The sequence below is a fragment of the Cetorhinus maximus genome, chromosome 6 (genome assembly GCF_964194155.1).
Source record: "Cetorhinus maximus chromosome 6, sCetMax3.hap1.1, whole genome shotgun sequence".
Classification (NCBI taxonomy): Eukaryota; Metazoa; Chordata; class Chondrichthyes; order Lamniformes; family Cetorhinidae; genus Cetorhinus; species Cetorhinus maximus.
This window is the reverse complement of record NC_135884.1, coordinates 121470395-121614573: the sequence shown is the minus strand read 5'-3', so window position 1 is coordinate 121614573 and position 144179 is coordinate 121470395. Positions and strand designations below refer to the sequence as shown.

The following is a 144179-nucleotide window of genomic DNA, read 5'->3' as shown; positions in this document are numbered from 1 at the left end:
CCTACCAAACTATGCCCAACATCTTATAACCCTTCTGGCTTTACATTCTCTACCATTAGCAGTCTCTTTAAATCCCTCTTTCTTTCCTTCCTCCCTTACTTCCTACAACAAATATCAAGAGTTGATGGATTTTGATGTCAGTAATATTGAAACCATCTCATTCTACAGCATCTGCTGTTCCCCTCCCTTCCCCTTGCTCCAAACCCAGATTCCATTCTAGTTTCTCTCTCAATTCCTCTAATGCCTTCTCCAAGCTTATGAAATCTATCTCCTATTTATATTATCTTATTACCAGTAAACCACTTCTCCTCATTCCCATTACAGTTGATGTCACAAATAGTTCACTCCTCTCAAGTACAGTTACCCTCTCTTTCACAACTGTTGTCATCACCCCCTTCTCAAAACTCACTGTCGGTCTCACCATCCTTGCAAAGTACCATCTCAGCTTCAATCTCCCTTTCCTTGCTAAAGCTGTTGAATATTTTGTTGCCTCCCACAGCCATGTCTGTCCATCCTGGAACTTCCTAATCCAATCAGGTTTCACAAAATGGCCCTAACCAAAGTCACAAATTCCTTATGAGTTTGTGACCATGGTACATTATCCTTCCTATCCTCTTTGATATCTCTGCAACTTTTGACATGCCCAAGCATATCATCTGTTTCCAATTACTTTTCCGGTTAGCATAGAATTACATAGGATTTGTGGTGCAGAAACAGACCATTCGGCCATGCCAGCTTTTATACTCCCCTTGAGCCACTTGCCATCACTGTCATCTAAATCTAATATTGTAACCCTCAATTCATTTCTCCCTCATATACTTGTCTAGTTTTCTCTTAAATGCATTTATACAGTTCACTTCAAACACTCCCTGTGGTTGCAAGTTCCACATTCTTACCACTTTTTGTGTAAATAAGTTTCTGCTGAATTCTTTATTGGATTTCTTGATGCCCTCTAGTTATGATACTCTTCCCCAAAAATAGAAACACTCTCACTGTATCCACTCTATCAAAACATTTAGCGATTTTAAAAACCTCTATTAAGCCACACCTCAGCCTTTTTTTGCCCCAAAAGAAAAGAGACCCAGCCTGTCAATCCTTTCCTGACATATGTACTCACGCATTTCTGGTATCATCATTGTGAATTTCTCTGCATCCTCTCCAGTGCCTCTATATCCTTTTAAAATTTGGTAACCAGAAATGCACACAGCACTCATAAATGGCCTAACCAAGGTTTCATACATGATTAGCGTAACTTTCATATCCCTCTAGGAATAAAGCCTCGAGTTTGGTTTGCTCTTTTATGGCCTTGCTAACCTGTGGCACAGCCTTTAGTAATTAGTGAACAGTTATTTGTACACTGAAATCCCTTTTTTCCCCTATCCCAACTAGACTTGCACCTTCCAAGTAATAAGTGACCTCCCTATTCTACCTACCAAAATGTAGTACCTCATGTTTATCTGTGCTGAACTTCATTTGCCAATTATTTGTCCATTCTGCTAACATATTAATATGCTCCTGCAATTTTTTGCAGTCCTTCTCAGTAATAATTAGTTCTCCCAATACGGTGTCATCTGCAAATTTAAAATTGTGTTTTTGATTCCAAAGTCCAAATTGTTAATGTAAATTGAGAACAGCACTGATTCTTGTGAAACACCACTTCCCATCTGCTGCTCTTTGAATAACTACCCTTTTCTTCCACTCCCTGCTTTCCATCTTGAAGCCAGCTAGCAATCTGTTCTGCCACTTGTTCCCTGACTCCAGCATAGAGCTTCCTGTCGAGTAGGCCGCTGGGCGGGCCTTAATTGGCCCACCCACTCAAAATGGCGGCGGGCCCTGTTTCGGTGGCGGGGTTCGGCTGCCCACCTGCCGCCGAGCCGGTGGGGCCCATCCGCCAGCCAAGGGCTAAATTCTGCCCCAGGAGTGGGATGTGAGAGCTGAAGCCTGGAAGCATTAATTAGGTGAGCAGATAGGTGAGCATTTGAGCATTAGTCTACTATGGATACCTTATCAAAGACCTTTTGAAAATCCAGATAAATTAAATCTACTGCATATCTAAGCAAGGACGAAGATAGCAGCTCACCACTGAGTGCAGCTTGAGACAGAGTATGAGCTTGGGAACCTGGTGAGTAAGGGAATTTTAAGGGTTAATTTTAAACATTAACCTTTTTGCATTTAGCATTTAAGTTTCTTTCAGTGTTAGTCAGGGATAAACAAACTTCCAAATGGAGGGGCAGCTACAGTTAGATCATTAGGTAGCTAGTTAGAACCAGTTTCTCTAGCCAGTAGTGCTGACAGATCACTGTAGAATTTCAGCTAGTTTAAATACAGGTGCTTTTGCTAAGCACACAAAGCAGGCAAACACAAAAATAGCAGCTTGTGACTGAGTGCAAATTGAGTCAGAGTGTGAGCTTGGGAATTTGGTGAGTGAGGAATTCAGTGCAGTGAGAGAGAAGGTGCTGTTCTGACCTTCTATACAAAAGGAGTGGTCCAAGAGAGAGAGCTGGAGATCAGGGCCAGGATTTTCCCCCCGGTGATTTGGGGGCGGGGCCTGCTCGCCGAGGGGAAAATGACGCGGGATGACGTAGGAAGGAATCCTCGACGTCTTCTCGGGCCATTTAAATCTTAAGGAAGGCGGGCGGACAGCGAAATCAGCTGTCCGCCGGCTGAGCTGTCAATGGCCAATTAAGGCCATTGACAGGCTCATTAAGATAGTTAAATCCCCTGCCCGGCCAACCTTAAGGCTGGTGGGCAGGCCAGGAGCCCCAGCGGCCTGTAGATTATTAATGAAACTTTATCCACTGGCGGGATGAAGTTTCATTACCGTTTTGTAAACATTTAATAAATTTTATGAGTTTGTTATCAACATGTCCCATTTCGTGTGACATTGTCACATGAGGGGGACATGTTAATTTTAAAATGTCTCTATTTTTTGACTTTACTTACCTTTCACTAAACTCCCTGAGACAGGACTTTGCCTCAGGGAGCAGTTTGGGGATTCTTTGACAGTTGGGGATTCCCTCCCCCCCCCCCCGGAACAGGAAGCGCATAGCGCTTCCTGTCGGGCAGGCCGCTGGGCGGGCCTTAATTGGCCCACCCACTCAAAATGGCGGCGGGCCCTGTTTCGGTGGCGGGGTTCAGCTGCCCGCCCGCTGCCGAGCCGGTGGGGCCCACCCGCCAGCCAAGGGCTAAATTCTGCCCCAGGAGTGGGATGTGAGAGCTGAAGTCCGGAAGCATTAATTAGGCGAGCAGATAGGTGAGCGTTTGGTGAGCTTTAAGGTTTATTTTTCTCTAAATGGCAGCAGTAGTTTAAACGAGTACTGGGGAGATATAAGTATTGCATTAAATTTATAGCTTAACTAGTTAAAAGACTTGATATAGTTACAGAAAATTGAGAGATATTTCTAAACTTAATTAGTTAAATAAAATACAATAAAAATGGCAGGGCAGGTGATGTATTTCAGCTGTAGCATGTGGAAGCTTGTGGTGGTGGTGGATTCCCTAAGTGCATGCACGCAAAAGGGCGCACAGATCTCCCTGAAGCAAAGTGCTGCCTCAGAGAGATCGGCTCAGACTTGAAACTTTAAATAAAGATGAGGAAAAATTTCACTGCCATGTCCCCTCATGTGACACTGTCACATGAGTTGGGACATGTTCATAACTTTTATTTTAACACACGCTGAAATCTTAAAATCCCTCATGAAACCTCATCCCGCCAGTGGATGAGGTTTCATGCTTTTTCAGAAGCCCGCTAGGGCTCCCGGCCTGCCCGCCAACCTTGAGGCTAGGCAGGCAGGTGCACTAAAGACTTCAAGTAATTTTTTAATGGCATTAATAGGCCATTGACAGGTCAGCGGGCGTGCACCCGACTCGGCTGCGCCCCTGCTGACCTGAAAATGTAAATGACGCGGGATGACATCGGGAGTTCCACCTGATGTCACCCCACGTCATTTTACGCATCGGCGAGTGGGCCCCGCCCCCTACTCGCCAACCAGAAAATGCAGCCGTATGAGTATCTAGGGCTAAATTAAAAAGTAGAACCACAAAGTTAATAATCTCTGGATTACTACATGAGCCATTAGCAATTTGGCATAGGGTAAATAAGATCAGAGAGTTGAATATGTGGCTCAAAGACTAGCGTGGGAGAAATGGATTTTAGTTCATGACGCACTGGCACCAATACTGGGAAAAGAAGGAGCTGTACTGTTGGGACAGCCATCATCTGAACCATGATGGGACCAATGTCTTGGTAAATAGTATAATTAGGACTCCAGAGAGGGCTTGAAACTAAATAGTGGGGGAGGAGGGCTCACGTGAGGGAGATTTGGAAAGTTCTCAAAGAAAAAGGACAAGGCAATAATGCAGGGTAATGATATAGCTAATGGTAACCAGAGCGTGACAGAAAGGAATAGAGTGTATATCTAAGTTTGCCCCAGCAAATAAGCAATAACGGTAAAAGGGCAGAATTAAAGGCTTTTTGTCAGAATACTTGCAGCAATCACAACAAGATGGATGAATCAATAGCAGAAATAGAAATGAATGAGTATGATATAATAGCCATTATAGAGACGTGGTTGCAATGCGGCCAAGGTGGGGACCTGAATATTCAAAGGTATTTGACATTTCGGAAGGACAGGAGGAAAGGAAAAGGAAGTGTGGTAGCTGTGTTAATAAAGGATGAGATCAGTACAATCGTGAGAAATGACCTTGGATCAGAGTAGAATCAGTTTGACTGGAGATATGAAATAGCAAAGGAAAGAAGTCACTTGTGGGAGTAGTTCATACAATAGCTACACAGGACAGAATATACATTGTCATGGACAGAGGGTATGTGTTTTCTTATTGTCTGTGATCAAAATATTTTTGATATATGTGTGAGGTTAGTGTGTTTCCAATTTAAATATTTTGAGAATTTCCAAGCTTTTTGTGAATTTAAAATAAAGATTATTTATTAACACACGCTTGCCCCAGAGGTTTAAAATGCAAAATCTCAGACACACTACAATATACACAAAGACATACAGATGAAGAAAAAAAAATATGATTACAAGTAATAATTATTTCAGTCTCTTTCATAGCAGGCCTGTAGCTTCATAGATGGATTATTGCCTTGGCTGGAGTGGAGGTCTTGTAAAGTAGAGGACTCTCAGTAAGCAGTGAAGCCCCTGTAATTAAATTTCCAGTTCACCTCTCAGGTGAACTGGAAGATAGAACAGGTTGGGGGAGAATCCTTCCCCCACATTCAAGGTATAGTAGTTTTACCTTGGCTGCGTGTTTGTCTTGTTATGACCACAGCTGGTGTTAATTGCTGTGCAAACCAAATCCCAGAGGGAAGCTTGGCTTACTGGCCATAACCTTTTTTTTGTGTTTTCTGAAAAACAAGAAAAATATATGCTGATCTCAGCAATAAGAGGTACGATGGCACTTTTGGGATTTTAAAAATTAAAAGTAAAAGTTTTGTTTACAAAAATAAAAGAAAACTAAAGTACTCAAGATTAGTTACATAATTAAAGTTAGTCTGACAAAACATTCCCCCAAAAATACCCTACTTGGTCAAACCCACAAATAAACACCTTTCAGGCAACATTCCCTTATAGATGTCTACTATGAAATCCAGTAATATTATACAGGGCAAACTACTGTAGCTTCAGTAAGGTATACCACATGACCTCTGCCCTCTTCCACTCTGCAGTGGAATCCACTTCAGAATAAAACTGCTTGGGGCAGCCCAAGACTTTTCTGGCTTGACTGGATGGGTGATTTAAACTGCACCCTCTCCCAGCCCAGAGCTCCAGCTATAGCTCAACAGTTCAAACAGCTCCAGCTATCTCCACCTATCTCTATAGCCCCAGCTCAACAGCAACTCTGAAATACCATTTTTCCCCTTTCATCTCAGTTCCATTGTTCTCCCACCTCTTTGAAACTCAAACCCTTCCAAATATAAGATCTTTCATGTTTCCAACTTGTCTTTGCTTTTGGATCAATAAAATACAATATCCCCACTACTATTTGGCGGGGGGAGGGTTCAATTGAAGGAAAGTTTAAAAAATCAAAAATAAATGAGAGAGCAGAGGTGCAGGTAGTGAAGAAGTGAATGATAATCAAAGTGTGACAGGAAGTGGCAGAAAATATAAGCAGAAGAGTGCAGCAGAAATTAGAACCAGAATGAGTAATAATGGTAATAAGTTGAAGCTTATGGCTCTTTATCTGAATGTATGCAGCATTTGTAACAAGATAGATGAGTTAATGGCACAAATAGAAATAAATGGATATGATTTGATAGCTATTACAGAGACGTGGTTGCAGGGTGACCAAGACTGGGAAATCAATATCCAAGGGTATTCGACGTTCTGGAAAAATAGGCAATAAGGAAAAGGAGGTGGGGTAGCTTTGTTAATAAAGGAAGGTATCAGTGCGGTGGTGAATAGTGATATAGGTGCAATAGATCGTGATGTGGAATCGGTTTGGGTAGAAATAAGGAATAGTAAGGGGAAGAAGTCACAAATGGGAGTTGTCCATAGGCCCCCGAAGTGTTGCCTCACTGTAAGACAAAGTATAAATTGGGAAATAATGGAGGTGTGTAAGAAGGGTGCTACATTTGTCATGGGTGATTTTGATCTGCATATTGATTGGACAAATCAGATTGGCAAGGGTAACATGGAAGGCGAATTTGTAGAATGCATCAGGGATTGTTTCTTAGAGCAATACATTGCAGAACCTATCGGGAACATGCTATTTTAGACCTAGTAATCTGTAATGAGGTAGGATTAATAAGAGATCTTGTAGTTAAGGATCCTCTAGGGGGTAGCAATCACAACATGGTAGAATTTCAAATTCAGTTTGAGGGCGAGCAACTCTGGTCTCAAACCACTGTCCTCAACTTAAATAAAGGCAATTACAGAGGTATGAAGAAAGAGTTGTCTAAAGCGGGCTAGGAAAATAGACTAAGGGGAAGGTCAGTGGATGAGCAGTGGCAGACATTTAAGCAGATATTTCATAACGCTCAGCAAAAATTTATCCTGGTCAAAAAGAAGGACGAACCACCCGTGGTTAACAAAGGCGGTCAAGGAGAGTACCCAGTCAAAAACTAAGGCATACAATGCAGCAAAAACTAGTGGTAGGCCAGAAGATTGGAATTTTTTTAGGAACCAGCAGAGCATGTCTAAAAAGCTAATAAAGAGGGAGAAAATTGATTATGAAAGTAAATTGGCAAGAAATATAAAAACAAACAGCTTCTACGGTATATATAAAGAAAGAGAGTAGCTAAAGTGACTGTGGGACCCTTAGAGGATGCAGCTGGAGAATTAATAATGGGGAACAGGGAAAAGGCACATAATTTAAGCCAATATTTTGCATCGGTCTTCACGGTGGAGGACACTATAAATATTCCAAAGATATCAGATAAGTAAGGAGCTAATGGGAGGAAAGATGTTGTAATAGTCTCTATCACGAGGGACAAAGTATTTGACAAACTAATGGGACTAAAGGCAGACAAGTTGCCAGAACCTAATGGCCTGCATCCAAGTGTTTTAAAGGAAGTGGCTGCAGAGATAGTGGAGGCATTGGTTGAAATATTCCAGAGCTCACTGGATTCCGGGAGGGTCCCAGCGGATTGGAAAACTGCTAATGTTCAAGAAGGGAGGGAGACAAAAAGCAGGAAACTATAGGCCAGTCAGCCTAACTTCTGTCACTGGGAAAAAACTAGAGTCCATTATTAAGGAAGAAATAGCAGGACATTTAGAAATCAAGTGCAATCAAACAGAGTCAATATGGTTTTGTGAAAAGGAAATCATGTTTAACAAATTTGCTAGAGTTCTTTGAGGATATAACAAGCAGAGTTGATAAATGGCAACTGGTAGATGTAGTGTATTTGGATTTCCAGAAAGGATTCGATAAGGTGCCACATAAAAGGTTATTGCACAAGATAGGAGCTCATGGTATTGGGGGTAATGTATTAGCATGGATTGAGGGTTGGTTAACACACAGAAGACAGAGTCAGGATTAATGGGTCTTTTTCAGGTTGGAAAGACCTAACTAGTGGAGTACCACAAGGATCAGTCCTAGGGTCTCAATTATTTACTATCTATATTAATGACTTGGAGTAGAGGGGCAGAGTGTAATGTATCCAAATTTGCTGACGATACAAAAATAGGTGGGAGAGCATGTTGTGATAAGGACGTAAGGAATCTGCAAGGGGATATATATAGACAGGTTGAGTGAGTGGGCAAAAACTTGGCAGATGAAGTTTAATGTAGGAAAGTGTGAGGTCATGCACTTTGGTAGGAAAAATCAAAAGGCAGACTATTATTTAAATGGAGAGAGACTCCAAAAAAGTGCAGCACAGAGGGATCTGGGCATTCTTGCGCATGAAACACAAAAAGTTAGCATGCAGGTGCAGCAAGTAATTAAGAAGGCAAATGGAATTTTGGCCTGTATTGCTAGGGGGTTGGAGTTTAAAAATAGGGAAGTCTTGTTACAGCTGTACAGGGTGTTGGTGAGGCCGCATCTGGAGTACTGTGTACAGTTTTGGTCCCTGTATTTAAGAAAGGATATACTGGCATTGGAGGCAGTTCAAAAGGGATTCACTAGGCTGATTCCTGGGATGAAGGGGTTGACTTATCAAGAATGGCTAAACAGGTTAGGCCTTTATTCATTAGAGTTTAGAAGAATGAGGAGTGATCTTATTGAAACGTACAAGATTCTGAGGGGGCTTGACAGGGTAGACGTTGAGAAGCTAGTGGGGGAATCTTGGACTAGGGGACATAGTTACAGAATAAGAGGGCACTCATTTAAAACTGAGATGCAAAGGAATTTCTTCTCGCAGAAGGTAGTGAATGTCTGGAACTCTCTACCCCAGAGAGTTGTGGAGGCTAGATCACTGAAAGTATTTAAAGAGGAAGTAGATAGATTTTTGAAATATCGGGGAGTTGGGGGCTATGAGGACCTGGCACGAAAGAGGAGTTGAGGCCTGGGGCAGATCAGCCATGATCTTATTGAATGGCGGGCAGGCTTGAGGAGTCGAATGGCCTACTCCTGCTCATATTTCTTATGTTCTTATTTACCTATGGAACTCCTGCAAGATACAAACATGTTACTTGTAACCTCTGACTCCCCTTTGATATTCAAACTCTCCACTTATCTAAAAATGTAAATGTTATATCTAACCTATTTGCTTGTACCTCAAACTTAACACATCTATCCTTTTCATGTTTTCAAACCCCCCAGACAACCTCCTATCAATCTCTTGTCCAGTTTAATTAAATCACACATACACACAGACACCCAGCCTTCTTTACAGAATAGCACAATATTCCCCAAAATATTTAAAAAAAACACCCATTCTCATCGTCTCCCAGCTGGTTCAATGTGTTTCAAATGGTATTGGTTCTGGTGTTTCTGATGTTTCTGAACTGAACAGCTTCTGCTGTTTTTTTGAAAGAACAGGTAACCGACATGGCTTCCTAAATCATGTGGCCAATTACAAGTTCAAGTCCTTCTTCCAAAAAAAGGTAGTGGCTTGTTTTTTTTCACACCTGTCTTGGCCTTTCACATATTGAGAGCTTTTGAGACATCCATGGTTTTTGTAATTGAATGACCCCATTCAATTTAAATTATCCTTTTAAAGGCCTTTCGGAAAGACATTGAGTTTCGATATTTTTATTGCCCAGAGTGAAGTAGAAAGATGAGTTGGCTAATGTGTAATAGTCTTGTTCTGTTGATAGTTTATCTTTAACAAAGGGACTTGTGAATTTCACAAGTGACTGTGAATGTCCATATTTTAATTAGGTATTTGCTTGAGTTTCAGGTCTGTCTGGAACCGATATTGCCAAATTCACACTACAATTTTCCAGTCATCTTAAAAGCTGTTGTGTCCATTTAAAAGAATAGCCTTAAAGTTTGTAATATCTTTAGGCCGATACTGGGCGTAGCATCACCAAGAAATAATCAGGGCCTGCAAGAAAGTTTCTGCAATAATTGTGGGTGACTTTAAACTTCACTTCAATTGGATAAATCAAATTGATAAACATAACCTGGAGGACTAGTTCATGGAGTGCATTTGGGATAGAATAATACGTTCTGGAATCTACCAAGTGCCAGGCTATTTTGGACCTCGTAATGTGCATTGAGACAGGATTAATTAAAAACTTTATAGTAAAGAGAAAACTAGCAAGAAATATAAAAACAGACAGTAAAACTTCTGCAAGACTTCTTGCAACAGACTTCTACAAGTATATAAAATAGGAAAAGACTAGCTAAAATGAGCACTGGTCCCCTAGAAGACGAGACTGGGGAATTAATAATAGGAAACAAGGAAATGGCGGAGACTTTGGACAAGTATTTTGTATCAGTCTTCAAAGTAGAAATCATAAAAAGCATTCCAAGAAGAGTTGAAAATCTAGAGGCAAAAGTGAGGGAAGAACTTAGAACAATCACTATAATTAGAGAAAAAGTATTGGGAATACTAATGGAACTTAAGGCTGACAAGTCCCCCTGGACCTGATGGCCTGCATCCTAGGGTGTTAAAAGAAGTGGCTGCAGAGATAGTTGATGCATGGGTTGTAATCTTCCAAAATTCCCGAGATTCTCAAAAGGTCCCAGTGGATTGGAAAACCACAAAAGTAACACCTTTGTTCAAGAAAGGAGTGAGAAAGAAAGCAGGAAATAATAGGCCATTTAGCCTAACTTCTGCACTGGGGAAAATGCTAGAATCCATTATTAAAGAATCCATTATTAGCGGGACGTTAGAAAATCGTAATACAATCAAGCAGAGTCTACATGGTTTTTTGAAAAGGAAATTGTGTTTGACAAATTATAGAGTTCTTTGAGGATGTAACAAGCAGGATGCATAAAGGGAACCAGTGGATGTAGTGTATTTGGATTTCCAAAAGGCATCCAATAAGGTGCCACATAAAAGGTTACTGCTGAAGATAAGTGCTGATGGTGTTGGGGGTGATATATTATCATGAATAAAGGACTGGCTAGTTAACAGAAAATAGGGAGTTGGGATAAATGGGTCATTTTCAGGTGGGCAAACTAGCTAGTGTATTGCCACAGGGATCAATGTTGGGGTGTCAACTATTTGCGATCTATATGAATGACTTGGATGAGGGGACTGACTATTGTACCCAAATTTGCTGACAATATGAAGATAGGAAGGAAAGCATGTTGCGCGGATGATACAAAGAATCTACAAAGGGATATGGATAGATTAAGCGAATGGGGAAAAGTTTGACAGATGAGTATTATGTGGGAAAATGTGGGGCTGTCCACTTTGGCAGGAAGTATAGAAAAGCAGAGTATCATTTAAATGGGGGAGAGACTGCAGAATTTTGCGGTACAGAGGGACCTGGGTGTCCTTGTACATGAATCACAAAAAGTCAGTACAGCAAGTAATTAAAAAGGCAAATGGAAAGTCGCCTTTTATTGCATGGGGTAGGGTGTATAAAAGTAGTGAAGTCTTGCTATAACTTGCATTGGAGGCAGTTCAAAGATTCCCTAGGCTGATTCCTGAGATGATGATGGCTTATGAGGAAAGGTTAGCAGGTTGGGCCTATACTCATTTAAGTTTAAAAGAATGAGAGGTGATGAAAAGTGGGGGCGGATGCTGAGAGGATTTCTAGAACTAGGGGGCACAGGTTCAAATTAAGGGGTCTCCCACTTAAGATGGAGCCACTAAGATAAGAAAAAAAGAGTTAATTATTTAAGTCTCTCAGAATAATGGTGGATATAATGGATGATAGACTTTCTGACCTCCTACAAGCTAAAGAAGATCTAACCCTGGAGAAGCAATCCAGATAGTTAGATTGTCTGAACTCTGTGTGCAGCACAGGACAATCTTAAGGGGAGAGATTAAAACATGGGACAGAAGCCAGCCCTCAGTCCAGCATATCAGGTCACAAACACGCAGACATTCCAAGTCAAGGAAAGCATTTCCCGAACTGACCAGCAGAACGACCTTGCCAGTGCTGCAGTGCAAAGTGCTCTCACAGGAGAGATCAGTGTCCTGTGAGTACAGTCCAATGGTTCCACTGAAACAGAATTGGACACCATGGCATACTGTGCAAGTCAAAACCCCAGAAATTCACAAAAGGCCTAAAAGTAATCCACGAGGTTGAGGCCGAAAACCCAGAAGAGACACAGCCATGCTTCTTGGGTGAGGTCAAAGATTGTGGTTTCGCATTCCGGAATGCAGACATCTTTGTCAATGGCCTCTAACAAATTTTAAGTTGGAATCAGGTGCCAGCATGACAGTCCTGTCAGTCAAGGAACCATGTCTCAAAGACTTCTGGCTTCGAACGATGGACACTCCACTTTACGGGGCAGGAGGAATCTGATTTCCAGTCATTGACATGATCCTCGAATCATTGAGCTATAGTGGCAAACAGATCTTTATGCTGATATACGTCATCCATAACCAGCCTTTCTCTCTTCTGAGCAGTATGCCTGTGTAGCCTTGGACCTCCTTCAGATGGGCAGAGGATGTCAAGGCAACCACTGTCATTAGCCAACGAGAACTGCATGGTCCCAAGTACGCAAACATTAAAGAGTACTTGGACTCGGACTTCAGCTCTGAACTCTCTTCTCTCTTTGCAGAGCAGGTTTGTCCGTTCTCATTGCAGGTCTCAGAAAACCCCCAGTGGTCAGACCAGCCTACCATCCATGTGATAACCATGACGCCTCCCGTGGAAGTGGTACAAGAGAGTGATCAGCAGTCTGAGAAGCCCCTAACTCCACCCCTGAGACAGTAAGCTGGTCAACAATGCAACCCTGTGCATACACTGCAACTCCCAGCCAGCACACCACGATCACCAGAGATGCTGGAACCTGGTAGCAGTCACCCATGGTCGATAACAAAAAGCAGAGGTAAGTGTACCGCTAAACCTTCTTGCCACAGAAATGCTCTTCCTCAGCCACAGAGGGCATCAAGACGGCCTACACGTAGAAAGTGGAAAAGAAAGAAGTGACACAGAGATGAGCACAACGTTCGTCGAGCCTGCAAGAAAGTATTTAGAGTAGGAGCAACCACTGATCAACGCAACAACCGAGCTGACCAAGTGCAGTTTAACATGAAAGAATGGAAGAAAAGATTGAAAGAGTACCCAAATGCCAGTCCAACCTCCAAGCCAACAGGAAGAACCAGCAACAACAGTCCCTACCACTCCTCCGACCGAATGGCAAACGAGATTTGGAAGGGTTATAAGGCCTCCAGACTGCCAGAATCTGTAAACTGAAGGGGGGAGATGGGGTAGTGAGAATGCTGTAATAATGCTAATACAGTAGTAGTAACAATGTAGTAATAGCAATAATGTGGTAACAACAATGTAAATGCTTGAGACTGATAATGTAAGACATGAAGTAAACTAGGGTAACTCTATACACGTTAGATAAAGACTTGCGGGGAGGTGTAATATAAGGGTCTGGCACATACAGGGTTAATGTGGGACTGGGTACAGTACTGCCCACACAGTGATATAAGAAGGCATATGACCCAGACCCAGTGGTCAGTGTGGTGTTGAGCAGAGATGTAAAGACCTAAACATGGAGATAATTCCTAGCCTGTACCCTTTGCTGTACATATGTAAATAGTTCTAGTAGTTAATAAAGACTTAAAGTTAACCTACGGAAAATGACGAGGACTTCTTTAAGGCATATAGTTCTGAAACCAACACCCTCCCAACAACTATTGCATAGATGTCCCCCGACCTTTACTTCACTTATTGCTCTGTTTCATTCCCCATTCCTAGATCCAAGAGCAAATCTTGAGTTAGTAGGCTTGAAAGGAGTGCTGTACACATTATAGGATTTCCATTCCCTTAATCCCTTGACCCATCAATTCTGTCCAATTAATATCAGGGGAGTTGAAATTCACCATGGTTATTATTTCTTCAATGCTGTTTCCTGAATTCCTATAATTTGCATATTTCTTCCTTGACCCTTTCCACTATTCGATGGTTTGCAGAATTCACCTATTATTGTGAATGATACTTTATTATCTTTTCTCTCTATCCATATGAATTCTATTTTTGTCCTGTCAATAGCTGTGTCCATTTTTTTTACTGCCATTTCTGCATTGTTTATCCTTAATAAGTATAGCTACTCCATCTCCCCTTTCCCCTACATTTCCAAAATATGTTATACCCTGAAATGTTTGATTTCCAGTTTTGAATTTTCTGTAGCCATGCCTCAGTAATCTCTGTGATACCTGGTTCCTCCCAACACACGATCGCCTCCAGGTCCCGGCTTTATTCTGGACGTTGTGTATTGCTGTTCAGATAGTTCAACTCATTTTAATGTGATTTCTTCTCACTTTAATTGTCTTTTTAGACTCCTGTTCCATAACTCTATTTATTCTCTTGCTATCAATATTCTCCACTGCTTTATTCTTTCCTATGGTCTCCTTCCCTGTTTTGTATACATCATTTAGACTGCTTATATTTCTTGTGGATCTCTCCTTTCATTTTACTATTTTAAAGTCTTTGCCATCTCCCAATTTACTCCTCCCACTAAGACACGTATCCCAATCCAATTCAGGTGGAGCTCACCCCATCGGTACAGATATTCCCTGTCCCAGAACTGGTGCTAGTGAAAAATGGAAAGAACCCCCTTTTTGCCACAAAGCCCTTTAGCTATGTGTTAATTCTCCTGATATGTCTGCTTTTATGCCAATTTGCACATGGTTTGGGCAATAATCCAGAGACTATTAACCTGAAGGTATGCTTTTTTAGAGCCTAACTCCTGATGGTCTTTTAGCATGACCTCCTCCCCATTTCTCCAACAGGGACCAGAAAAACTGGATTTGGCCCCTCCCTTCCCATGTTCCTCTCCAGCCACTGTGGGATGTCCCTTGCCTTGGCGTTTGGTAGGCAACACACCCTTCTGGATTCTCATTCTTGGCTGCGGAGGATGCAACCTAACCTCCTAATTATAGAGCCCCTATTGCTACCACATTTCTATTCTGCTCTTCTCTCCCAGTGGACCACCTCCTGAGCCATGGTGCTATGGTCTGCATTGTGGTCGTCCTCCCTGCTGTCTTTCTCCTTGTCCTCGTAGGTAATGAGTATACGGTACCTGTTGGACTGGACCAATGTCTGAGGGGCCTCCTTCTCAACCTCTACCAAATCCCTGCTACCCAACACCCCAACAGTCACACCCTCCTGAACCTGTGTTTCCCTGAACCTGTATTTTCCTCTGGGGTATGACTGTATTCTGGCGAAAATTGTCTAATCTCCCTTGTGTGTCGGAGTCTGTCCAACTTGTATTCAAGTTTAATGGCTCTATAATGACGCGACAGAATGGACAGGTTTCAACAAGAAACCAATAGAGAACTTTTCAAGTGCTACATGCTCGATCAGGACTTTCATCAGGAAGCCCCACCGGATTGCCTGCGCTTAGGGCTCATTGGTGGGAGCCTCCCAGAATATCACCTAACCCCTAATAGAGAGCAGGAGATACTATATCTTCAGTTACTACAGAAGCTAGAGCGATTCAATATGGAGATATCTCCTGCAGATGTGTTTGCTCAGGACAGTCTCACTGTCCACAAATTCCCACATTCTGTAGTCTAGACACACAACTTGCTCTGCCATATCTTAGACTAGCCTTACTTTATTAATTTAATTAAAGTCTTTACTCAGTTAATATTTGTAGTTATAACTAGTTAAGCTATAAGTTTATACAGTACTTATATTTTCTTTGGTCTGAATTTAAACTACTGCCCTAGTTTAGAGGAAGTAAAACCTTAAAACCAATCACCTACCTCCTTGTTGCATAAAAAAACAGATCAACACCTCTTCCCTCAGAATTCCTCCACTCATCAAATTCCCCAAGTTAAGTATGCTCTGAAAGAAGTACTCTGTCAAGTTGGATTTTGTGCTTACTTCCTTGATGCCTAGACATCTCTATCTACAGCAATGGTTTTTGCACCTTGGCATCATTTTCTTTAGAATCCACCAAGGATCTATCCTGGGCCTGCTTCTCTTAATTAATCTTGGAATAACCCTTGGTGACATCATCCACAAACATAAGGTCAGCTTCCATATTGACATTGATGACACCCAGCGTTACCTCACCAGCTTAATCCTGCACTGCCTCTGTTGTCAGAGTGCTTGTGTGACATCCAGTATTGGATGAGCCACAACTTCCTCCAGTAAACATTGGAAAATCCAAAGCCACTGTCTTTGACCTTGCTGGAAATTTCATCCTCTTGTCGCCAACCTAATCCCCCACTTCTGCCATTGTTTTAGGCTGAACCAGACAGTTTGCAGCCTTGGCATCCTAATTGATCCCGAGCTGAGCTGTTGCCCCCACATTCTCTCCAACACAATGACCAGTTACTTCCAAAATAATAAAACCTGCCTCTGTCCCTATTGCAGCCGATCTGCCACTGAAACAATCTACCCCTACCCTTGCATTTTCAGGCCAGAATCCCATCTTCTATCTCTGTAAACATTATAGAATGATTGCAGCTCATTGCGTCTGTGCTAGTTCTTTGGTGGAATTAGCCAATTAATCTCACCCCTTTGCTTGTTCTCCATAGCTTTATATATTTTTTCCTTCAAGTATTTTTCCAACTGTCTTTTGAATGTTACTATTAGGTCTGCTTCCACCAGCCTGTCAGGCAATGCTTTCCAGATCACATTGCAACAACTTGTTTTGTAAAAAAAAGTTTCATCATGTCTGCTCTGGTCCTTTTGCCAATTACCTTTAATCTGTGTCTTCTGGTTACTAACCCTTCTGCCCCTGGAAACCACCTCTCTTTATTTAATATATTGAAACAACTCATGATTTTGAACATCTCTCAAGTCTCCTCTAACTCATCTCTTCTCTAGGAGAACCCCAGCTTCTTCAGTCTTTCCGCATAATTTGAGTATTGCTGAAAGAAGACCCATGTTGTTGAAGTGTTTTGTCTTGCACTCATCAGGACATTCTCAAAAATACCAAATTGTAAAGGGACAACAATTTATTTACTGCATGAGAAGAGGGTGCTGATTGGTTGGCAAGTGGGCTCTGATTGTAAAGGCGTTGCCATGGACAATTCACCAGTTAGCTGATAACTTACAGTTAACTGCCGAGCTTTGTTTAAATTCAAACCTGTTATGACGTGGCAGATGATGTGTGCCAGGTGGACCAAATCCACGCAGGAAACTTGGTCTTGCTATCTCAACAGTTTTGCAATTTGTATTTATTATGATGTGTGTGCACTGAATTCAGAAGTTATAAGTCCACCAAGACCTTTAGTGATTTTAAAAATTAAATTAAAATATTTATTAACAAAGTATAAAAGATTTCAAGCACGTACATAAGACTACAATTACTTACTACTATAAGAACTCCTAAAATCCCTAATTAACCTGACTCTCAATTACACTCTCTTTAAGACAACAATCCAGAATAGATTTTAGATTTAAAATAGAACCAGCAAGTTAACCCAATACCCACTTGACAGTGGAATTCCAAATTCCCCAACTTCAGTTTCGTTATATAGCTGATGCACAAATGCTGGAGGCTTCATTAAGGCTATTTCACATAATCCTGTTAGATCTTACATGGCCTTCTGACACATTCTCCTTTGAATATGTTTCTCTCTTTTTAATATGTAAATTCTATTGTTCCATATGTCTTTGAAACTGCATCTTCCTCATAACATAAAAATTTCATGTTGCCAATATTGGGGAAAAATAAACACATTCCTCAGCCTTGCTTATCTGGCTAGTTGTAAACAGACTAAGATCCTTTTGAAATCCAAATCTCTTCACACCTTACATGCTAAGCCAGCATCTGTGTTTACTCATTAGCATGTCAAGCACCTAGCTTCTTTTGATGATTTCAAACTTGCAGTCTACTTGACTCCAAATGTAATTAAATCTCACACAGACCCAACAATAATTACCCCCATAAACCCATTTCACAATAAACCAGAAAAATATGAAAATTATTATACTTTCATCACAAACCAGGCAGGTTGACTGATTGATCAAGGTGTTGCCCTTGGGAATGTATCAGGAAATGGCTTTCACCTATTTTGTTTAGTTGAAATAAGCGCAATGTGTGTACGTGTCCTTTCTGTCTTCAAAGGACAGGACCCTGTGCATTATTACATGTAGCTTCTAGCATGCGTAAGGAGTTACACTGTGAGCCCAAATGATAATCTTAAATAGGTTGATGGTATAATTACTAGCACACTCAGGATTGTTGAGCAAATGTTGTTCAATCGCAGAATCACATCTAATGTTAGACTCAATGTTTTGAGTTTTGCAAGCACGGGCTGGTTGGGTATGGTCAGTATTTTGCCTGTTGCAAACAGCCAAAGGGATATGCTTTTGAAATGATCTGCTAGTCTTTGGGACATAGCATCACACTGGCACTGAAATTCATTTACCACGTTACTCATTTGTGTGATGGGCAGTACCTCTTTTTGGCTTGACAGCAGTATCCTGTTAGTAGTGAACGCCACTTGTGTTACTACTGCTTGGTAGCAGCATGAAAGGCTAGCTTCACCTGTTGCTCAAATTTTTGAGCCATCTTGCCATTCTAGGGTAATCTGAGGTAGACGGGGCACTTTTCAGGACCAAAAGTGGTGGCCTTAGGCCCATTCATTAGTTTGTGCAAAATACAGTGAGTGATGATCTGATCAGGGTAGCCATTAGTTTGCAGGATGGCTTTGATGTGCCCTATTTCAGCATCAAGCTTGCACGGTGAGCAAATGGCTCAGGTGGTTGCCGATAAGGCAAATCTTACAGTGCGTGGAACTGTAGGAATCCCGATGTGTATATTGCCCACTGAAGGTAGGCTTGCAATAGAACCCACTGTCATGATGCAGCAGATGATGTGTGCCAGGCAGATCAAATCCATGAGGGAAACTTGATCACACTATCACAACGTTTTTGCAATTTGTATTTATTTTGAATGCGTGCACTGAATTCAGAAGTAATAAGTCCACCGAGACTTGTAGAGATTTTTTTAAAACTAAATTAAAATATTTATTAACAAAACAGAAGATTTCAAGCACATGCATAGAACCACAAATTACTACTATAATAACTCCTAAAATCCCTAATTAACCTGACTCCCCCTTTAAGGCAATGGTCCACAAATAGATTCTAGGGGGAGAATTTTCTCCCCGTTGGGGGGATTGTGCGGGGGCAGGGGCGGACATGGGCGCCACCATTTTACGTGGGTGGGCCAATTAAGGCCCGCCCAGCATAACACGCGCCCGGAAGCGCTGTGTGCTCCCTGTGCGGGGCGGGTTGCCTGAGTCGGGAGTGCGCTCTTTCGCGCATATTTAAACAGTTTAATAAAGTGATGAAAAAATTTTTATGACATGTTCCCTTATGTGAAACTGTCACATGAGCTGGGACATATGCATTAATTTTAATAATAATTTTTGTGAAAATTTAAAATCATTCATGAAACCTCATCCTGCTTGTGGATGAGGTTCCATTAAAAATGCGAAGGCTGCTTGGGCTCTTTGCCTGCCCGCCAACCTTAAGGTTGGATGGGCAGCTCAGGTAATTGCTTAAGTGGCTTTTTAAATGGCCTTAATAGGCCTTTGGCAGTTCGGCGGGCGCATAGCTGACTCGGCTGCGCGCCCGTTGAACTGAAAATCTAAATGACATGCGGTGATGTTGGGATGCATGCCTGACGTCACCCCCGTGTCATTTTATGCCCCACCCCTGCTTGCCAAGCCGAAGATTCTACCCTAGATTTTAAAGAGATCCAACAAATTAACACAATACCATGGGCAGTGGAACTCAAAATGACTTTCTCCAGCTTCGGTTTCTGTAGATAGCAGGCTTATGCATAAATACTGGAGGCTTCATTAAGGTGACTTCACACACTTCTGTTGAATCTTACAATGCCTTCTCCTGTTGCATAGCCTCATTCTCCTTTATATATATTTCTCCCTTTTTAATATGTAAATTCCATTGTTTCCATATGTCTTTGGAACTTTACTTTTCTCATAATATGAATCTTTTCGTGTTGCCAATAATCTCATTAACCTCTTTGAAATTCAAACCTCCCATCATCTATCTAAAAATGCAAATTCCTGTCACATGCTAAGACCCTAACCATGTTTACCTACTTAGCATGCACCTCTACACCTTACTGCTTTTGATAACTTCAACTTGCAGTCTGCTTGGCTACAAAATGTAATTAAATCACACACACATAAAAACACAACCCCCCCCATAAACCTACTTCACAAAAAACCAGAAAAATATTATGAAAATTATACTTCCATAACACCTCCCTCCTTATGAGAAAATGAACCATCATAATTTAAAAAGACAGCTTCATTTCTTAACCTATCTTACACTACCTACTATACTTATCTATATACCCACACTATTACATTACCAGATGCATGCATTAAAATAACAATATATAATAACAATAACAATACATTCTTGGTATTAACAGAGGTCATTTCAGTCCAGTGTCCAGGTTTTAAACGTCCAATTTCCCTTTAAACTCTCGACAATGCATCTGCAATTGGATTTTCTCGTCCAACCACATGTATAATCTGTGGATTAAATAGTTGCAGTAATGAACTCGATCTGAACAACCTTGCACTTCAGTCTCGAAATCTGTCCAGAAATGTTAAAGGATAACCAATTGTTTCTGATGAATTGTTTGCAACATAAACCTCACAATGCTGCAATGCTAACACCAGACTCAGAATCTCCTTTTCGATCGTTGAATATTTTCTCTATTGTACATTCAACTTCTGTGAAAAACACCCTATCGGTTCCTCAATTCCAGTTTCATCTTCTTGCAACAGTACAGCCCCAATGCCTGTATCACCTGTGTCAACGGCCAACTTAAATTGCTTGGCACAATTGGGCACTGGTGCCGTAGTCAATACGGTTTTTTAAACTGTCAAATGCCTTCTGACACTCCTGTGTCCATTGAAACTTCTTTTTTAATAGTTCAGTCAATGGAACAACCACTTAGGTCCAATCGAGGATTCTCTTTCTGTTGAAAACACCTCTACAGGCTGCTCAACTACCATAGGCATCACCCACATCTGTGACCCAGTAATATCATTACTTAAAATAAATTGAACCCTTGCAATGGGCAATTTTTCCACTACTCTAACAATCATCTCACCTGTTTTCCACTTACTCTTTAAATTTACGTTCCACAATGGAATAGGTTTAGCATCTACATGAACCCCACTTATTATCAACTCCTGCAATATTCCCTCTGGTCAACAAATATCACTATCCCATTTGGTATAAATTTCTGATAAAACCCACTCATGTCCAGAAATCTCAAATCTCAAAACTTCTTGTTTTGTTGTGGGCATGGGGAAACCCATGATAGCTTTGACTTTCACATCTCTGAGCCACCTTACTATGTCCAATGGCATGGCCTAGATATGTAACTTGCACTTTTGCAAATTTACTTTTAGCTAAGTTCATCACCAAATTAGCTTCTTGTGGTTGATTAAATAATTATTCCAGATGTTGTAAATGCTCCTCCCATGTTTGACTGAAAACAATCAAGTCATCAATATAAACAGCACAATTACTCAGTCCTGCAGTTACTTTACTTGTCAGTCGTTGAAATGTTGCTGGTGCATTTTTCATACCAAATGGCATGACTTTAAACTGATATGGTCCATCTGGTGTCACACAAGCCGATATCTCCTTTGCTGTCTCCAATAATGGTACTTGCCAATATCTTCTCAGCAAGTCAATCTTTGTAATAAACTTTGATTATCCCACTTTCTCAATGAAATCTTCTAACCATCGTATAGGATATGAATCCACTTTTGTCACTGTATTCACCTTTCGATAGCCCACACACACTCCTTGTGTTCCATCCAGTTTCGATACCATCACAACAGGTGAACTCTAGTTACTGCAACTAGATTCAATGATGTCATTTTGAAGCATGAATTCAATTTCTTTCTGTACTTGTGATAACTTTGCTAGACTTAATCTATAAGGATGTCGCCTTATTGAAGATGAACCTCCTACACTCACATCATGTGCAGCTAAATTTGCCCTCCTCAGCTTATTCCCACAAATAGCTTTGTGTGACTGCAATAACTTCTCCAAATCACTTTGACACTTGTCTGGAAGGTAACTCAATATTACATGTCAATTTTTAAGTACCCCCTCAGTATTAAATTTAATTAGAGGAAAGTCAATTTCAGAATCCTTCATTTCTACCTCTTTCTCTATATCTACCACTACTAATACCTCCTTTTAGTCCTCTTGCCTGTCAAAGTACTTTTTAAGCATATTTACATGAGACACCTTCTGCTTCTTTCTTCTATCTGGGATATTTATTAAATAATTTACTTCACTCAGTTTCTTTTCAAACCTGTTAGGCTCACTAAAACTTGTCTTTAATGAGTCACCCAGTACTGGTAACAAAACTAACACTTTTTTCCCCAGCACAAAACTGCGAGGTGTGGCTTTCCTATCTGCCTTCACTGTCATCACTTGCAGTGATATCTTTAAATGTTCCCTAGCTAACTCACATGCTCTGTTCAATCTTTCTCTGAAGTTTGATACATAATCCAGGAGAGTGATTTCCGAATTTTGACCCACCAATTTCTCATGAATCAACTTTAGTGGTCCCCTTACCTCATGACTGTAGACTAATTCAAAAGGACCAAATCCAGCCGATGCGTTAGGAGCATCCCTAATAGCAAATAACAAAAATGGAATTCCCCATCACAATTCTGTGGATAGTCCTGACTATACATTCTCATCATGGTTTTTAAAGTTTGATGCCATCTTTCCAAAGCTCCTTGTGACTCCGCATGATAAGCTGTTGACTTTAAATGTTTTATCCCCAAACTGTTCATTAATTCCTTACACAGTTGTGACATGAAATTTGAACGCTGATCTGATTTTATTTCTTTTGTTAAACCATATCTTGCAAAAAATGTAGTCAACTCTCCCACACTTCTCTTTGTTCTAATATTTCTCAAAGATATTACTTCAGGAAATCTTGTAGATGCATCCATTGTTGTCAGCAAGTACTGATTTCCACTTTTAGTCTTAGGGAGGGGCCTTACACAATCAATCATGATCCTAGTAAAAGTTCCTCAAATGCTTGAACTGGAATTAAAGGTGCCGACTTAATCACTGCTTGTATTTTTCCTATCATCTGACATGTATAACGTTCTACAGAATTTGACTATATCTCCATACAATCCAGGCCAATAGAAGTGTTTTTGTATTTTCGCCTGTGTCTTTCTAATTCCTAAATGTCCCCCTATTGGAATTTTATGAGCTATTTTCAGTATCTCATTTCTATATCCAAATGGTATAATGATCTGATGCACTTTCATCTATTTTTCATCTGCTGAAACCTGATATGGTCACCACTTTCTCATTAACACATTACCCTTAAGGTAATAACATTCTGGAATACACTCTGCCTCTGTTTCTGAGTAAGCTGTCTGATATAACTCTTTTATTCGTGGATCCTTTTGCTATAACTCTACCAACTGCTTTGAGCTAAACGCTTCAGCTGCATTCTCTTCCATTATTTCTTCCTGAACAATCTTATCAAATACAATGTCAGCTAATTGAACTTCGACACCTTTTCCCTGCCTTCTAACTTTCTCTTCTTCCTGTTTCAACCTGTGAACTTGTGATCTTGTTACCACTCAATCTGGAAACAATCGAGGATTCTCTTTCTGTTGAAAACACCTCTACAGGCTGCTTAACTACCGTAGGCAACACCCACATCTGTGACCCAGTAATATCATTACTTAAAATAAATTGAACCCTTGCAATGGGCAATTTTTCCACTACTCTAACAATCATCTCACCTGTTTTTCACTTACTCTTTAAATTTACGTTCCACAATGGAATAGGTTTAGCATCTACATGAACCCCACTTATTATCAACTCCTGCAATATTCCCTCTGGACAACAAATATCACTATCCCATAACAGTAAAGATTGACTAGCCCCTGTGTCTCTTAAAATTTTAATATCTTTACCTGCTGCGCCCTGTACAGATGGAAAGACTTCCCCTTCACATACAAAATCTTTAAACATTTCTGCAACCTGCCCCTCAGAACTCCCTTGGTAAATTGTGAACACATTCCCACTTCTTTACCTATCACTAATTCTTCCTGCTTTACCTGTACACAAACCACTGTTTTTTCCTGTCTGAATCTCAGAACCCACAGTACTTCTACTTTCAGAACTTTTCTGCATCTGCATCCCAATAATTGCAACAGATTTTTCCTGTAATTTCCAACACATTGGCCAAAATTTTCCGTTAGGCAGGTGGAGCTGATGCTGACGAGGGCGGCCGCGGACCCGATCGCCATGTCACCATTTTGCGCGGGTGGGCCAATTAAGGCCCACACAGCGCATTTCCGACTCCCGTGGAGAGTGGGAGTCTTAAGTGTGCGGTGGGCATGTACAGAGCACTGGGTCCAATGGTGACCCGGCGATCTGTTTAAAAAAAGACCTGGCAGCCTTCTTTAGGCTGTTCACTACAGCCAGCTGCAGGTGGCACCACTGGGGGTCTGCACAGCAGGCCAATGTTGACGGAAGGCCAGGGGAGGGAAGGCTGCAGGGTGTGGGCCAGGAGCAGGACCAGCATGCATCCTGGTCAGCGACCTCTGCACTCTCTCCACTCCAATCACATCCCTCCCATGAAGCGCTGATCACACTGAACGCAGAAGTGTAGCTGTGGCCTCGGCAGCATTTTCTGCACTTGCAACATGACCTCCCTGTTCCTACATTCTATTCCTCAGCTAATAAAGGCAAGTATGGCATTTACCTTCTTAAATGCCTTATGTATCTGTCCCGCTACCTTAACGGGCCTGTCGACATGCCCAGCAAAGTCCCTCTAATCGTCCTTACTTTCCACGGTCCTACCATTCATCGTTATTCCCGTACCTTGTTTGTCCTGCCCAAGTACATCACCTCACACTTATCCACATAACATTCCATTTGGCATTCCATAGGCCATCTGACCAGCCCGTCTATATCCACCTGTATTGTTTGGGCCTCCTCCTGACTATTTGCCACCCCACCAATGTTCATCTCCTTAGGTTCTGAAAGGTTGAGTGCATAATGAGCCAGGGGGAAAGGGATGAAGTGTGTCACTGTGTGGACGCTAACTGATCCACTGTCCTTGTTGTTTTTTTCATCATCATCAGAGGCTGCTGACCAGGCTCCATTACAGATGCCCCCTCTCACACCTGAGGGGCCTGAACTGTCACCTGCGTTACACCATTTCAGCGAGGCAGGGACTAGCGCAGAGACTAGCACATTGGTGGGAATTGTAACATCGGCTAATGTCTCAGGGCATGGTGGAGAGGGCATTGCACAATTTCTGGAAGAGATGGCAGAGACAGAGAGTGCCAATGGCGCCAGCAGCTGGGGGACTGCAGGGGACCAGGCATATGCTGAGGTGGGCCGTGATGATGTGCCTCTGGAGTCATCCGCGACGCAGCAGCTGCAGGAATTGTGGCTGGGTGTGCGGGAGCATCTGGGAGTGTTGCATGAGAGCATGCTTCGCTTGGTGTCCGTGGTGGAGGAATCCATGCGGAGCATGAGTGATGCCATGAGCTTCATGTCAGAGCGTCATGCTTCCTCCATGGAGAGAGCAGCGACTCTCCTGGAGAGGGGCTTCCAGCAGAACAACCAGCTTCTCCTGGGGATATGGTTGGACCTGCAAACCCTCACAGCACCAGTGGCCACAGCTGGTCATTGGCAATGTGGGAGATGGTCTGGGCACCAAGTGTCCCAGCTTGGAACCCATCCATCTACGGTGAGCAGGGAGGTCCGAAGCGACCTCACGTTGGCGCAGCAGCTGCCTGTCATCTCTGCAGGCTCCTCTCAGGGTGCTCCGGATGAGGGCAGCAGCTCCTCCGCCCTTTTGCCAGTGACTGTTGCATCTGTTGAGGCTGCAACGACTGGGGAGATGCCAGCTGTGGAACTGGCTACTCCCTCCCAGGCAAGGCCAGCACAGGCTCCACGGGCCAGAGGACGTCCGCCAAGGTCATTGAGGCCAACAGGACAGCAGAGTCAGCAGGCTGTCTCAGAAGCCACTCCGAGCAATGGGGCGGCACCAAGACGTAGCACCAGGAAACATAAGTGTAAAGCACCTTAGGCACACCACGGATTTCTCACTGGTGCTTTTGTGTTGGCCTTAGATTAGGGAATTATTATTTTTTGAAGTTGTAAGAACGTTTGGGATTCATTTTGTTGGACCATATGATGGATCAAAATAAAATCCACATGTGTTACCATGGCTGAAAGTGGCTCCTTTGTGCTGTATTTTTATGTTTCACAGACATGTCATAAGTGTTTGAGTGAACATTGAGGTTTATGTGCAAAGCCCTTAGTTGCAGCTGATGAAGTGGCAGATGTAGCACTTAAATGCTGCGTATGGATGCACCAGGCAATGCTGGTCCTCCAGATCCATTTGTGTGGAGCTAGCTGAAGGTTCGTTGGATTAAAGTCTCCCGGATGTCCCTGTCTCCTTGGTGTAGTGCTGGGTCAGTGTTCAGCCCCTCATCATTCCCCTGTGCTTCCTCATCCTCTGAATCAGTGCTGGAGTCATCGTGTGCACCCGCATCCACTGCGTCCCCCTTTTCCAGCGCAAGATTGTGCAGAGCGCAGCATGTTACCACTATCTCAGAGACTCGACCTGGGGGTCACTGGAAGCGCATCTTAAGAAGACCGATGGCTCTCTCCACCACAACCCTTGTGAAGCCATGGCTCCTATTGTACCGCTGCTCAGCTTCTGTTCTTGGATGGTGGAGAGGCATCATGAGCCACCTTCTGAAGGGATAGCCCTTGTCACCCAGCAGCAATCCATCAAGCCGGGCTGGAGCACTGAAGAGCCTCGGCATCTGGGAGTGTCTGAGGATGTAGGCGTCATGGGAGCTGCCTGGGTACCTTGCACAGACTTGTAGAATCAGCATCCTGTGATCACACACTATCTGCACGTTCATGGAGTGGAAGCCCTTCCTGTTGACGAAGGCACCGGGCTCACCTGCTGGCGCCTTGATGGCCACATGTTTGCAGTCTATTGCACCCTGGACACAGGGGAAGCCAGCAATGGCCGCAAAGCCTCTGGCTCGCTGTGCCTGACTTGCCTGATCGCAGTGGAAGTGGATGAAGGTCAATGCACACCCGAACAGAGTGTCTGTGACCTGCTTGACACAAGTGTGGACAGCTGATTGGGAGACACCGCAAAGATCACCCACCGAGCCCTGGAAGGAGCCAGAGGCATAGAAGTTGAGGGCAACTGTGACCTTCAGAGCCGCTGGTATGGGGTGTCCATCCCCACAGGAGAGATCTCAGGGCCAAAATCGACTGACAGATATAGTTGACTGTCTCCCTTGACAGTCGGAGCCTCCTTCGGCACTGCACCTCAGTCATATTGAGGTAGCTGCTTCTCTGCCTGTATACCCTGGCAGCAGGATAGAGGCGTCTTCTGCGACCCCTTCCACCTTGGACCACCTCTTGGCCCAGTGCCCCTTGTGCCTGCGCCTGTCCTCCCAAAGGTGGCTCCCAAAGATTGTCCACTCCTGGCCACCTCCTTATTCTAGCCCTCCCTTCCTCCTCAGAGGATCTGCCTCCAGTGGAGATGTCAGAACCCATACCCAGGCTAAAGGGAGGCCTCCGGAAAGCTGCAGGCCCGATAAAGATTCCTGACTGCAGAGTGCTGAGCTGAAGGTTCAAAGTGCGCAGAAAGCTGCTGGAATTCGTTCTGAACTGCTACAGATCACACAGGCAAGTTTAAAAAACTTTCTGCAATAAATACTTCACAAACCAGATTGACAACCCCACTGAGCCCTCTTATCCCACCCGTGGATGAGTATTACTAAAAAGCCGCTTACCCGCCTGCCCGTTGCGCCCATGCGCCGAGCCAAAGATCGTACAGGCGCCTTAAAATCGGCGTCGATTGCTGAGTTAAGGGCCTTAACTAGCCCGTTTCAATTAATGGCGGATGTGCGTCGAACAAAATATCGCGATGGCGCGTGGTGACGTCGGGACGCTCGCTGGGACGGCCCACCCCCCACACGTCACCCAGAAAATTCTGCTCCTTGACTTTTTGTGCCCAGCTTTATTACAATGAAAACACCTCAATTTTCGAGTGTCACTTCTACCCTCAGCACCTTCAGTTTTAGTCTGAGAAAAAAATTCCTGGGAATATCCGCCCACTCCTACCTTCCTTTCACCTTCCCACTTTCTATCCTTTTCTCATTTAAAAGTGTGATGAAAAAAATGTTTAGATCTATGAGCTAACTCAGAATCATCAGCTATCTGTTGTCTTACCATTTTAACACTCTGTTCCTCCACATGAGTTCTCACGACTGAAGGAATTGGCTCTTTAAATTCTTCCAAAACAATTACTTCTCTAAGAGCTGCATATGTTGCCTCTACTATTAATGCCCATATCCACTGGTCAAAATCACTTTGTTTTACTCTCTCAAACTCAATATAAGTTTGCCCAGGCTGTTTCCTTATATTCCTAAATTTCTGCCTGTATGCCTCAGGAACCAACTCATATGCACTCAAAACAGCCTTTTTTGCTGCATCATAATCCACTTCTTCCCACAGTGAAGATAAACCTCATGTGCTCTACCCACTAACCTAGATTGTAAAAGCAATACCCAGTTTTCTATGGCCATTTCATCTGTTTAGCTATCTTCTCAAATGAAATAAAGAACACCTCTACATCTCTTTCTTCAAACTTCGGAAGAGCTTGCACAAATTGAAACATCTCCCCACTGTTTTAGGTTGAAGGTCTTTTCATCATCAGAACCTCCCTCAGCAGCTGAGGTCTCTTTTCTAAAGTCCAGCCTTTTAAGTTGATACTTTCTGTCTCTTTCCTTCTCCGTCTCCTTCATTGTTCAGTCCTCCCTCTGCAGATCAAGGGAACCCATTAAGGTTTGTAAGGCAATTCTTACATGCAGCTGTGGATTGAAATATTGGGTCTGAACTTCGGTCGTTGGGTTGGAGGTTGGTGGGGGCGGGGTCGTGTCGGGTGGTCAGTCAGTGGGAGGGTTGGTTGTTTAGTGGGGTCTGGGTGGCCAGGGGGGCTGGTCAGTGGTGGGGTGGGTCAGGTGGTCAGGGGTTTCAGTGGGCGGGTTGGGGATTGTGGGGGATGTCCCATGGAGGGGCCATTACTATTGTTACCCAGGAATTAGAATTAGAAATAGTTTTAATTCTTCTAACTTTTCTTGGGTAACTATTCTTGTAAAACAGTCGGAACCATCCTGAGTTTGAGATTTAAATCTCACTTTTGGACGGTTCCGATTGTAGGGCAGTTGCACAACAGAAGTTTGCACTTACCAGGCAATATTTACCTGGGGACTTCCGGGGGGTTGGGGAGGTTCCCCAGTGCATCTTTTGGGTAGCTCCCCTGTTACAACCCCCCGAGCCCAGAAGTTACGGGCGTAGCAAACGTATCATCTACATATCGGAAATATGCAAGGGGTAGGAGGTTAGGTGTCATTCCACCAAAGATGTGTTTCTTATGGAACCAACAAAGATGTTTGCGAAAGCTGGGCCTAGAAGGGATCCCATGGCAACACCATGTGTTTGGGCATACATAGTGATGGTGTTATTAAAACTGAACTCAACTCTGTGAATTGCTGAGTCCATAAGTTAAATGACTACTGATTCACGCAATGGTGGAGAGTCTATATAGTGCCACAGTGCAAACGTCTATGGCTTCCTTGGGTGGTACATTGGTGAATAGGCTAGCAATGTCAAATGAGTGCATAGACACAGCATTGCTATTGATATGCAAGTTCTGTATGGTCTTTGCAAACTTGAAGGAATCCTTCACCGTGTATGTGGGAAAACTTGCTCAAAACTGGTTGTAGTGACTCACCGAACCATTTGGCCAATTCATGTTGTGCAGAACTGGTCATAGATAAGATAGGGTGTAGAAGGACATTACTTTTGTGTGTCTTGGGCAGCACATACATACGTGGGTGCAGTGAACTGAGAGGACGAATCCTATCACATATATGAACTGGCAGCTCATTGCTCTTAGACAAGTCTAACAAGCATTTTTTTAAGCTTGCTATCGAGCAAGGCTGTCTGGATATGCGAGTGGCAGATCCAATGGATACAAATTTGGACCTATCATTAAGAATGGCGTACATATCGTTGCCATAAGGATGACTTGTTAAGGATGACTATTCCAGTCCCTTTGTTGGGTTTACAGATATGTCTGTCTGGGTTGGCCTTGAGGACTTGCAACACTACCAGACATTTGCGATGCATGTGAAAATCAGCCAAGTCATTCGTAATCCCACAATAGGTGTGCGCCAGATCAGCTAGGCGCGCTTTCAAGGATTCAATGTCTTCAGTGGCTGCTGGTTTGTGGCAGGATAGCTGGGAGTAGAGGAGTTCAATCTCAGCAAATACCTCTTTCCGTTTGATGTGGAATGAGGGCACACCAAAACTGAAACCATGCGCAAGAACAAACTCCACGCTTTTAGAGAGTACATGATCAGAGAGATTTACTACATGTTTGGTGGCGTCATTAATACTCAAATTCTGTACTACCAAATGACCCTTTCCACATAACTTAAGTCCCTCACCCCTAATGTCATTCTAATATATCTCTTCTGCATCTTGACTAAGACCGTGACAGTTTCCTAAGGTGTGGCGCACAGAATTGGACACAACACTCTCGCTGGAGTCTTAACCAGTGTTTTATGCACATTTAGTATTACTTCTTGGTTTTTGTATGCTTCTATTAATAAAGCCAAGAATCCCATGTACTTTTTAACATTCTCTTGGCTACCATCTTCAAAGATTTGTGTATAAACACCCCCTGGTGTCTCTGTTCCTGCACCCCCTTTACAATTGTACTATTTAGTTCATGTTGCATATCTTTATTCTCCATAAATGCACACTTCTATTTTATATTTCATCTGTTTTCTGTATGTTCGTTTCACCAGTCTGTGTCCTCCAGAAGACTATCTGCCTGATTGTTTATATATTGAGAAAAAGCATAAAAAGGAATGTGAACCTATTAACCTGCAGATGGAGTAAGGGAGAAAGTAATGAAGTCTAAATCAGGGTTATACTGCATGTATGTGAATGCACAGAGTATAGTAAATAAGATTGGTGAATTACAGGCGCAGATTGCCATGTGGAATTATGATCTTGTGGCGATAGCAAAGGCCTGGGGGTCAAGGAAAGGCAGGACTGGGTGTTAAATATTCCTGGGTACAAGGTGTTCGGAAAAGATAGGAAAGGAAGAAAAGGAGGGGTGGCAGTATTGGTTAAGGAGAGCATTGTAGTGCTGGAGAAAGAGGATATCCCAGAGGATTCAAGGACAGAAACAATTTGATGACAGCTAAGGAAAAAAAGGATGCAATTAACATTGTTTGGTGTAATCTATAGACTGCCAACTAGTGGGAAGGATGTAGAGGAACAAATCTGCAGGGAAGTTGCAGAGAGGTGCTAACATTAGACTTGTTATAATGGGGGACTTTTATTACCCGCATATAGGGCATGAGGGGGGTAAGTATTCCTAGATTGTGTTCAGGAGAATCTTCTACAATAGTATGTATCCAGTCCAACTAGGAAGGAGGCACTGCTAGACCTGGTCCTTGAAAATGAGGTAGGCCAAGTAGATCAAGTGTCAGTGGGGGAACATTTAAGAGACAATGATCATTGTATCATAAGGTTTAGGATGACGGTACAAAAGGACAATGGGCAATCCAGAGTAAGAATAATTAACTGGGGGGGAGCCGACTTCAATGGGGCGAGAACGGAATTGGTCCAGATAGACTGGAACCAAAGGTTGGCTGGAAAAACTGTAGCTGAACAATGGGCTGCCTTCAAAAAAGAAATGGCTCAGGCACAGTCAAGGTATATTTCCTCAAAAGGGAAAGGTAGGGCAAACACTTCCAGAGTTCCCTGGATGCAAAAGGAGATAGAAATGAAGATAAAGAAGAAAGTGTGCTTTTTACAGATGTCAGTAGAAAATACAATTGAGAACCAAGCTGAATACAGAAGGTTCAGAAGGGAGGTGAAAAAGCAAATAAGAGAAGCGAAGAGAGATTGAGAAAAGACTGGCAGCCAACATAAAGGGAATCCCAAAGTCTTCTATAGGCACAAAAATAGTAAAAGGGTGGTAAAAGGAGTAGCAGCACCAATTAGGGACCAAAAAGGAGATTTACACATGGAGGCAGGAGGCATGGCTGTGGTTTTAAATGAATATTTTGCACCTGTCTTTACCAAGGAAGCAGATGCTACCCAGGCCATGGTGACAGAGGAGGAAACTCTGTTACTAGAAGGGTTCAAAATTGATTAAGAGGAAGTATCGAATAAACTGTCGGTACTTAAAGTTGACAAGGGACTGGGACTGGATGAGATGCATCGAAGGGATAATGAAGGAAGAGAGGAAATTGCAGGGGCACTGGCCTTAATCTTTCAGTCTTCGCTAGGCTCAGGGAGGTGCCAGAGGACTGGAGAATTGCAAACACTATGTCCTTGTTCAAAAAAGGATAACCCCAGCAATTACAGACCAGTCAGTTTAACTTCAGTGGTGGGGAAGCTTAGAAACATAGAAAATAGGAGCAGGAGTAGGCCATTTAGCCCTTTGAGCCAGCTCTGCCATTCATTATGATCATGGCTGATCATCCAACTCAATAGCCTACTCCCGCTTTCTCCCCATATCCTTTGATCCCTTTCACCCCAAGAGCTATATCTAACTCCTTCTTGAAAACATACAATGCTTTGGCCTCAACTACTTTGTGGTAGCGAATTCCACAGGCTCACCATTCTCTGGGTGAAGAAATTTCTCCTAATCTCTGTCCTAAATGGTCTACCCCGTATCTTCAGACTGTGACCCCTGGTTCTGGACTCCTTCACCATCAAGAACATCCTTCCTGCATCTACCCTGTCTAGTCCTGTTAGAATTTTATAGGTTTGTATGAGATCCCCCCTCATTCTTCTGAACTCCAGCGAATATAATCCTAAATGACTCAATCTCTCCTCATATGTCAGTCCCGCCATCTCAGGAATCAGCCTGGTAAACCTTTGCTGCACTCCCTCTATAGCAAGAGCATCCTTCCTCAGATAAGGAGACCAAAACTGCACGCAATATTCCAAGTGTGGTCTCACCAAGGCCCTGTATAATTGCAGCAAGACATCACTGCTCCTGTACTCTAATCCTCTCGCTATGAAGGCCAACATACCATTTGCCTTCTTTACTGCCTGCTGCACCTGCATGCTTACCTTCAGCGACTGGTGTACGAGGACACCCAGGCCTCGTTGCACATTCCCCTCTCAATTTATAGCCATTCAGATAATCTGCCTTCCTGTTTTTGCTACCAAAGTGGATAACCTCACATTTATTCACATTATACCGCATCTGCCATGCATTTGCCCACTCACTCAGCTTGTCCAAATCACACTGAAGCATCTCTGCATCCTCCTCACGGCTCACCCTCCCACCCTTCTTGCTTCTAGAAACAATTATTAAGGATAGAATTAATAGCTGCATGGAAAAATGTGGGCTGATTAGGAAGAGCTTAAGGTAAGGATTTCTTAAGGTAAAATAATGTTTAACTAACTTGCTGGAGTGTTTTGAAGTGGTAACACAGAGGGTTGATGAAGGCAATGCTGTTGATGTGGTGTACATGGACTTCCAAAAGGCATTTGATACAGTGCCACACAACAGACCTGAGAGTAAAGTTATAGTTCATGGAATAAAATAGATAGTAGCAATATGGATACAAAATTGACTGAGTAATAGGAAACAGCAAGTAATGGTTAATGGATATTTTTCAGGCTGGAGGATGGTTCGTAGTGGAGTTCCCCAGGGGCCGATATTGGGACCCTTGCTTTTCCTGATATATATTTTTGATCGAGATCTTGGTGTGCAGGGGACAATTTTAATATTTGCGAATGATACAAAACTTGGAAGCATTGTAAACAGTGAGGAGGACAGTGTGGAACGTCAAAAGGACATAGACAAGTTGGTGGAGTGGCCGATAAAGTTCAATGCAGAGAAGTGTGAGGTGATTCATTTGGTAGGAAGAACATAGAGAGACAATATAAAATAAAGGGTACAACTCTAAAGGGTGTGCAGAAGCAGAGGGATCTGGGTGTATATGTGCATAAGTCATTAAAGGTGGCAGGACAGTGGAGAGAGCAGTTAGTAAATCATACAGTATCCTAGGCTTTATTAATAGAGGCATAGAGTACAAGAGCAAGGAGGTTATGCTGAAATAAAAACAAAAATGAACTTGTCTAAGACACTAGTTAGCCCTCAACTGAAGTATTGTGTACAGTCCTGGGTGCCACACTTTAGGAAGAATGTGAACACATTGGAGAGAGTACAGAAGAGGCTTACAACAATGGTTCAAGGGACGAGAAGCTTCAGTTAAGATAGATTGGAGAAGGTCTAGAGGAGATTTGATGAGGTATTGTCAGGAAGAGATATTAACGTATATAATGCTATTGGAAATTAATTTTTTTTAAATAGACATTTCATCTGTGTGTGTGTTAATTGGATTAAAACCAGCTAGTCTGGGTGCTTTGATGTAAAGTAATTTTGAGTAGTTTACTTGAGTAGTAAACAGTAAGGTAGAGGTACATTTGCATTTTGTTGAATACAGCATTCAAGAGTGGGAGCGAAATCTTGCACCTAGCTAGGAGACACCAAGCAATGTTTATATTACTAATAAAATTGGTACTATGAAAGAGGTTCAAAGGGTGATACAATGAAAATTTACATTCAAAGGGGAAGGCTGGGTATAACCTGAAAGGAGTTTTGTATGTACAGGTCAGAGGCATATAAGATCTAAGCCTGTAAGCTTACAACTGTCTGCAAAGGAACCAAATTAAAAGGAACCTCATTTTGAACTTGTAAGGTGAAAATGCTTTGCCTGGTGTCTGCTTAAATTCTATTGGTTATTGTTACCTTAGTGGAGATTAATTTGGGAATTTGTTAAAAGTTATGACTGTAGTAATTTGTAGCCATGTGTATGTGTTTAATTTGTTGTAAATTAATAAATGTTTCCTTTAGTTTGATATAAAAACATCTCGAGAACTGGACCTGACTGGTTCAGGTCTTATTCCTGAATTTACAGCTATAACTCAAAACATACCAATTGAAAATATAGGTTATGACAGTTGTTTAAAATTTCCCTCTGGGATTTTAAATAACTCAGCCTTTACCAAACTGCTGTGTCATAACAGGTGTTCAAAATAATGAGGGGGCTGGATAGAGTAGGTAGGGAGAAACTGTTTCTGCTCGTAAAATGATCAAGAACAAGAGGGCATAGATTTAAAGTGATTTGCAAAAGAAGCAAATGCAATGTCAGAAAAATATTTTTCACACAGCGAGTGGTTCGGGTCTGAAATGCACTGCCTGTAAGTGTGGTGGAGGCAGGTCAAATTGAGGCATTCAAGAGGGCATTAGATGATTATTTGAATAGAAATAAAATGCAAGGGTACAGGGAAAAGGCAGGAGAATGGCACGAAGTCATAATGCTCATTTGGAGAGCTGGTGCAGACACATGGGCCGAAAGGCCTCCTTCTGCATAATAACAATTCTGTGATTAAAGACATATGTTGGTGAGATTATGATGGATAAGAAGAGAATTGGCAGAGTAGTTTTCTTCAGTTTTAATACTGGAGAAAGAGGAAAAAAATACCAACATTCAACTTACTCAGAACTCTGATGCCATACCATCCTACAACAGTTCCACTCAGCCATCACCAATGCCCTTTATAATCTATATTCGTCCCAGTCACCTAGCAAATTTTCATCCTTCTTCAGAGCCACAAGGCTCCATATCTCTCGTCATCTCCTCTAAACCTACAACCACCCTGAAGATTCCACACTCTGGAATCCTCCTGCTAAAATTCACTCTAAATTCCTCAGCTTCTGTATTTATCTCTTTCCCTTGAGCATTTATATCCCTAAAATATACCTCTTCGATGAAGATTTTTGTCAGCTTTCCTAATCTCTCTTTCTTTGGCTCATTCTTTTTTGATTTTGCTTCTGTGAAGTGCAGCTATATTAAAGATTCAATATGCATTTTAATTGTGCAATTCTGTGATAGGAATTCTCTCTTGGCACAATCAATGCCTCTATCAAATCTCCTCTGAACCTTTGTTCTCCTAGGAGAACAGCTCTAGCTTCTCCAATCTATCCACATAACTGAACTTCCTCATCCCTGGAATCATTCTCATGAATCTTTTCTGCACCCTCTCTAATGCCTTTGCATCCTTCCTAAAGTGTGGTGCCCAGAACTGAACGCAATACTCCAGTTGAAAATTACCAAGCATTTTCTACAGGTTTATCATAACTTCCTTTATAAACCTTTATATATTATCTGTTTCAGATCTTGGGTAATGCTGATACTGTCATTAGGACTCATTGGTACAGACTATAGCCATGGTCTCTTAGGCTGAACTTTGGAGTTGAAGCAACCACATTATGTCCGTCTAAGTTACAATTAGATGGCTCTGAAAAAGAAATTCTAAGATGGACAAAAGTTTTCCCAAATAGTTTCAATTTTGAAAATGGTTTACTGTGCCAGTGTGGGTTAAGTACAGTATTACTTTTCATGATTGCCTATGGAAACTGTCAGCATAAATAAAGATGGTTGGGAGAAGCCCAAAGTGTAATATGGTTAATTTAGTCCATTAGGGTTTAAAACTAGTTCTACATCTTTCAACTTAGGTATGAGAGACTGAAGAGAAAGAAACATAATTTTGACGAAGAAAATAACCATGACTATTTTGAAACCCGAAAACAATTCTTCCATCTTCATCTGGAAACTCTAAAATCTCAAAAGCCTTTTTACCAAGCTACAATGGAATCCGCATTATTAAATTACATGGGGTTTTCAAAGGGTTCTGTAGCAGCAATCAAAGAACTTACTGAATACTACTGTCATTAAAAAGGTCCATGCTCAATACTTGAGAGACATTTGTTTTCATTTTTCTGGTTAATAAGTCAATTTGGGAAATGTTATACATTATGTTTGTACTGCATATTTTACACCTGGCATAGTGGTATTGTCACTGGACTAGTAATCCAGATACCCAGGGTAATGCCTTGGGGACTTGGGTTCGGACCCCAGCATGGCAGAAGGTGAAATTTTAATTCAGTAAAAAAAAATCTGGAATTAAAAGTCTAATGATGACCACGAAACCATTGCCATTAAAAAAAAACATCTGGTTCACTAATGTCCTTTCGGGAAGGAAATCTGCTGTCCTTAACTGGTCTGGCCTACATGACTCCAGACCCACAGTAATGTTGTTGACTCTTAAATGCCCTCTGAAATGGCCTAGCAAGCCACTCAGTTCTCAAGGGCACTTAGAGTTGGGCAATAAATGCTGGCCTAGCCAGCGGCACCCACATCCCATGAATGAATTTTTAAAAAAAAATCATAAATTACACAAAAGCAAGTAAAATTGAAAAATCAAAAATATGTGAATTCTCCAGAGAATGTTTGAGAATTCACAGAAAGTGAAACCTTTACCAATTGAAATTGATTTGTTCCAAAACTTTTCAGTTATCAAATCAATTAAAGTTTGTTTCAAATGCCTGCAAACATAAAATTGTCAACAAACATTTGCTTATTTTCTGAAATGGATTATTTTAAAAGTAGAGCTGGCTTTAGTATATTAATTTTTTTTGAAGAATATAATTTTAAATTTGCCTCTTTGACAATGGCAATTGATCTTCCTGCTTGTTGGTGTTATTTGGAGTGGGGCTGGAATACTATCACTGAGCCTTTGGTCACTCTGCCTAATGGTAGGTACGGAAATAGAATATTCTGAGGCATCCTGCAGTATTCTACAAAAGTTTTTAAAGTAGGTGCTAATTATGATGGGCCAGATTTTGCAGTTAAAATAAGGCACCTGAATGATGTAGGCTGTATTAATGCATAAATCAGCCAACAGCCTGCAGTGAGGAAGAGATACCTTATGAATTAAAAATCACCACAACTTGCTTGACAACTTATGACACTTCGCCATTAGTTTTACAAACGTAGGATCTCATGCTTAATCACCCCGTGATTTTCATGAAGTTGCTGCAAATTAATTGTCCATGAAATTCACCACAGTTAAGTCTAGTAACTAACAGTATAATTACATCAGAATTATTAATGACTTGACAATCAACTTCTCTTGCCCAAAAAGTGTACTATTTTAAGTGCGGTATCCTATTCCTTTAGATTGTGAATATTTAGATTTTGAAAATGTCAAATTTTAAACTAATTGTTTTCCTTTGTTTCTTTTTTCTCTCTCAATCCACGCTTTCTTTCCCGCTTTCTGATTTGACACCTGACTTGACGTTGAATTCACCTCTAATTTCTTAGTCCTTTAATCTCACTGGTTAAGGAGATACACTGTTCCTTTGTTCCTCTGTTTCCCTCACTGCACCATTAACAGCTCACACTTACAGCAACTTTCTGGGCAAAACTTTTTAAAACCTGAATGTTACATGAATATTCTGATTCTTTACTGCTCAATCTGGGAAAGTGAATGCCTTTCTATACATGGATAGATATATAATAAAAGTGTTGCTAACTCCACAGGCTGGATTTTACAGGCCATTCGGGGATGGGAAACAGGCAGGTAGTACCTTTTAAAATAGGGTGCCATGCCATCGTCAGCATGTTTGCTGCCGGCCCACTTGCCCCTACGTTATTTTGTGAGCGATGGAGGAAGTGTTAGGTTGGTGGGCTGCCCACCTGTGGCCCATTTGAGGCCCTTAATCAGCAATTAATGCCCACTTAAGGGCCTCACGAGGAGGTTATTGTTGCAGGGCCAATGATCCTTTCTTGTAACTGTAACTATGGGGAATCTGCTAACAATCAATGAAAGATAAAATTGAGGTGTGTAAAAGGGACTCCCAATTCATTATTGCCTGTTTTGTGATACAAATTGAGACTAATTTTATCCTAATCTCATTGAACACATGCAGAAAGAATATAATTTGTCTACCAGTAGGATTTGAGAATTTTGTCGTTAGATATTAGACCTCCAGTATTCTATTTGTGAGAGTGAAAATATATCTATGGCTGCCTTCTCACTGATCCTTATTTGCTAAATGCACTCAAGACATTATATGGCTTCAGTTTCAATCAAAGTGAAAGACAGACTTGCATTTATATCGCATCTTACAAAATCTTAGGAAATCCAAAGCTCTTTACAGCTAATGAAGTACTTTTTGATATGTAGTCAGTGTTGTGATGTAGGAAACATGGTAACCAATTTGCGGTCAGAAAACTCCCCCAAATAGCAATGTGATAATGACCAGATTATGTTTTTGTGATGTGAATATTGACCATGATATTGCAATAACTCACTTGCACTTCTTCAATATAGTGCCAAGGGATCTTTTATTTCCACCTTAGAAAGCAAACAAGGCCTCAGTTTAATGTCTTATCAAAAGGATAGCACCTCTGCCAGTGCAGCAGTCTCTCCGTACTGTACTGGAGTATCAGTCTAGATTTTATGCTCAACTCTCTGGAGTGAAACTTGAACCAACAACCTTGTGATTCAAAGCTGAGATTGGTACCAAATGAGCCACAGCTGACTGTATTTATCAGTCTTGTGAACAAATATTTTGGCACGTAATGAAAATAATTCTCAATTTCCACGCAAGTGGTGCAATGCAAGAATAGCAACTAATGCTCTCAGGGTGTGTATATATAGATGTTTGGGGGCATCTACTTGGTAAGACACATGGTGTTAGTAATATGAATAGATATATCTTTTTTCTCACTAGCTCATTTCGTCAGGTACAATCATAATAGTATTTTAGTGAACTTATGTCTGTTCTATATATTTAATGTTATAAATCTGTTTCTAATATTGCATCTTCCTAATTATTACTTTAAGTTCTGATTGATTTTAAGGAAACAATGAACATGACTGTGCTGATAATATGAATAAAAGTGCAGCGATGGCAAGGAGCTGCAGATGGGTAGCCAAGAAATGTTCTGCATGGGCTTTGCACCTTATCCTGATGAATGACATCATTTGATGGCATATTGGTTTTCTGAAGCTCTCTGCTCACCTGTAAAACACAAAAATACCTGGTTAATCTTACAATTTGTGATGTAATTCAGTTTAATACAGAAAATCTTAAATATAATGGCCCCGAATTTGTAAGGGAAAAAAGTGTCTAAATGGCATACACTGCCATTAATGTGCAAATTGACAGCAACTTGTAGGAAAGAAGATATAACTTGTGAATTGGGAATCGCCTTAAGTTGCTGCCCAATTTGCAAAATGGGCATTTCGCACTTAACCTCCCAGAGTTTCATGATGTTGCTGCATTTGCAGATTAATTGCCCATTAAACTGGCGACAGAAAGTTAAGTCTAATGGGCAAAACATTTTTGAGCCATAGGGTACAGGAGATATGCCCCGTTCCAGCAAATTCTGGGCCAATGATTTTAAAACTGTTAAATACTAAGAAATTTACCATTTATAATGCTGTACGATGTATTTTTGTAATATTTCCAGTCCAAGAAAAACAAAGGATATGCTTGAAATGGAAATGGAGGGCTTACATTTCTTCTAGTAATCAGCAGAATTAACTCTTTTGGCAAGGAAACCTCGTATCAGTGACAATAATCCTTGTTCAAAACATCTATCAGTATCATTTGAGACTTTCTCCTTGTATTGTTCTACATTGGTTACCATGAAAATACCACCATCATTGGTGACCAATTTGTTTTGCATTCCATTGCCTGAGTAAAACTTTTAATGAACATTTTCTTAATGTTGAAAAAATGAGAATTGCATTATATTTCTGTAAATACATATTTGAATGCTTATTGTTTAAAGGTTAGGTTAAAATGTGTTTACATTAGCAATTCCTCAAATGTATTTATAACACCTGTATGTTGTAAGAGTAATTGACTTGCATAAAAACAGTAAAAATCTGAATATGGAGAGGAAACTGATTTTTTTGTTTTGTTTGCAGTCCACAGTAATCATCCTAGTTTTAAATGGATCATTATTAATTTTGGTCTTAGTTACACTGAAAATATTTCTCCATATGAAAGCATTACAGGCACATTTATCTATGAATGGCATTAAAATAGAAACATTATCAAGAGTTTGGGTAGACTACTTAAATAGATGTTATCTAAGGCTCTAAGATTTTATCAAGCTCATTAAAATATTCAGGAATCCCTCTGTATCAACAGAGATCCTATTCCTAGAAATTTTCATTTGGCTGGAACATAATCCTAATGGAGAGATCAAACACATTCTTATATTCATTCTTTCAGAAGTTAAAAGTGCTTAATTTTCTAAAGATCTCCAATAAACAGTAATAAAAGAGATTGATATGTATTCTGTCTACTGTTCTGTATACATTGAGGACCAATGTCCATTATGCTGATGTTGCAAATAATCAGGCAGTCACTTTATTGTTTTTATACAATCCCTTGTGACCAACTACAGAACAACACAGGCATAATTCTGGAGCAAGTCCTATGCCAGAAACATGATAAATTCAAATTAAAAAAAAACTCCTTCAAGAAAAATCATCACCTAAGCTTCACCAAAAATAAGTATCAACCAACCAAGTACCCTTAGTTTAAAAAACTGCTTTACATCTGGTTTGAGAAAAATTTGGGCTCAATGAGGAATTAAATAGCTTGCATTAAAAATGCTTTTAAAATGCAGCTTAATTTTAACTTTTTGTAACGTGTATTGTTACAATTTCTAATTAAACAGAACGGAGCTTATGCATCTTATATATAATAACGGAACGCAGTTACGTGAACCTGTTCACAAAAAATTGCTCACTTCTTCAGCTTTCTTAAAAACTCGTAGAAAGTTTAAACCAAGCAGCTTCTTAATGTCATTGTCAGTCCAGTTACGTAGGAGAAGCTCAGCAATTAAATCAGGATATTTTGAAACATCTTCTAGACCAATAGGACCCCTTTTAAAACAAAACAAAGATACTTTATTTTTCTTCTTGTTTCAACAAAGAAATAATTCTAGGCTTAAAATCAGAAACAACTGCCACTGAGGTACCTTTCAAAACCGTCAAAATCGCTGCCGATGCCCACGTGATCTGCACCAGCTACATTTCGAATGTGGTCAAGATGGTCTAAAATTAGAACAGTAAACAATTTAGTAAATACATAGGAGAATTTCATCTGCTCTTATCATTCAAAATGGTCACAGGTCATACTAACCTGCCACTTGGGATAAGGTAGCAGTTTCATTACAAGAAATAAAGTTAGGATAAAAATTTATCATCACGATGCCTGAATTGTTTGCCTGAAAAATAAATAAAGTAGACAATTTATGCAATTAAACTGTATTTGAACATAAAATCACAGGAGATCGGAATAAAAAGCTTAGTTGGCATGATTCAGCGACTAGCGCCATAGAATCATGAGTACCGTACATCTTAATCCTGGCATAAACCAGCACTGCATTAGGTAATTACCATTAATATATGATATGGGCTAAATTTCAATTCAATCCATTGTTTGCAAATTGTTTGAAGGACTGAATCATTTAAAACTTTAACATCTACAAAAATGAAATATCAATATTAAACCAAAGTGATTGATTTAAATTCAGAAATAAATTGCTCATTAGTTAATATGCCTGGTAAAATGGTATATGTTTATAGGGTAAAAAGAAAATCACAAATATTAAAAATCTAAAATGAAATGCACAATGGATGAATCTGTACCCGAAAAAGAAAGATAGGTCAATGTTTTGGTGCAATCTTTTATCATGAATGATTTATACACATTTAGGCTTCTAAAGAATAAAGCACCCTATGTGTCAAATTAGTTATTTAACTGTAATGTTTGATAAACTAAAGACATGCCAAAGGCAGTTTGGCCTTTATCCTAAGGGACTGAAATACAAGAAACAGAAAGTCTTGCTACAATTGCATAGGACTTTGGTTAGACCACACCTGGAATACTGTGCTCAGTTTTTGACTTAATACCCAAGGAAGGATAGATTTGCCTTGGAGACAATACAGCAAAAGTTCATTAAATTGGTTCCTGAGAAGAAGGGTTGCCCTATCATGAGAGGCTGAATAAATTGTGCCTCTGAAATTTGGAAGAATGAAAGTTGATCTCATTGAAACATACAAGATTCTGAAGGGGTTTGACATGGTAGACAGAGGTTGATTCATCTGGCTGGGGAATCTAGGACATTGTGAGACAACTTTAATATAAGGGTTTGATCATTTAGGACTGAGATGAGGAGAATAAGTGTTGTGAATCTTTGAAATTGCCTACCCCCGAGGGTAGTGGATGTTCCATTGTTCAGTATATTCAAGAGGGGAGTGATAGATTTTTGATCTCTCAGAATCAAGCGATATGGGGAGCAGGCAGGAAAGAGGAGTTGAGGTTGAAGATTAGTCATAATCGTTTTGAATGGTGAAGCAGACTCAAGAGGCAGAATGGTCTACTCCTGCCCCTATTTCTTATGTTCATGTTTGTACTTTTAACATACAATGTCTGTAATGCTGCTGTGGTAAATTGTTGCTTGTAAGGCATAAGGTGATGGATATAAATTATAGTTTCTTTGTTGGCATCTTTCTATCTATGTAAGATGAAAAGACCAATCCGTAAGAGACAGGCTCTATCACAAGTGTAGCCACTGATCATCTTGGTGGCGCACTCTGGACCACAAATGATGCCACAATTTTCCTCTGTCGTTGGATAGTGTCTTCCAGGTGTGAAAATCAATGTTTGGGTCCCTCATGTGACATTTTCAAGTATCGTAAATGTGGAGCTTTGGGTGTCCTAATGGTCTTCTGGGTCCGGCTAGCTGGCCACATAGAAATTCCTTGGATATATATGCATCTTGCATCCTGCAAGTGTGCCCGAGCCAGCAAAGTTGCCTCTGCTTGATGAGTACCAATGTATTTGGGAGATTTGCCTTTGAGAGGACTGCCACATTCATGATTTTGTCCTTCCATGAGTTGCCCAGAATGTGCTGCAAACAGTAAAGATAAAAGTTATTGGGCTTCCTCCATGTTTCACAGCCATACAAGAAGGTGCTGACAACACAGGCCTCGTAAACCAGTGTCTTAGTTTGAAGCGTGTTTCCGTGTTGTTTCATGCACGTTTCATGAGTTGACCAAAGCTTTCACTATGCATGTTTCAAGATCTGCATCAAGAGACATTATCAAGAGATTATCTGCCATCATGAACTCAAGGTAGCAGAATTTTCTAACCACTTAAGTGGAGTGTTATTTAGTGTGATCGTAGATCTCACTACAACATTTAACACCATCAGCAGGGCATAACTCTACAAGATTTTGCAAAAAATTGGCTGTCCACCAAACCTTCTCAGTCTCATCCAATCCTCTCATGACAACATGCACTTTACCGTACAGTTTAGCGGTACCACTTCCGGCAGTTTCAGGGTGAAGAATGGAGCGAAACAGGGCTGCGTCCTCACCCACACTTTGGTTGGTAGTTTCTTTGCCATGCTCCTGACCTTTTCCTTCCCTACAAATATAGAAGGGGTTTCCCTGTATACTAGGGCAGGTGGAAAGCTCTATAATCTGTTAAGTCTGAAAGCAAAGACAAAAATACAGCATACCTTGATCAGAGAACTTCACTGCACTGATGATGCTGTGCTAGTTGTTGACACAAAAACTCAGATACAAAGACTCATAGGTTGTCTTTCCCATACTTGTAAATTATTCTCCCTTACAATAAGCATTGTTACGACTGGGAGGGATGGATGTCAGGACTTGACCTTTCTTTTCCCCCAATCCTTGATTAATCATTATGGTTTTTTTTGTAACTTATAAGGATGAAGGTATTAATTCAGTGCCTGTACTTAACCATTTACTTGTTGATTGCAAAGAACTCAGTCCGACAGGCTTCCTTGAATTTAAACACAAAGGGGTTAGTTTTTATACAACTAAAAACCCACCCAGGTAAAGATATAATAATATTTAAAAAGATAAACCCACTTCCCGACCTCTGTAACACACACACAAAAACATGCAAAATTACAAGTTATATAGTAAAGCAGGTTAAAATGAGAAAAGGTAAAGAATTGACAGCTTGCTGTTTGAGGCCTTTGCTGTTGTTCATTGCTGAAGTAGTTTTTTTCATGGTGATCTTGAAATTCCAGGGGGGTTGAGGCTGTTGTAAACTGCAATTTCGGAGACAGTCTCTTTTAAACCATAACCCATCTTTTCCAAAAGTTGTGCTATTGCACCTGAGGTTGCTTTTCATTAAAATTCTCTATCTCTGTGATGGATTCCACAATATAACAGATTGGGTCTTGAACTTGAGAACAACTGGGAGAGAAATGGTTATTCTGGTCACATGACCTCTCTCCCCATATGTGAAATTCCATAGAAGGTTTGCCTTGACATACCCTGACTATAATTCACTTTGGAAACTTCCAGAACAAACCAACTTGTAATACTAGATGTATCAGGTAACCTGTGGCAGCCATCTTAAGTCAGTGTCTTTGTTTGTTTTAAAAAGTCCTTTTAAAAAAAGTTAAATATAAATTTGACCAGCCGATGAAATTAAAGATTCATTGAAACATCACGCCATTATGACAGCATCAAGGAAACCATGGTTATGGGACAGGGTGTCATAAATTATAGTGTATGTATAAGAAATCAGTCTATATCTTCCTCCATCAGTAGCCATTATTTTCAAAAGCATAGAGATATATGTATTTCATATATCATAGTTATCTACAGTAATCCGATTATGTAATTGCAATGTGCTGAAGCTATGACATTTCCTGCAACAATTAATAAAAAGAATCCCAATTTTATTGTTCATCATACCACAGCATCTGAAATTGTATGTGATTGCCACCCTTTATTATCAGTCATGACATAATCCCTCATCACATACCTTTGAGATGGAAGAAGAATATAGTAAAAAAACACAACAACTTCACATATTGCATATAATTTTCTGCAAGGCAATGATGCATCTCTATTAAATTGCTCAAAGCCTTGCTTTTACAGTGTCTGACATCTCAAACTCTAAATGCAATTCTGCCTATGACACACTGCTATCAAATAATGCAGGTAAAATTTGTCTTCAAATAGATGAATAAAGAGTTAGAGTTAGACACTTTCCTGCACCTTTCAGCTCAAAAATGTTTTGTATCATAACATGGAAAAGACAAAAGGGCATCCGAGACCCACAGTGTATCTCCTGAACCAATGAGATTTAAAAATTGAGAAATAAACCGAGGCAGTACTGAGAGGGATCGTGAATTGGAGTTAAATCCAATACAAACATTGAAATAAAGAGAGACAAATAAAAATTGGGTTAAGAGAGAGTAAAAGAGACAGGAAAGGAAAGACAAAAAATTCAGTTATCATGTCGTTCATTTGAAGGGAAATTATGCTAATAATTACTTGATGTAACTTTGTGGCATGTTTAATAGGCAAATTCAGCAAGTTCTTAAAAATAATGGGGAGGTCATGGGTGAAATTCTGATTATGCGAAGAAAGCAACAAAGATTTCATAAATCGATCAACCAGCTCTAGAGATTCTGAACTCACTCGTACACCTGCTGAAGTTGCTGATTAATTTTCACATTAATATCAACATGCGTTGTTCAATTGTCTTTATTCTTTCAGCAAGTTCTGTTTCAATGTATTTATTTTAAATGTTAAATAGTAGTATAGAACATTTAAGTTTGCACCTAATTACTCATACCAGCTTACGTAGAAGATTATCTTGCACATTTCTGTAGTTGTGGCATAAGGCAAACGCAGAAGAATGACTGAAAATGACAGGAGCAGCTGATACTTCAAGTGCAGCCAACATTGTATCTTCAGAGACATGAGACAGATCAACCAGCATTCCCAGACGATTCATTTCTTTCACAACTTTCTGAAAAGCACATAAAGCAAACATTTGACACTAGTCTGGCATTTCCTTTCTTTTCTGTATGAACAATAATAACTTGTGTTTATGTAGCTCCTTTAATGTAGGAAAAACATCATAAGGTGCTTTGCAGAAATATAGGGGAAAACATGGACCCATTGTCATTAGTTATGTAGAAGTAACCATTAGGAGGAGTGTCGAGACCCATTTAAGAAAAGTCTTTAAGAACAAGAGGGAGATGGTGAGGCAGAGAGGTTTAGGAATGGAATTGCAGTTGTGTGGAGCCTAGAGGATAGAAGACATCGTCACCAATGGCAGGGCAAAAGGAGGAGGAGATCAAGAAGAGATTGGAGTTAAAGGACGAGAGTTTTGGTGGGTGGGGGTGGGAGGGAATGTTGTTACAGAAGTAGGGACAGGTGAGGCCTTGAAACCATTTAAACAACATTATGTATCTTAAAATTGAGGCACTGGGGGAGCCAAAAAGTTTACAGGAAGTAAAATTGGATCGGTTTTTAAATAGGCAGCGGGCCACTGTCACCTGTGTCCCACCCAATGGTAAGTTAAAATCAAGCCCCTCCCTTCATCACATCAGCAAATAATGTTACCAAGGTGCAGAGGCAGAGACCATGGATGGATCCTTGAGGGATTCTGGAGATAACCATGTAAGGACAGGAGAAAAGCCATTGCTAGACATACATTCATGATGATTGGGTAGACAAGTTTTCCACCATGCTCGACATTGGAGGAGAGCCATTAGAGGAGGATATGAACATAGAACATGAGTAGGCCATTTGGTCTCTCAGCTCTGTTCTGCCATTCTCTGACATCATGGCTGATCTGCAACCTAACTCCATATACCTGCCTTGCCTCAATTCTGTTAATATATTTAGTCGACAAAAATCTATCAATCCCAGATTTAAAATTTACAATTGACCTGGCACCATTGCTGTTTGAAGAAGAGAGTTCAAACCTCTACCATCCTTTGTGTGGAGAAGCATTTCCTAATTTCACACCTGAAAGGTCTTGCACTAATTTTTAAAACTATGGCCCTGAGTTCCTACTGTCCAACCAGCAGGGATTCTCCTAATTCATTCTATTTGTTCCCATTAATATCTTGAAAACTTCAATCAAATCACTGCTTAACCATCTAAATTCCCGAAAATGTTTAACCTCACCTTGTAATTTAACTCTTCAAGTCTAGATATTATTCTGGTAAGCCTATGCTGCACTCTCTCCAACTAAAGTAAAGTTAGTTTCCCACCTTCGAGAGCTGCTAGCCAATCTGATTGGCCAGCAGCTGAGTAGTCCCAGCAATGTCAGAACTCAGTAGTGGCTTTTGCTGAGACTTTTTTTTATTCATTCAAGGGATGTGGGTGTTGCTAGCTAGGCTAGCATTTATTGGCCATCCCTAATTACCCTTGTTCAGAGGGCAGTTAAGAGTCAACCACATTGCTGTGGGGTCACATGTAGGCCAGACCAGGTAAGGACAGCAGATTTCCTTCCCTAAAGGACATTAGTGAACCAGATGGGTATTTGCAACAATCAACAATGGTTTCATGCTTATCATTAGACTTTTAATTCCAGATTTTCATTGAATTCAAATTCCACCATCTGTTGTGGCAGGATTCGAGCCCAGGTCACCAGAGCCTTACCCTGGATCTCTGGATTACTAGTCCAATGACAATACCACTACACCATCGCCACCCCTGACCAGGAGCCCCTGAATGGGTATAAGGTAAGTCCAGACTTTTTGGGCAAAGGGAGGGATTGGGGACTCGAGGGTTGGGGGTCGGGGGGGGTGGGGTTAAGATTAAGTGGATTCTGGAGGCCGGGGGTCACTTGGGGGAGGCCCCCAGTGCACACAGGGCACAACCCTAAAGGAGATACCCTCCCACATTCCCGCCTTTTCACCAGAGTTGGTAGAAAAGGGGGCTGGCCACTTTTCTCCACCTTTCACTGTACTATGGTGGCTGAAGCAGAATTAGCCCCATAACTACCAATTAATTGGCTAAGGGTGGATTGGCTGACACCGTATTATGGAGGATAGCTCGGGGGTGGTGGGAAGGTGGTAGGCTAGCCACCCATCCTATTTTATATGCACCCCCCACAAAAACGCACCCGGCCGGGGGGGCGGATGTAAAAGTCCCCCCATGGTCTGAATTTTTGGGTTGGTGAGCGGAGGCGGGGCCGGTTCGCCGATGCGTAAAATGACGTGCGGTGACGTCGAGTGTGTGTCCCGATGTCACCGCGCAACATTCAGATTTTCAGTTCAGCGGCACGCATGCGCTGAACTGTCAAAGGCCTATTAAGGCCATTTCAATATCAATTAAAACACTTAACGGAGCTGCCCGTCCAACCTTAAGGTTGGCAGGCAGGCGAAGAGCCCAGGCGGCCTTTGCTTTGTTCATGGAACCTTATCCATGGGCGGGATGAGGTTTCATGAAGGTATTTAAAGTTTAATTAAAATTTTTTAATAACATTCAAAGACATGTCCCAGCTCATGTGACACCTTCACATGAGAGGATATGTCTTAAATTTTTTTTCTTTATTAAAATTTTGAGGACTTCAACTAATCATGCTGAGGCAGCTCTGTGCCTCAGGGAGATTTCTGCGCTCCTTCATGTGAAAGCGCGCACTCCCAGACTCAGGAAACCCTCCCCGCCTGCACAGGGAGCGCTCAGGGCTTCCAGGCGCGCATCACACTGGGCGGGCCTTAATTGGCCTGCCCACGTAAAATGGCGGCGCGGACCCGATCGGGGGCGCCGATCGGGTCCGCACCCACTCCCGCATCGCCTGCCCGACAGGCAGAAAATTCTGCCCTATGAGTCTGAGTATGTAAAACCAGTCAGCAGACCTTCAATAATGTGGAAAAGTTGAAATCTATTACGCAATGCATTTACTCATCTAAAAAACACAAAAACCACAAGATTGCAAAGCAATAGAAACAGTAGAGTTACAGAAATTCTTTGCAAAGATAGCTAAAGTAGTGGAAGTAGAATATTCCATGAATGTAATTTATACTATAAATTATTAAGTTAATATCTAAATTAACTAGCTGAATTGGAAAGTTGCTTAGATAGCGTGTAGTGGTGAAAAAGACAATTTAACGTTGGTTCAACTGCTGTTCACAGTACTTTTGAAGGATGGAATCACAGTATTAACAAAGGATGGAATCATTAATAAATTTGCTCATGACCTCAAGCCATTTGCCCTGGTGACTCATTCTAGATAGATTGATAGCATTCAAAAAGATCCGTTCCAATCAAATAATTCAGAATTATTCTGCAATTCATCCCTCTGAAAAAAGTATGCAGTAAGGAATTGGAAGAAATGAATTATGAGATCCCCTATGAGAAATTCTCAGTGTAAATCTTCCAATAGGCTCCTGCCCACTTTTCAAACCATTGCAGATTAAGGCCGTATGGTATGAAATTCACTCAACAACCTTAATTGACATCTCGACACGGAAATGTGGATTGTCGGCATTGGACACAGCCTGCCCCAGGTAAAGCAGCTGGAGGCAGGAACTTGTCGACAACCCAGCCTGAGGTCTCGAGAATTTGCATGCCTCCTTCATCTCCGAGGGCCTAGGGAAATTCAGCCCACAGAGTCTTACAGCACACAAGGAGACCATCCCACTGGTCGTGTCAATGCTAGATCTTTGAAAGAGCTGGCCTTACTTCTTACACTGGTTTTTCCCCATTCCCCCATGGTGTAGTGGTATTGTGAGTCGACTAGTAATCCAAAGAACCAGGGTAATGTTCTGGGGACCGAATTCCACCAGGGCAGATGGTGGCATTTGAATTAAAAGTCTAATGATGACCATGAAACCATTGTCGTAAAAACCCATCTGGTTCACGAATGGCCTTTAGGGAAGGAAATCTGCTGTCCTCACTCGGTCTGGCCTACATTTCACTCCAGACCCACAATAATGTGGTTGACTCTTAAAAATACCCTCTGAAATGGTCTAGCAAGCAACTCAGTTGTATCAAACCACTACAAAGTCAATAAAAAGGAATGAAAACGGACAGACCACCCAACATCAACCTAGGCACTGGAAAAGACAATGGCAAAGCCAGCCCTGTCGACCTTGCAAATTCTTCCTTACTAACATCTGGAGGCTTGTGTGAAAATTGGGAGAGCTGTCTAGCAGACTAGTCAAGCAACAGCCTGACATAATCATACTCACGGAATCATACCTAACAAATCATGCCCCAGGCACAACAATCACCATCCCTGGGTATGTCCTCAACTGGCAGGATAAACCCAGCAGGGGTGGCAGCACAATGGGAGGGAGTTGCCCTGGGAGTCCTCAACATCGACTCTGGCCCCCATGAAGTCTCATGGCATCAGGTCAAACATGGGGAAGGAAACCTCCTGCTGATTACCACGTATTGCCTTCCCTCAGCTGATGAATCAGTACTCCTCCATGTTGGAGGAAGCACTGAGGGTGGCAAGGGCACAGATGTACTCTGGGTGGGGGACTGCAATGTCTATCACCAAGATTGACTCGGTAGCACCACCACAGACCAAGCTGGCAGAGTCCTAAAGGCTGCTGCTAGATTGGGTCTGTGGAAGGTGGTGAGGGAAAAACATACTTGACCTCATACTCACCGATCTGCCTGCTATAGATGCATCTGCCCATGACAGATCAGTAGGAGTAACCTGGGTTCCAGTAGGGTCACTCAGCTTCAGATCTCATTACAGCCTTGGTTCAAACATGGACAAAAGAGCTGAAATCCAGAAGTGGGCTGGGAATCCTGCAGCAAATAACTCACCCCCTGACTCCCCAAAGCCTGTCCACCTTCTACAATGCACATGTCAGGAGTGTGATGGAATACTCTCTGCTTTCCTGGATGAGTACAGCTCCAACAACACTCAAGAAGCTTGACACCATCCAGGACAAAGCAGCCCACTTGATTGGCACACCTTCCACAAGCATTCCCTCCCTCCACCACCAACGAACAGTGGTAACAGTGTGTACCATCTGCAAGATGCACTGCAGCAACTCATCAATGCTCCTTTGGCAGAACCTTCCAAACCCACGATCACTACCATCTAGAAGGACAAAGGCAGCAGATGCATGGAAACATCACCACTTGGAAGTTCCCCTCTAAGCCACACACCATACTCACTTGGAAATATATTGTCGTTCCTTCAGTGTCGCTGGGTCAAAATCCTCGAACTCCCTCCCTAACAGCACTGTGGGTGTACCTACACCACAGGGATTGTAACAGTTCAAGAAGGCAGCTCACCACCACCTTCCCAAAGGCAATTAAGGATGGGCAAAAAAATGCTGGCCTAGCAAGCGATGCCCATTCCTGTAAATTAATTTTTTTAAAACCACCTTCTTTGCTCTAAGGCAAAAAATCACAGCTTCCCCAATCTCCCACATTAGAGCCATCCTTCATCCCCGGTACCCTGGTAAACCCATAGCCATGGCATCCTTCCAAAGGTGAGGTGCCCAAAACTGTACACAATACTCCAGCTAAGGCATAACTGGTGATTTCTAAAGGTTTAGCATGGCTGCCTTGGCTTTGTATTTAATGCTCCTAATTAAAAAGATAAGTATCCTATATACTTTCTTAGCTGCCTTATGAACTTACCTTGTCACCTCTGAGATTTTGTGAATATGCATCGTAAGATCACTCAATCTGCTTTTGCATTTAGATTATACAGCCTCTCCATTTTGCTTCTCCCAAAGTTCATCACTTCACACTTACCAACATTAAATTATATCTACCATTTGTGTTGCCCATTTCGCCAGTCTGTTTACATCCTCCTCCTCACTATTTGCTACATTATTAAGTTTTGGATCGCTCACAAACTTCTAAATTGTACTCTCTATACCCAAATGCAGGTCATTCATATATAACAAAAAAAGCTATGGGGAGAATTTTCTCCCCGTTGGGCGGGCCAGTCGGAGGCAGGCGTGGAGCCGATCGCCACCCGCGATTGGCTGCGCAATGGCCCGCCAGCGTGACGCACACCCGGAAGTGCCCAGCGCCACCTGTGCGGGTGGGGGAAGGAGAGAGAGTCGGGGCCTGCGCTCTTTTGCGCATGTGTGGCGGGTGGGGCCCGCATGTAATTTTACGCATTAGCGTGTGGGGCCTGCTGAACAGAAGATTCTGCTCTATGATCCGAATATCAACTGTGGGGAACCCCACTTCATACATCTTTGCAATCAGTGAAAGCATCTATTCACCGTTCTACTTTCTGCTTCCTTTCCTTTATCTATTTACGTATCCAAAATAAATACTATTACTTTAATACCATTTGCTTCTATTTATCAAACAAATCTGTTGCATGTTACTTTATCAAATGCCTTCAGAAATTTCAAATATGCAACATCTACAACACTACCTTCATCAACCCTTTCTGTTACTTTGAAGAACAAAACCAGGTTAGCCAAGCTCAAGTTGCCTTTTACAAATCCGTACTGGCTCGTCTCCAAGTGAAAATTAATTTTGTCCCTTGAAATTGGTCTCTAGTAGTTTCCCCACCACTGATGTTAGAATGGTTGGCCTATGGTTACCAAATTCATCTCTCCCCTCACTTTTTGAACAGATGTGTAACATTTGCAACACTGGACTCCGTTGGCACCACTCCCAAATCCAAGTAGTATTGCAAGGTTGTGATCAGGGCTTTGTTACAAAGTTTTTTCGTAAGGTTGATATGAACAAATTAGTTTCTTCTGCTTATTCACACTAATGTTAGGAAATAGAGACAGTTTAAGTAAGTTATATTTGTATTTGTGGGTGTTAGGAATGAATTTTAGCTTTAATGTTTAAGTTTGAATTGTATTTCTGCATCTGTGTTAAGAAAGATCAAATTGAGTTTTAGTTTCACTTTAAAAGGTGCCTGCATTTCTAATGAGAGTTTTATGACTGTGGCAGCTAAGTTAAACAAACAAGAGTAGAAAAAAAAGTGCTGTTGACTAGCAACAGGGAGCCAAAGAAGCAGGTGCCTCCCACACAGAAACAGCAGTTTTGAGTTCAGTTTGAAGCCAGGACTCCCGAGAGACTGGACACTGGGAGAGAGAACTGCAGAGTGAGAGCAGATTTCCCAAAAGAGCCAAAAGGTCCCAAGGCCAAAGAAGCAAGACAGAAATAGGGGAAAGTCCCAAGCAGACCTCCTAGTCAAAGGAAGGACAGGAACCTGGTGAGAATTTTCTCCCTGTTGGGAGGGCTAAGCAGGGGCAGGCATGCAGCCATTTAAGGCCCGCCCCAGTGTGACGTGCACCCGGAAGCACTGAGTGCTCCCTGTGCAGTTGGAGAGAGGAAGCTGAGTTTGGGCCTGCACTCTTTTGCATGTGCATGCAAAAGAGCACAGAAATCTCCCTGAGGCACAGAGCTGTCTCAGGGAGATTAGTTTGATTATGAAAAATTTAAATAAATTAATTAAAATTAAAAAAAAATTAATTCAGACACATTTTCTCATGTGACAATGTCACATGAGCTGGGACATTTCAATGAATTTTAATTAAAACATTTTAATTAAATTTATAAACCCTTCATGAAACTTCATCCCACCCGTGGATGAGGTTTCATGATAAATGCGAAGGCTGCCTGGGCTCTTTGCCTGCCCACCAACCTTAAGGTTGGACGGGCAGCCCAGACAACCAGTTTAATTAGATTATTAATGGCCTTTGACAGTTCGGTGGGCGCACAGCCGATTTCAGTGCGTGCCTGCCGAACTGTAGATCTGAATGCCGTGTGGTGACGTCGGGATGCATGCCCGACATTACCGCACATCATTTTACACGTCAGCAAGTGGGGTCCGTCCCCTCACACTGACCAGAAGATTCAGGCCCTCGAAAAGATCCTGTTAATGAAGTTAAGAAGGAGGGGTAGAGAGAAAGGCTTCAAGCTTCAGATTTAAAGACACAAAAGCTGAAGAAATCAGATTTAAAGCAAGAACAGCTTGCAAGGGGCAAGAAGGTCCAAAGAGATGACTGAATGTCTGTAACTCTTTGCTGTGGGAAAATGTGAAGCAGTGGTGTTCTGTTGACGGCTGAATTGGAGAGAGAGAACGTGTGGAAGACAACTTGAATGCATGTGGTGACCCAGGGAAGAGGAACATTGGAAAGAGAGGTTGAAACCCTGGAGGTGAACCCTTGCAGAAGGCATCTGAGAGAAAGTGTCAGTTTGGGAGAAGCTTCCAAGATGGGCTCTTGGAAGTGGAGATTGGAAACCCTCATGTGGAAGACGGAGTTCAGTGAGACTGGTTGGCTCACAGTGTAACAAGCGTCTTGGGGGAGTTGAGGAGAGATCCATAGCATCTGTCTGGGGTGGCATCTGTCATTTGGTCTCAGAGTGTGGTGTGTCTGACCACAGGTCACCAATTGGTTTACATGAACTATGTACTTACTGTGAACATTAGAATATAAGGCAGCTTGTGAAACTTGTGTTATCCTTACAAATCTGTATACATCTGTAAAGGTATAGTTGTGGATAAAGGAGTATTGTAGTATAGTTCATATTTTCTTGTGTAATAAATGTTTTATGTTTTTGTTACAAGTTTATTAGCTGACTCTGGTGACTCTGTTCAGTAGCCCCTCTCCACATATCCAAACAAATAAAAGTTAGGATCTATCAAGCTGGGTTCCAACCTGGGATCAGACTTGTCCAGTGGTAACCTCAGCTGGGGATCATAATACCAATCAGATAGGTTTTGTATATTGCAGTTTGTATTCTAGCACTACTGATTAATGTTGACAAAGTGGTTTGAAGACTGACATATGAACATACGAATTAGGAGCAGCAATAGGCCACATGGCCCCTCGAGCCTGCTCCACCATTCAATAAGATCATGGCTGATCTGAATGTAAACTCAACCCCAAATTCCTGCCTACCCCCAATAACCTTTCACCCCCATGTTAATCAAGAATCTATCTAGCTCTGCCATAAAAATATCCAAAGGCTCTGCTTCCATCACCTTTTTGAGGAAGAGAGTTCCAAAGACTCTCAACCCTCAGAGGAAAAATTTCTCCTCACCTCTGTCTTAAATGAGCAACCCCTTATTTTTAAACAGTGACCCCTCGGTCTAGTTTCTCCCAGAAGAAGAAACATCCTCTCCACATCTACCCTGTCAAGACTCCTCAGGATATTAAAGGTTTCAATTAAGTCACCTCTTACTTTTCTAAACTCCAGTGGATACAAGCCTAACCTGTCCAGCTTTTCCTCATAAGACAACCTGCCCATTCCTGGTATTAGTCTAGTAAACCTTCTCTGAACTGCTTCTAATGCATCTTTCTTTGAATAAGGAGACCAGTACTGTACACATCCTCCAGATGTGGACTCACCAAAGCCCTGTACAACTGAAGCATAACCTCCCTACTTTTGTAATCAATTCCCCTCAAAATAAATGATAACATTCTATCAGCTTTCTTAATTCCCTTCTGTACCTGCATACTAACCTTTTGAGATTCATGCACGAGGAAACCCAGATTCCTCTGATACTCAGAGCTCTGTAATCTCTCACTATTTAGATAATAAGCATATTTTTTATTCTTCCTGTCAAAATGAATGATTTCTCATTTGCCCATATTATACTCTATTTGCCAGATCTTTGCCCACTCACTTAACCAATGTCACTTTGTAGCCTCCTTACATCCTCTTCGCAATTTACTTTCCAGCTATCTTTGTATCATGAGCAAATTTAGCAACCATTCCTTTGGTCCCTTCATCCAAGTCATTTATATAAATTGTAAAAAGTTGAGGCCCCAGCACTGATCCCTGTGGCACACCACCCGTTACATCTTGCCAACCAGAAAAAGACCAATTTATGCCAACTCTCTGCTTCCTGTTAGCTAGCCAATCTTCTATCCATGCTAATATGTTACCCCTAAACCATGAGCTTTTATTTTCTGCAATAACCTTTGATGTGACACTTTATCAAATGCCTTCTGGAAATCTAAGTACAGTACATCCACAGCACATGTGACTCCTTCAAAGAACTCCAATAAATTGGTTAAACATGATTTCCCTTTTACAAAACCATGTTGACTCTGCATGATTGCCTTGAATTTTTCTAAGTGCCCTGCTATAACATCTTTAATAATAGCTTCTAACATTTTCCCTATGACAGATGTTAGGCTAACTGGCATATAGTCTCCTGCTTTCTGTCTCCCTCCCTTTTTGAATAAAGGAGTTATATTTGCTATTATCCAATCTAATGCAACCTTCACTGAATCTAGGGAATTTTGGAAAATTAGGACCAGTGAATCAACTATCTCACTAGTTACTTCTTTCAAGACCATCTGGTGAAGTCCATCCAGACCTGGGGATTTGTCAGCTCGCAGCCCCAACAAGTTGCTCAATACCATTTCCCTGGTGATTGTAATTTTCCCCGAGTTCCTCTCTCCCTTCCATTTCCTGATTTAAAACTATTTCCACGATGTTACTTGTCTCCTCTATAGTGAAGACCGAAGCAAAATATTTGTCTAATTCGTCCGCCATCTCCCTATTTTCCATTATCAATTCCCCAGACGCACTCTCTACAGGACCAACGCTTGCTTTGTTAACTCTTTTCTTATTTAAATATCTATAGAAACTCTTACTATCCATCTTTATGTTACTAGCTGGCTTTCTCTCTTACTTTAATTTTTCCCTCCTTATTAATCTTTTTGTCATTCTTTGCTGTTTTATATTCTTTCCAAACTTCTGACCTGCCACCCATCTTTGCGTAATTGTATGATTTTTCTTTAAATCTGATTCTGTCTTTAACTTTTTTAGTTAACCAAAGATGGTGGGCCCTTCCCAATGAATTTTTCTTTCTCATTGGAATGTATATATTCTGTGTATTCTGAAGTATCCTTTTAAATGTCTGCCACTGAACTCCTATTAACATATCCCTTAATCTCATTTGCCAGTTCACTTTAGCTAGCTCTGCTTTCATGCCCTCATAATTGCCCTTATTTAAGTTTAAAATACTAATCTTGGACACACTCGTTCCTCCCTCAAAATGAATGTAAAATTCAATCATATTATGATCGCTGCTACCTAGGGGTGCCTTCACTAGGAGATCATCAATTAATCCCATCTCATTGCACAATACCAGATCTAGTATAGCCTGCTCTCTGGTTGGCTCCAGAACGTGCTGTTCTAAGAAACTATCCCAAAAACATTCTATGAACTTCTCATTTACACTACCTTTGCCCATCTGATTTTTCCAGCCTATATGTAGATTAAAATCCACCATGATTATTGCTGTATCTTTCTGGCAAGCTTCCATTATCTCTTCTTTTATACTCTGTCCTACTGTAAAGTTACAATTAGGGAGCCTGTACACCACTCCAACAAGTGACTTCTTGCCTTTATCATTCCTCATCTCAATCCAAACCACTCCTACATCCCAGTTTCCTGAACTTAGGTCATCCCTCTCTAAAGTACTAATACCATTATTAATTAACAGAGCCACCCCTCCACCTTTTCCTAACTTCCTGTCCTATCTAAATGTCATATACTCATCAATATTCAGGTCCCAATCTATGTAACCTGTAGCCATGTCTCTGTAATGATTGTACGTATTTATTTCTATTTGCGCTATCAGTTCATCTGTTTTGTTTTGAATGCTACATGCGTTTAGATACTGAACCTTTAGTTTTGTGCTTTTATTTATTTTTGTTGCGCCTAGCCTTATCTGCTGATTTACTCTTAGATTTGTACTGTCTCTTCCTGTTTATCGTTTCCCATATTAATACCTGTCTCTCTTGCATTGTCTCTACTCTTTGGTTTACCACATCTCCCCAAATTTGATCCCTTGCCCCACCATTCAATTTAAAACCCTCTCTACTTCCCGAATTGGCGGCTCGTGAGGACAACAACCCGAGGACGTTTCAGGTGTAGACTGTCCCAATAGTACAGATCCCACTTTCCCCAATACTCGTGCCAGTGCCCCACAAACTGGAACCCACTTCTCCCACACCAGTCTTATTTGCCGTATGCCAATTTGCACGTGGCTCAGGTAATAATCCATAAATTATTACCTTTGATGTTTTGCTTCTTAATTTGGTGCCTAGTTCGTTACACTGACTATGCAGATCCTCCTTCCTCATCCTGCCTATGTCGTTGGTACCTACTTGAACCATGGCCAGAGAACAGTGTCAATCCCCCTAACTATACTGTCCCCTGCTACTACTATATTCCTTTTTTCTCCTCCCACTTGGATGGTTTCCTGTACAACAGTGCCATGGTCAGTTTTCTCATCCACCCTGCATCCCCCTCTAATCTTAACAAGGTGAGAGGATCTCAAACCTGTTGGATAATTGCACAGGCTCACACTCATGCCCTCTGGGTCCCCGTACCTGCCTCACTTGCAGTCACACCCTCCTGTTCCTGGCCACTGACCAAATCAGAAGACCCTATCCTAAGTGCTGTGACTGCCTCTTGGTATAAAGCATCCAGGTAACTTTCTCCCTCCCTGGTGTGTCAGAGTCTGCAGCTCAGCCTCCAGCTCAATGACTCTGAGCTGAAGTTCCTCAAGCCGCAAACACTTACTGTAGATGTGTTTGCCCTGGAGCACAATGTTATCCAGGAGCTCCCACATGCTGCAGCCTTGACACAACACATGACCTGCCATCCTTAATGTGTTTAAATAATTACATAATATAATAATCACTTATTTATATTGCTTTCTTACATATTTTATTAACTTTACCACCAAACTATGTACTATTTTAAACCTTAGGGATATAATAGAACGTACCCACTTACCAGATACTCACCATACAGTAGAGCAAGAAAGATGGAAAAGGGTGAAAAGATAGAAAGGGAAAACGAACAACTCCTTCTTCCAACTCCCCTGTCACCAAACTCCATGCCTTCACTCAGTCGGCTGTTTGCCAAGGCTGCACTAAAGAGCCCTGAACTATTTTTTTATTCGTTCATGGGATGTGGGCATGGGTAGGCCAGCATTTATTGCCCATCCTTAATTGCCCTTGTTCAGAGGGCAGTTAAGAATCAACCACATTGCTGTGGGTCTGGAGTCACATGTAGGCCAGACCAGGTAAGGAGAGCAGATTTCCTTCCCTAAAGGACATTAGTGAACCAAATGGGTTTACAACTAACAACAATGGTTTCATGGTCATTATTAGACTTTTAATTCCAGATTTTTACTGAATTATTGAATTCAAATTCCACCATCTGCTGTGGCTGGGTTCGAGCCCAGAGCATTACCCTGGATTACTAGTCCAGTGACAATACCACTACGCCATCACCTCCCCCTATAGTAAACTGAACTGGGGATACAGTAACCATTAAGCGGAAGGCAATGGCATATTGGTATTGTCACTCAACTAATATTCCAGAGATCCAGGGTAATCCTCTGGGGACCTGGGTTCAAACCCCACCATGGTAGATGGTGAAACTTGAATCCAACAAAAATCTGGAGTCAAAAGTCTAATGATGACCACGAAACTATTGCCGATTTTTGTAAAAAACCCATCTGGTTCACTAATGCCCTTTAGGGAAGGAAATCTGCTGCCCTCACCTGCTCTGGCCTACATGTGACTCCAGACCCACAGCATTGTGGTTGACTCTTAAATGCCCTCTGAACAAGGGCATCAAGGATGGGCAATAGATTCTGGCCTAGCCAGCGATGCCCACATCCCATGAACGAATTAAAAAAAAACAGATTGAACCAGTTAGCTAATTAACTACTCAGCTCCCACAGCTGAGAGCGAGTTTACCCTGTCTAAACTGTAAGAAAGAACATAGCCTGCATACACAGGCTAGATTAGATTTTAAGAGGAAAATTTAAGAGCAAAATTAACACTTAAAAGACCCCTCTCACCAAACTCCAAGTCTTCACTCAGTTAGTCGGCTACACTCCGTTTGCCCTTCATGAGGAACAACGTCTCAATTACGAGCTTTAACGTTTTTTGCAGCAATCACTACATACACATCATAACAATATTCACTGATATAAGGACAAAGAACTTTGACATAATAATCATTGCAAATGCTTTCTTTCTACACAGTCGCAATGTACTTTTGGCATGGCTCTCAAAGACACCTTTAAGGAGTGTCCAGTAAACTTTCTAATGTAAATCAAAAGCAGAATTTTTTTAGCCTTAGGTACAGCTTACTAACTTTTCCAAAATCAGATAGTCCATTGACACCAGGCTTTACAATTCCACTGTCCACTTTGCTGGTGTCTGCCCTGAAAAATGAGAAGTTAAAATATTTAGATTAGGTGCATTCTAGATTTGTTGGTACAAAATTAAAACATGAAGTCAGTAGTTGCTTTGTAGCACAATGTGCTGATGAAGATACATGCTTTATCATGGACTAATGTCAATGATTCTCAACACAACATAAGAACATAAGAAATAGGAGCAGGAGTAAGCCATTCAGCCTGCTCTGCCATTCAATGAGATCATGGCTGATCTTCTGCTTCAACGCCATTTTCCTGTGCTATCCCCATATCTCTTGATGTTTTTAATATGTAGAAATCTATCAATCTCAGTTTTGCACATACTCAACGACTGAGCCTCCACAGCTCTCTGGGGTAGAGAATTCCAAAGATCCACCACCATCTGAGTGAAGAAACTACCCCTCATCTCAGTCCTAAATGGCCTTCCCCTTATTCTAAGACTGTGTCTGCTGGTTCTAGACCCTTCAGCCAATGGAAATATCTTTCCTGCATCTATCTTGTTGAGCCCTGTAAGAATTCTGTATGTTTGAATGACATCACCTCTCATTCTTCTAAACTCCAGAGAATAAAGGCCCAGTCTATTTAATCTTTCCTCATAGGACAATCCCACCATCTCAGGAATTAATGAAATGAATCTTCGTTGCACTCCCTCTATGGCAAGTAAATCTTTCCTTAGGTAAAGAGACCAAAACTGCACTCAATACTCCAGGTGTGGTCTCACCAAGGCTCCACAGAATTGCAGGAAGACATCTTTACTGCTATGCTCAAATCCTCTTGTAACAAAGGTCAACATACCATATGCCTTCTTAATTGCTTCCTGTACCTGCATGTTAGCTTTCTGTGACTCATGAACAAAGATACAAAAGTGCCTTGAAGTTCAACACTTCCCAGTCTCTCACCACCTAAGAAATACTCCGTATTTCTGTTTTTCCTACCAAAGTGAATAACCTCACATTTTTCCACATCGTAACCCATCCGCCAAATTTTTGTCCACTCACTTAGCCTCTCCAAATCCCATTGAAGCATCTTTGCATCCTCCTCAACTCACACTTCCAACTAGTTTTGTGTCATTTGCAAGCTTGGAAATATTACATTTAATCCCCACATCCAAATCATTGATATAGATTGTGAAAAGCTGGGACCCAAGCACTGATCCTTGTGGTACCCCACTAGTCACAACCTGCCAACCTGAAAATGACCCACTTATTTCTACACTCTGTTTTCTGTCCATTAACCAGTTCGCAGTCCATGCCTGTACATTACCCTCAATCCCATGTGCTCTAATTTTGTTTATTAACCTCATGCGCTGAATTTTCTGGTTGGCTAGGGGGGCGGAACGAGAGCGGGCGTGGACCTGATCGCCACACGCGATCGGGTCCGCGCCATTTTACATGGATCGGGCAATTAAGGCCCGCCCAACGTAATGCGCGACTCCCGAGGATAGCGGGAGTGGGTGGGCAGCGGTGGGAGTGCGTTCTCCGCCAGGTCCAATGGTGACCCGGCAGCCTGTTTATCTGAAGCTCTGGCACCCTTTGCAAGACTGCGCACAATGGCAAGTGGAGGGGCTCACCAGAGGGCTTCTGGTGAGCAGGCCAGTCCGGGAGGTAGGCCAGTGGAGCAGGCCAGGCTGGAGGGCAGGGTGGGGGGCTAGTGTGCCCCTCGTTTTTCAGATGACTGCCTGCTGCCCTCCTCGAGAAGGTGGCAGCATGGCAGGAGGTGCTGGTTCCCCAGAATGGGAGGAGGAGGCCCCCCCACATGATGAAACGTGCCTGGGAGGAGGTGGTGGAGGTGGTGAGCTCCCGCGAACGTGGTGCGGCACACCTGGATCCAGTGTCGCAAGCGCTTCAACGACTTGTTGCGCTCTGGCAGGGTCAGTACCACATTGGTATTGGTCACTTAACCCAGCAGGTCGGCTTACCCCCCAAAGTCTGAGTGTAGTGACTGCGTTGAATCATTGACGGTATGTGTCCTTTGCTGGATGGGCCAGCAGATATTGCCTATGCTGAGGTTAGCCTGAGAGGATGATGAAGAGATGTGTTTTGCCCCCACAGCATGTGTTACACTGGGTCCCACATGACTGGTTTGGGGGCAACCTGGAGGAGCTGCACCTAGGCACAGTGTTACAACTCCAGGACATGTCCAAGTCAGAGTGATGAGATGCTGGGAGGGGAGCTTCAAGGTGGTGTGGCAACAAACCATCTGCTGCGCTCTGCGCTCCATGTGCTTGCGCCTCCTTGCTATGAAAGGATATACCATGTGGTGCCTAATGTAATGTAGGCAGCATGTGGCTGGGGTGGGTGGGGGGGCGGTGAACAGGCCTAGCATCTTTGTGAGAGTGTTCGGTAGCAGCGGGGTGAGGAGGCACTGGAGCCCTGATGTGTCCCACTCTGGTTGGGGTGGGCTGTGCACGAAGCGAGTCCACGTGTAATTTGCACTAATCAATGCTCTTCTCTCATTTTCAGGAGAAGAATGCTCATAATGCGGCAGACCATGAGAGGACTGGCGGCCGCCAGGCGCAGATCGCCATTCTCAGCCGCTTCGAGCAGGAGGCCCTGGATCCGGAGAGGCTCCATGCGCCAAGGTCCACTGGTGTCGGTGAGGCTGGGATGCCACGGCCAGGTACTTATGCCCAACAGTGAGGTCAGCATTGTTCTCCCAACAGACATTGCAGTGCTGAATGTTAATTGATTTAATTTTGCAACATGGCCTGACCATTGGTTATGGAAGGATGAATGCATAATGATCCGGGGGACACGGATGCACTTTGACACTGTCTCCACGTTAACAGATCCACTGTGCTTGTCCTCCCTTTCAGCATCATCGGAGCAGGGCCAGGAGGAGCAGCAGCAGAGGCCCCCTCTCACATCTGAGGGGCCTGAAGTCTCACCAGTGTCACACCATTTCTGCGAGGCAGGCACCAGCGCAGATACTAGCACCTCGGTGGGAGTTAGAACATCAGCTAGTGTCCCGGGGCACAGCGGTGAGGGCACTTCACAGTCGCTGGAGGAGTTGGCAGAGACAGAGAGTGCCCATGGTGCCAGCAGTCGGAGGATTGCAGGGGACCAGGCACATGCTCAGACGGTGCCTGATGATGTGCCTTTGGAGTCGTCCACGACACAGCAGGTGCAGGAAATGCGGCCGGGTGTGCGGGAGCATCTGGGGCAGATACATGAGGCTATGCTTGGCTTGGTCTCCATGGTGGAGGAGTCTATGCGGGTGATCCCCGAAGCAATGAGCCGCATGTCCAAGCGCGATGCGTCCTCCGTGGAGAGAGTGGCGACTCTCCTGGAGAGGCTACTCCAGGAGACTCATCAGGGCTTCCTGGGGATGCGCTCTGACCAGCAAGCTCTTACATCGGCGTTGACCTCAGCTGGTCAGTGCCAGTGTGGGAGATGCTTTGGGCATCAACTTTCCCAGCTCAGTGCCCATCCATCCACGGTGAGCAGGGAGGTCCGAAGCGACCTCACATCGGCGCAGCTGCTGCCTTTCGTCTCTGCGAGCTCCTCTCAGGGCGCTCCGGATGAGGGCGGCAGTTGCTCCGCCCCTCTCCCAGTGACTACCATCCGGTGAGGCTGCGACAACTGGGGAGATGCCAGCTGTGGTACTGGCAGCTTCCTCCCAGGCGGAGCCAGCACCGGCTCCACGGGCCAGAGGACGACTGCCAAGGTCATTGAAGCCAACAGGAAGAGCAGATTCAGCAGGCTGTCTTAGATGCCACTCCCAGCGATGGGACAGCACCAAGACGTAGCACCTGGAAACAAAAACATAAGGAACCTTAGGCACACCACGGGTTTTTCACTGGTGCTTTTGTGTTGGTCAAGGATGTGGTCCTTATGATTTGTTTTGCATTGTAACACTATTCTCTTTTTTTTGGAATAAGTTGGTTTGCTTGACATATTAAATTTAGATATATCACCATGGCTGAGGGTGCCTCTTTTGTTCTGCAGGTGTATGGTTTCCAAAACTGTAATGAGTGCTTTGTTAGACATTCAGTTTTACTAACGAGGCCCTTAGTGACTGTTCCTAACCTGCCAGATTTTACACTTAGGTGTCGAGTCGAGCCAGCAGTCCAGGCTTGTCCTGGAGGACCATCTGTGGCGTGGTAGCTGGAGGTTCATTGGATTAAAGCCTCCCAGGTGTCCCTGCCTCCCTGGAGTATGCCTGGGTCAACTTCGACCCCTTCAGCATTTTCCTGTGCAAGCTCATCCTTGGACTCACCGCTGGACTCATCGTGTGCATCCGCAGCCACTCCGTCAACATCTTCATCGTCCACTGCGTCCCCCCTTTCCAGCGCAAGATTGTGGAGAGTGCAGCATGCAACCACCATCAGTGATGCACGATCTGGGGGGTACTGGAGTGTGTCCCCTGAGCGGTCAAGGCATCAAAAGCACATTTTGAGAAGACTAATGGTTCTCTCCACCACAGCCCTTGTTGAGGCGTGGCACCTATTGTACCGCTGCTCAGCTTCTGTTCTTGGATGGCGGAGAGGCGTAATAAGCCACCTTTTCAGGGGATAGCCCTTGTTAGCCAGCAGCCATCCATCAAGCCAGGCTGGAGCACTGAAGACCCCTGGCACCTCGGAGTGTCTGAGGATGTAGGCGTCATGGGAGCTGCCTGGGTACCTTGCACAGACTTGTAAAATCAGCATCCTGTGATCACACACTATCTGCACGTTCATGGAGTGGAAGCCCTTCCTGTTGACGAAGGCACCGAGCTCACCTGCTGGCGCCTTGATGGCCACATGTGTGCAGTCTATTGGACTCTGGACGCAGGGGAAGCCAGCAATGGCTGCAAAGCCTCTGGCTCGCCTGGTCCCAAAGGTAGTGGATGAAGGTCAGTGCATACCTGAACAGAGCACCTGAAATCTGCTTGACACAAGTATGGACAGCTGATTGGGAGACATTGCAAATATCACCCACTGAGCCCTGGAAGGAGCCATAGGCATAGAAGTTGAGGGCAGCTATCACCTTCAGAGCCACTGGCATGGGGTGTCCACCCATACAGTTAGCGGAGATCTCGGGCCCTATCATCAGACAGATATAGTTGACTGTCTCCCTTGAGACACGGAGCCTTCTTCGGCACTGCACCTCAGACATATTGAGGTAGCTGCTTCGCTGCCTGTATACCCTGGCAGCAGGATAGTGGCGTCTTGTGCAGCCCCTTCCGCCTTGGTCTACCTCTTGTCCCTGCGCCCCTTGTGCCTGCACCTGTCCTCCCAAAGGTGGCTCCCCTGGAGGCTGAATGTGCACTCTTGGCCTCCTCCCCTTTCTAGCCCTCCCTTCCTCCTCAGAGGAGCTGCCTCCAGTGGACAGTTCAGCTCCCATTCCCAGGCTAAGGAAAGGCTTCCTGAAATCTGCAGGCCCAGAAAAGATTACTCACTGCAGAGTGCTGACCTGAAGGTTAAGAGTCCAGAAAAAGCAGCTGGGATGCATTTTGAAGTACTGCAGATCACAGAGGAAAGTTTTAAAAACTTTCATAAATAAATACTTCACAGTGCACACGTGCGACCCCAGTGAGTCCTCTTATCCCGCCCGTGGATGAGGTTTATACAAATGTGTCCTAGCAGCCTGCCCGTTGTGCCCGTGTGCCGACCCGAAGATTGCACGGGTGCCGAAAAATCGGCGTCAATTGGGGAGTCAAGGGCCTTAAGTGGCCCGTTAATTAATGGCAGGCGCACGTCGGACATCATTGCGCACCCGCCCAGCGAAATATCGTGATGGCGCACGATGATGTCGGGATGCTCGCCCGACATCACCGCGCATCATTTTACATGCGGAGGTGCGGGGCCTGCCCCCACACGTCAACGGGAAAGTTCTGCCCCACGTGTGGGACCTTATCAAAAGCTTTCTGAAAATCGAAATATACCACGTCCACCGATTCCCCCTTATGTATTCTGCTATTTACATCCTCAAAATACTCCAACAAGTTTGTTAAACATGATTTCCCTTTCATAACTCCATGTTGACTCTGCCCAACCCTACTATTATTTTCTAAGTCACTTGTTATCAGATCCTTCATAAAGGAACGGCATGACACTCGGAAGTTCTGAGGAACAAAGGGACCTTGGCGTGTGTGTCCATAGATCTCTGGAGGCAGAAGGGCACGTTAGTGGGGTGGTGAAAAAGGCATATGGGACACTTGCCTTTATCAATCGAGGCATAGATTACAAAAGTAGGGAGTTGGAATTGCATAGAACCTTGGTGAGGCCACAGCTGGAGTACTGAGAGAGTTCTGGTTGCCACATTATAGGAAGGATGTGATTGCGCTGGAGGGGGTGCAGAGGAGATTCACCAGGATGTTGCCTGGGATGAAATATTTAAGTTATGAAGAGAGGTTGGATAGACTTGGGTTGTTTTCGTTGGAGCAGAGAAGACTGAGGGGCGACCTGATCAAGGTGTACAAGATTACGAGGGGCATGGGCAGGGTGGATAGGGAGCAGCTGTTCCCCTTAGTTGAAGGGTCAGTCACGAGGGGACACAAGTTCAAGCTGAAGGGCAGGAGGTTTAGGGGGAATGTGAGGAAAAACCTTTTTACCCAGAGGGTGGTGACGGTCTGGAATGCGCTGCCTGGGAAGTTGGCGGAGGTGGGTTGCCTCACATCCTTTAAAAAGTACCTGGATGAGCACTTGGCATGTCATAACATTCAAGGCTATGGGCCAAATGCTGGTAAATGGGATTAGGTAGGTAGGTCAGGTGTTTCTCACATGTCGGTGCAGACTCGATGGGCCAAAGGGCCTCTTCTGCTCTGTGAGATTCTGTGATTTTAACATTTTCCCTATTACAGATGTCAAGCTAACAGATCTGTAGTTTCCCGTTTTCTCTCTCCCTCCTTTCTTAAATAGTGGGGTTACTTTTGCCACCTTCCAATCTGCAGGAACCATTCCAGAGTCTGTAGAATTTTGGAAGATTATCACCAATGCATCTATCATCTCTGCAGCCACCTCTTTCAACATTCTGGGATGTAGATCATCAGGTCTGAGTTTGTAAGCCTAGCCATGAAGAGACGCTGAGCAGATAGCAAATAGTTCCCCACAAAGAGTGAAAATTATTCTGTACTGCACTTGTGCAGCCCTTTATATTAGATTTCAAAGTGACTTTTCCAGAAGTTTGAGAATAGGCCTCCTGGCTGTCTTTCGGCAATGGTTGATGCATGACATGGGCACACTGTTTTCTATTCACTCCAAATACAGCAGACACATGGTTCCATTTGATATTTTTATCACAATAATTTGGAGTTTTTTTTTAATTAGACAATACATTTCTGATTTAAATTTCCAAAATATAGGAAGCTAAATTGAGATCTAGACATTTGTCGTGGTTATTACCTTGATTTAGGTAGCATGGCCAGGTTTCTATTGTACTGGAGCGGGAATTGCTTAAGACATTCTTGCTAGCTGATTATTTCCACAGCATCCATTCAAGTAATGATGCTGCTGTGTGTAACCCACATTTGCCAATTCAGAGACAACTTGCTATACTTTTGTATAATTGAGCATTTTCTTACCATGGTGTATTACAGTTATGTGTTAATGTCAGATAACGGACTCCAAGCTCATAGAACATTCGCAAAGCTCCCAGACTGCTGTCGATTCCATGTCCACCTTCCATACCAATAAGGCTGGCTATTTTACCACTATTAAATACTTCTGTGATTCCTTTAATAGAATTAATCAATAGCGTTATACTCTCCACAAACATTATTCTGACATACAGTCTTCTGCGATCTTATTGCTGATGCCTTGTTATTTAAAATTTATAGCAGTATTCTGTCTAAAACGCCACCATCTCGTAGATAATGAAAATTTCTCCTATGATAGCACTACACAATTTCAAAGTTATGAACTATATAAATCTGTGGATGGCATCCTTGTTCTGTGCAATACAGGGCACAAAAGCAACCCAAAACTGGGAGCAATAAAGCAGAAGTACATGTCATTGGATGAGCAATGTCAGATAACAAGGTTATTTAATCAGAAATACAGAGTCATTGGTACTTGCATTCTCTCAAGTTCAGTCCTTCCTTCTATCTTTTTAAAAAATATTGTAATTGTCCTTTACCACATTTGTTCATTTTTATTAATTACCCAATTCTTTAGCTTTCCCAAATTACAAATCTTGCCTGCATATGTTCTTTGAATAACAAGAGGGCAGTCAAATATTTGTGACCTTCCACATCACCCTTGTGTTCTTCAGTTTGCTAGCAAAGCGTAGACATTGAATATATTAAAAATAGCACCTGTTGAGCAAGGACAGAACGCTTCTTTACATTTCTCATTCAAGTATAGATTAGATAATGACATACCATCTGCTGCTGTTGTTAGCTGGAAATCTTCTGGGAACATCTGTACCATTCTTTTTATCACATCTATTTGTTCTAGAGCGTGGCGGGTGGCATCCTTGTTCTGTGCATTACAGGGCACAAAAGCAACCCAAAACTGGGAGCAATAAAGTAGAAATACATGTCATTGGATGAGCAATGTCAGATAACAAGGTTATTTAATCAGAAATACAGAGTCATTGGTACTTGCATTCTCTCAAGTTCAGTCCTTCCTTCTATCTTTTAAAAAAAATATTGTAATTGTCCTTTACCACATTTGCTTAATATGAAAGATTTAACAGAAGTACTTATCCCAACATAATTTATGATTACGCATCTCTAATGATGTTCCACATTATGATTTACTTTTATTACATTTTTGGAACATTGGTAATGATGAAAGCCATCTTAAAGATGAAGATGAACTTTTAAACATCCGTTATTTGGCATGTAATACCATATTATTCATTGTAATAAAACGATGGAGGTGAATTTCCTCACAATGATTTGCATTGCTGTTATGCCAATGGAAAGACATTTATGTCCGCTAGTGGTCAGGAAAAGTATTTCTATGAGGGGGTACCTGTTATGACACAGCAGTTGGTAAAGGCGGAGTTGTTTAAATCCCAGAGGGAAACTTGAAAAACCGTCATAACCTATATTTTCAATTGATATGTTTGAGATGGAGCTCTGAATTCAGAAGTAAAACCACCAAGCCTCAAGAGGTTTTTTATATCAAACTAAAGTAAACATTTATTATTTTAGCAACTAATTAAATACATACACATGTCTACAAATTACTACCATAGTAACTTTTAAACAAATCCCCAAATTAATCACTTCCAGGTAAATCTTCACCAAGGCAACAATAACCCATAGACTTTAAACAGACACCTGGCAAAGCATATTTCACCGTACAAATTCAAAATGAGGTCCCTTGCAATTTGGTTCCTTTGCAGATACAGTTGTAGGCTTACAGGCTGCTTAGATCTTACATGCCTCTGACCTGCACATGCAAATCTCCTTTCTATTTATACCTAGCCTTCCCTTTGAATGTAAATTCTCATTGTATCATTAGGTCTTTGAATTCCACCTCTTCTAGCAATAAAACCCCTTTCGTAGCACCAATTTTATTAGTAATATAAACACATTGCTTGGTGTCTCCTAGCTATGTGTAAGATTTCACTCCCTTCTTTTGAATGGTTCATTCAACAAATGCAAAAGTACTCTTTACCTTCTGGCCTTATGTTTATCTAATTATCATCTCAAACTACTAAACATCAAAGCACCCAGACTAGCTGGCTTTAATCCAATTAAGCCACAGACACAGACCCTGCTACAAGTCCAATTTAAAAATAATTTCCAATAACATTATACACATTAATATCTCTTCATGACAGTACCCTTTGGTGTAGTGAATGGCCTAAATAATGTGTAAAATCACATGTAACTGCTGGAGTGCATAGAAATTACACTTAAACAATGCAGCAGCAGATAGATAGATGTGCAGGTAAACGAAGAAAAGCACTTGACTGTTCTGGGTTTCCTTTTCTCCACCTCCCTTAAAAAAAAATCACTGGAACTGTGGCAACAAGGCATGGTGTCCAGGCATGGAAGAATGGAGAATGTTGCAGACTCAGGCCTCCATGTCCTCCAGAAGAAAAGAGAGAGAAAAAGTGATACAGACTGTAGGGTGTCTGCCCCAACAAACCTTCTGGAACCCTCTCTCATACATGGCACCTGGAGGGAGTTGGCATTGATACCAGGTGCCAACTTTCTCACTTCCAGTACAGCAGACTAATCCTGCAAGAAGTTCAGACACCCTAGCAGAGCAAGAAAAGCAATGTACTCTCACCCTTTCCTTGCTCTACAATGGACACTCTTTATTCTCTAAAGGGAACATTAGTACAGATGAAATGGGCTGAATTACCACAGCCTGGACTATGATGTATATTATTAACTGAAAAACAAATCTTTTCTTGTTGTGCACAGATGATTTCCAGCAATAGAGAGCGCAACACTGAATTAAAGGCTTGGTTTATAATGAGGCTTTAAATCCTGAAGAGTAGGGCTGAATTGAAATGATCACCTTCACAACTGTGCTGCAAATTTATTTCTTCTCCGCCGATGCTGCCAGATCTGCAAATTTATTAATGGCACAGATACTTTCCTAACTGACTTCTCTTCAATCGCCCCTCCTCCTCCCACAAGATTACACCAATATTATTTTTTGTACATCAATGCTGAAGAAGAATCTTCTACCTGACCACCAACCAAACCAGTCCGGAGCTTCTTAATATTGGTTTGAGTAACATTCCATGTATTGAGGTCTATTGCAGAAAGATCATTGTGTACCCTCTTCCTCAGCTGCCATGGCATGTCATTGTGTCTGAAATAATGAAAGTTAAGTCCCTTTTAAAAAAAAGAATTAATTATTTCAAGGTACAGTAGATTAGTACACAGATACATTACAGTGTGGGTTGCACAGAATGGAAAGTTTCCCCATACAAGTAAGTTCCCATGCCTTTACCAATTTTTCTGCAGAGATGCAAACAGTATATGGTACAGTACAAAAGCAAAATAATGCTGATGCTGGAAATCTGAAATAAAAACTGTGGATGCTGGAAATACTCAGCAGGTCTGGCAGCACCTGTGGTGAGATAAACAAAGGCCAGGATTTTACTTATGGTGGGTGGGCTGGGCGCAGAGCTGATCGCCGCCCGCGATCGGCTCCGCGCTGTCATTTTACGTGGGCAGGCCAATTATGGCCCACCCAGCATGAATCGCAGCTCCCGAGATCAGCGGGAAGGGGCAGGCGGTGGCGGGAGGCCAATGACTGCCGGGTCCAAAGGCGACCCGGTGGCCTATTCAAAAACAGCGCAGGCAGCCCTCCAAGGGCTGCCACTGATATTGGACAGGAGGATATCGGATAGCATTCTCGAAGAGCAGGCCAGGCGGGAAGGCAGGTCAGCGGGGAAGTCAGCCCCGAGGTTTTCAGATGAGTGCCTCACTGCCCTCGAGGAGGTGGCAGCATGCCGTGAGATCCTTGTGCCAAGTGACGGGAGGAGGAGGCCCCCCCACATAACAAAACGTGCCTGGGAGGTGGCAGAAAGGGTCAGTTCTCACGATGTGGTGATACGCACCTGGGTGCAGTGCCGCAAGTGATTTAATGACTTCTTGCAATTGGGAAGGGAGAGTACCGTGTTGGCATGGATCACTTATCACTCATCCCTTGTTGCCCGAGAGGGTGGTGCTGAGCTGCCTTCTGTATCCACTGTACGTGGTGCTGGAACACCCACAGTGGGGGCAAGCTCCAGGATTTTGACCTAGCGACAGTGGTGGAGTGCCGAAACATTTCGAAGTCAGAATGCTGAGTGACTTGGAGGGGAACTTCCAGGTGGCAGTGTACCCACCTATCTGTTACCCTTGTCCTTCTAGGTGGTAGTGCTCGTGGGTTTGGAATGTCATAGAGCATGCGTGGCAAATGTGATGGATCTGGGCAAGGGGGTCAGCCCTGGCTGCTTGGAGTGGGTGTATGGTGGCTCCAGGGTCACGAATCGGATGAGCCGTGCAATATTTCATTCAGGTGGGGGTGGCAAGGTTGCAATGGCAATGCAGGTACAGGTGGACTAATCAATGCCCCTCTCTACTTTTCAGGAGAAGACAGCACACAATAACGCTGAACGGATACAGAATAGCGGAGGGCAGGCACAATTGCTCATTCTCACCAGATACGAGCAGGAGGCTCTCGAGCTGCAGAGGCGCCATGCACCCAGGCCAAGCGGCTGCAGTGAGGTTGGGGTGCCACTGGGAGGTAAGAGTGCAGTGCACTGAGGTCACAAGGTCTGTCAGTGCAAACATTCCATTGTTGACTGTATGTTGATTTCAGCCTCCAACATGGGTTGCCTATTGATAAAGGAAGGAGGAACATCCTGATCTGGGTGCCAGGCACGCACAGTAACAGTGTAACAGCTTCTCCTAATCAAATGTCCTTGTTCTTCCTTTCAGCCTCACTGGAGCACACCTGGACTCAGGAGGCAGAGGGACCGTCACTGACCCCTGAGGGCCCAGAGGTTATAAACGCACAACTGTCACACCCTCTCAGCCAGGCAGGCACCAGTGCAGATACCAGCACTTTGGTGGGGGTAAGATCGTCGGCTAGTATCTCGGTGTACAATGGTGAGGGGACTTCACACTTGCTTGAGGTGCAGGCAGAGGCAGAGTGTCAGGGCGCTAGCAGTCGGAGGAGTGCTGGGGACCGGGAACATGCTCAGTCGGTGGATGATGATCTGCCTCTGGAGTCGTCCCTGAGGCAGCAGATGCTGGAAGTCCAACAGGGCGTGTGGGAGGATCTGGAGGAGATACATGAGGGAATGGGTGCCATGGTCTCCGTGATGGAGGAGCCCATGCGGAGCATGAGCAATGCAATGACCCTCATGGGCAAGCACAATGCCTCCTCCATGGAGAGAGAGTGGCTACTCTCATGGAGAGGCTCCTCCAGGAGAACAATCAGGGTTTCCTGGGGATGCGTTCGGCCCTGCAAGCCCTCACAGTGGCTTTGACCTCAGGTGGTCATTGTGGGAGATGGATTGGGCACCCTGTACCCCAGCTATGTGCCCATCCATCAATGGTGAGCAGGGAGGTCCAAAGCGACCTCACGTTGGCGCATGAGCTGCCTGTCATCTCTGCAAGTTCCACTCAGGGCGCTCTGGACGAGGGCGGCAGCTCCTCTGCCCCTCTGCCAGTGACTGTGGCATCTGATGAGGTTGCGGCGACTGGGGAGATGCCAGCCATGCCACCAGCTGCTCCGTCCCAGTTGGGACCAACACAGGCTCCACGGGCCAGAGGACACCCGCCAATGTCATCAAGGCCAACAGGACAGCAGAGTGAGCAGGCTGTCTCCAATGCCGGTGCCAGCGAGGGAGGTAGCACCTAGGCGTAGCACCCGTAAACATAAATGTAAATGTAAATCACCTTAGGCACAGCATGGGCTTATATCACTGGTGGTTTTCTTTTGTTCCCTGTTTCAGTTGTTTTTAAGTAGGTGTGCTGTTCAGCACCTTTTAATGGACTTTGATTTCTGTATGCAAGTTGGCAATCATTTAATGTTTTTGTTCTTAATAAGCCTCTGGGTGCTTCATTAGTTCTGCAGGTGGACGGGAATCCATGATGTTACGAGTGACTTGTTTGTCATTGAGCTTTATTGACAAGGCAAATGTTGCTCTCAGGTATCGAGTATAGAGCCTGCAGCCCTGGCATGTGTTGGTGGTTCATCTTTGGTAGGCTAGCTGAAGGAGTGTTGGATCAAAGCCTCTGGGGTGGCCCTGCCTCCCTGGAGTTGCCCGGGTCGGCGTCTATCCCCTCAGCGTTCTCCTGTGCATGCTCATCCTCGTACTCACTACTGGACTCATTGTCTGCAGTCAGAGCATCTGCGTTTATATCTTCCTCCTCCACTGTGTCCCCCCTTTCCAGTGCCAGATTGTGGAGAGTGCAGCATGCAACCACTATCAGTGGCACACGATCTGGGGTCTATTGGAGTGCGCCCCCTAAACTGTCCAGGCATCGGAAGTGCATCTTGAGAAGACAGATGGTTCCCTCTACCATGACCCTTGTGGAGACATGGCTCCTATTGTGCCGCTGCTTGACCTCTGTTCTTGGATGGTGGAGGGGCGTCATGAGCCACCTTTTGAGGGGATCGCCCTTGTCACCCAGTAGCCATCCGTCTAGCCGGGCTGGAGCAGTGAAGAGCCTCGGCACCTGGGAGTCTCTCAGCACGTTCATGAAGTGGAAGCCCTTCCTGTTGACGAAGGCTCTTGGCTTACCTGCTGGCGCCTTGTTGGCCACACGTGTGCAGTCAATGGTACCCTGGATGCAGGGGAACCCAGCAATTGCTGCAAAGCTTCTGGCACGTTCTGCCTGGTTGGCCTCATCTGAGCCGTAGTGAATGAAAGTCAATGAGCACCTGAACAGAGCGTCTGTCACCAGCTTGAAACAACTGTGGACAGCTGACTGGGAGACTCCACAAAGATCACCCACCGACCCCTGCAAAGAGCCAGAGGCATAGAAGTTGAGGGCAACCGTGACCTTCAGCGCCACTGGCATGGGGCATCCACCCACAGTTGGAGCTGATCTCAGGGCCGATCATCTGACAGATGGAGGTCACTGTCTCTCGAGGGATGGAGCCTACTTCGGCACTGCACCTCAGACATATTGAGGTAGCTGCATCACTGTCTGTAAACTCTGGCAGCAGGATAGTGGCGTCTTCTGCGGCCCCTTCTGCCTTGGACTTCCTGTTGGCCCCGCGCCCTTGTGCCTGCGCCTGTCCTTCTAAAGGTGGCTGAATATGGACTCCTGGCCTCCTTCCCCTTCTGGCCCTCTCTTCCTCCTCAGAGGAAGTGCCTCCAGCAGAAAGCACAATCCCCATTCCCAGGGTAAGGGAAGTCTGTATGATACCTGCAAGGCCCCAAGTGTTATGATTCCTCCAGAGTCCTCAACTGAAACCTGTTCTTTCTGTCAAAGCAACTCTGAAGAGAATGGAGGTTGTCCTGTTCACACAAGCAACTAGCAGTAAGTTTAAAAACTAAAATACTAACAACTCGCATTAGCGAGCCCACTCACCCCTTAACCCACCCATGGATGACGTTTTTAAAAATGTGGCCTACCCGCCTGCCTGTTGTGCCCATGCGATGCACTGAAAATCACATGGGCTGCGAAAAATCGTTGTCAATTGATGCGTCAAGAGCCTTAACTGGCCCGTTAATTAATGGTACGCACACCTCGGAACTCAGTGCGCCCGCCTTCCAAAATATCGCGATGGCGCGCAGTGCATCAGGACGCACAACCAATGTCATCGCGCGTCATTTTATGCATCAGTGTGTCGGGCCTGCCCCCGCACGCTGACGGAAAAATTCTGCCCAAAGTCAACGGTTCAGATTTAGGATCTTTCATCAGAACTGGGAAAAGTTAGATATGTAATAGGTTTTGAGCTGAAACAGTTGCTCAAAATCATTAGTGATTGCACTGAAAAAACATTTTCTTTGCGGATTGGTCATGTAATTAGCAAATGAACTTCAATATATACAAGTGAAGTATATTTTGGTAGGAGGAATAAGGAGATCACATATGTGTCAGAAAATAAGTGTCTATATGGTGTAGAGGTGCTAATTATATCAATTGAAGTCCTGTACATATAGGTGGAGGGCATTGATTGGATGGTTACTTGAGCACTTATAAAGAGACCCTTACTGACACAAGAGTTGAGTGGAATCTGGAGATATATACCTGTAATGCTTCACTCTGTGAATAAATCTATCTTTTTGGATTCTTTCCTCACCAACTGGCTATCAGGATAATAACAAGAGGAACAGAGATCTGGGGGTACAGATCCAAAAATCACTAAGTACTACTGCACCTTGATAAAGTTATTAAAATTGATAAAGTTTAAAAAAAACAAAGCACTGGGGTTCATTTCTAGAGGGATAGAATTGAAAAATACAAGTTATGTTAAATAATATAGAACCTTGGTTAGGTCACATTTGAAGTTCTGGTCTTTTTGAAGTGTTGAGGAAGGTGCAAAAGCCATTTACTAGAATGATATCTGAATTGAGAGGTTATATTTATCAGCAAAGACTGAACAGGCTGTGACTCTTTTCTCTGGAAAAACAAAGTCTGAGGGGTAACCTTATAGAGATCTTTAAGATTATGAAAGGGTTTAATAGGGGAAGATACTGTTTCCACTCGTGGACCAGACCAGAACTAAGGGTCATAAATATAGAATAGTCATTAATAAATCTAACAGGGAATTCAGGAGAAAAGTCTTTACCCAGAGTAGCTAGAATATGGAACTCACTGCTGCAAGGATTGAGGTTAGTTGCATAGATTAAGTTTCAGGGAATTTAATTTAAGGTTCAGGGAAACTAGATAAGCACAAGGGAGAAAGGAACGGAAGGATGTGTTGATGGGAGTCTGATAAAGAAGGGTGGGAGAAGACTCATGTGCAGCATAAACACTAGCATGTTTGGGCCAAATGATTTGTTCTGTGCTGTAAACACTGATTATTTCAGCATTTTTAAAAACAGATACTTTTTTTTTTTACATGGTAAAACGCTACCACAGGATTGGAATGGCCCAGTCTCTCTCTGCCAGCTACAGATTGACTAGCTAACCAACTTCAGGCAAGTGCACATATAAAAAAACCTTTGCCAGAAAGCTTCCCATTAAATGTACTCAAAACATTCAGTGGCACTCCCATTCTAGGTATCAACCCATGCCTTCCACCTATTCACAATCAAGCAAAACTGCTGCATTAATCATCCTATGATGATTGGAATTGAATGGCAAAGCTTGATTTATTTATCAAGTGCTTTGAATTACTTCTGATGGCTGATTATTAACACACTGTGCAGCTAGCTTTCAAGGTAGTATTTGATGCAACAGCACTAATAATTGAGCAATGAATATTAACAGATTAAATTACTTTTTGTTGGTTCCAAAATTCAGTTGACTCAGCCTGTCAGACAAGGATGTTTATTCTTATAATTGGCTGAAACAGCCATGCAAAACTAATATTGATTGTGTTCATAATAAAGGCAGTAATACGGAATCCAAAATGATAATTGAACCCAGACAAAAGGAATTACATTTTTGTCAGAACATGCTTCATTTTAGAAGAGTATAGATATGGGATATATGCTCTTTCCCTGTATGAATTTTACCGGACTTCCCTAAGGAGAGCATGGAGTAAATTTTTGTCTTCATCACCTGGACTGTAGTGGTATGGGTGGCCATTGCAGACTCATGTAATGTAATTTATGCTCATGACTCAAACTGGCAATGGATTTCGGTTTGTACAAAGTCTGTCTAAACATTTTTTGTCGTAAGCCATGAAACCTAATATTAATATCTCATGTTAATCTAAATATTATCACACTTATTTACATAAACAAATTTGAAGATATAAGCTGTCATTTTTCCGAATCAGTGAAGAAAGCCTTAACGCGTGATATGCAATTTTGACACAATTAGGAATATAATAATTTACTTACCCATCAATCAATGAGGTATTTTTCATTAGCTGCTCAGCTTTCTGACGAAAAGAAAGTATAGCTGTGTGTTTTTCAAAACACTGCATTAAACTTAGCAACAGTAAAACATTCAGAGATTTTAGTATCATTTCTACAGAACTTTTTAATATTTCTCACGACTGTGCTTCTTGCTGTTTGACCTTTCTGTTAATGTGCCAAGACTTTTTAAACAATGGTTTTCTGTTACAGGAAACAGTTCCCTTGTGATTTTAGACAGCACAAGATTAATGACTTTAATGGCATATCCTGTCAATATACATTATGGTTTAGTATACAAAAGCAGATGGGATGTAACACAAGCCTGCATTAAAAGCATTACTTTTGACCTAGAATTAGAGGCATAATTTTCAGCCGATTTCTGCCCCTCGAGTCAGAGGTCCACAGCACAGAAAAAGGCCCTTCAGCCCATCAAGTCTACGCCAGTCAAACAAGCACTTAAGTATTCTAATCCCATTTTCCAGCACTAGGCCCATAGCCTTGTATGCCATGGCATCACAAGTGCACATCCAAGTACTTATAATACTGTAAATAGCTTTGTTTTTAAGACACTTCACCAGCTTTCAGAATGCACTTCTTGTCCTTTGTGGGGATATATTACTTCGATTTAAAAATTCAAAAGGATTTCACCTAAATTTTGCCAAAGGCTTTTCATGGCTATCTGATATGTGGCTTACTTAGGTGTGAGCTGAACAATAAGATGGATGAAGAAACAAGAATTTAAAGCATCTGAAAACAGCTCAAGACTTTCTATTAAATAAGTGCTTTTGAGTTTTAATGTATATTTGCAATACATTCTTACATTTATTTCTACATTATTTGAATATTGTATTAAATTTCTGATAAGTAGGTTTCAAGACCCAAGCTTAAGCCATTCTGTCATAGTCATTGATTTTTACCCTGATTTTATATTTGCCAACTGCTTCCTGTTCCAGTAACCTATGACTCAGCCCCTCGGTCCTTTCCACCATTCAACAAAATCATGGCTTATTTGGTTGTGGGCTCAACACCACTCTCCTTCCTACCCCTATACCCTTTGACTTCCTTGTCAATCAAGAATCTATCTAATTCAGCCTTAAAAATATTCAATGACTCTGCATGCACGGCCTCTGGGGAAGAGTTCCATAGACACATGACCCTCAGAAAAAAATTCTCTTCATCTCTGTCTTAAATGGGAGGCCCCTTATTTTTAAACTGTCTCCTAGTTCTGGGGTCTCCTACAAGGGGAAACATCCATTCAGCATCCACCCTGTAAAGTCCCCTCAGGGGCTTACATGTTTCAATAAGATAGCCTCTCATTCTTCTAAACTCCAATGGATACAGGTACAACCCATCCAACCTTTCCTCATGGGATCATTCCAGGAATCAGTTGAGTGAACCTTCTAAAGTTAATATGTCCTGTAATCAAGCTGTGAAAGAGCAGAACACACAAGGTCAGGTAACACATGTAAAACCTCTCACACCTTAGGACATTAATGAAACATTACATGTGATGCACTCATTGACCGAGTAAAAAACATTTTAGAATTAAGCATAGCAATCAAAAATATTTTGCTTCTTAAAGCCAGCTTTCAGTTGGAGGAAAGGTTAAAATTTACAAGTCTAGTTCAAAGCTTGCAATAGAGATTGCAAGTTTCCTTTCTCCCTTACAAATTTTAGATTCTATTGCGTATTTTTCAATGTATATGTGTGGTTTGACAAAATGAAAATGCATTTTTTTTGTTTATACATGGATGCATTCTGCCAATACATTTATCAATCTCCCACTGTTCATGCTAGCTGCAAAATTTATTAGCAAGAACCATGTATTTGTAGATGATCATAAAGCTTTCCAACAGTTGCAGCTGAAATTCAACCCTCAGGTCAACACTGATGGGTAGAATAGGTGGTTAAAGGAAAGGGGATTGAAGCGATATAAAGAACAGAGTGGGCACAGTGGATTAGGACTACTGCTTATGGAGGATAAACAATAACATGAACTGGTTGGGCCAAATGCCCTGTTCCATTTTGCTACGTAAATTTATGGTCACAACACAAGAGCTCCAAACACCAAGCACTTAACTCTCCTCTGACTAAAAGCAGAACTGCATTTGGAGATAACACAATAGGTGAAAAAAAAAGGTGATATACTATATAGGATGTATCTTTTTCAGTTTTATAAGACAAAAATTTATTACCAAATTACAAATGGTATACTGAATAAAACATAATAGATGACAAACAGTACAAGTAAAATAAATTAATCTAATGTTGCACAACGTTTTAAGAAGTACAATAATTACAGAGGTACTACAGGTCTGGTTTTATTAACACAGGAAAGCTTGCTCAATTCTACAGTAAGAGATCCATACAGCTTTTGGCATTAAGGCATGCAGCTTAACGTGCGAATTGAACTTGGATACACATTCCTAAACACACACACCCACACAGTCCCATTATTAAAAGATACTTGTCAGTTTTCTAGAATGCTATGCTTTGGCTAACAAAATGTTTTAGTGTTGTTGGTGACATCTGGGAAAAAAAGTTCATGTATTCAAAATAATCCTTTAATATCAAATGGCATGTCACATTACTTATACAGCTTCCATATCCACTTCAGATATCAAATTTTAAACTTTCCTTGCTGTACAATCATGGATCTTTAACAATTATATATTATATTTTAACTAAGTGCTTTCAAAATATCCAAGTATGGTACCAGTAGCCATCTTATGAAGCTTTTGTTTAACGTCTTTCATATATTCTGGATTCGCATATGACTGGAAATGTAAGCATATACCAACTCAAACCAAAAACATAACATCTGATATGAATGGGATACAAAGTAGCAGGAATAAAAATACATTTGCATTAGAAAAGACTTCAGGTTAAAACTTATGACAGTTAAATCAAATAACATCTTGCAAAAGCAAGTTTCTCCTTACCATACATTTGTGTGTGGCATGATAACCCAAAATAAACTTTTGTAAAGTAAGGTAGTTTGTAGTTTTCTCTCTACCAGTGATGCATAGTACTTAATCTTTCAGTCAACCGTGTAATAATTCAGGGTTCAGTAATAAGGATGTACTTGTAAGTCCTTACTAGGCAACCTGAATCCAGCTTAGAGGAACAAAAATCTTTCTGACACCAATATTTAGATATAGATCCTTACTGTTATCCTTTCAGCCCTATAGCCATGAAAGCATAATTTATTCTCAAATATACGGAACTTATTACAACAGCTTGTTGAAGTAATTTTTTATTTACCTTTAACAATTGATTTAATATTTTTCTCCCCACTTCTTATGTGTCAATCACTTTAACTGACCACAGAAAGTAAAATAAGTAAATAATATTGGCTTACAACAGGCTTTGATTTCTCGTCAGTAGTAGAATTTATGTAAGATTTTGAGATTTTACCAATGTAAGCACAGATGTTCTACAGTGTGTCAAGAACTCTGCGTATATTAAGTTGAACTCTAAAATATTCACATCAATAGGATGTAGCCCTGTGCATCAATAGGTTGCAACAACCAATGAGTTCTATCTGGTTTGCAAGTAGCCATATAACACTGGACACTTTGCAAACCAGATTATATCAGACTTTTAATCATAGGTGGCCTAAATAATGTACGAATGTACTGTATAAATAATAAGTATAACTGGGACAAAACCAAATATTTTTCAGATCCATTCACCTTGTGTGCAGTACAAATAGGGCATTGCAAATTGTCAGATATCAGCAGTTGGGTGTTATTGTTTCCCCACCATCTTACTGTCAGTCCATTAAGGCTTCAAAGTTCTTCCAAACACTGCTTAATTTTAGAATATTAAGAAAAGGATGTAAGGATAAACCCAGCAACTATAGGCCAGTTAGCTGAACTTCAGTGGTTTGAAAATGTGAAAAGTCAGGCAAAGTTCAACACAATAACCTTTGCATTTCCTTCCAAGTAACAAAGGCAAAGATATCCTCATTCAAACACAATCTTCATAGTTTAAAACAAACACCAAATTGATGGGAAAGTGTTTGGCAAGCCTCTTTTTACCAATTGACAAACTTAGCAACATAATAATTCTTACTGAAATGCATTGTTCCCTTACTTGTTTGTGGTAAGGTTCATGATGAAAACAACACACTTTTCTTCTGGCTTTTCTCACATCCCAAATACCAGCTTAGCCAATTATTTGCCTGAAGGTAGTGCTGTCTTCGTATTTCTCAAAGGACATACTTTAGGCATTACTGGGTGCAAACAGCAAAATGTTCCTTCATAAATATTTGAAGCTTAAATAGATTTTGACTGATTTAATTGCTGTTTATAAGGCCAGTTTATTGCTCATACTAAACAGTTAAAATTTCACAGAGTTCTAAAAATTGAACCATTAGTTCAAAAATGAATAGTCAATTCAAAGGTAAAATCGCAAGTCTCTTAACTATCATTTAGTCACAATATCTGCATTAAAGCAAAATATTTAACTCATTGTAAAAATATTGTTATATCTTTTAAATTTTATTCACATCAACGTTTGCTTGTGTTTGTTAAAAGTAAATTCAGCATAAATTTATAATCTTTAATTTGTATCTTCAATTACACTGTCAAATTTTAAGTGGATTTCCTCCACTCTCAAATGGACTATTTTAGTTTTAACTTGTATTTTAGCAAGGTACCTTATACTGCTTGTTCAGCTCATATGATTCAGTGCATTATTTCTTACAAAACGAGGGAAATCATAATTTTAAGCAGTAAAATCAAGAATTATAACCGTTTCAATGACTCAAACTGCTAATATTTATTTTTATGTAAGTAGCTGTCTCGACCAACAAAAGCCCAGGACAAACCTGAGGAGTTATTGGTTCTATAACTCTTAGCCCATTAAAAATGACTTTGAATAATTTTTACCTGCGATACTACTATTAACATATAGAGTTTGTATAATCTCTTAAGTATAGATCTCAAAGCCTAGATATTTCAGTCTGAAATATCACAGCTCTTGTGAATATTTGCAAACCTTAAATGGTGATCTGAACTAAAGGGTAAAATAAGTTAGCAATTATCCACTCCTCCAAAGAAAAAGTTTTAAAATGTCAGTGAGCACTATGTCTGGAACAAAGTCAATTTTCTGATCCTTTGAAACAACTCAACAGTATTGTATGGAAATTCAAAGGTAATCTGTCTGTAATAAAATTGGGTATTCATGGAACACAAAAAAAACAGATTAAAACATGACAACCTTTTAAAGATGTATAAAAAAGTGTTAACGTGGGACAAGCTACTCAGACAAGGCTTTATTCCTTTCTATTTGCAGTGAAATCGCAAAGCACGTATCAGATGCTATTGTATTTCAAGTCAGCCTGCTGTCATTCCTAACTAGAGGAAAATCTGTGTAGACTTGAACAAGACTAGTTCTGCAGAAAATTATGGTATGAATTAAAGCTTTGAACAGAACCTTTGTTCAAAGCCCAAATTTATACCACTACTTAACAAGGACAAAGCTTACACTCAACAACTCCTTCACATATGTTGTCCTGAAAAGAGATTTGTTCAGTGATATGATTATAAAATAGCACCATGAGCAAAGTGCATTGTGAATGCAATAACTTCACTGCCATGTAACAGTTTGTAACTACATGCATAAATATTAAAAAAAAGTTTAATAAATACAGAAATACCATCTGTACCTAAAACACCAGTATTTAGGACATGGTGTAGAGCAGTGTAAGAGAAATTGAAATATCAAAATGATCTTTGAACACCTTGCTTGCATCTAGGTTATTTATATGAAAGATATTGCTTGTAATTTCCTACGAGGGTGAGAACAGTAATGTTTACAACATTTAAAAAGAACAAAAATCACTTTTTGAAATGTTGACATTCACTTCTTGTTCATACTAGTACAAGCTTATCCCATGACTTAATCCACAAAGAGGCAATATGTACTGTAAATATAGTTTCTCCAGGTTTATTTAATCAGAACTGCTCTGTTCAGGCTGGGAGCAATGGTCCTTGTTGAGGATGATGTTAATGATCTCACCCTCATGCTCCTTCATGTGATCCATCAGCAGCTCTTTACTGGTGGATTCAAATCCACAGATACAGCAACAGAACAGTAGGACACAGTACTCCATGCCAGCACGAGTCTGACTTCCACTTTTTCCTGGTGTATCAGAGACATTTATTTCTGAATTCAACTTCTGGCACTTTTCAGGGCTTTTGGTTTCATCAGTAATGAGGTCAATCACCTCTGGAGTTGACACAAGCTTATCAGAATTCATAGAAAGAGGGTGAATTGATGGTGGTGATGGTGATATTTCTTCAACATCCTCAGCTGAAGGTTTTCTCTGGGGTTCTTGAGACCTAAAGCAAGTTAGAGATTAGATATAAAATACATCCACAGTAAGTTTCCCCCCAAAAATATCCATTTATCTTTCTCTATATATAGTACTTCCTGTCATCTTCCCATTTGAAAGTGTTTCAGTTTGTTCCATGTTAATTGACCCACACCTGGTGACACTTTTGTCTTTTCGAATTTTAAATATGGTTTTCTTAATAATGTGAGTCTGTGACAATGTAATAGTAGCTTTAGCCACTTGGGACGTGGTTTTCCTCCCCTCTGTTATGAATTGGTGCAACACTGGTTAGCCACTGTTTCATCAGGCCTCCAGTTCCTGTTGGGGCCCTGGCGTCAGCACAAGATTAAACCACCTACGGTCGAGCTTCCCAGTGCATGTCTACCCTCAAAATTTTAATTTCATAACATCTATCTCCTCTTAGGACCAAACAAACCACTCACTGCTGTCCCATTGATGCTACATCAACTGTCAATGGATACAGTGAAGAGGCCTGGTATGATGACATTTGGGACCCTGAACACCATCAATTATGTGCCCTGCTGGAATGAACAGTTCACCAAAAATTGTGTACTTGGCCCCAACCTCAGCTGGCAGAAAATAATTACCTAATACAAAACTCAAGACAATCCACAGCAACAAACTTCTTCCCCTTTGTGTAGAAAATGGGAGTTGGGATCTTGGAAGGAAGAACAAGGAGTGGCAATATAAACTAAAGGGTACAATTCTAAAGGGGGTGCAGCACCAGATTGACCTGGGGTATATGTGCAAAAATCGCTGAAGATGGCGGGGTAGGCTGAGACAGTGGTTAAAAAGGTATACAAGATCTTGGGGTTTTTAAATAGAGGTACAGAGTACAAAAGCAAGGAAGTTATAACGAACCTTTATAAAACATTGTTTCAGCCTCAACAGGAGTATTGTGTCCAATTGTGGGCACTGCACTTTAGGAAGGATGTGAAGGCCATAGAGATGGTGCAGAAAAGATGTATGAGAATGGTTCCGGGGATAAGAGACTTCAGTATGTGGCTAGATTAGAGAAGTTGACGTCATTCTCCATGACAGCAAAGAATGTTTGGAAGAGATTTGATAGGGGTGTTCAAAATCATATGTGGTCTAGAAAAAGTGGATCGAGAAAAATGTCCCCATTGGCAGAAGGGTCAAGAACCAGAGGACACAGAATTGAAGTGATGGTAAAAGAATCAAAGGTGACATGAAGTAAAACCTTTCTGCGCACTGAGTGGTTATGATATGGAATGCCTGAAACGGCAATGGAGGCAGATTTAATCGTGACTTTAAAAAGGAATTGGACAGGATCCTGAAGGGGAAAAAAATTGCAGGACTACAGGGAAAGGGCAGGTGAGTGGGACAAGCCAAATTGCTCTTCAGGGGAGCTGGCATGAGGGTGGGCTGATTGGTCTCCTTCTGTACTGTAACTCTTCTACGAAGGCCATCAAAAATCTCTCCTCAGATCTACAAAATCATGTAGCCAGTGAAGAAAGCTTCCTCTCACCTACTAATCCCCTTATTTTCTCCTCCTCTCCCCATGAGAATGAATAGAACTTGAATGCCTGTGAGCTAGGAGTCTACATTCTCATCTCTCTCTTGTGGATCAAAAATCAAGCCTTAGGAAGGCCGATCATCTCCTCCCCCTCTCAAAGAGAAGAACATCCCCATGCCAAGCAACCCTCTTCTCTTCTACACGGCCATGAATATAAATTCCTACCTGTGGAAACAGTGTAACCTAGCATTAAAAATTATTCACATTATAGTTGATCAAACAGCGCTTTGTCCAAACACAAAATCTGAAGGTGTTCAGCAACTTACAGTTGACTCAAATGCACACAACAAAGGCACTATTAAAAGCTTTCACTATCAAATGCATTTATCCTCACCTGCTGCTTTGTGAAATGGCTTCATTTATGGCCTTATTCACCTGTTCGTAATTATAATTTTGATCACTTGCATGTTTCCACATATGGGACTTCAAAGATGGAGGATGGCTACATACATAACCACACAGAGAACACCTATTAAGAAACAGAACCAGATAAATTGATCTATATTTTAGTTTTCATCCAGGTAAATACATTAGTAAAGCCCCATGTAACCAGATGGTCTCATAGTTATAGAAATAGACCCTTAAAAAGAGGGTCACAAATCTGAATTGCAATCTTGATTAAAATTCAAATGAATGTATTGCTGCTGGCTAAGTTTCATATTTTTAGACATGATGCTCAGCCAATCTAGTGAAAAATAGATCTCTCAAAGATCATGCAGCTCAGATTTTTAAATTGCTGATCCATCCATTAAGGATTACTCTGAACTCCCAAAACATAACATGATGTAATCAAAACAGAAAATGCTGGTAAAACTCAGCAGGTCTGGCAGCATCTGTGGAGAGAAAAACAGTTAATGTTTCGAATCCATATGACTCTTTTTCAGAGCTAAAGTTGAAATGTGATGGATTTTATACTGTTTAAGAGGGGTGGAGCAAGATAGAAGATCAGGGACAAATGACAGCTAAGGAGAGATTGACAAAGATGTCATGGACACAAGACAAAGTGAGTATTAATGGTAATGGTAAAGAGTAATGTAGGTGCTCATAGTGGCATAAAGGTAAGATAGCAGAGGGTGTTAATGGCAGAACAAGGTCAGCGGTCTGTGAAAGCACAACATAGAAACAAGGGATAAATGGCCCTGTCGGGGGGGGGGGGGAGAAAGGATAAAAAAATGAACAAATAAAGAAAACAACAATAAATATTGGATTTAAAAAGGGGGCGGGGGGTGAGGGGAAGATGCATTTGGTGGTGGCATCATGCTGGAGTTGGCGGAGGATGATCCTTTGAATACGGAGGCTGGTGGGCTGAAAAATGAGGACAAGGGGATCCCTATCATGGTTCTGGGAGGGAGGGGAAGGGGTGAGGGCAGAGACGCAGGAGATGGGTTGGACACGGTTGAGGCTGCTGTCAATCACAGTGGAGGAGGAGCCTCAGTTAAGTGAAAAGGAAGACATGTCAGAAGCACCGTTTTGGAAGGTGGCATCATCAGAGGCGAAGGAACTGAGAGAATGAGTAGGAGTCCTTACAGGAAGCAGGGTGTGAGGAGCTGTCATCAAGGTAGATATGGGAGTCAGTGGGCTTGTAATGAATATTGGTGGACAGTCTATTACCAAAAATGGAGGCAGAGAGGTCAAGGAAGGGAAGGGGAGTATCGGAGATGGGCCATGTGAATGTGGGAGAGGGGTGGAAATTGGAGGCAAAATTGATAAATTTTTCCAGGCCCAGACAAGAGCATGAAGTGGCCTGAAACAGTGGTCAATGGTGTTAACCAGCATTTTCTGTTTTTAATTCCAGATTTCCAGCATCCGCAGTATTTTGCTTTTATATTACACGATGCAATCAAATAGGTATGAAATGATAAAAGCTTTTAAAGTTTCTCTCTGGTTACCATATTTAAATATATTCTGAAGTTTTTTGCTTAAATTTGGTAAATCTGGTAAATATATTGCAACAATTTCTATTAGCATTTAGGGGCCAGAGTAACTGATTTTTAAAGGAGTAACATAAACACACAAACATATACATTTTTTCTAGTCATCTGCCACTGCTTATTACTTCTACTAGGAACTTCACCCAAAATTGAACTCTCAAACTATTCAGTTGCACCAGATTGTGGCATCTGCACATAAAAGCATACATTCTCTAAAGGCATGCCTCCACGGGCCAGCATTGTGGAGGGAAAATCTCTCCACAGGGTGGCCTGTGGCCAAATTAGTTGGGAGAGGCTCAAGGCCTGCCTGGAGAGCTGACCACCACCTCACCACCCCCAACTCCTTCTGGTCTGCCTCCAAGAACCTGCCTTCATGCAGCTGGCTTATTCCCGACACCATGGGGGGGCTTATGGGGCCATTAACTTACCTGAATTGGCTGCCCCCCTCCCAGATCCCATCTCCTGGAAAATGGCCCAGGGTGGTGCCAGCAAACTGGGATTGCAGCTGGTGGCATGAACTTATGTACCCATCCGCCTTTATTCTTGCCCCGATATGGGGGTGAAAACTCTGCCCGTGGTTTAATGGTAAATAATTAAGGCAAGAATTAAGTGTTTCAAACTGAATTTATCTCCAGATGAGGGGGAATATAGGAAAATGCCTCATAGTATTTTACATATCTCCACTTAACCAGCAGTACCGTTTGCTGAACCTTTGATTCATTGTATGACAGTTCAAAAGCAAGTGTGAGTATTGGTAGACTAGCATCATAAATGAGCATTCTTAAATAACAAGCAGTAGATTTGGCTGGGATTCCATCAAGTCTGGACAGACTTAAAGAAAAGTTAGTGGCAACAAATACTAAGATTGGATAATCTTGACCCCCTCCCCACTCCCTCATAGTTCAATAGGGCAGCTCCTTGAAATTCAATAATTGAACAGCCTACAGTATGGTAACTGGGCTAACTGACTGAATGCATGCAAGCTACACACTGATTTATCTTCAATTTAGTCTTGCAGTTTTGACGGACTTCATATTTACATCCAACTTTCAATCATAAAGAATATTACAATTATTTATTTACCTGCAACTCCTTAACTGTTTTAGAATTTACCTACGTTATGATCCTGTTAGGGACTGTTAATGTTTAAAGAGGAAATCTGAACGCCTAGCAATTAACTAATAGAACTACGCCACAAAATTTCACCTTTTTAAACAAAAACAAACTTCACTGTATATCAAAAAGAATTAAATAAAGTAAGCACTATTTACTTAATACTATTTTTATAAAGGCCTATGCTCTGAACTCAGTTCTACTTCTTACTCCCTGCAGCAGTTCCCTTATCTTATGAAATCTTGAAGGTTTATTCATTTTTCCTGGGACCAACCCAAAAGGTAGGCCACAGCCCTCAGGAATTTACTTTTAATTCTCCTTAGTATTCTAGCTATTCCCGGAGGTACAATTTACATGGGGATTCTTTCATTAGCTTTTGGCTTAGCGTTCCTCCAATTTTCTTTAAAGACCTCACAATTGTGGACCCTTCAGCTGCTTGTCCTGGCTTTGGACATACAAGGACTATTTTTTTCCCCTAGTCCCATCCCTCAGCTTCTTTTCAAGGTAACTATTCAAGCTGACTGCCTACTCAGAAGGCTCCTTGAGGACCAGGGTAGATATCTTCCACAGGCTGCAAACTGGAACAAACCTTCCAGCTTTTTTTCCCCCTCAAAATCTACACTGAATTGCCTGTTTCTATCAGCAAACACACACAGATGAATTAAACAAAAGAACCTTCTAACCAAGGCTTCACTTTGAATCATTATCTCTAGAGCAATGTAACATGCTTTGGGATGATTGAAACAGAAATGCAAGTTATAATTTACCTTCAACACAACTCTCTGATTCTGCAACCCATATGAATAATTTTTTTGCTAATGGATGTAATTTCCCTCTCTCCAGACTCTCTGCTTCATTACAAGCTTAGAGCTGGATCATTCATTGTTCATTTTTTTTTTACTATCAACTCTGACCTTGCAAGGCAAACACAGGCTACCTTAAGTGTAAAAAACAGGCTTGTTTAGTTACATTTACATCAGAGTTATTTTTACTAGTTTCTCAACCAGATGCCCCCATTTTATACAGTTAAAAATTTAATTCCTAAAGTTTTATTCTAAAACATATAAGTCATGAAATAGGTTTTCGCAACACTTACTTGTACTGCTCCAGCAACTGAACAACCTGCTGTTCCTGTGGATGGCGCCTCATATGACACTTTAAGCTGTTCAAGTTTGTTGTAGCAAAGTCACAGCTACTGCACCTGTAAATCAATTAGGGACTGAACATGAGTATGTTTCTTTAAATGTTTGTTTTACTGTAATATAGTGCTGACCTTCACTTTCATAAACTAGAGAACTGAGCTTCACTAAAACTCCTCACCACTTTGCTTAAGAGTGCTAACAGATTATTTCTGTAACAAAATATTGGGAGGGATTAATTTTGAGTTGATCAAGGTAAAAGGTGCCAGGGCTAAGAGAAAGAAATGTTCACCGTTTTACAAAGAAAAGGAACAGAATTTAACAAAATAACTGGGACCATTGGTTCTTTACAAATTTGGGAGGATACTGCATACAGGATTCTCAAAAAACAAATGTTTAAAAACGTACTGAATCAGGTAGGAACTCAAAGATGGCGGAAAAGATTGTCTTCGTTTGTAATGAAGTTGTAAAGTGTTCTTTATACATTTGGTTATAATTTCACAGCAAAGCGAGCAAACCTCCTCCTAGGTTTCTAGACATTTGAATTAACTGCGCTTAAGGTGCCAAAATCATAAACAATAACATATAATAGGTTTTGACAAAGATTTCAACCTGAAATGTTAACTCGTCTGTTTTCTCCACAGATGCTACCTGATCGGCTCAGCCTTTCAGGATTTTATGCTTTTGTTTCAGATTTCCAATATCTGCAATTTTTTTTTTGCTTTCTGTTTATGTTGTTTAACCCACTGCCACCTCCCTCTAGGAATAGCTACCCGAAAATTTATTTCTCTCCTTGGCGTGATTTGTTTCTTTTATCTGGTTCACCTTCACTACCACCTCTTTACTGTCTTGTTTCTCATATTATATTTGCTCAGATCCACTTTCATAGCCACATCCTTTTTCAGCACCTGTCTTCAGCTCTGACTTAGAATTTAGATTCCAGTTCAAATTTTACCCTGCCTTTTTCACATACACCCATAATCAAAAACCCACTATTTCAGAGCTGTCCTGGTCCTCAGTTCCATATCATCTGTCATTTTATCCAGCTCTTTTAACAACTTTTCTTCTTTCCATCAGGTCGCAATTACTTCAGGCTTCAATAATTGGGCACTAACCTGCCTCCTCATCCTGCTTCACTTTCTTCTAACCTACCTCTCCTTTCTTACCCATTTCCTTATTTTCAGGATCCTCTCCAGTCCCTTGTTTGCTGATTCTGAGTGATCAGTCCTGAGCAAGGCCTTCATCTCTGTATGCCTCCACCAAAGGAATTTTGACAAGGGATCCCAAAACATTAACTCATCTTTTCACTCCACAGATGCCGCCTGCCTTGTTGACCTTGAACTCTGACAGGAAGGAGCCAACCAAGATCTAGAAGCTCCTCTAGCGGACAGTCACCGTCTTTTTCAGTGCCTTCTATTTCCACGCCTTCTAGCCTGTCTGTGAAAAGTAGTGAGAGATCTGCAATCTTCTCCTATGGGCCAACTGATGGTGTTTCTACAACAAAGAGCTACATACTGCATAATCAGTGGATTTCAACTGCTGCCGTAGTTGACCAGTCCTCTAACCAACTTTGGAAATTCATCATTGCTTCACTGTCCTCTATTGATAGTCATTTACAGAAGGTCAATGAGTTAAGTCTTAAACATCCCGACCTGCTGAGCAGAGAAATTTGCTGGTTCTAAAAGGTGTGAAGGGTTTCATTAATTTGTTTACCTTATGTCTAAGGGTTGTAGTGAATTGACCCTTCGCTTTGAGATCTGTGCCTCCAGACCCTTGTAGCTTTAAGTCAGATGGTTGGATTTATATCTCCTTAAGTCAGTTCTGAAGCCAGTCCAATTTGTCCGATAAGACAGGCTTCTGCCCCGGTGCCAAGTCTAAATTCTGTTCTGTATCCTTGGACTTCCAACTCTATAGACAAGAACTGTTAACGGCTCCCTTGATTTCTCCTAGGAAATCATCAGGTTGGAAAGGTGCAGCTCCTGTTACCTGGTCCTCAAAATGGTTGGGAACATGTTCCAGCTTTCTTCCCTTGAATTGTGTTTTAGAACTGCAAAACTGTTTAAAATGCCTGAACTTGATACAGAGAAAGCATCTGGCTCCCCTTGCTGGGCAGTCTTCATGGTGGTGTTATCTGTTGATACAGCATCTGGAGCATTTTAACCTAAGTGGAAGGGTTCTCACCGCCGCTATGGTGGTTTTGGCAACTTTTTGGTGGGCAGGGCTCCCAACTTTGGGTCTACATACTGGAGTGGCCCATCCCGAGTCTCAATGTCTCCCTGAATTACATCACGATTTTGCAATCGCAACTCTGCCTGCCTCCCTTCTGTTCAGCCTTTTCCAAGATCAAATTCTCTTTGGACTGCAACAAATCTGACATCATGTCGACAAGCTTGCAGTCTTGAATCAATGTGTGTTTTAAGGCTCCGCAACCGCAAGTACTAACCAATCAATTTAAATTGTTAATAAAGGAATCAATGGATTCACCTGGCCTTTGGCTCCTCTGGTTGAATCTTGCTATAATGACTAGATTCTTAGAGCTGAAGTACTTATTGAAGGCCCCCATAACCTCTTAGTATAATGCCGAGGTCTCCTCGACACCTTGTTGCACCAGGACATCAGCAGCTAATTGCATATAAAAGGGTACAGACCTGGTGTAACTGTGCTTTTCCTTGTAAACCCAAAGTTGTTCAGTACCTTTCAAACTATCTCTTCCAGAACTCCCATTGTTGTCCTTGCTGTGGACCCTCGATGTGTTGGAAAGGGTAGTGGATGTTCAGTAGCTGTCGATATCTTGAGTGTCTCACTGTCCCCTCACCGAGGTACTTTTTGGTCTTGTGCTACGTCGTTGCGAAGTCAATCTGTTTAAATGTCTTCACCCATGGGTTACCAATCTGTGGCCTCCGTTTCTTAAACCATGGCCTTCAGTGCTGCCACCATGTTTTGACGAGGCTCAACTTAGGCTATGAGTGACTTTTTTAGAAACTGTTTATTTACACTACTTCCAAGACTTTAATTAAGTACATGGTTCCAAGGACACAGTCTATTCTGCATCTTGCTCTCTTGGAGCCTCTTGGCCATCTGACTCTTGATGTCATGCTTACAACATCAATATCATCATTAACCCATTACTCTACAATCCACAGAATGATTCTTGTAAATCTTTATGCACCTCTCCAATGCCTTCACATCCTTCCTAAACTGTGGTGCCCAGAATTTGACACAATGCTCCAGTTAAGGCCGAGCTATTGTTTTATAAAGGTTCACCATAACTCTGTTGCTTTTGTACTGTATGCCACAGTCCTCCAAATTCACTTTAACTCTCCTCAGTATTCCAGCTTTCTCCAAGGTACAAGATTTATGGGATCCTTTCATAAGCTTTTGGCTAAGTGACCCCCTAACTTTTACTTAAAGACCTCACAATTATGGACTTCTCAGCTCCTCGTCCTGGCTGCCAACAGATGTCCAACTGCCTTTTCGCAGCCTTCCAAACTATCTCTGCTGATTGCTTTCTGCCAGAAGGCTCTGTGAGGACCACTGCAGATTTCCTCCTCTAGCTTCAAACTAAGTAAATCTTCCACAGTCTTTCCCCCTCACGAATTCCAAACTGAGCTTGAGCCCCACCCATGTTCTACATGGTGAATGACAAAGCTAATATTTTCTCTGCTTAAGGTGCAGATCTGACTAACATTTATCTCCTTTTGCTCTCTGACTCGCGAGCTGCAGCCTATGCCAGACCAAAACTGTAACTACCTTCTGTTAAAAAAAATCCAGATAATTAAACAAAAGAACCTTCTAATTCCCACACCCTAACTCCATGACAACATGGCATGCTTTGGGATGGTTCAAACAATTGCAAACTAATTATTTTTACCTTCAACACAAATATTTGATTCTGTAACCCACATGAATAATTCTATCAAGGAAATCCCTTAGTGTACAACTGCCTCTAGCTTCTTTTCACCTGGGAACTACATAAATCTTTTATTGAGACCTTCTCCATTACAAGCCCAGAGATGGTTCATTGATTGTCCAAGTTTTACACTCTACCTCTGACCTTGTAAGATAAACACAAGTTACCTTTCAAATGTAATCAAACCAGTTTGTTTGATTTGCATACACATTAGATGCATACCAGTTTCTTAAACAAATGTTTCCATTTATCTTACATTTAACACTTTAATCTCCAACTTAAAAGTTACATTGCTACAACTAAGTTATACCTCTAAAACACATGAACTACATGATTATGGCAATACACCGAAGCAACTGAATTGGTATAAAATAGTGCTTTTGGATTTAATGTCTGCATGAGGTCTAACATTTAATGCAGCCATGTGGCACTTGTACATATGTGCTGCATCTTTCCATGGATATGCTTCATAGCAGATTTTAACCCAAACGTACTAATGGAGCTAGTGGTCGGTGGGAAAAAAAAGGTAGAAAAGAAAAATATATTTTCATTGGAGACACTTTCTATCAGCCATATACTAACTTGTTTTTAATTCTTTTATAAAGAGATTTAAGGTTAGTAGATGATTAGATCAATTCCATTCGTATAATACTACAACTTTACAGTTTGTCTTTTTGCACGAAATATGAAAAACTTTAGAGCCTCAAACATCATTGGCTTAGTCAGCAAATCAAGATGATGTTTTAATATACTCTCTACTGTAAAAGAAAAAATGTATACATACATATCACTTATTGAATGGTTCAAGCTTCAAAGTAAAGCATTAAAAATTATAATGGGCCAGATTTTGCTGGAGCAGAGCATCACACTGCATGGCCTGTTAGTGTATGTATGTTTAGGCTTTAAAAGCCTTTGTCCAAAAAGTTGTTGAAAGTGGAAACTGATAACAGCGCAGAGGGCAACAGGATATCTGTGGCCTTGATGAACAGTACCGCAAATGGGATCATCTTAACCAAGGAGTTAAAGAATTAAGAAATAAACAGAGGATATACAGAAGATATAGGCGGGATGGTCAAATGGGCAGATAAGTGGCAGATGGAATTTAACCCTGAAAAGTGTGAGGTGATACACTTTGGAAGGAGTAATTTGACAAGGAAGTATTCCATGAACGGCATGGCACCAGGAAGTTCTGAGGAACAAAAGGGCCTTGGTGTGTGCGTCCATAGATCTCTGAAGGCAGAAGAGCATGTTAGTGGGGTGGTGAAAAAGGCTTATGGGACACTTGCCTTTATCATCAATCGAGGCATAGATTACAAAAGTAGGGAGGTCATGTTGGAGTTGTATAGAACCTTGGTGAGGCCACAGCTGGAGTACTGTGTGCAGTTCTGATCGCCATTTTATAGGAAGGATGTGATTGCACTGGAGGGGGTGCAGAGGAGATTCACTAGGATGTTGCCTGGGATGAAACATTTAAGTTATGAAGAGAGGTTGGATAGACTTGGGCTGTTTTCATTGGAGCAGAGAAGGCTGAGGGGCAACCTGATGGAGGTGTACAAGATTATGAGGGGCATGGACAGGGTGGATAGGGAGCAACTGTTCACCTTAGTTGAAGGGTCAGTCACAAGGGGGCATAAGTTTAAGGTGAGGGGCAGGAGGTTTAGGGGGGGATGAGAGGAAAAACCTTTTTACCCAGAGGGTGGTGACGGTCTGGAATGCACTGCCTGGGAGGGTGGTGGAGGCGGGTTGCCTCACATCCTTTAAAAAGTACCTGGATGAGCACTTGGCACATCATAACATTCAAGGCTATGGGCCAAATGCTGGTAAATGGGATTAGGTAGGTAGGTCAGGTATTTCTCATGTGTCGGTGCAGACTCGATGGGCCGCAGGGCCTCTTCTGCAGTGATTCTGTGAAAGGTGATGAAGGAGGAGTTGAATTAGAGTGGGTGCATTCAATATCAAATCAGATACATAAAGAGACATAGGGAAAGAAAAGTTGGATTTGTGCTCGGATCTGCACTCTATCGCTCTTGCCATTGGTGCATTTCAGCAGTGGCTAGGCAATAGGGGGACACGGCATCTTGACCTCCCTCCAGGTGCCTTTTCTCCTCAAGGTTGGAGGGGCCATTGGGCACCCACAGGGAGGAGGAGCACCAGCCAGGCACCCCAGGGGCATCCACCTCTAAGTGTGTCCTGCTGCTCCACCTCCCTTCTGCCAGTAACTCCATCAACTCTAGCATTTCAGGCCATGGAGGGTGCATCTGCTTCTGAGCAGGAGGTCCTTGGTGCTTGCTAATGTCATCTCAGTCAACAGGGCATAGCAGTCAGCCTCCATCTAAGCTGGTGTCAGGGTACACCTAGACATGGTGGCAGGGTTAGAAAAATTAAAAAGTATTGAATGCACACTGGTGGCATGGGTGTACACTCATTGTATATAGTTGTCACTTCTCTAAATATATGTTGAACCTATCCCTTTTTCCAAGTCTCATGGATTCCATTTTTCTATTATTTTCTTCAAAGTTTCACAGTTGGTTAAGGATCCAGAATGTTGGCCCCCAATGGAGTCCCATCAGGAGTTTCAATTGCTTCAGTTTTTTCACATCGTCACCAGAGTGAGTAGTCTATAATGGCACATGTGCAACATCAGGCAATGCCCATCATCTATAACTGTGCTGCCTGGCCAATACACTTGTCAGCCAATTATCACAGGTAACCATGCTTTGGCCTCGGGAGGAGTGCTCATCGAAGTTATTGCATTTACTGCTGCTGTTGCATTGATGTCAGTTGTTTGTGGATGGCACAAGTAGTTGTGGTGACGTAAATCAGGTCCGTCTGTCCCAAGTGTTGTTTCGTATGATTTTTCAGGTGTGAGAAACTGTCTTTGGGCACTGTAATGGCAGCAATCAAAATCTATAGGCTTCCATACAGTTTGGAGAAAAATGTAGTGCATGTGTTTAATGCTGAATGTCCTTCCCTGGGTGAATTGTCATTCTCAGTGAACATGATGCTGAACTAGGCAAGTAAGGGTACGACAGGCACCTTAGCCTTGACTGTATTCATCTTGCTGAAGCTGTTTCCTGAGCTCAAATGGATTTTATTTGGACCTGCATGCATCCTTAGCAAAGGTGTCAGTAGTCCTTGGGTAAAGGTACAGCACTCTACTTGAACAGGAAATCATTGCATGACAGGGGTTTTCAGTGACTTAGGACAGAGACACAGGAAAGAGATGGCAGAAAGGGATGGCCTTGTGCACTGTACTGTCTTGAGGTCTGTAATGCTCTCACTGATGCATAACCAATTCTCTAAGGCCTCTTCAGGGTCTATGCAGGAAACAATGCTACCTTGGCTGATGTGTCTAAAGTGAGTGTTAAAGGTCTCACCCAAACGCAAAGGTCATCTAGGACAGAGACTTTTAAGGCTTCTGACAATTGCAGGGTCCCGAGCGGTTGCATCTTAGTAAACCATAGTCCTGGTGAGGCACTCTGAGGACACTGCAAACAAACCTTGAAACTTAACTGCACGAGCAAGATGTTAATGTTTCTGGTTTTATGATGTGCGAATGGCAATTGGCTGGCATTAGCAAGATGATGCCTCATCAATCTGCATTGAGGAGTGTTGGCAATGGGACAAATGGTGCTCTCATGCTGCTGCTCCCTGTTAGACCAACCATCTGGTTATGCCTGAAAGAATAAACCACGTGAACAGCCTGCCTTATTGAGTGGGTGTCAGGAGCGCATCCCTGGGTAATTTTTAGTTCCAGTCGCTTATAGGCTACCACGCACGCTTACCTCGTGAGGGCATGGGTTAAAGTACTATTCTATGTAAAGATCGTGGGAGAAGGGGATGCTGTTCAGGTTTAACAGCAGCCATATGTTGCCAAAGCTATGCATTTAAACGTGGTTTAACAAATTCCAAGGATGAACCCAACATCAGGCAGACGGTGAGTATTGATATGTTCCTAATCTCTAAGAAAGCATGGAGTTTTTGAGAGAAATTCTCTGACGAAAAAGTTGCTGGGGCCTTCCAGCCAGTAAAGGTGAGAGAAACAAACAACTGTGAGAATGTGTCGGCACATTACTCCTCCTGGAATCTTGCAGCTTTCAGATTTTCATGGGCATGTCTGCCGCATCGTACCTGTGCTATGGATTCTTCAAGTGGCTCGTTGACATCCTGGCCCTCGTCAGATTCATCCCTTTCAATGTCCTCCGCATTGGAGGAGACTTCTTGCTTCTCCGTGTCTCCCTCAGGCAAGACATCCCCCCTTTGCAGCACTATGTTGTGCAGGATACAGCAAACAACGATGATCCTGGGCCCTCTCTGTGGTGAGTGTTGGAGAGCCCGTTTGAGCTGTTCAAATATCAGGAATGCATCTTCAGGAGGCCTATCATCTCTGCTCTGTTGTGGAACTGGTGGCAGAATGTGCAGCGCTGTATCTCTTCAGCAGCGCTAGTGCATGGCGAACAGGTATCATGGGCCACATGTTCTGGGGGAAGATGCAAGCACTGAGGTCCTTCAAAGATCTGTGACACCTGCGAATGCATCAAGAAGTAAGAGTTGTGAGAGCTCCCTGGGTACCTAGCACAGACACGTAGGATTTGCCATCTGTGATCACAATTTAGCTGGGCGTTCAGAGAGTGAAATCCTTTACGATTGACAAATCTCTCAGGCTGTGTCAAACAGCTCTCAAGATCACACATGTGCAGTTGATGGCACCCGCATTTGCAGGAAACCAGATATTGCTGTGAATCCCACAGCTCTAGCAGCCTGGCTTTAGGCATCCAAGTGGAACTTGAAGTACTGGTGAGCTCTAGTAAAGCGAGCATCTGTCATCTCTCTTATCCGATTGGGAGATGCTGCAAAGATGCCCAGTGGAGCCCTGAAAGGATCTGCTGGCAAAAAAGCTCAGTGCAGCAGTTCAAAGGCATAGGCATGGGATGCCCTCCAAGTGTTTGCAGCATCAGTTCTTCATGGAAAAGGTGGTAATTGTGAGCTACCATATCCCTGAACAAGCAAAGGCACCTGCGGCATTGTCTTTCGCTCATTTCCATATATGAGCAGTGTCTTCGATATACCCTTGATCGGGTCACTAGTCTTTATTGTACTTGTCCCTCATTGGGAATATCTTGGACTTCTTGGGCCCTCCTCCCTCTTGCTGTGCATGCCGCTGCTTATCCTGGGCCTCGACGACAGGCCCTTCTTCTCTTTCGTATCAGTGCAATAACCAAGGCAGGGCTGCCTGCAGCCTTCACACCTCTTTGTATCAGTCAATAAATACATTTGGGAACTTAATTATTCTTTCCCTTAACCATCTCAAAGCCAGCAGACCAGTGCAAAACCCTTGGCCTGGCCTCTATCTAGACACAGCATCCCCAGGCCACCCCTTGTAGGTGAAGAACATCCTGGAGGATCACAGGTGGCTGTTTCTCCTCTTCATACATGACTGTGCATGCTGACGTAGCAGCTTGATCAGGGTCATTACAGCCACGTGTGAGAACCCTCTGTCAGTCAATTGTCAGCTTGCCTCTATGAGCCTAGACACACTATATAGAGAACATAAACTCTTCCAAGTTATGTCAAGGCTAAGCATTATGCCTTTTCAGCCATAACCATTTATCTGGGATTAGTGAGGCTTGAAGTGTGCATCTAGCTGATGTCCAGCAGCCATGCCCCTCCACTGAATTCACTTCTATTCCTTTTTTCATGCCTCTGTCAGGAACAGGGGTCCAATCACACCTACTCAAATTCAGCTCCAAAACTTAATGGATTCTCGCGGGAATGCATCCCATTAGTCATGGAGCAATGCTCCTTCATGGGCATTTGAACCTTGAACAGTACTCAGCTGAGCCAGGTTCTCCATGGCTTGAGCAAATAATTAATAGGGTGCCCCTTTATATGACCCAAAAAAGGAGTCCTGAACTCTTCCCACCCACTATGTGACCCCTTCCATATCATTTTTTTCATGATTGCTCAGTAATGACGCAGTTCAAAAAAGCAATCATGAAGAAGGTTCTCCTGAGATTTGAGTGCATCCAGTATCTTCCAACCTCTCCCTGTCACCCACCAAGTTCCTCCTATTCTCCTCCAGTTACCGCCTCTTAATTCCACTCCCTCCTGTTACCATCAAGCCACCCCATTACTCTAGACCACATTATAATTCATGTTGATATTCCTGTTCTCCCCCTTATTTCCTTCAATATTGACATCCTCATGGCCCTCGATAATCTGACCCCTCCCCTTCTCAAGGCCAGCTGCACCCTTACTTTTAGAGACCCACCCCATGAGACCATCCACTATCCCCCATGACACTGGAATTAATACCATACCGGAACCAAATGCCTCCCCTGAATTTGACTCCGCCCTCTGCGTCCTAATACCATGCATTGAACCCAGAGGGCTAAATGCAACAGATGACGGACCATGCCCTTCACACAATTCTGTGCACAACTGTCACTGTCAGAGAGGCCTTCCCTTGTTCAAGATCAGGACTAAGACATGCCTGCCAAGCAGAGCTCTCTAACATACCCCGAGCAGTCTGGCCCCAGACAGTCTTTTAAACATGCTCCCGCTGGATAGTCTTTCACCCTTCCCTGCTGGCTCTTCCCTCCTGACCCCAGTACTGCCTCCCTTACACCCCTGCCTGCTGGTCGTGCCTTCCGTGCCCAGCCTTGGCGTAGCTTGTGCTACTGGCACCCGATATGTAGCAGTGATGGTTTAGAAGGAAGACGAAAGCAGCATCTGCTGACCTCAAAGTCGTGGATGAAGTGAAGCTCGCCAGGTGTGCACCACTTATATATAGTTGCAAACCAATATGTGATGTTTGTGTTTAACAGCTATGCTTTTTTTGTAAAAGGACATTTTAGTTAAAAAAAAGTGTTATATAAAAAACCTGACTGTAGGGTGTGCTAAGTCCCTCGTGTAGAATAAGGAATAAAGAAACTTCTGGTTTTTTTTTTACACAGGAAGCTGAGGTTCAGAAGCAGATAGAACTGTATGTGTTTGTGTTCTTAATTGTTGAGAACTTACAAAATGCTTCAAATGGTGACAAGGATGGAATCGTCATTATGAGGGGCTTTAGAGGCTTTTGATCCAGCTACTATGGACTTTGTAGTTTATGTCGAGCAAAAGGAACAGTTTCTCATTGCGAATGAGACTGAAGAGGAAAAGCAGGCCTCAGGTGTTTCTTACAGTCATCGGAACGAAAATTTTCACTTAACAGAGAAATCTCATTGCTCCTGAAAAGCCAGCAGATAAAAGCTTTAAAGAGCTTGTGAACATTTTGAAAAAGCACTACGATCCCAGACCAGCAATTATTGCCGAAAGATTCATGTTTCTCCGAAAAGAACAACATGAGTGAGTCAGTTTCCCAGTTCCTGGCTGAGTTGAGAAAATTAGCAGAACATTGTGACTTTAAAGGTTACCTGGAAGAAGCGTAGCATGATTGCTTGGTTTGTGGACAAAGAAATGAAAGAATTAAGTGTAGATTGTTAGCAGAGCAAGAGTTGACACTGAAGAAAGTGTTTGAGATTGCGCAAAGCAAGAAATGTTAGAGAAACAAGCTGGAGATTTGAAAGCGCATTCTAACAATGCAGAAGTTAAAATAGTAAAGTCAGGGTATACTTGCTTTCAATAGCAAGTAGCAAGGTTGCTGCTTATTGTGAAAGGGGATCATCCATCGCTTATGGGCAGAAACTGGCTAAAAGAAATTTGGCTGGACTAAAACAAAATAAATAAAGTGCATTGCAACCCCATGTCCTTGTTAGACAAGCATACTGAAGTCTCCAAAGAAGGTCTTGAAGTTATTAAAGACATTGAAGCCAAACTTGCTGTGGAGGCCAAAGCTTCTCCAAAGTTCTTCAAATCACATTCAGTTCCCTACTTAGTGCGACAGAAAATCAAGCAGGAACTAGAACGGCTTGAAAACTTTCAGATAATTGAGAAGTTGATTATGCAAAGTGGGCAGCTCCAATAGTCCCTGTAGTGAAGGGTGATGGGTCTATCAGAATATGTAGTATAAAATCACCAATAATCCTTTCCTGGAAGTGCATCAGTGCCTGCTACTGAAAATTGAGGACCTGTTTGCTGCTCTGAAAGGAACTGAATGTCGCTTCTACCTTCAGCACCTTCCTTTTTATTTTGAGAAAAAACTTCCTAGGAACTTCCAGCTATTACTCCTCTTCCCTGACTACCTATCTTCCTTTCACCTTCCCACTTTTTATCCTTTTCCTATTTGAAAGGGTGTTGAAAAAAAAGTGCTGTTGCCTTAATAGAACTATGAACTAACTCATAATCATCAGCTTTCTCTGCTGCTTGTCTTACAGAATCAACCCTCTGTTCCTCCACGTGAGTTCTCACTACCGAAGAGATTGAATCTTTAAATTCTTCCAAAAGAATTACTGAATTACTTCCCTAAGCGCTCCAAAAAGTTGTTTCTATTTTTAACACCTGTATCCGCCAGTCAAAATTACTTTGTTTTACTCTTTCAAACTCAATTAAGTTTGCCCAGGCTGTTTTCTCATATTCCTAAATTTCTGCCTGTATGCTTCAGGAACCAGCTCATATGCACTCAAAAGAGTTACATCTTATACTCCCAGCCTTGTTCACCATATCATAATTCACCAACATTTCTTCTGATGGCAAAGCATGTTCCTCATGTGCCCTACCGACTAACTTAGACTATAATAATGTCCATGTTTTCCTTTGGTCATTTAATCCGTTTAGCTAGCTTCTCAAATGAAATAAAGAATGCTTCAATATCTTTTTCCTCAAACTTTGGGAGAGCTTGTACAAATTTAAACATCTCCCCACTGGGTTTTACTCTGGAAATGCGTCCTTCCTCATCTCCTGGCATCTCTTTTATAACTGCCAACATTTTCATTGGAATTCTCTTTCCTCCTTCTCCATCTTCACAATTTCTAATTCCCTTTTATAAGCCATTTCTCTGTCCTTTGCTTCTAATTCAAGTTTTATCAGCTCCATTGCTTTTTCAAATTGAAGTGTCTTCATTTGTAACTGAAGTCTCACTACCTCCAGATGTTTGTGTTTAACGTTTATGTTTTGTAAAAGGACATTTTAGTTAAAAAGTGCAAAATAAAAAACCTGAAAGTAGGGTGTTGTCAGTCCCGGATGTATTGTCCTCTGATGCAGTATAAGGATTTAAGGGACCTTCTGTTTTTTTTTTTACACGGGAAGCTGGGGTTCAGAAGCAGGTGTGTGTGTGTGTGTGTATTCTTAATTGTTAACAGGCGGCAAAATACTTCACAATAATTCACTTGCAGGGAACTTAATTTGGAGGGGGAATGTGATTCCAGCGAGTTGGCCTTATAATGAGTGTTCATAAGATGCTAATGAATGCAAATGAGGTTCCTGACATTGCTCATCAGGAAACTCTATCCACCTTGAAAGTCGTGGGAACAAAATTCCAAACTATTTTCCCGCCGTCAGGAAACTAATTTTTTGACTCATGCCAAATAAGTGCCCCCACCAGCCACGATTCCCACTGTTGGTGGGAGTGGAAGATTCCGTCCAAAGAGACAGAGATGAAATAGATTTAAGAATTTAGATTTAAGAATTTTAAATTTGACTGATAGTAAAACCTTGTAAAACAATTCACAACCTGAAGGAGTGAGACTCCACAGTTATAATTTAAAAACATTTTTCTGTTCATTCACAGGATGTGGGCTTTGCTGGCTGGGCCAGCATTTACTGCCCATCCCCAGTTGCCCTTGAGAAGGTGGTGGTAAGCTGCCTTCTTGAACCGCTGTAGTCCATGTGGTGTAGGTGCACCTACTGTGTTGTTAGGAAGGGAGTTCCAGGGTATTGACCCAGTGACAGTGAAGGAACAGTGATATATTTCCAGGTCAGGAGGATGAGTGACTTGGAGGGGAACTTCCAGATGGTGGTGCTCCCATCTATCTGCTGCCGTTGTCCTTCTAGATGGTAGTGGGTTTGGAAGGTGCTGTCGAAGGAGCCTTGGTGAAGTCCTGCAGTGCATCTTGTCGATGGTACACACTGCTGCTACTGTGCGTCAGTGGTGGAGGGGGGGAATGTTTGTACTTGTGGTGCCAATCAAGTGGACTGCTTTGTCCTGGACAGTGTCAAGCTTCTTCAGTGTTGTGGGAGCTGTACTCATCCAGGCAAGTGGGGAGTATTCCATCACGCTCCTGATTTGTGCCTTGCAGATGGTGAACAGGATTTGGGGAGTCAGGAGGTGAGTTACTTGTTGCAGGATTCCTAGCCTCTGACCTGGTCTTGTAGCCACAGTATTTTATGGCTAGACCAGTTCAGTTTCTGGTCAATGGTAACCCCAGGATGTTGATAGTGGGGGTTTCAGTAATGGTAATGCCATTGAACATCAAGGGGCATTGGTTGGATTCTCTCTTGTTGGAAATGGTCATTGCCTGGCACTTGTGTGGTGCAAATGTTGCTTGTTACTTGTCAGCCCAAGCATGGATATTGTCCAGGTCTTGCTACATTTGGACATGGACTGCTTCAGTATCTGAGGAGACGTGAATGGTGCTGAACATTGTGCAATCATCAGTGAAAATCCCCACTCCTGACCTTATGATGGAAGGTCATTGATGAAGCAGCTGAAGATGCCTAGGACACTACCCTGAGGAACTCCTGCAGTGATGTCCTGGAGCTGAGATGACTGACCTCCAAAAACCACAACCATCTTCCTTTGTGCTAGGTATGACTCCAACTAGTGGAGAGTTTTCCCCCAGTGACTCCAATTTTGCTAGGGCTCCTTGATGCCACACTCGGTCAAATGCTGCCTTGATGTCAAGGGCAGTCACTCTCACCTCAGGTGTTCAGTTCTTTTGTCCCTGTTTGAACCAAGGCTGTAATGAGGTCAGGAGCTGAGTGGCTCTGGTGGAACCCAAACTGGGCGTCACTTTCTGTGCAAGACTGGTTATTTGATGGTCATTAATAAATTTCACATTGTTAACAGGGTATTTACACTTAATTACTAGGCTTAACTTTCATTGGTGAATTGAATGGTCAATTAGTGTGCAAATGCAGCAGCCTTGTGAAAAACACAGGAGGTTATGTGTTGGATGCAGTTTTTGCGAAGCTGACGGCAGAGCAAAGCTAATTGCCCAGCAACTTATGGTTGATTCATAATTCACGGGGTACCACTTAAGTTGCTAGCTGATTTGCAAGTGAAAATCAGTCTGTGTCATTCAGACAGTGTTATTTTTTCAGTAACTTGTTAACAAAATTGAAACGCACTGGTTGAAGAGACGGTAGCAGTGTGGTTACAGACTAAGGGGCAGAAAGCAGAGAACAGTGGTGAATAATTGTTTTTTGATTGAAGGGAAGTGTGCAGTGGTGTTTCTGAGAAGTCAGTATTAGGACCACTGTTCTTTTTAATATATATTAATGAACTGGACTTCGATAGATGGGGAATTTGAAAGTTTGCAGATGACATGAAACTCAAATGTAGTTAGCAACAAGGATATAGTCAGGCTAGTGAAATGACTAGCCACATGACAGATGAAATTTAAGACAAGGAAATGTGAAATTATACATTTTGGCAGGAAGAATGAGACGAGGCAAATATTAACTAAATGATGCAGTTTTAAAGCGAATGCAGGAACAGAGGGGTATCTGGGGTGCATGTACATAAATCTTTGAAGGTAGCAGGACAAGTCGAAAAAGCTGTTAAAAAAAGCACTGTGATTCTTAGCTTTATTAATAATGGTATGTGGTACAGAAGCAAGGAAATTATGCTAATTCTGCATAAAACACTGGTTAGGCCTCAGCTGCAGTATTTTGTTCAATTCTGGGCATCATACTTTAAGAAGGATGTCAAGGTTTTAACGAGGGTATAGAACAGTTTTACTAGATTGGTACCAGCTATGTGGAGAGCTGGCATTGTTCTCCTTAGAGCAGAGAAAGTCAAGAGGAGATATGATAGATTTTTGAACATGAATGGTTTTGATAGGGTAAACAAGAAACTGTTTCTAATGGTAGAACGGCGAGTAACAAAAGGACACAGATTTAAGATGACAGGCAAAAGAACCAAAGGTGACATGAGGAAACTTGTTTTATACGGCAAGCTGTTGTTTTCTGGCATGCACTGCCTGAAAGGGAGGTGGAAGCAGATTCAAAAGTAGCTCTTAAGGAGGAATTGGATAAATACTTGAAGGCAAAAAGAAATTGGAGCTATGGAGAAAGAGTAGGGGAATGTGACTAGTTGGATAGCTCTACCAAACAATCAACACAGGCACAATGAGCTGAATGCCTCCTTTTGTATTGTATCATTCTATGATTCATCGATTCTATGAAAATCTGGCCTAATGCATTCACATCTATGCTTACAAAATTGAGCAAGGTACCTTGCTAAATTTTTGAGTGCACAAACCTGTAAGGTCTATCAGAGTTGTGGATTCTTCTGTGGTTTCTTACACCAACATATGTTGAACTTGTGTAGTCACACACATCACACTTGTACAGTTTCTGAGGTGACAGCATTTCTAGATAAAAAGGAGTCAAAAAATTAATATTAAGAATTGTTGAGGATATTAGCTTAGAATTGGCAAGATGTCAATATAATCAAGATTTATAAATATGCTTTCCATTTGATGTAGGTATCTTTTCATTATTTAATGCATAAATAATAGTGTTTATACAGGACACTGTCAGGGCTTGCTGGTACCATCCTTTTGTGGGGTGAGGGTGGTGGTTAAATAGAAGCGTAAAATACAGAAAATAAAGCTAATCAATCTCGATGGTACACAGGTTTTCTGCTACCATCCTCAGATTCATGCCAGCAGGAATATCATTGTAAATATCAATCTTCAACAGGCTTGCTCATCATTGTACAATAGTCAGTTCAAGATGCTAGAGCTACACTGGGATGCCCAACATTTTAAGAAGGGGTCAACATCTAGGAACGCTTGAAAAAAATAGTTTTGGATAGAAAGTAAAGGAAGCTATCGTTGTAGAAACATAGAAAATAGGAGCATAAGTAGGTCAATCGGCCCTTCAAGCCTGCTCTGCCATTCAATATGATCATGGCTGATCCTCTATCTCAACACCATACCCCCGCTCTCGCCTCATACGCCTTTAGAATCCAGCAATCTAACTATTTCCTTCTTAAATATATTCAGCGACTTGGCCTCCACAGTCTTCTGTGGTAGAGAATTCCACAGGTTCATCACTCTTTGAGTGAAGAAGTTTCTCCTCATCTCAGTCCTAAATAGCCTACCCCGTATCCTGAAACTGTGACCCCTTGTTCTAGACACTCCCCAGCCAAAGGAAGCATCATCCCTGCATCCAGTCTGTCCAGCCCTGTCAGAATTTTATACGTTTCAATGAGATCCCCTCTCACTCTTCTAAACCCCCAGTGAATACAGGCCTAGTCGACCTAATCTCTCCTCATATGATAATCCTGCCATCCCAGTAATCAGTCTGGTGAACCTTCACCGCACCCCCTTTATGGCAAGTATATCTGTTCTTAGGTAAGGAGACCAAAGCTGCACACAATACTCCAGGTGTGGTCTCACCAAGGACAGGTACATCTGCAGTAAGGCATCCTTGCTCCTGTACTCAAACCTTCTCACAATGAAGGCCAAAATATCATTTGCCTTCTTAACAGCTTGCTGTGCCTGCATGCTTAACCGCTTGCTGTGCCTGCATGCTTGCTTTCAGTGATCGGGGTGGGTGTGTGTGTCTGGAGATTGGGAGGGGTGGGGTGGGATGTGTGTTCAGGATTGGGGGAGGGGGGTATCCAGAAGTCAGAGGGGGGTTTCCGATGGTTGGTGGGGGGAGAGTGTCAGGAAGTCGGGGAGGGCTCCAGAGGTTGAGGGGAGGGGGGCATTCGGAGGACAGGGGGGTCCGAGGTTGGGGTGTTCGGGGTCTGAGGTCCGGGAGGGTGGGGATCAGGGTTGGAGATTTGGGGGGGCGGGGGATCCGATATCAGGGCAGAGGGGTGGGGGAGGTGAGATTGTTGGAAGTTGGGGTGGGGGATGGCGGGAATCCCATGCGGGTGGCAGGGGTGTGGGGGAGTCCTGTGGGGTTGGTCTGGGTATTTAAATAGTTACCCAGAAGTTAGAAGAGGTTTTAATTCTTCTAACTTTTTCTGGGTAACTATTGGTATAACCCCAGCAGAACCAGCGAAGTTTGTGATTTAAATTGCATTTTCGGATGGTTCCCAGTGCAGAGGAAGTTAGCACTTCCGGGCAATTGCCGTGTAAACCCATGCCTGGGAACTTGCCAGAGGGATTCCCCTGCGCATCTTTGGGGTACCCCTCCAAATCCGACACTGGGGAGCATGGAAATTACAGGCCATTACATTTGGTTCCCTCATCCAAATAATTGAAATGTATTGTGAATGGCTGGGGCCCAAGCACTGATCGCTGTGGTACGTCAGCAGTCACCACCTGCCACTCTGAAAACGACCCATTTATTCCTACTCTCTGCTTCCCATCTACTAACCAATTCTTAATCCATGCCAATATATTACCCCCAATCCCATGTGCTTTAACTCTGCACACTAACCTCTTATGTAGGACTTTATCAAAAGCTTACTGAAAATCCAAATATACCACACCCATTGGTTCTCTCTCATCTATTCTGCTAGTTACGTCCTCAAAAAGCTCCAGTAGGTTTGTCAAACATGATTTCCCGTTCACAAATCCATGTTGACTTTGTCTAATCCTGTTAATAATTTCTAAGTGTACTGTTATCACATCCTTTATAATAGACTCTAGCATTGTCCCTACTACTGATGTTTGGCTAAATGGTCTGCAATTCCCTGTTTTCTCCCTCCTTCCTTTTCTAAAAAGTGGGGTTATATTTGCCATGCTGCAATCTGCTGGGACTGTTCCAGAATCCACAGAATTTTGGAAGATGACAACCAATGCATCCACTATTTCTATAGCCCCCTTTAGTACCCTGGGATGTAGGATGAAGATCTGGGGATTTATCGGCCTTCAGTCCCATTAATTTCTCCAGTACTATTTTTTTTTGTAATACTAATTTCCTTCAATCCCCCTTTCTCACTAGACCCTTGGTTCCCTAGCATTGCTGGCAAGTTATTTGTGTCTCCCTCTGTGAAGACAGAACTAAAGTAGTTGTTAAATTGCTCTGCCATTTCCTTGCTCTCTATTATAAATTCTCCCGTTTTGGACTGTAAGGGGCCTACATTTGTCTTCACTAATCTTTTTCTTTTTACATATTTATAGAAACGTTTACCATCCACTTTTATGTCCCTTGCAAGTTTACTCTCATACTCTATTTTTCCCCTCTTAATTAATCTCATGGTCCAATGCTGAATACTAAACTGCTCCCAATCCTCAGGTTTGTTACTTTTTCTAGCAACTTTATATGACTCCTCTTTGGATCTAATAATGGTTGGGCCGCTTTCCCTGTTGTGTTATTTTCGAGAAAGGAATGTATAACTGTTGCAATGCATACATTTGTTCCTTAAATGTTAGCCATTGCCTATCCACCATCATGCCTTTTAATGAAGCTCCCCAATTTATCTTAGCCAATTCATGTCTCATACATTTGCAGTTTTTTTTGTTTAGATTTAGGACCCTAGTTTCAGATCGTACTACTTCATTTACCATCCTCATGAAGGATTCTATCCTGTTATGCTCACTGTTCCCTAAAGGACCCTACACAACAAGATGGTTAATTAACCCCTTCTCATTGCACAATTTTAATTTAACTTTGCTGGATAGCGTTGCCAACCCAACTTTTACTGCATAGTAGCCACTTGTAGTTAGAATTACTTTAAGTAGCGAGTAATTAAAGATAAATGAATATTTAGCTGCTTGTGCATGTTAACTGTTTGTATAAATGTCTCAGTCCTCCTGCACAGAACCAAACCTCCAAGTGCTTATGCCAACATTCATTCAAATCCACAAATATGGACAAACAGAGAAAGCCATCAACAAAATAAAAATCTTGAATAGCTCTCAGATTGGGCGAAATCTCAGTGGAACTATCAAAAAAGGTAGCTGGACACAAAGTCATCAATCAACTCCCCATCCAGTAGTAAAGCCTGGGAAACCAATGCTCTTCCAAAAGACATGAAAAAGGCTATGATCCTGCTTTTCGTAAATGGAGATGAGTCTCCAATCACTGTCAAAATATTGAAGCCATTATTCCATCGGGGCCTGCAAAGTAATTTGTGGCTCACTGCCGCTCAGTAGTCTGTAACAGCACTCTTATAGCGTACTGAAGTATATAGCTGATGTATGTACATGAAATGTTTATATTGAAACAAGTAACAATTTTTCATTACTTCTGATGTCTTGACATGTCTATGTTCACTCTCAACATTTGTGTTTTTGGAAAGTTGAATTATATACTGGAGTACCTAACACAGTTAATAGAGATTTAGATAGTTTTACATGAACTGGAAAGGGAGATGCCTCATGGCCACTGACCACAATTATTCAGAGGATAGTATTCATTGCAGATTACAGAAGCTCCTGTAGCAGACCTTGTTGCCTTTGATTCAGCAAAATAATTGGACTGCAATATCAGGAAAGGTCTGAAATTCTATCATCAGCACATTTTGTAGATGACAAATTAGTCCAAGCAATCAGCTGGTATTCCCATTTGCATTCCATATGCGTATCCAACTGCAACATTCAAATCAATGGTACAGTAACTGAAGATATTTACCGACAACCTAACAAAATGTCTATTAAACCATATAAAATTTTAAAATTTTTCGAGCTTATGCAGGCATGTTATTTAATCCAGTCAATAGCATTTATACATTCAAACCAGCTACAACAGCATCCTTTCTGAGCTCACAATAAAAAGAGATTTATACTTAAGTTACATGGCCTTGAAATAGTTCTGTGAAACAAAAGCTAGAATTAAGCTCCTTTACAAGTTCTTACTGTGCCATTTGAGAGTGTACTTAATCTTCCCAGTGCACACTAGATCTGATATTTACAGAGAGGTGGTGAACTGTATCAGCAGCTGGCAAGTCCTGAAATGCCAGGTTCACAGGGGTCTTGCTGAAGTTAAGGGCAGGACCTCATTAGAATTTTTTTTTTACTCCCTTTCCCACCCAGATTGAAAGACTGTCAGGCCGCTGTGTGGGAAAGCCAGCAACACAAGAAAGCAATGAGGGCTGCTGGGGACTGGAGATTGTGATGGGAAGGGAAAGGGGGTCTGGAAATAGTGGCGCAGTGGGGAGGGGGATCTGGAATCTTCAGGGGGAGGAGGGTTCTGTAAAGTGCAATGATGTAGGCGTAGGCCAGAAATCACAGGGGGGAGGGGGATGGAGGTAGAGATCGTGTGGGGGTCGGGTGATCATGCGGTTGTGGGAATCGGAGGCAAGTTATAACAGGTGTGCACGAGGGACCATGTAGGGGAAGTAGTCTTGCACCTTCTTCCCCACAAGTAGTGCTGGAAAAGTACAGGCACTGGCAACTCCTGCCTTCCTTCAGCTGCCTTGGGAAACCTGGCCAAATCCAAATTTAAACAGCTGTCAAATTTGAGGAATTCAGCCTCATTAACATTTTGAGATCACTGACCTGCCTGTCCAGAGTAAGTTCTTGGATGATCCTAAACCCACCCTAGTTAACCCATTTGCAGTGGGTTGGTAGTCAGGTTTCACATTTGGAACAATGTAACACCCACCCCACCCCAACACTATCCTGCTCATCTTTGCGGGGCTAAAATATCCCTCACTGATACTCTTGGACAGGAGACTGAACAATATCTCACGATAGAGCTTGGATAAACCAACCGGCAAAAGGGACAAATATCATGTTGCCAAAGGCTAAGAAAGTCTATCACTGTTGAAACAAGGCCAGATAAAAACTTTGCAGTGGTAACTTACTTCTTCCACTTTAGACATCTGTACCCTTTTCCCAACCATACATTCTGTACTAAAAGGACAGATGCCTAGTTGGAAAGGAGGCCATCTGTTCCGAAATAAATTCTCTTAATTTCACCTACAGGTCCAAGAAAAATCCAATTATCTAAGTATCTCTACAATTCGTGACACGTTTTGCACATAAGAATGCATGCATGCAAATATTCACATTACCCTCTTGTGTACTTCCAGTTTCTCCTCCTCTACTACGGTCAGTATTTTCATCATTTGTTGAGGAAATGTCAGACAGGCCATGTTGTTCACACTCATGGTTCCGAAGCTGACTCTGTCAGAAAGTTGCCCAGAATGTCAAAAAGGCAATTCGCCATATACTTACATAGGACGAATCCAACAAACTACATGGAGCCAAAATTAAACGTGGTAATCCTTCATTTAACAGAAAACATTTCGGTAATCTCTTATCAAATTACAATGATTTAAATTCAGCAAAGAAGATATTTAAAAGTATGCATCGACACGATTCTATAACATCTTTAACCCAAATGAGAACATTGAGCATTTTTAAAATCAAAACTGAAGTAATTTCTCAGAAAGGCATAAAATTATTTTACAATGTTAAATTCATCCTTTTTTAAATAAGATTTTTTTAAAGAACAAAATCTGATTAAATCTCTGAATTCACAACAATATAAACTATTGTTAAATATAGAATAGTTCCTTAATCTTAATAGTTTTTTAATTTAAAAAGTGCTCTAAATTTACAAATGATTACAATCCGAACTGGACCTTGAAAAATTCAACATCTTTGAGAATGCTTTACTGAAATCACTGAACTTGAATGATATGCAAAGCTAAAACAAATGGCTGTAGTTTTACTTTAGTTTCAATATATACACATTAAGTGTAACACATCTAAATAATGAAACCATTTCATTAAAGTCAGTTTACCTTATAATAAAATGCTTCACTGCACCGCTTGCAGTGATACATTCTAGTCTTGCAGTGGTTTATCATATGGCTCTCCAGATTATTGCTATCAGCAGCAATGTGATCACAGATTGGACACTGGTAAGGTTGTCGTTGACGGTGAACTCTTAAATGCTGCTTGATGTATCCCTTGTTACCACTGGTATAGTGACAGAGGCGACAACGGTAAGGCCGCTCTGTGTTGGCTATGTACTCCACTAGGTTGCCTGGTGAACTAAGATCATTTGAAGGTTGACATTGTGCATTATCCTGTAATTCCTTCAGGATATCTTCATCAGAAGCATTTTGGTCAGTTCTTTCTCTCAATTTTTCAATCACAGTGAGTAATGACATGCTGATGCCCATTTTGATTGGTACTTCAGAAAAACCAGATTTAGCCTTATCAAGCTGCAAGTCATTACTAGTACCATCTAGAGAATAACTGAGAGCTGGAGAAATGGAAGTGCTGACTTCCATATTTCTCTGCCCTGTATCAGGCTCAGGATTTTTAGCATTTGCTCTGATTAATTCTGGTGCTCTTGTTGGCATTGCAACAAGAGCTTCAGCAGCCAATGAATGAAGCCTCAAAGATTCAGAATTAGTCCTCCTTCGTGCTGGTGGAACATTTTCATCAACTGCCACAGGTTCAGGAGGTTTTAAAGCATTATTACCTTCTTCAGGGTTCCACCCCAAGGCAGCTGTTTCCACTTCAGCTGTACTGTTACTTTGTTGATACATTTCTGAAGAATCTTCGCAATAGATCATGTGAGACTTTTCAGAGATAAGTCTCTTCTCAACTTCAATATCTGGTGTAATCAGAAAGTGCTTTTCTGGAACAGTGTCTCCAGCTCCTGGGACACGCTCCACTATAACGTTGACATGTCCCACCTTGTTAGAACTGCAGCTAATAATCTTCTGTGCCGAGGAAAGAAGGCTATCAGGAATTGTGCTTTCCTGTTCACAATCCAGTATCAGAGACTCCTCCTCAATAATCTCCACTACTGTGGGACTAGGTGCTTTTGAGCAGGTAATATCAGAACCTTTCACAGTTGTCTCAGATAGTGAGGTTTTGCAATCGAATGAATTCATTGCAGTAACTGAAGCCACACCACAAAACTGCAATTGATTTGAACCAGTGCAGTGCACACTTTCAGATTTATTTGTTGGTGAAAAAACAATTATTGGTTCATCCTCATGAGTTGTGAGAGCTGTAGAAGAAACTGCTGAGGTAGCTGGCTCACACACCTCCTCAAAAATTGGATATGAACAATCTACTTCACCGGCATGTTTCCATGCATGTGTTTTCAACATTCGTTGGCGATCACAAGCGTAACTGCAAATCAAACATCTATACATGCCATACTGGTCGTATGTATACCACTTTCTTGAGCCTGGTTCAGTGTCCAAACCAACACTTCCCGATTTTGCCCTACCTATAGCACCTGACTCTAATTGCTGCCGAATCTGTGGCAACTGTTTTCTCTGCATCTGTGCATCCTCGAGATGGATCCAAATATGAGCTTCAAGCTCCTCTTGCTTTTTTGAAACAAAGCAACACTCAGAACACATCAATACCACCTCATTTGACTTTCCATGTTGCTCAAAGTGCTCCTTTAACTGTGGGAAAGTCAGTGAACTGAACTTGCATAAATTGCACTGATATCGAGTGAGTTTCCTGTGCAAATATTTGTGTTCTACAAGATCTTTGGAAACTGTAGAGGCAAAGTTGCATTGTTCACATGTGTAGATCTCAGTATTGTTATGGCTGCGCATATGTGTATAAAAGGCAGATTGCTCTACAGTAACAAAGCCACAGACAGCACAACAGAAGCTCTTTGAAGTGTCAGTTGTAGTTGCAGAGTTAAGTGTCCTCAGATCTAATCCATTACAATTCTTAGGCAGATCTTCTGTCTTAAAATAGGTCTGTTTAACTGTGGAGTCATCCTTTAATTTATCATTGTTTGTGTCTGCAAGTTTTTTGACTGCGTTCTCACAGCTGTCAGCGTGCTCAAATGCTGCACTTTTTGTGTCAGAGGTGCTAGAATAAGGCCTCTTTTGACCAGCTATAGAACACTGCTTTGATCTTCCTTTCTCCACAATCTTACTCAATTTTTCAATAACCCGAATTAATGAGCCTGACCTTTCCATTTTTGATACAATTTTACTATCCACAAACGAATGAGTTGCTATCTGCTTCAAGAGATGTTCATCACACTTATGTTTTATTGTACAGCCATGGCTTTGTGGTTGAGAATCTGCAACAGCATCTGAAATCATACTGTCCAGTTTGTTGGTGCATTGGTATTAACAGTGTGCCACTGCTAGATTTTTCCAGTGTACCTACAAAAGAAACAAAACATTTAACTCTTAAACATCCACATATAAATTAATTATTCTGAAGAACATACATTACCACCATTACTAAAAATAAAACTTACTTTTTCAATTCCTGGTAAGCATATGCTTAAATATTTTAATATTTCACCAGATCCAATTCCAATTCTGCATAGTTCACAAAGAACAGGTGCTGGGAACCCTTTCCTTGAAAAAGGATTTCAAACGTCCTATGCTTACATTGTCAAACTTCATTGTTATACACCCAAGTCCAGGTACAGACAACTTGCATTTATATAGCACAGTTAACAGAGAAAAACACCTCATGATTTTTCTGGAGGCATAAGAAAAAAAAGGCACAAGTCAAAGAAGGCAACATTAGGAGAATCTTATGGAGGTGAAGAAGCAGAAGGATCTAAGGAATGGAATTCCAGAATGTGGGTCCTAGGTGGCTGAAGGCTCAACGATTAGTAACGGGGCGAAAGGATCGCAAAACGTGAAAAGAGTCAAGGTCAGGGGAACGGAATGTGAGGGAAGGGGAAGAGCTGGATAGTAATGCTGTAGATTGTTACAGGAGGTAAGTAGGGTGAGAGGCCAGCCAAGAAAGTATTGGAATTGTCAAGTTTGGAGATGACAAAGGGTTTCAGAGGTAAAAGCATAAAAGCAAAATATTGCAGATGCTGGAAATCTGAAACAAAAACAAAAATTGCTGGAAAAACGCAACAGGTCTGACAGAATCTGTGGAGAGAAAGACAGAATTAACGTTTCAAGTCTGTATGACTTCTTCAGAACTAAAGAGAAGTAGAAATGTGGTGAAATATACACTGTTTAAGAGGCATGGGACAGGTGAAGCTGGATAGAAGGCCAGTGATAGGTGGAGGCAAAGGAGAGATTGCAAAAGATGTCATAAACAGAAGGTTGAAGGGGTGTTGATGGTGGTGATACTGGCTAAAGGAGGTGCTAATGGTGACATTAAGAGTAGAAAGCAGGATGAAAAAGTGACAGATGGCCCTAGTAGGGGGTGGGGTGGGGGGAGGGGATGGTGTGGGAGAAAAGATCAAAATAGGCTAAAAGGTGGGGGTAAAACAATGAACGGAAATACATTTTAAAAATAATAGAAATAGGTGGGGAAAAAATATATAATAATTAAAAAATAAATATTTGAAAAAAGGAGATCAAAAAGGGGTGAGGATGGAGGAGAGAAAGTTCACGATCTGAAGTTGTTGAACTCAATGTTAAGTCTGGAAGGCTGTAAAGTGCCTAGTTGGAAGATGAGGTGCTGTTCCTCCAGTTTGCATTGAGCTTCACTGGAACATTGCAGCAGGCCAAGGATGGACATGTGGGCATGAGAGCAGGGTGGTATGTTGAAATGGCAAGCGACAGGGAGGTCTGGGTCATGCTTGTAGGCAGACCGAAGATGTTCTGCAAAGCGGTCACTCAGTCTGCGTTTGGTCTCTTTCAGAGGCCTTCAGAGGGTGTCAGAGGCCTATGTGTTAAGACAAGAATCTTATAAAGATGGAAGGTGTATTTGCAATGAAGAAGATATGCAGATGGGAGTTTAGCTCAAGATGTTGTTAACGTTTTGATTCAGACTGAGACATTAGCTGGCGACGGGGCCAGAAAGGGCAGTGAAAGGTGAAGACAATAGCTTTCAGCTTCCTGAAACTTAGCTGGAGTAAACTGTGTTTACCAAAATTTGGATGTTGGACAGAGGCAGAAGAATGATAGATAGAGAGAGGTGGGCTTGTGGCAGAACTGGGTGTCATCAGCATACATGTAGAAGCTGACAGTTGCACATACTAATTTGTAAATTGAATGTTACATGCTCAACCATTTTTGTTTTGTAATCAAACTCCAGATTAATTTGCCAACCTAATTAAATGTTTTAAACACTGCAAATCATATAAGTCCCATTAAAGGATGATTTGGTGGTCATCTGTAACAATAGTTTTTATAAGTTCTAAAACAATGGGGATGTTGAAATGCTTCACACTAACCTTAACAATGAAACTATTTAATTGCTTTTTAATAATATTCTTCTGGAATAGACTCCTACTTTAAAGGTGATGATGCCACAGGAAAATCATAAACTCACCCGAGTTTTGTGTTGTATCATATTTGATAGCATGAGTAACTGAACCACATTCTATTTGTTTAAAGAATTCTATTCCAATTTCCACTTTTTGTTCTGGGCATGCATAGGAATTACCAGTTAGTCTTCCTCCTCTTCAAAAATCACAAATTTGTACCCAAACTATCTCGGACCTTTTCTTATTAAAAAAAATAGAAATCACTCTTTTTTGGAGGTTTGTGCTCTTCCGCAATCAACAATTTTAATCCATATTCCTCCTTAATTTCATTCTATTCCCTCCAGCAGTGTCTTAAAATGCTTTTTTACTTCTGTTTCAAATAATTGAATTGTAAATAGGTAGAGAAAGTGCCACATTTTTGTAACTGAGCACAATAATAAATCCACTATAACAATCAAAACAAAGGATTGCCTACTTTCATGGAACTTCTTCTGATGGACAGGATTTATAGGTTGCTTTGATGCACTTCATTATATATTGAATACACAATATTTTGCTTCATGACTAGTGATTGAGAACTGTTCCAGAATGCGATAATCATTGTATCATACATGTCAGACTGCCAGAAGTTTTTATTGCCCATGTTCGAGCTAGATTTCAATTATATCCAGAGGACAGAGCTAGTGCTTTTGCATTAAACTGGAAGATGCTCCTTCGAGTTCCTACTTTGCACAGGGGTGATTTGATTGAAGTATACAAGATCCTGAACGGCCTTGACAAGGTGGATGTCGAAAGGGTGTTTCCTCTTGTGAGTGAGTCCAGAACTAGGGGCACTGTTTTAAAATTAGGGGTCACCCTTTTAGGACAGAGATGAGAAAAAAATTTTTCTCTGTTGAGGGTTGTGTGACTTTGGAACTCTGCCTCAAGTGCTGGTGGAGGCAGGGTCATTGAATATTTTTTAAGGGAGAGGTAGATAGATTCTTGTTAGGTAAGGGAATCAAAGGTCATCAGGGTTAGATGGGAACGTGGAAATCGAAACACAAGATGATCAGCCATGATCGTGTTGAATGGTGGAGCAGGTTGAAGGGGCCAAATAGTCTACTCCTGTTCCTATTTCTTATGTTCCTTCCAAAAGAGTAATTTGCTCTGTAAATGCCTTTCAATTCCATCAGTTAAATACACACTAATTATGAAATGCTTTGCAGCCTGGCTCGGCAAGACAGCTAAAACAAAGTCTGCCTAGTAGAGCAAAATCAACAGTTTCAAGTACAAAAGCAAATATGATAGGGACAGGCCAGAACTTCGGATATGGATTAATTTATTACATTCCTTTTGAAAAATATTTTCTCTTCTATGACTATAATTACAAATGGATTGCAACCAATATTCCACATAAATTTTCTTTGCGCTAGGTAGGTACCAAACACCTCTGAACACTACTCTTTTTGTCTACAGGAAGCTTACATTTTAAAAGTTACTGAGTTCTGAGCATGGTTCATTCCAGATTGCTGTTTGGCCATGCACTCACGCACCTTCAGAAGGGACATTGATTGCAAATCAAAACATGGGACTCCATTAAGTGTTTAGTTTCTAGTTAATGCGTTTGAACTCAAATAGCTTGCCATCACTTCCAATAGCATGGAACATCCAAGGGGTTTGCCTGCAAATTGGACTAATTGTTACAGAGACAACATATTGCTAATTTTTTTTTTGAGTCAGTGGGTTAGGGAGGAAAGAAAGAAAAAGGCAAAAATTAATATATGCATGAGGAATTTGTTCTCCTCCATCAGAAAAGCATTAAGATGTATGACTCTACAAATTATTAATGCAATTAACTCCAGAAAGCCAAGATTATTTACTCAATTTGGGGGCATGATTGAAATCTTACATTCGATTAGTCAGAAGCTTATCCAATTATCTGCCTTAAGTTCACATTACATAATGATCCTCTGCAGAGATCATACAACTCATCAAATACACAGTCTTTAATCTTTAAAAACAGAATGAAGGATAGACTTCCATGGTCCTTGAGGAGTATTTTCTTGTCCAAGCAGGAAACAGTTTGATTCCATAGAAAAGACACTCACTTATTCTGGGTAAACAGCCAGTAACTGAAACTGAGCAGCCTCAGTTGGCTGCTTTTTATATTCCTTGAGTTCTCAAGGCAGCCCCCAAACCTAATGTTTTCGTAACCTACTGAAAATACATGTGAAGAGTATGGAGCTAATATAAAGTTGTTACTGTATAACAAATTTAATAAAATAAAATGAAAGTGGTATAAAATCCTTGTAAAAGTTTTGTTTAAAAATGAAGTCTTAGTTGCAAATTAGCTAAATATAAAAAACTGCAAAAGTGTCTGCAGAAGGTGGTGCAGCAATGGTGGATAAACTAAATAGCCTAATGGAGGTATCGGGAACCTTACAATTAAAGAGAATAAAGTAGAAGGGGCACAGTAAGTAAGGGAGACTACAGCTGAGTGAGGCAGAGACAGAGTGAGTACTTGGTAGTGGGAATTCGGAGCATAGGGGGAAACAGGTGCTTTAGGTAAGGTTTATTGCAAGAAGTACAGCTTGCGAGTTGGGAGCTTGTTGAAGGAGGCCGCGGGTGGGGGGGTGGGGGTAGAGGAGGTGCTCCTTTCTTCTAATCTTTTTCAGCCTCCAGCATTTGATTTCCACTTTGGTGCAGCAAGAGTACGTTAATCAGTAACTGTTAATTAACTGGAGGGGTCCGAGAGCTTAAAGCAGCAGAGAGAGAGAGCTGGGAGTTTAAGATAAAATCTAAAAGTGACATCACAGGAGTCCCCGTAAATTGATTGGCTGGTAAGAAAAGGCCTTTTCGGATTCAGCACAGAGGAGACGATTGGTGAGTGACAGATGAGTTAGTATATTATACAATACTGTGGTAAACACTTTATATAAAGTTTAAGGTATGTCAGTGCAGCTCAGCCACATGGAATGAGTATCCTGCGGGATGTAGGAAGTTGTGCAGGCACAAGGTGCCCTCAATGGCTACATCTGCAGGAAGTGTCACCAGCTGCAGAAGCTTGAGCTCCGAGCTGTGGAACTTGGGCGGGGTGATGGTGGTGGCGTACTGGTTATGTCACTGGACTAGTAATCCAGAAGCTAGGGACAAGGATTCAAATCCCACCATGCTGCTGGTGGAATTTAAATCCAAATAATCTGGAATTGAAAAGCTAGTCTCAGTAAATGTTACCATGAAACCATTGGTGGAAAACCCATCTGGTTCACTAATGTCCTTTAGGGAAAGAAATCTGTCATCCTTACCTGGTCTGGCCTACATGTGACCCACAACAGACCCACACCCTCTGAAATAGTGTAGCAAGCCTCTCGGTTCAAGGGCAATTGGGGATGAGCAACAAATGTTAGCCTTGCCAGCAATGCCCACATCCCCTGAAAGGATACATTTTAAAAATTTGAGCGGCGACTGGAGTCACTGTGGTGGATAGCACGTTTAGAAAGATGGTCACACCTCGGCTAAGTAGTATACAGGTGGAGAGAGAATAGGTGACCGCCAGAGTATCTAAGAGAAACAGGGAGGTAATGCAGGAATCCCCTGAGGCTATCTTGCGCTCTAACCATTTTTGGATTCTGGTGAGTGAGATGGTTCCTCAGAGGACTATAGTAAGACTAAAGTTCATGACACCACAGGTGGCTCAGTTGCACAGGAGGGGAGGAGAAAGAGTGGAAGAGCTATAGTGGTAGGGCATTCCATAGATAGGGAAGCAAGACAGGCGTTTCTGCAGCTGTAGACATGACTCCAGGATGGTATGTTGTCTTCCTGGTGCCAGGGTCAAGGATGTCACAGAGTAGCTGCAGGACATTCTTTATGAGGGATGGTGAACAGCCAGAGGTCGTGGTCCACATTGGGACCAATGACATAGGTAGGAAAAGGGATGAGGTCCTGAAAGCAGATTTTAGGCAGTTAGGAAGGGAATTAAAAAGCAGGACATCAAGAGCAGGCTTACTCCCAGTGCCACATGCTAGTGAGCATAAGAATAGGAAGATTGGGCATTTCAACACAGGGCTGGAGAAATGGAGTAGGAAGGACAGATTACACCTTAACAGGACTGGGATGAATGTCCTCGCAGGGAGGTTTGCTCATGGTGTTAGGGAGGATTTGAACTAGATTGGCAGGAGATGGAAACCTGAGGGGAAATTCAGAGTGAAGAGGCAAAAAAATAGGCAGTGAAAAGTATTAACTGATAATGACAATATATCAGAAAGTAATATCAAGGTAAAATGAATAGTTGGAGAGTTTGATAGAATTAGAGGCAATAGTAAGCCATTAGATGGAGTCAGAGTAAGGGGGAAAGTAAAGCCTAAATCAGGGCTAATGTGCATGTATGTGAATGCACGGAGTACAGTTAATACGATTGGTGAACTACAGGCACAGGTTGACAAATGAAATTATGATATTATTGTTATAACTGAGACCTGGCTCAAGAAGGGCAGGCCTGAGCGTTAAATGTTCCTGGGTACAAGCTGTTTAGGAGAGGCAGGAAAGGAAGGAAAGTGGGGGGAATGGCAATATTGGTTAAAGATGGCTTTATAGTACTGGAGAGAGGATGTTCCAGAGGGGTCAAGGGCGGAACCTCTCTGGTTAAAGATAAGGAATGAGAAAGGTGCAATAATATTGATCGGTGTAGTATATAGACCACCAACTAGTGGAAAAGCTGTAGAGAAACAAATTTGGAAAGAAATTACAAGAGAGGTGCAAGAATTAGAGTAATTATAATGGGATTTCAATTATCCATTTTTAAAAAATTCATTCACGGGATGTGGGCTTCACTGGCTGGGCCAGCATTTATTGCTCATCCCCAGTTGCCCTTGAGAAGGTGGTGCTGAGCTGCCTTCTTGAACCACTGCAGTACATGTGGTGTAGGTACATCCACAGTGCTGTTAGGGAGTTCCAGGATTTTGACCTAGCGACAGTGAAGGCACGGTGATATATTTCCAAGTCAGGGTGGTGAGTTACTTGGATAGGAACCTCCAGGTGGCGGTGTTACCATCTATCTACTGCCCTTGTCATTCTAGGTGGTAGGTTCGGACGGTGCTATCCAAGGTGCCTTGGTGAATTCCTGCAGTACATCTTGGAGATGGTACACACTGTTGCTACTGTGCGTCAGTGTGGAGGGAGTGAATGTTTGTGGGTGTGGTGCCAATCAAGGGGGCTGCTTTGTTCTGGGTGGTGTCCAACTTCTCGAGTGTTGTGGGAGCTGCACTCATCCAGGCAAATGGGGAGTATTCCATCACACTCCTGACTTGTGCCTTATAGATGGTGGACATGCTTTGGGGAGTCAGGAGGTGAATTACTTTTCGCACGATTCCTAGCCTCTGACCTGCTCTTGTAGTCACAGTATTTATATGGCTAGTCCAGTTCAGTTTCTGGTCAATGGTAACCCCCAGGATGTTGATAGTGGGGGATTCAGTGATGGTAATGCCATTGAATATCAAGGGGTGATGGTTAGATTCTCTCTGTGTGGCGTGAATGTTACTTGCCACTTGTCAACCCAAGCCTGGATATTGCCCAGGCCCTGCTGCATTTGGACACGGACTGCTTCAGTATCTGAAGAGTCGTGAATGGTGCTGAACATTGTGCAATCAGCAGTGAACATCTCCACTTCTGACCTTATGATGGAAGGAAGGTCATTGATGAAGCAGCTGAAGATGGTTGGGCCTAGGACACTACCCTGACGAACTCCTGCAGTGATGTCCTGGAGCTGAGATGACTGACCTCCAACAACCACAACCATCTTCCTTTGTGCGAGGTATTACTCTAACCAGCGGAGAGTTTTCCCTCTGATTCCCGTTGACGCCAGTTTTGCTCGTGGTCCTTGATGTCACACTCGGTCAAATGCTGCCTCGATGTCAAAGGCAGTCTCTTTCATCTCACCTTGGGACTTCAGCTCTTTTGTCCATGTTTGAACCAAGGCTATAATGAGGTCAGTAGCTGAGTGGCCCTGGCATCAGTGAGCATGTTATTGCTAAGCAAGTGCTGCTTGATAGCACTGTTGATGGTCCCTTCCATTACTTTACTGATGATCGAGAGCAGACTGATGGGGCGGTAACTGGCTGGGTTGGATTTGTCCTGCTTTTTGTGTACAGGACATACCTGGGCAATTTTCCACATAGCGGGTAGATGCCAGTGTTGTAGCTGTACTGGAAAAAGTTAGCTAGGGGCGCGGCAAGTTCTGAAGCACAAGTCTTCAGTACTATTGCTGGACCATTGTGAGGGCCCGTAGCCTCTGCAGTATCCAGTGCCTTCAGTCAATTATCAGATGGAGTGAATCGAATTGCTTGGGATAGGAATAGTGGATAAGAGGGGCATGAGTTCCTGGAAATATAATTTTCTGCAGCAGTATGTTTCCAGTCCAATGAGAGAGCTGGCACTATTGGACCTGGTTCTGGGGAATGAGTCGGCCCAAGTAGATCAAATAATGGGGAAGCATTTGGGGTCAGTGATCATTGTATCATATGATTTAGGTTGGCCATGGAAAAGGACAAGGAACAATCCAAAGCAGGGATAATTAATTGGAGCAAAGCCAATTTCGATGGGATGAGAATGCATCTGAGTTGAGTGAGTTGGAATCAAATGAATCAAAAAGAAAAGATGTTGCAGGCAATGTCAAGGTATGTTCCCTTCAAGGTGGAAGGGAGGACAAATAAATCCAGAGTGCCTGGATGACGAGACAGAGGTGCAGATGAAAAGGCAGAAGAGCGTGTACAGCAGATGTCAGGTAGAAAATCAGGCTGAATATAGAAGGACCAGAGGGAAAGTAAACAAATTAATAAGACAAGCAAGGAGAGAGCATGAAAAGAGACTGGCGGCTAACATGAAAGGGAATCCCATGGTCTTCTATAATTCAATAAATAACACAAGGGTGGTAAAAGAAAGAGTAGGCCCGATTAGGAATAAAAAAGGCGACATGCACTTGGAGGCAGGTAAAATGGTGGAGGTATTAAACGAGTACTTTGGATCTATCTTTACAAAGGAGGAAGATGCTACCCAAGCCGAGGAGAGAAAGGAGGTAACTGGTATATTAGAAGAATTTATAACTGAGAAAGAGGACGTGTTAGAAAGGCCATCTTTACTAAAAATTGGTAAAGTACCAAGACCGGATGAGGTGCTTTCAAGGGGACTGAGGGAAATAAGAGTGAAAATTGCAGAGGCGCTAGTGATAATCTTCCAGTCTTCCTTAGACACAAAGGTGGTGCTAGAGGACTGGAGAATTGTGAATGTTACACCCTTGTTCAACAAAGGGTGTAAGGATAAAGCCAGCAACTACAGACCAGCCAATCTGACTTCAGTGATAGGAAAGCTTCTGGAAACTATAGTTTGGGACAAAATCAATAGTCACTTAGACAAGTGCAGGATAATTAAGGAAAGCCAGCATGGATCCATTAAGAGAAAATCATGTTTAACTAGCTTTTTGAAAAGGTAACAGAGAAGGCTGACATGGGAAATGCTGTTGATGTGGTGTATATAGATTTTCAAAAGGCATTTGATACAGTGCCACACAACAGGCTTGTACGCAAAATTCTAGCTCATGGAACAAAAGGGAAAGTAGGCACTTAGATAAGAAATTGGCTGAACGACAGGAAACAGAGAATAGTGATAAATTGTTGTTTTTCAGGTTGGAGAAGGGTTTGTAGTGGAGTTTCCCAGGGGTTAGCGTTGGGACCCTTGCTCTTCCTGATTTATATTAATGACCTAGGCTATAGTGTTCCGGGCGTGATGTCAAAATTTGCAGATGATATGAAGATTGGAAACATTGTCAACTGTGATGACAATAGTCTTGAAATTCAAGAGGACATCAACATGTTGGTGGTTGGACAGACAAGTGACAGATCAAGTTCAATGCAGAAAAGTGTGAAGTGATTCATTTTGGCAGGAAGAATATGGAAAGACAATATCCATTAAAGGAAAAACTCTAAAGGAGGTGCAGGATCAGAGGGACCTTGGTGTATATGTACATACTGAAGATGGCCGGGCATGTTGAGAGACCAGTTAATAAGCATATAGTATCTTAGAATTTATTAATAGGGGCATTGAGTACAAGAGTAGGGAGGTCATGTTGAACTTATATAAGACATTAGTTAGGCCTCATCTGGAGTACTGCGTCCAGTTCTGGGTGCCATAATTGAGGGAGGATATGAAGGCAGTGGAAAGAGTACAAAGGAGATTCACAAGAATGATTCCAGGAATAAAGAACTGTAGCTAGGAGGATAGATTGAGAGGTTGGGACTGTTTTCCTTGGAGAAAAGAAAGCTGAGAGGAGGCTTGATAGAGGTATTCAAGATCCTGAGCAGTATGGACAGGGCAAATAGAGAGAAACTGTTCCCACTCAAGAGAGCACAGGTTCAAAATAATTAGCAAAAGGAGTAAAAGTGATGCAAGGAAAAATATTGTCATCCAGAGGGTGGCTGGAGTCTGGAACGATCTTCTTGAGAGGGTGGTGGAGGCAGGTTGGATTGAGGTTTTCAAAAGGTAATTGGATTGCTATCTGAAAAGAATGAATGTGCAAGGTTACAGTGAAAGGGCAGGGGAATGGGACTAAGTAGAATGCTTTTTCAGACTTTGTGGGCTGAATGGCCTTTCTGCATTGGAAAAATTCTATAATTCTGAGAAATTCCAATTCCCTACCTGTGGTTTCTCTTCAATTGAAAGGCCCTATCCAAAGTCAAGAATGACTTTCTCAATGACTATGATTGTGGTACATTATCCTTTATCCTCAAATGTTCTGGTAGCTGAGCATATCAAAGGTTACAATCCCCTTCAACATTCTTCTTCCCCTACTCTCTCCTCCATTGCCCAAGTTCAGAAGGACATCCATGCTTGTTTCCACTTTTACTTAACAGACAGATCACAGGCAGAGCATCTCCAGTTATGGCTTCTTTCCCCATCTCCAAAGTCTTGAAATGATCCACTCCTGCCTCTTCTCTTCAACTACATAATTCTCCTTACAATCATCATCTGCAAATTTTGGGGTAGCTTCCAAATGTATTTTGATGTTACCAAGCTTTACCTTGCCACAGCCTTTCCTTTCTTGAGCACTTCACCATCTCTGTCCTGCCTAACATCCAGCCTTGGATAAGCCACAATTTACATTAGCTAACTACTGGTAATAGCAAAACCATTGTTTTTGATGCTTGCCACTGACTATTGTCATTTCTAGCCACTGTCTCAGCCTGAATCAGGCTTCTTCCAACCTAGGCATCCTGTCTATCCCTGAACTGAAGTTATAACTCCACATTCCATCAGAAAGAGTGTGCAATTCCCTGCCTACCTTGGTTTATCTGCTGCTGAAACCCTCATCCATATCACTGTTAATTTAGAATCCTGGTTATCTGGAATAGCTAAGTATAGTATGAAAGGATGGACACATTTTTGTTTGTGACGTGGGCTCTTCATTTCCCATTTCAGGAGTAGGGTGGGCATGCAAATTGCAAAACAGAAATACTTCCTGCGGTAGTTGTATAATAGACAATAACAGAAGCAAGTAGCAATATAAGTGCAGAATTTACTTCCATTTATGCAGCTTTCTATTTCAGGCTACCTTTTAAAAGTTAATTGTTCTGCTGCAACTCCAGGAGTTGGCATCAATGAATACATAGCAGATTTTTCCAGTCTGTTCATTTAGTTGTACAGTCATGATTTTACGTGCACCTTTTAAACTCATGCTAAGACCACAGTTGTTTAGATAACTGTTGGGAAAATAGGTAAGTAAATGTGGTTGGTTTCAGAACACTTTAAACAGCTACCACTACAATAAAACTCTATCCTACTGATGTAAACAAGCCTGGGCATGTTCAGTAGAACCAATATTACACTTTTTCTGTTAGTTGTTTTCCAGTTATTTAACGGTAGTGTGAGGTTATGTCATGCATTTCAGAAAGGAAGATTGTGCTTTACAAATCAGATATGGTGGATGGGGGGGAATGCAATACTTGTGGTTTACATGGACTTTCAGGAAGCATTTGGCAAAGTGCCCCATATGACAATATTGAAGATAAAAGGTATAGAATTAGAGAAGAGTAGAACATTAGATTAGAACTGAGAGAAGGCAGGAAACAGAGCAAAACTTAAGGTAAGTTTCTCAGAGTGGGGGCAACTGGGTCAAGGTATTCCACAGGACTTCGTTCCGGGAGAGCTTCTGTTCACTGTGTACATGAATAGTTTGTATATAGGATTAGAGAGATTGGCATCCAAATTTTCAGAGGACAATGTACATAATTCTGAGACCAAAGAAAGCAGATACTGACTAACTAGTGGAATGGACAAAAAAGCAGATGGAATTACATGTCAACAAATGTGATGTGGCTTAAAAAAAATTGAATTCTCTTGAGAAAAGTTGGTTGATGGGATACCTGTATAGAATTTAATACTGCCACTGTTTTTTAGCGTTGTAACGTCTAACAAAATATCAAGCTTCTGAAACCTCAACACCTTTAACACAACTCATGTCCCTTAAATCTATACTGCTGAGATTAGGTGCAAGTCATTACAATGTAACAGTCTTCAAGGTTCAGTTCAAAGAACATGAATCTTCTAATGCTTCAATACAAAAATGACAAGCTCAAGTATTTTTATCTTACTTTCACATAAAAATTGTATTGAAAAATTAATACATGTATTGGACTACAATGAAAATCTCGAGCTAGTTATCCTGCAAGTGATCTTTTCTTTGTCACATAATAAGATCTTTAAATGTTTTTAATTGCTCCATGGATCTTCCATCAGAATAGAATGCTAAAATCTCTATGATGTGTTCATAAAAAGGTCAAGAGATCTCCTAAATTGACCATTTTCTATCAGGAATCCCATCTGGGAGGAAAGCAAGTCATGAATGAAGTTGAAAACACGAACAAGGATTTGTGAAGAGTGTTAAGATTTGGGCTTCTTCAAATACCTTTTCTCAAGCCCATCACAAAAAACAGCTCATGAGTTGAAGTGAAATCTTATGTACAAAGTAATCTAGAATGGTGTGCCTTGGATGAATAGACCTATTTAGCAACTGTGAATTACATACTGAGATGCCACTGTATACCCAATTCATTTCAGAGGATGATTAATATTAATAACATCAGATACTTAACAGATTAAACAACTTAACAGGTTCATTGAAATAAATACAAAATGCTGCAGATGCTGAAAATCTGAAATAAAAACAGAATATGTTGGAAAAACTCAGCAGGTCTGGCAGCATCTGTGGAGAAACAGAGTTCACCACAGGTACAATCATTGCAAAACTAAGTAATAACTGAGCTGTTTAAGTGAGTTTAAGACAGCAGCTTTGAACCAGACCATGAAAGAGGAAGCCATCAAATAAGTTCTGGGCAATACATTCCAGAAGCAGCAGTCTACCTGTTTTACTTTTTCTTGGAATCACACAAGGTTCTCTACCTATGATGGTGCAATTGACCTCTTTGTATGTCGCAGCTAGGTTGAAACTGTTTCATCAAATGTAGTAGCTTCTTACATCCATAAAACCCTTTGAAATATGGTCTTGTGTTTAAAAATTCACAGAGGTACTTTACTCAATAATGGACAAGAGAATCCATAACATAAAAAACAAGATGTGATGAGACATCTGTGGCATTTAGCAAGTGCCTGTATTAAGGCTACTGGCAACATTACATGGATTAATACCCTGGTGACACTGGGATGTGCTTGACGAATTTTATACAGATGCATATTCCGTTAGCAAATAAACTTGTATTGACTTGAATTATCTTTGCTTTATACATTTTGTGCATTGTCACAAGAAAAATATTGCTAATTACCCAGTTAACAGATTAAAATTAAAAATGTCTGCAACAAGTTGTTGATAAATCACACTTCTATGGAAGTTGGACATTTTACTTGGTCACTGAAACTTCCAATTACTGGAAAGAGATGAAGAGACCATGAGGGAACCAACCATGAGAATGTGACAAACACAGGCATGCACAAATATCCTGAGAAGGGATAGGGTAAATTAAAAAAATGGCTTATGCCAGATCGATTGGACATATGTTGGGAGTTTTCCCTAATACTTGGATTTGCAGAAAAGAATACAGCAAATTGTAGACTGGATATTTGCATATCGCATCACCATCGCTTAGGAGTCACAGCAAATAGCTCAATCACATTTTTCATTATACAAGCCCCAACAATCCATTACTCAATTGTCTTTTCCAATCTCAAAAACAACCTATAAATGAGAAGGGACAGCAGCAAAAAAGAACTAAAAGATAGTTCAAAGAGATAGGAGACAATTTCAAGTTAAACATAAATGCAAGAAAAAGTGGAAATCAAGGAGACTCCAACAAAGGGATACACAAAGAGGTGCAAAAAAGGGAATACAAAAAGAAACTTGCGAGAGCTATTAAAGCTAACAAAGTCTTTATCAATATCAAATCATAGAATGATAAAGCACAGGAGGCCATTCTGTCCATTGTGTCTGTGCCTGTTCACTGGTAGAGCAATCTAAGTAATATCACCCCCATATTCTTTCCCCAGAGCCCTGAAATTATTTTCCCTTCAAGCATTTATCCCATTCTCTTTTGAATGTCACTCTTAACTCTGTTCCCACCCACCCTTTCAGGTAGTGCATTCCAGAATACAATAACTCGCTCTGTAAAAAATGTTTCATGTCACCTCCAGTTCTCTTGTCAAACACTTTCAATCTCTGACCCCTGATTATTCACCCTTCTGTCACTGGAAACTGTTTCTCTTTAATTACTCTATTAAAACCATTCATGATTTTGAACACCTTTCAAATCTCTTAACCATTTTTGCTCAAGGAGAATCCCAGCTTTTCTGATCTCTCCACATAACTGAAATCCCTCAACCATGGTATCATTCTAGTAAATCACTTCTGCATCTTCTCTAATGGCTTGACATCAGCCTAAAAAATGCTGCCCAGAACTGGACATGACATTCCAGATGGAGTTTAAACAGTGTTTTTTTTAAATGAAGGTTTAGCATAATTTCCTTGCTTTTGCAATCCACATCTCTATATGTAAACCCAAGGATCTTGCAAGCTTTTTAAAAATCCTCTCAGATTGTCTTGCCACCGTCAAAGATTTGTGTACATACATTCCTAAATGCGTTAAGGGAATGGCAAAATACTTTGCATCAGGGAAGTGTCTGGATGATGTTTCAAGAATGTATTTGTTTCCAATGCAAAAGATTATTAGCAAAAATGAGAAAGCATGGAGTTAGAAGTAACCTTGTGACACACGCAGGTAATTGGTTAGGAGGTAGGAAAGAGGGTTATGAAAAATGATCATTCTCCATTTGGCCAGATGTGATAAACAGTGTTCCTTAGAGAACTGTAACGGGGCCTCAGTTTTCCACCAAATACATTAATGACTTAGCTAAAGGAATAGAGAGTTGTACCACCGACGAGCAGGAGCAGCAGTGCATACCATCTACAAGATGCACTGCAGAAACTCACCAAGACTCCTTCGACAGCACCTTTTAAGCCCATGACCGCCACCATATAGAAGGGCAAGAGCAGCAGATACATGGGAACACCACCGCCTGGAAGTTCCCTGCAAGCTACTCACCATTCTGATTTGGAAATATAATCGCTGTTCCTTCACTGTTGCTGGATCAAAATCCTGGAACTCCCTTCCTAACAGCACTGTGGGTGTATCTACACCACAAGGACTGTAGCGGTTCAAGAAGGCAGCTTACCACCACTTTTATGAGGGTAATTAGGGATAGGCAATCAATGCTGACCTAGCCAATGAAGCCCACATCATGAAAATGAATTTTTTAAAAAATCCAGAAAGATAAATCAGAATATATCTGCTTAATGGTGAGACACCGAACTGTGGAAGGAGCAAAGAGATTTAGGTTTAACTAATTAAGGGTTAATGCACAGGGACAAGAAGTAATCCAACATCTAATGGAATGTTGGCCTTTATCACAAGGAAATCAAAAGTGAGGAAGCAATGCTTCAGAGAGTCTTGGTCAGACTCCATTTGGAGTACTGCATTCAGGTCTGGGTACAGAACTTCAAGTAGCAATATATTAGCTTTGGGATGGGTACAGCACAGGTTCACCAGAATGATACAAGGGATTAAAGGATTAAATTATGAAGACAGCTCATGCAAACTTGTCTTATATTAGCTTGGATTTAGTAGGTTGAGGGGTGTCTTGGTCAAAGTCTTTAAAATAACAAAAGAATTCGATAAGGTAGATACAGAGAAATTATTTCCTGTAGTGGGGAATCCAGAACAAGAGAGCATAATTTTGGCATTAGAGCAAGGCCATTTGGGAATAGAATCAAGAAGCAGGTTTTCACACAAAGGGAAGTGGAAATCTGGGACTTGCTCTCTCAAAATTATGTTTACCGGATAAATTGAAATTTAAGACTGAAATTGACAAGATTTGTATTAGGTAAGAGTATTGAGTAACATGGAACAAGGAAGTTTAAGTGGAGTTGAAGTACAGATCAGCCATGTTCAAGGAGCTGAATAGCTTACTCTTGCTCCTATCACAGAGAGTAAAAGAACAAAAGGCAGGTATTGACTCAAACAGGTATAATTTTAATGTTATTCCCATGGAGCAACAATTTCCAGAAAAATGGTGACTCAAGCAGAAAATCTACAAATTAGTGACAGAACAAAAAGATTTTTTTCTTTTTTTATATATATATATATGTATCGTTTAGTCATTAAATTGAAGTTCCAGGTTAATGGTGACATCAGAATGAGTTTTTTTCATTTGTTCATGGGATGTAGGCTTTGCTGGCTAGGCCAGCATTTATTGCCCATCCCTAATTGCCCTTGGGAAGGTGGGCTGCCTTCTTGGAATACTGCAGTCCGTGTGTTTTCTTGTCTTGCTAAGGATCTGATGCTTTCCCCAGGGCCAAAGCGTGATGCGATTGTCTGCATGACCGCAGACATTGCAGCCAGAAGCAAGCAGACTGTCAGGTCAGACTACTACAAAAAGTAAAAACAAAAACAGAATTACCTGGAAAAACTCAGCAGGTCTGGCAGCATCAGTGGAGAAGAAAAGAGTCGACGTTTCGAGTCCACATGACCCTTCAACAGAACTGGAGTATAGTTAGGAGAGGGGTGAAATATAAGCCTCTCCTAACTATACTTCAGTTCTGTTGAAGGGTCATGTGGACTCGAAACGTCGACTCTTTTCTTCTCCACCGATGCTGCCAGACCTGCTGAGTTTTTCCAGGTAATTCTGTTTTTGTTTTGGATTTCCAGCATCCGCAGTAGCTTTTTGTTTTTATTACTACAAAAAGTGCTGGGTGGAACCACAACAGAGAGAAAAATGTCTTTCACTGATGTGCCATGGAAAAGTGTCAGTAAAAACTACAAACTCAATGTTGGCAATGATGAGGGGAGGGGTTTCCTTTTATTAGGTTAACAGCTGAGGAAAGAAAAGTTTTGAGGAGAAAGGAACAATTAAAGTACTTACATCTTAAGCAAATACAAAATTCATTGTAACAAAAAGCTCACGTTTTGGAATAGGATTTCAGGCTATGCCGCCACAGAAGGGTCTTGATGTAATATGTTAAAATGCTACCACTGAGCTAAACTTAACTCTCGCAGTGTTAAATCTGCAGGACAGCAGTGCTGTCAGGTGTTAATGAGTTATCAGACAGAGTTATCTAAACCAGCCGCTGGAGACTAGTAAACAGTTTGCTATCCAGAGATCGTTCATGCTAATTACTTCTGCATCAACACGAGTCATTTGAACTTGGCAGAGGCTATTGCCAAGTTACGCTAGTGAATTCTTCTCTTCTGGGGAAAGGGGGCAGGGAACAGGGTAGTCAGTTTGACTAAAGCTGACACTGGAGATAGACAAAAAGCAGCTGCGAAAGCTGGAAGTAGTCAAGCAGCTAAGGGCTGCAAGAAGAATTAAATACAAGGAGAATTAGAAAATTAGATTTAAGTCAAGGGAGATGACCCAATGAACTGTGATAGCAGTATATTCATCCCTTTTCTATTATGTTAAGACAAATTGTTTTGAAAGGAGTAAGTGAAGCCGATCAGAACCATTGTTCTGTGTGCTCATCCAACAGAAAATAAAACAGCTTAACAATTTGCAGCGAGCCTCATCTATCTCACTGAGTGTTTACTCAGTCTGCCTTTGGAGAGATCTTATCTTGATCACAGGAGGATGCTGTCATTGTATCCTTGGGTTTTCTATTGTCCGAGTCCGAAAGATAGAAAAGAAAGACTTGTATTTATTTAATGCCTTTCACGATCCCCATTTGCCCCAAGTGCTTTACAGCCAATGAAGTCCTTTTGAAGGTGCAGGAACTGTTGTAATGTAAGAAGCACAGCAGGCTAATTGCACACAACAAGGTCACATAAACAGCAAAGAAATATTTTTAGGTGTTAGTTGGGGCAAAAATATTGGCCAGAACACTGAGGACTCTCATGTTCTTCTTCAAATAATGTCACAAAATCCTCTACTTCAAATTGAGGGGGCAGATGGGGTCTTGGTATAGCTCATCCGAAAGATGGCACACCTCCGAATGTGCAGTACTCCCCCAATTCTGCATGCCTCAGTCTTCTTCTGTAAGCCTTGCCATTCACCTGCCTGTACTAGGGCTTCTTGGCCTCCTGCCTCCAGTGCTCCTGCCAATAGGACTATAGCCATACGGCTTCTAATTACCTAACCACACACAGACCCACGTATATTTAAATTAAATGCAGTTCCACTCATGGCATTTCTTTATGTTAATTATACTGAAATTACCATGAAAGTTTTTTTTAAATTTAATTTTATGCCTTCAAACTTTTGTATTTTTAACCAAAGCTTAGGATGTACAAGTAACCTTAACTATTATAATTCTGGAAATGTTTATATTTTAATAGCCACTGTTTAAATATTGTTTGAAGCATTTCAAAAGATCTAGGAATTGTTGTTTCAGATATTAGCAGAGGCAAGCTTTGTATATTTGTCTGTTATTTCAGTGGAATCATTTACTTATTTAAAATAACTAGGGTAAACCCTGTGTTAAAATATTGGTATGGAATCATATAAATAACTGTAAATATAAGTTCTTAAGCTCTTTGCTGAAATAACAGAGCATTAATGAAGATAGTGCAGTTGAAGTTGTGTATATGAACGTTCAAAAGGCATATGATAAAGTGTCAAATAATGGCCTGGCTAACTAAATTAAAACCCATGAGATTAAAGCGGCAGTGATAGCATAGATACAAAAATGGCTAAGACGCATAAAGAAGTGAGTAGTGGGAAACAGTTCTACAGAATGGAGAAAAGTGCAGTGCTGCCCTTGCACTGGTCTTAGAACTACTGTTCTTTTTATATATCTATTTATTTCCAAACCTGTGACCTCTGCCACCTAGGACAAGGGCAGCAGGTGCATGGGAGCAAGTTCCCCTCCAAGTCACACTCTTGCCTTAGGACAATACTGCCCGTTGTTTCTTCACTGTCACTGGATCAAAATCCTGGAATTCCCTTCTTAACAGCACTATGGGTGTACTAACATCATATGGACTGCCAAAACAAAAACAGAATTACCTGGAAAAACTCAGCAGGTCTGGCAGCATTGGTGGAGAAGAAATCAGTTAACGTTTTGAGCCTTCATGGCCCTTCGGCAGAACTCAGTTCTGCTGAAGGGCCATGAAGGCTCGAAACGTTAGCTGATTTCTTCTCCGCCGATGCTGCCAGACCTGCTGAGTTTTTCCAGGTAATTCTGTTTTTGTTTTGGATTTCCAGCATCCGCAGTAGCTCTTAGCTTTTTGTTTTTATCATATGGACTGCTGCTGTTCAAGGCGGTGGCTCATTATCACCTTCTCAATGGCAATTATGGATGGGCAACAAATGCTGGCCTTGTCAGCGATGCTTACTTCCCATGAAACAATATTTTAAAAAACTGGATTTATTTTATAGGAGGCAAAATTTCGACGTCTGCAAATGACACAAAACTTGGAAACGAAGTAAACAGCAAGGAGGGTATAGCAAACTTCAGGACAACATAAATAGACTGATGAAATAGGCAGCAAATGGCAGTCAAAATTCAATGCAGCGAAAAGTGAAGTAATGCAATTTGGAAGGAGAGGAGGAGAGGGAATAAAATCTAATTGCTACAATTTAAAAAGGGTGTGTAAGGACAGAAACAGGGTGGGGTTCATATGCCTTGAAGTTGGTAGGACAGGCTGATATGGTTATTAAAAATTGCATACAGGATCCTTGGTTTTATAAATGGAGGCTTAAATAGAATTTTCAGCACAGAAACATGCTTTCTAGCCTAACAGGTCTATACCAGTGCTTCAGACCCAATTACAGCCCTGCCTGATGTAATTCATCTCACCCTATCAACAGATTCCTTTCTCCCTTGTATCTGTCTACCTTTCCCTTAGAAGTGTCTTTGTAGACAGAGAACAAAAGCAACAAATTGTGTAAACCTTTCTAAATCATTGGTTATGTCTCAGCTGGAGCTGTGTGTCCAATTCTGGGCGTCACCCTTTAGCAAGGATGTCAAGACCTTAGAGAAGGTGCAGAGATTGATTTACTTGAAAGGTATCAGGGATGGGGGATGTCAGTTATGTGGAAAGACTAGAGAGGCTGGGGTTCTTCTCTTTAGAATGAGAAGAACAAGGAGAGTTTCAAGAGGTGCACAAAATTCTGAAGGGTTTTGCTAGCATAGTGGCAGTTGAGTCAGTAACTTGTGTACATAGATTTAAGACAACTGGCAAAAGAACCAGGGGTAGATGGGTAGAATTTCTTTTCAATGGAGTGAGTTATAATGATCTAGAATGCACTGCATGAAAGAATGGGAGAAGCTGATTCAACAGTACCTTTCAAAAGGTTATTGAATATATATTGGAAAAGGAAAAAAAAAACTGCTGTGTTTTGGGGAAAGAGCAGGGGAGAGAAATGAACTGGATAGCTCTTTCAAAGAGCTGATGCAGGCATGATGGGTTGAATGGCCTCCTCCTGTGGTGTATGATTCTATACTGAACTGGACAATGGTGGTGGGGTGTTGAAGGAGGCAGGTAGCCAAACATGTCAATGGCTACAGAGAATCTGAGTATTAAATTTAATGCCGCCTTCCATGCTGTAAGATGCCAGTGATTCCAAATCTTTATCCATTAATATCTGTAACAGTAATCTGCCCTTAAAAATTAATAATTGATTGTTCTAGGCTTTGGTAATTTACTTGAGCTATTAGTGTACTGGACTGATTATTGTGAAAAACAAAAATATATGAATTATTCCTAACCAACTAATTAACAGCCACTAAACAGATTTAGATTATGAATTTAAATCCTTTTAAGTACTAACAGGGCTGAGTTATTGTACTGGAGTGTGTTAAAAATGTGTGCGCAAAATATCCAATCAATCCCAAAGTTCTCGTTCCCAACACAACTCATCGCATACAACACATTTAATGCAAATTACTTCACAGTTAAACTCTTATACATGGTATTTTGTGATATCAAAAAGATAACTTTTTTTGGTTGAGAGCTCTTCCTTGTGTTCAAGAGTATGAAAACTAGCTCCATTTTACACGCATTTAGATTTAACCTGCTAATACGTACTAACAAATATATTCATCATTCTTCAGAGCTGTAGCGGACTGAAAATAAATTATTCAGTCACCTAGGATTTTTGTTCATTCTGTAATCCGAAATGCATATTCTGTCTCCTCTTTTACATGAATAGCATTTACTTACAGCTGCCAATAATCTAAATCTTATATTGACTCACTGTCAAGGTTAAAGAAACTACAGGTCGACATTTTAGATAAATATTCAGAGTAGTCTGAAGTTGTAAGTTATATTCTGAACCTAGAGAAAATAAGATGTAAAGTAGAAAAAGGCTCAGTTTAGGTAATTATGACATAAACAAAGCTTGGTTCTCAAAATTCTACAGCTGAAAATATCAATGGAAACTGCAGTTTCTTTACAATTTGCTACCCTCAAAGTGAACATACACTTAATATTTTTAATTCCCAAATATTAGGTTCTCTGAACTGCTGCATCCAAGACAATACCCTAGTGCACAGAAAGCACGTTGAAAGCAATGTCAAAGTGAAAAGTCATTTTTAAGAATAATGTATGAGGAAAATTTTTGAAATACTTTTTGTTATGAGATGGGCCATTTCTCCCCTATTCCTCCCGATTTTTGTAGTGGATAGGTATGTTGTGGCACTGGGACTTTCACTTCAGAAAGGTTAAAGATTTCACTTACTGTTCTGTGCTGAAATAGACTATTATGGAATTTTATAAAATTAATTCCAATTTAAACTACTTTATTCAGCCTTCTAGTTTACAAATAGAACAAATAGCTGTGAATTCGCACTTACAGTAATACCTGCTTTCAAAGCTCAGCGTAGAGTCAAATAGAACACAGATGTAGAGAACAGTCTGATTCCACCTGAGACAGTGGCCAAATGTGGTAGGGTTTCAGAGCTGAGGGTAGAGTTTGTGGCAGAGGCCAAATACTATGGCTTTGGCCTTTTCAATGTTTAGCTGGAGGAAGCTGTGGCTTATTCAGGATGTGTCCAACAAGCAGGCTGACAACAGGCTGACATCCGCATCCACGGATACAATCAGACCTGCTGAGTTTTTCCAGCATTTTCTGTTTTTATTTCAGATTTCCAGCATCCACAGTATTTTACTTTTATCTCAGACAGTGGAGGGTGTTGAGAGGGGTGTTAGAGGCAGAGCTGAGCACTGTCAGCATACATTGGAACCTAATGTTACATCTTTAGGCAATGCAGCATGCAAAGAGGAAGAGGTAGCCAAGGATAGATTCCTAGGGTACTTCATAGGTACCAGTCTCAGGCTGGAAAGAGAAACCATTGCTGGAGATGCTTTGGCTACAACTGGATAGATAAGAGCAGAACGAAATGAAGGCAGTCCCACTCACATGTACAATAGAGTAGAGCTGTATGGAGGAGGATGTGGTCAACCACATCAAAGGCAGAGGTCAGAAAGATGAGGAAGGATAATGTTTCGTGGTCACAGTCACACACTATCACTTGCGACTTCTATTAGTGCTGTTTCAATACCGTGGTGTGGCAGAAGCCTCATTGGTGAGAGACTGGAGTGGCAAAGATGTTCATGGAGGCAAAATGTTCGAAGAATTGAGAAGGAAGAGAGGTTTGCAGGGACTTTGGAGGGAAGGCGGGGGTCGAGGCTGGATTTTAGGAAGTGGGTGATGACGCCAGTTTTGAAGGGAAAGGAGATAACACTTAAGGTGAACGAGCCAATTACAAAGTCAGATAACATGTGGATCAGGAAAGGGAATCAGCAGTTTAGTGAGAATAGGGTTGAGAGAGCAGGATGTGAGTTTCATGGATAAGATGAACTCAGAGGATATGATAAGAGAGAAGCTAGAGAAATATGCAGTTCTTGCTAGGGCAGGGGACTTGGGGAAATTTGGTGGGCAAGGGGAAATGGATGGTGGGGATTGGGAGGTGGCAGAGGCAGCTAAACAGATGATCTCAATTTTAGTGAGAAGTTCATAATATCCTCAAACTTCTCGGAACTGAGGTCAAAGAGAGAGGATTAAGGGGAGTTGGTGGATTATTATATGACGTTACATCAACAATCACATCAATGCAAAAAAGTGTCTATGGCATTTCTGTCAAGTTCTGTGGGAAACAACTATTTAAACAAGTTATTGATATGCCACCCAAAAATGTACAAGCAATTACAAATAACCTCTGATTGACCTCACGCGTTTAAGTAGGCATAATTATTTAAGAGTTCTCCAAGAAGAACTGCGGTCTTAAAAGAAGCAGACCGAGTTAAGAGTGGAACATAATAACCATATTGCACACCCGTAATCATTAAAAGAGCCATGCTTCCTATGAAAAAACATCAACAACTGCAAGGAGGTCCTAGGTTAGTGCCTTATTCCACGTGCTGAGACTTTAAGCCAATGGATCTCGTCACTTTCGAGAAACATTTACAGATTGTTACATAACCAGCATCCTATTGAAATGCAATGCCAAATGCTAAATTTCTCCAAAGTAAATTTAACTATTAAAAGGCAGAGTATTTAACCCAGCACCTGAAATTTACATTTCGAAACAGATTTGAGTTTTTTTTCCAAAGAAAATGCAATGCCACCAGTGAATTTATAGAGGTTTAAAACCCCAAATTTTGGTATTCACGTAATTCGGTTTACAAGCTACAGACAATTGACTCGTTATCAACATGGCTGGATATACTTCCATCAGATTAAACTTGCATTAAAAGTAACTTTCGGCGTAAAGTAAACTCCAATAAGAAAACAAAGAGCAGTCAAGAGGCAAATCTAATCCAGCAGAAACACCCGATCACATTCACTTCTACATGTGGGAATGTTTTTGTATCCGGTTTCTGGAATCTAACTTGAGGTGTCCGGGCTGCCATTCAACCGTGCGGAGTGCCCAGCCTGTCACTCCACCTCCATCCCCACAGGCCGCGGGAAGGCCGGGGGTGCGGGGTCCCCTCTACAGGGGGATATGGAGAGTATTCCCTCTGAGTGCCCCATGTAAATTAAGACCAGGCGATCTAGGGCACTAGCCAAAGCAGAAAGTGAGCTTTCCTTTTCTTTTACCTGATAAACCCTACCTCCAACTCCACGCTCGCTTCAGTCGGAACAAAATGCCACCACTTGCCATAACCGCGCATGCACGAAGCTGGGATCTCGCGATGCTGCGCACGCCGCGAGCCGCTGGGACACGTCACGGAGCGAGCGACGGAGTGGTTGGAGGCGGGGCTACGGTTGTCACGGTAACCGCTGTCCACCGTTTAATTCTCCTGGGTAACGTCTGATTTCGGGTCGACGCAGCTTCTAGGATTTCAGTCCTCCAATTTTTCCAGGTATTTGACCCATGCAGTCAGCTTTGCTGAACCTAAGGTCCCCCCCCCCCCCCCACCTCAGAATATATTTTATTCATCAAATTTGTAAAAGTACATTATAAAGCATTTCAACATTACAGAAAGTGGCATAACATTCGACTTGCCTTCACACAGTATGTTCCACTCCTAGGTGCCTCTGCAATTGTTATTCTCTTGACATTTACAATATACTTTCCATGTCAGACATACAGCCTGAGGACAAAAACATCTCAAATTAAAAAATCACAGAAAGGGCAACAGAATTCAACTTTCCTTCATATAGCATCTTTCTGAGGTGTCTCAATACAATCACCGAATCGCAGAATTTTAACGGCACAAAAGGAGGCCATTCAGCCCATCAGCACTGGTTCTTCAAATGAGCATTATGACCTAGTGCCATTGCCCTGCCTTTTCCCCGTACCCCTGCACATTGTTTCTATTCAAATAATCGTCTAATGCCCTCTTGAATGCCTCGATTGACCTGCCTCCACTGCATTTCCAGGCAGTGCATTCCATACCCAAACCACTCGTTGTATGAAAACGTTTTTTCTCACGGCACATTTGCTTATTTTGCAAATCACTTTAAATCTGTGCCTGCTCGTTCTTGATCCTTTTATGAGTGGGAACAGCTTCTCCCTATCTACTCTGTCCAGCCCCCTCATGATTTTGAACATCTCTATCAAATCTCCTCTTAGCCTTCTTCTCTCCAAGGAGAACAGTCCCAACCTGTCTAATCTATCTTCATAACTGAAGTTTCTCATCCCTGGCACAATTGTTGTGAACCTCTGCACTCTCCCCAATGTGCTCACATCCTTCCTATAATGTGTTTTATATAAAGTCAGCATAACCTCCTTGCTCTTGTACTCTATGCCCCTATTAATAAAGCCCAGGATACTATATACTTTATTAACTGCTGTCTCCACCTGTCCTGCAACCTTCAATGATCTATGCACATATACACCCAGGTTTTTCTGCTCCTGCACCCCCTTCAAAATTTTACCTGTTTTATATTGTCTCTCCATGTTCTTCCTACCAAAATGCATCACCTCACACTTCTCCACATTGAACTTCATCTGCCACCTATCTGTCCACTCCACCAACTTGTCTATGTCCTTTTGAAGTTCTACACTGTCCTCCTCACAGTTTACAACACTCTCAAGCTTCGTGTCATCCGCAAACTTTGAAATTGTCCCCTGCACACCAAAATCTAGATCATTAATATATATCAGGAAAAGCAAAGGTCCCAATATCGACCCCTGGGGTACTCCACTACAAACCTTCCTTCAGCCTGAAAAATATCCATTTACTAATACTCTCTGCTTCCTATTTTTCAGCCAATTTTGTACCCATGTTGCTGCTGTCCCTTTTATTCCACGAGCAATAACTTTTCCCACAATTCTGTTGTGTGGCACTGTATCAAATGCCTTTTGAAAACCCATGTACACTGCATCACAGCATTACCCTCATTGATCTTTTTTGTCACCTCTTCAAAAAACTCCAGCAAGTTAGTTAAACATGATTTCCCCTTTAGAAATCCATGCTGGCTCTTCCTTATCATCCATATTTTTCCATGTGACTACTAATTCTATCCTGAATAATTGTTTCTAGAATCTTATCCACCACTGAAGTTAAACTGACTGGTCTGTAATTGCTGGGCTTATCCCTACAATCTTTTTTGAACAAGGACGTCATGTCAGTCCTCTGGCACCTCACCTGAATCTAGGAAAGACTGAAAAATTATGGTCAGTACCCCTCCAATTTCTACTGTCACTTCCTTCTATATCCTTGGATGCATCTCATCTGGTCCCAGTGCCTTGTCAACTTTAAGTACTGACAGTCAATTCACACTTCCTCCTTATCAATTTTGAACCTTCTACTGAGAGAGTTTTCTCGTCTGTCACCATGGCCTGGATAGCATCTACATCCTTGGTAAAGACAGATGCAAAGTATTCATTTAATACCTCAGCTATGGTCCCATCATCCATGTGTAAATTCCCTATTAGGTCCTCAATTGGCCCTACCCCTCCTTTTATAACCCTTTTACTATTTATATGCCTATAGAAGACTTTGGGATTCCCCTATATGTTGGCTGCCAGTCTTTTCTCACAATCTCTCTGCGCTTCTCTAATGTGCTTTTTCTTATCCCCTCTGAACCTTCTGGATTCCTCTTGGTTCTCAATTGTATTTTCTCCCTGACACCTGCATTAAGCATACTTTTTCTTCTTTATGTTAATTTCTATCTCCTTTTCATCCAGGGAACTCTGGATTTGTTTGCCCTACCCTTTACTTTCAATGGAATATACCTTGACTGTGCCCAAACCAATTCTTTTTTTGAAAGTAGCCCATTGTTCAGCTACAGTTTTTCCCACCAATCTTTTATTCCAGTCTATCTGGCCCAGCTCTGTTCTCGACCCATCAAAGTTGGCCCCCATCATGTTAATTATTCTTACTCTGGATTGCCTATCGTCCTTTTCTATCATTACCCTAAAACGTAAAATACAATGATCACTGTCTCCTAAATGTTCCCTCACTGACACTTGATCTACTTGGCCCACCTGATTTCCAACAACCAGGTTCAACAGTGAGACTTTTCTTGTTGGATTGGACACATACTGCTGTAGAAAAGTTTCCTGAACATATTCTAGGAACTTTTTCCCCTCTCCACCCTTTACACTACCAATGTCCCAGTCTACATTCGGGTAATTAAAGTCACCCATTAAAACTCCTCTATAATGCTTGCATCTCTCTGCAATTTCCCTGCAGATTTGTTCTTCCAAGTCCTCCTCACTAGTTGACAGTGTATAGACTACACCGAGCAACGTAATTGCACCTTTTTGTTCCTTAGCTCTAGCCAAATTGATTCTGTTCTTGAACCTTCTGGGACATCCTCTTTCTCCAGCACTGCAAAGCTCTGCTTAACCAATACAGCCACCCCTCCTCCTTTCTTATCTTTTCTGAACAGCTTGTACCCGGGAATATTTAACACCCAGTTCTGCCCTTCCTTGAGCAAGGTCTCTGTTATTGTCACAACACCATATTTCCGCATGGCAATCTGTGCCTGTAACTCCCCAATCTTATTTACTATACTCCGTGCATTCACATACATGCATAGTAACCCTGATTTAGATTTTGTTACTTTCTCCCTCACCCTAACTTCACCTATTAACTTACTATTCTCTATACTAGTGCTATCTGTTCCTCCCAGTATTTTGTGCACCCTGATATTCCTCTCTGATATTTTCTCTTGGATCCTACACCCCTGCCAGTATACTTTAAAGCACTCCCAACAGCACTAGCAAAACGCCCTGCAAGGAACTCAGGCCCAGCTTTGTTCAGGTGCAATCCGTCCGGCTTGTACGAGTTCCATCTCCCCCAGAGCCAGTCTCAGCGCCCCAGGAATCAAAAGCCCTCCCTCCTGTACCATCTTTCCAGCCACGCATTCATATGCCTTATTCTTCTATTTCTGTACTCACTGGCACGTGATACTGGGAGTAACCCGGAGATTACTACATTTGAGGTCCTGCTTGCTAGTTTTCTACCTAGTACCCTAAATTCTAATTGTAGGACCACATTCCCCTACCTACTTAAATCATTGGTACCAATGTGGACCATGACTTCTAGCTGTTCATTCTCCCCAAGAAGAATGTCCTGCAGCCGCTCTGTGACATCCTTGACCCTGGCATGAGGGAGGCAATATACCATCCTGGAGTCACATCTATGGCCACAGAAATGCCTGTCTGTTGCCCTAACCAGTGAATCCCCTATCACTACTGCTCTTCCTTTCTTCTTCCCCCGACTCCTGTACAGCCGAGCTGCTCATGGTGC

At 41.9% G+C, this 144179-nt stretch overlaps 2 protein-coding genes across 3 annotated transcripts; both read right to left on the bottom strand.

The window, feature by feature from the left end:
* Positions 1 to 39092: 39092 nt before the first annotated feature.
* On the bottom strand, positions 39093 to 78546 carry LOC144682082 (dipeptidase 1-like). The gene is made up of 10 exons (XM_078544398.1): positions 78354 to 78546; positions 71572 to 71698; positions 69295 to 69427; positions 68497 to 68647; positions 60930 to 60999; positions 46666 to 46842; positions 42172 to 42256; positions 42008 to 42083; positions 41777 to 41912; positions 39093 to 40029 (listed from the first exon to the last, which is right to left on the bottom strand). Exons 1-10 carry the CDS (start codon positions 78479 to 78481, stop codon positions 39847 to 39849), a joined length of 1266 nt encoding a protein of 421 aa, XP_078400524.1. The 5' UTR covers positions 78482 to 78546; the 3' UTR covers positions 39093 to 39846.
* A 1977-nt stretch (positions 78547 to 80523) lies between these two features.
* On the bottom strand, positions 80524 to 140155 carry znf507 (zinc finger protein 507). Of its 2 annotated transcripts, XM_078544396.1 has the most exons (7): positions 140071 to 140155; positions 113123 to 115480; positions 112388 to 112499; positions 106727 to 106838; positions 90413 to 90517; positions 86607 to 86741; positions 80524 to 84721 (listed from the first exon to the last, which is right to left on the bottom strand). In XM_078544396.1, the coding sequence occupies exons 2-7, from the start codon at positions 115415 to 115417 to the stop codon at positions 84331 to 84333; spliced, it is 3150 nt and encodes a 1049-aa protein (XP_078400522.1). In that variant the 5' UTR covers positions 115418 to 115480; positions 140071 to 140155; the 3' UTR covers positions 80524 to 84330. The 2 variants fall into 2 exon arrangements, with proteins under 2 accessions (XP_078400522.1, XP_078400523.1); XM_078544397.1 differs by lacking the exons at positions 80524 to 84721; positions 86607 to 86741; positions 90413 to 90517 and adding an exon at positions 104766 to 105228.
* Between the last annotated feature and the right edge of the window lie 4024 nt (positions 140156 to 144179).

What these genes read in the sequence shown, in the direction of transcription:
- LOC144682082 (XM_078544398.1), bottom strand. Translation starts at nt 78,481, where the DNA reads ATGATACTAAAATCTCTGAATGTTTTACTGTTGCTAAGTTTAATGCAG. An exon ending in GACTATCTGATTTTGGAAAA is followed by an intron (nt 46,843 to 60,929) that starts GTTAGTAAGCTG and finishes TGTGCTTTTCAG; the next exon opens with AAAGTTGTGAAAGAAATGAA. An exon ending in TACCTTATCCCAAGTGGCAG is followed by an intron (nt 42,084 to 42,171) that starts GTTAGTATGACC and finishes TTCTAATTTTAG; the next exon opens with ACCATCTTGACCACATTCGA.
- znf507 (XM_078544396.1), bottom strand. Translation starts at nt 115,417, where the DNA reads ATGATTTCAGATGCTGTTGCAGATTCTCAACCACAAAGCCATGGCTGT. An exon ending in GTGAAGCATTTTATTATAAG is followed by an intron (nt 112,500 to 113,122) that starts GTAAACTGACTT and finishes ACTTTCTGACAG; the next exon opens with AGTCAGCTTCGGAACCATGA. An exon ending in AACTCTGATAGACCTTACAG is followed by an intron (nt 90,518 to 106,726) that starts GTTTGTGCACTC and finishes ATTGATTTACAG; the next exon opens with GTGCAGTAGCTGTGACTTTG.